The sequence below is a fragment of the Enoplosus armatus genome, chromosome 1 (assembly GCF_043641665.1).
Source record: "Enoplosus armatus isolate fEnoArm2 chromosome 1, fEnoArm2.hap1, whole genome shotgun sequence".
NCBI lineage: Eukaryota > Metazoa > Chordata > Actinopteri > Centrarchiformes > Enoplosidae > Enoplosus > Enoplosus armatus.
Window position 1 is genome coordinate 11,556,656 of NC_092180.1, and position 143,114 is coordinate 11,699,769.

The following is a 143,114-nucleotide window of genomic DNA, read 5'->3' on the forward strand; positions in this document are numbered from 1 at the left end:
AAAGCTGGGACAAAAGGTAAACATCCTGACGTCTGTGTATATATATAAATAGCCTACTTCCAAATAACTATCCCAAACATGTGGTTGTATAAAATGGGCAACTGCACAACATATCTGACATGCAGGCCATGTAAGACAACAATGATGTTATTTGACTGCATGATCTTGATAGAGTGCGCTGGTACTCTGAATGAGTCAGAACAGGACAGAGGCAGAAAACAGTGTTTTTTGTCAACATTTCTTCAATCATCTGAGGTTTAAAACACTCATTTTGACATGTCACAGTAACAAAAGCACAGGTATAAACAATGAAATGAGAGATGGCTGATTTCCATTTAGCTGCTTCAGTTTCAGAGTTCCTGGTACTGTCCATGTTGGCTCACTGTCACACTGGGCACTTGAAAAGAACAAAGCCATCTTAAATGTTGTTAGTAATACCTGTGCTTGAAAAAGGTCTAATTACATTTTAACTGCATTATGGCCTAAACCTTACATTGATTCAGAATTATCTTTTGATGTCAAACCCCTCCTTACACACACTAGTATTTTATTCGGGGCAACATTGGTGGAGGCGGGGGGATTAATTGGCTTATTGTCTCTACACATCTACCATCTATTCATCTGGATTCATGTTCCATTAGCAGCTGGGCCTTTGGAGAGTCTGGAAGTCGGCATCTCCAGATGGGGTCAGAGATTCAGACTCCCCCACCCCCTGCCCGCGAGACCCCTGGGTGTCATATTACACTCCCAAAATGCACACTTACAGGCACACTCACGCACACACACACACACACACACACGAGTGATTGCACAAAATACACGGTGCACACACTGTACACATTCACATTTTAGACATTCAGCTGATGCGCATATCTTCCTATCTATCTATCTTTAACAGGGCTGTGTAAAAAGGTCTATAAGAGTATTGTATGTGAGAGTATGTTTGCTCATTTCTAGCATATCATTTACCTCAGAAGTACATGAACGTGCTCTAGAGTACATTCTCCAGGTGCCATTCTTATCTCTGTCGCCGTCCTCTGACATTCTCCTCATCGCTGAGATCAGTCGGAAACAAGGTGGCTGGAATTCCATTATGGAGTAAAACACAACCTTTCTCTGTGCCGCCACGTCTATGTATGTTTTTTTGCTTTTGTCAGATACAGATCTACCCGAGTGAGGTAGAGACAAGTCATTTCTTGACCTCAACAGACCATTGTCAGTTCCTGTGAATCCAGAGATGTGTCACAGAGGGACAGGAGGTTTGAACTGGTCCGTAAGGAATTTCTGCAGATCTGATGTCTTTCTCGTGAAAGTAGACTAAAAATACTCAATCAACATGAAGCACAAAAACACATCATGAGAGACACTTGCATGTGTTGCTCTTTGTCTTGGCTCATTTTTTCGACATAGGCTGTAATGAGGACCACCTGTTTGGTGAAGCCACGACATTGAAAACATGAAGACAGAGAACTATGTCAGCAATGCAAGCAGTTTGGGGAAGTTCCAGGTGGTGTTTGTGGACTGTGTAGGATTTACATGATGGATATTGTTTTTGTTGCACGCTCTCTTGTATAAGTTTTTGTTTCTGCTTCATAAAGTAAACTGGTAGCACACCACGCCGACCCAGAGGGTTGTGTTTGTGTGAAAGAAGGAGTCTGTGTGAGAGAGGGATGTGCTCCACAGGGGAGTGTTTATGAAGAGGAGATATTCAGGATGAATTCCTCAGATAAGTGACATGGCCTCTCTCTGTTGTGGATGAGGGAGAGCCCAGCACACCCCAGGCTGTATATGGCAAACCTCAGAAACACATGCATACACAAACTGGAGTTCATGGGCACGGAGAAAGTAGATTATAAAACAATTTAGGAGTGATGCAACTCCACTATTGCGGGATCAGTTTTGTAAAATCATCTTAAATCATGTTAATGTTATGTTGATCTACCTTATGTATTATATGATACAGGATGTTAGGAAAGCTGTGGAAAAAAAATGTAATTTATAACAAATGACACCCGTAACACCAAGGTCAAAATCTCCCACACAGAAACAGACACACACACACACACTCTGGGGAGTGGGTAAATCAGCTGTATGGGGCCCTATACATGGTGTCAGGCTCAGTTCAGATCACAGCATTCTTCAGATTCCTGCCTGTAATTATACTGGCAGGTCTGATTCAGCTTTATATTTTTTTTATCGACAAACTGGTAGGATGGTGCTGATCATCCTCAGATCCTACTCTGCTCACCACACTATAACGCACACACTCGCAGCTTGTGAGAGGGAAACTGAGGCCCCTCCATTTACAGCACTGTGGCCTTTTAAAACCAAAACACTTTGAGCATAAATATCTTCTCTGCTGTGTGTAGCCTGGGTTTGTGTGTGTGTGTGTGTAATGTATAAATGAGTTTATGTGCCCACATGTGTGGGTGTATGTAGGCGTTTAGAGGTTGTATTTGCGCGTGCGTGGATGTTTGTGCTTTGCATGTGTCAGCAGGCCAGGAGATACGCTATTAAACCACAGAGACCCATAAACGCAGCAGTGTGCCTGACAGAGGAGGAGGAGGAGGAGGAGGAGACAGACAGAGGGAGAGAGGAAGGGGTAACTTCAACAGGGGACTGTAACAAATATGTGGTGTCTAATCCTCTCATTAGACAGCAGGGGGGTGTGTGGTGTAATCAGATTCAAGTAGAGAGTTGCGCTGCCATGTTGGGAGACTGAGGCCTGGCAGAGTGCTGGGGAAGATGTCTGTGGCTGTAAGAATATTATCTAATGCAGACGCACACACAAGCACACACAAACACTAATTCAGTTCTATTCAGCCAAAAAACGTCTCTGAAATGAAATGAAAACATCTGATACAGAACGCGCACATGTTGCCGAGTGAATCTGAGCTGCTGATGCAACAGTTACCTTGTTTCCAAGGCCTCTTCGTCTCCCCGACATCTCTTTCTCCTAAACTCTCAAGCTTGAAAAATCTGAAATCGCATATTTTCACATGTTAAATTTTAATGAGGTAATGTATTCAGCTACTTTTGAAAAGCCAGGAATTACACAGTTTAAGTAATAGTTTGAAATATTTTGGTGAGTTGCTGCTCCTGGCCAAGAAATAGTTCAGCATATATTGTTACAGCAAAAACCCACTTTGGTTTTTGTACAGATTAAACAAACAAGATAAAAGCTGATTAGTGAACTTTAGAGGTTCTGGTTCGGTGGGTTTTATTACTTTCAGACAGAGCCAGGCTGGCTGTTTCCCCGTTTCCAGTCTTTATGTTAAGCTAAGCTAACAGGCTGCTGGCTGTAGCTTAATATTTACCATACAAATATAAGAATGTTATCAATCTTCTCATCTGCAAGAAAGCAAATAAGAGTATTTCCCAAAATGTCGAACCATTCCTTTCAAGGATAGCTCTGGTTTACTAGAATTTGGATTCTATTTTTGTACGTCTGTCTATCATTCCTTCTGATAACATTGTACTCACCAGTTTAATCGTTCAGTCAAACTCATTTGGAAGAACAAACAACAACAAATGGTAAAATTATTAGCTAAGCTGTCCGTCTTGTGTCTCCCTACCATACAAACACTGTTTCCCACATCGCTGTGCTTCGTGGTTGTGGTTAGGGCTTAGGTTAAGTTATTAGGTTAAAGACATTGCAGAGATAACCGGTTGGGGTTAGGGCAAGGTTGGGGTCAGTTTAAGATAAGGGGAAACAGACTTTGACACAGCATGTTGGAAAATCCATCACAGTTTACAGAACAGGCTTTCTGCTTCAACGGTTATGGGTGTTGGTAGGCAGATGTTGTTACCTCTTGACAGAGCTTGGCTAGCTGTTTCCAGTCTTTTTGCTAAGCTGAGCTAACTGGCTGGTACCAATTTCTCATCTAATGAACGCTAAGTGTATTTCTCAAAACGTCGAACTATTCCTTTGAAATGATTACAATCAGAATGCCACATTGGCTCTTTCATAGTGACCATATGTAGCTATCTCACTGTAGTCTTCAAAAGACCCACTTTTGGGGTTTTTTGTGAGTTGTTTTCAACACAAGAAATCATCAAGTAACAGTACCACTTGAGCTCTCTGTCCACCCCTGCTCTCTAAAATCTCTGTCTGCCCTCACTCTCCCACTACAAGCCTCCCCCTCCTCACCCCTTCCTCTCTTACAGGCACGCTTTGAAGAGAAACACAGGACGTCTCATCTCAAAGGAGTGTTTTACATTCCATGTTCTGCAGCAGGCCGCGTCCACTGCTCTGAAGAATAGAGCATTGTTTGTAGAGTTTTATACAATAAGATCGTATTAACAGTTAAGGAGACTAATTAGCTGTATTAGTGTGAATTTATACCATGTATACATCCAATGTATGTACGCTGTGCATAATGCTGCATGCCCACATGCACGCGTGTAATCTTATCGCGCTCCTTAAGCCTCCGTGTTCAATAAGCAATGCAGTAAGGGTCAGGGGAAAGTCAGCAGCTTGTACTTGTAGCTGTACAGCAAAATTATGAAGGATAACTCATTGTTATTTTTTGGACAGAAACTTATTGGGAACCTTTCTGGGAGGTTACCTCTTAAGAGTTACACGCATGTTTGTGTGCGCGCACACACACACACACACACACACACACACACACACACACACAGTGCAGCTCTCCTCCCACCTCCCTCCCTCTCTGCTTTCCCCTGAGCATCAGCTGAGTTGGCTTTCTTGCTAAGTAGTGCCAGAGAAGCTGTTCCTTCGCTACCTTTGAATGTCAGTTATAGTTTGGAGTGATGGCGGGTCCTGACCTGCTTTGCCTGACACTTCTCCATCAGAAATGCACAGCAGCGGTGGATCTGGGTCACGTGCCAGTGTCTGGTGCTGAGTCACTCTGCTGGCTCTACCTGTTCCAGCAGCTTGCCAGACCGGTTTGCCAGAAGACAGTGCAGCACAGAGAAGGGGAGAGAGACCCATCTTCATTATTTACCTCCTGCCTTTCCCCCGATTGTCTCTCTTTGTGTACCTACATCCTTTCTACCTCGAAAATCTCCTCTAATTTTCCTACTTCCACCATCAGTATGTTGTTCTTATCACTATTTATGGGATGGAACTGTCACAATGTTCACAGCCAGCTTGTCAGTTTTCATCTCTGTGAAAAAAAACTACCAACACAGAGCTGAGAGTTCTTTTTTTTTTCATTACTTTATTTCTGTCCTCTCTCATCTTTTCTTCTCACTTCACAGGCAGTATCTCTTAGTGACCTGATGGGTCCATTACGGAAGAAAACTCAAATGTTTCTATAACACACAGAGCCAACACAGACTTACCCATCCTATTGCATAAACAGAAGAGGTCAGATGACCTGCAGAGAGGATGGCTGCTTGATGGTTTCTTTCTGTTAACAAAAACTACCTATAAACTATGGTTATTTCACCATTCGGATCCTTCATACGTTCTCTAGCAACTCAGTATCTAAAATGCTGCATACCAGATCCACCATAGCACCAGATGTCCACCAAATTAGAATTACAATCCTGAAGTTTGGAGCAGCAAGCTAGCTACCGCCATGGAACAATGCCTTTTCACTGAATCCCAGTTCACTGACCTGAAAGGAAAGCTAGATGACATCAAGACCGACCTGGCTAACTGTACCAAGGACATGCAAAAACTATGTGCTGATTGCAACGACCTTTGCAAAAGGATGACACAAGCACAACACTGAACAATGTTAAACAGTTCCCCAGTTTGGGAGTTTGACAGAGCAGACGACTGAAATTATGAGGACGAAAAGTTTATTCTTGATCATTATCTGGTTTAAGACTGTTATAGACCGGGGCCTGTTTCACCAAATTTGCAACATACAAGATCCTGAGTGACAAGAATATACATTACTGGACCTGTCAATGGTTGCTATGACCTGGATGATAGAAAATCACCACTGTCAAATGATTACCTGCTGCACCCAGTAACTCAGCGATGATTCTCACTGAGTGTAACTTGCACATAAGGTGTAACATGTAACATTAGAGGGCAGTAGAACTGGTTCAGTGAGGGGCAAAGGGTTATACATTACAGTGACACCAAAGCTTGTCAAGCATTTATAATCGGCCCCTCATGATCCACACATTTGACTTTGCTCTATGTAAAACAAATGTGAGAGGTATTGTGACAAGTGAACTCATCTTTAACAGGATGAAATTTGATGGAGATTACACCAAAGTACTTTATAAATACTTTCCATAGCACAGACAAAACGTGAGGTTGATATCTTGGTGCTGTCTGGTTAAAAAAAACTCAAAAGTCAGCTATTTACAAAAACAAATGCTCTGTTAACTTGATCACCATACAATTTTTTTTTTAAAGGTTTCATTTGCAACAAACACTGCCACAAATAAGAGCTTGCAGAAATATCCCAACCTAAAAGGGAATATGTAATCCATTAACTTAAGTGGAAAAAATGAAAAAGGCCAAAACTGACATGAAAGTTTTCAGTGGATATCAGATTGTGCCGGATTATGTCTATACCTATTTGAGTAATATGTCTGTAAAGTAACAGTGGGAGCAACTGAATCACCAGCTTTCACAAAAAGCCCTGGGTGTTTTGTAGTTGTCTGCCAGTCATTCTGCAGGGTCTTTCTCACACGTTGCAGTATGCTGAAGTGTGTGTGCAGGGAGTACAAAGCAGTGAGGAGCTGCCAGTGCCTGTGTGGTGGACATATGGCAATGCCGTGGGCTAGGGGCATCATGGTGGGTGGAGGCACAGGGCACTGTGTGCATTGTATGTGTGTGTGTGTGTTTGAGTGTGCATGAACGTATGTGTGCATATGTGTGTGCGTGTGTGTTGGGATGAATCTATGACAAAGTTAAGGGATTTAATGAGCCGTGCAGAGGGTCAGCAGCAGAAGGAGGTCCCGGCACTCACCCAGTGATTCTCTGTAAGTGCATCTGAAGGAGGGGCCAGTTTGAAGTCCTTGTACTCCAACACAATAAGACCGGCCTCCCACCTTCCTCTAACCAACACTTTCCATCTCAGTCCTTTTGTCCACCGCCTTCACTTCAGTTTCTCATTCATGGACACATGTGCACAAAAGCAGGCACTAAAAACTGCTTTTATAAGCGTGTTATAAAATGTGTGTAAGTGCACACACAATTTAATATCTAAAATGTTGAATGATAACTTTAACCAAGCACTGTGAGGCTGAAAAGACTTTGAACTCTATTTGGTTGTGTGTGTTGGGGGTGGAGTGTGTTTATGTGCTGTGTATCCAAGCTGGAGGGATTCCTTTTTTATGAGTCCAGCCTGCCTCATTCTGAAAACATAGCTGGAACATTGTCTTGTGTACAAAACGAGCCGCACACAGAATGCTCATTTTTAGCAAATGAAAAAGTCAGTTAATGGTATATATGATCATCGCATTGCCTTAACGTGGTATCATTCATATGGAGCCCTGCTGGATAGGAGGGCTAGTGTTATTTTACAAATGATCATTGTGTTCTATGAGACAAAAACACGTGTTTATGGTAATGGTGGTAAAACATGTAATTCCCCCAAAATGCAGAAGTTGTTATTGGTTTTAATGGGTTGTAAATGCTTATTTGTTACTGATTTGAAGAGAAAAAAACCCCACTTTCTTTCTCTCCATTTCTCCCTCTCCCACTCTGTTGACATAACTGGACGTGAAAAGCTGGGATGACGATCTGCCACAGCACTTTAGAGTCCTCCACAGTTAAACAAATGTTGACAGGCCAAGACAAAAGGAACACAAAGAACACGCTACAGCTGATGTAAAACAATATTCAGGTTTATTAGGATATGTATGTAATCAGTTTGAGAGGTATTGAGTCATACTTTTTTTGCCAATTAAGCTCTAACTTTTCTGGAATGCATTTATGGAGCCTTTCTGGAGCCTTTCTCTCCAGCTTTTAAGCAGTGCTGGCATTTCTCAACCACTGTGGTAAAACACACCGTTGTGCAATTGTGTGAATTGTTGTGGATTTGTGAGATTTTGCCAAAAATGTAAAAAAAAAAAAATCGACTGAATTAAACAAACCTACTGTCTTGAAAAATGTAATGGTAATTTAAAGCCTTCTGGTATGTTCATATAGGTCCGTGACTGCTGCTCATGTGCCTGCAGCAGCTGGACTGTAGGTGACAGATGCTTTAAGCTGCTATTTCCAGTTTGCTGCTAAGAAAAGCACTTTTCGCATCTGTCTGCCACAGAATGATCATCAGTGTCTATAGTATAGTGTCAACTGGATTATAACATGAAGTGGGGTGTATGGAGAGAGACAAAGAGAGCACTAGGGCACCTCAGAAACACATACTTGTTTGTAATTTCCATACCTTTCCACATCACTTCTGTTGGAGAAGATTGTGGCATTTCAAGTCATACCAGTCAGTCTGCCTGTCAGCTGGCCTATATTAATGTTGTCCTACACTGCTGCTTTACATCTCCTTTTCATCAGCTTCCTGTCTGTATTTGGTGAGTGTTGTCTTCAACATCATTTGACCTGCCAAACCCTTCACTTGTAAAACTCGTATGGTGACTGAATTGACAATCCCACAGTATCAATTTGGTACCGAACAGGAGTGACACATCCCAGTCTCAGGTTTAGGTAAGAGTGTGAGAATCTACCAGCTAAACAGGAAGGTTTATATTCAGCCTGCCAGTCAGCCACGTCAACCAAAGAGCTGACAAGCCAGCTGCTCTGCCAAGCTGTCATTCAGAGGCTTTGCAGGTAGTGGAAATGATGGACGGGTAATCAACGATGGGAGAACCTGCCAATGCCCTTTGAATCTACACAGCGATAGTCCTACCTGGATTATATTTCCCTTTGCTGTACCAAGCAGAACCCTTATATTGCTCATATCTGCAAAATGTTAACTGCCAACACTATTAGACCAACACTCATTTTTTTAATGCCTTTATTGGACAGCGACAGTATAACAGGAAATGAGATGAGAGCGAGATGGTGAATGACATTCAACAAAGGTCTCCAGCCAGATGTGAACTGGGGACAATGCAGTTCATAATCTGTGCCATTACCCCTAGGCCACCTACAGGCCGCCCAAGTTATTTTTAAAATGTTTATGTGTAGCAATTACAGTTCAAACAAGTAAAACCACATGGTAAGGGGAAGGTAAGGGGAAGGTAAGGGGAAGGGAAAGATCACGGTTAAGGAGGAAATAAAGACATTTGAGACACAAACAGGAATCTAGAGCCAAAGGCAAAAACTCACACACCCATCCATGACCCTGACCCTTACTTTTTACTGAGCTATATGAACTTCCTGCACTGGCACTGACTGAACATTGACATTCAACATTAATCACTAATGCATACTTGCGTATGAATAGAATTTGCAGGAGGCAGGATGGTCTGCATTTGTGTGTGTGTGTGTGTGTGTGTGTGTGTGTGTGTGTGTGTGTGTGTGTGTGTGTTGCATAACATAATATCCTGCTTGAATAGCTTTCAGATGGATGTTAGCAGAGTTGACTACTTTGCTTGTAAGTCGGCAGACAAGCAGACACACACGTTTGTACTTCTATACGTGTGAGGACTCTTGGTGACATAATGCATTCCCTAGCCCCTGAGACTAATCATAACCCTCACAAAGACATGCCTGACCCAGTCCCCTCACTTTAACTTTTACCTAAAACTAAGTAATCTTCAAACACACCTGTTTGATGTGAGGACTGGCTAAAATGTCCTGACTTTCCAAAAACATCCTGACTTTCTAGATGTAAAAGTAAAAGTGATATTGGTTCTCACAGAGATAGACATCCAAGAGCACACAAACATACAGAGGTAGAGAGAGAGTCAGAGAGCGAGTTGTTGCTCCAACAGGTTGGGAAAGACCTCAAACATGAACCCCTGCAGGCTCCTCCTGAGAGCTGAGCAATCACTTTCTCTCTCTCCATTCGTTTCCATCTTCCCTCCCTTCTTTAAATCTCATGTATGTACAAACATAGAGTAAAACCCCTTCTTCCTCTCTGCCAACCCCCTACCTTTTACTCCGTCTGTTTTGTCCTTGCCCTTCCCCTGCTGTCTTCAAAGTGCCAGAGGTCATTTCATTTCATGTATAAATAATTCACCAGGGGCCATGCAGCCAGTGTACAGTGGCTGTCTTAAACAAGCAGCAGCTTTGATTTAGCTAGTCACCAGAGGCACAGTGAAGGTCATCTCTCCCCAGTGGACTCTCCTCAGCAGCCATGGTGGCTGGGGCTGAAACAATTTACAACTGAAATTGTATTACAAGAGCACAGGCACTCTATTAGAGCATGTTTGTTTTTAAAAAAAAAAGAAGAATAAGAATAGAACAGCCAAAAGCAGGTTTTGTGACATGAAATTGTGTTTCCCGTTACTCCAGCTGTCACTAAAAGCAAACAGAACCTATATCTTATAACCATCTTTTCATTGTCATTCTGATTGTTGTTATTGTAAACTGATAAAGGAATTCCTCCTCCTCTTCTTCTGCTGGCTCACAGAAAAGCAGTCAGTGTTTTGGGTTCTCTAAAATGTGTTTTCTTTTTTGATAAACTTTATTTTGCGGTTTATATAACATTCCACATATTTCTGCCAACTTTCTGAATGGTCCCCATTAATCTTCAGGTAACAAAAGTTGAACATTTGAAGAACGTACAATGTGTTCTGTTCTTTTCTGACTTTGGCTGTATCATTGTTCCTTCGTTGATGTGAAATGACAACTGCTAAGGTGAGTCCTTGAGGAAGGCTAAAGAAATCAAAGGGAGGAATGAACTTCTTACTGCATGTTTCCTTGGCACTTGCAGAGCCCAAATGCTTGATCAAGGTGACTGCACACAGAATGAGTTTCCGTCTCTAATCTAAAACATACACTGTGCTTATGCGCTCACCATAAGAGAAACCTCTCTTTCATTGACTGAGCTGAGATAACAGGTGTGTGTTCAGTATAAATCTCTGTATGTAGATTAGTTGTTGCTTTGCTGTGAGGATGGTTTCAAAAGAGCACTTATAACACATGACTGTCATGTTGTCTACGTTATTAATACATGTATTTAAGCATCATTAGTACAATTTAGCAATTTAGTGTTCATGCAGGCTCACTGTCATAGCTTACCTGGACACATGAATTGAACAGAGCCATTGTTGTTGTTTGTTAGTAACGCCTCTGCGTTTCCTGCTATGACAAGTCAAAATGTCTGCTGTCAAAAAGGCCTATTGTGTCTCAATTTCAAAGAATGATGGACGTAGCAGTTGTGGATGCTGTCTCAACTTTCGTTTTGGTGTGACCCAGCAAACACTGTGACATTGAATAGTTGCTGATACAACAGCCCAGGCGCTGAAAATCTCAGGTGTTGTCAGCAGGTGTTGAGCCAGAATGAAAATTGAGATGACATCCACACTGCTACCTGTTTCATTTTGTGATGTCAAAACCTGAATACGTTTTTGTGCTAGTTTTAGTTGACACTGAACTAGGTGTGTGTGTGTGTGTGTGTGTGTGTGTGTGTGTGTGTGTGTGTGTGTGTATGTGTATGGCCCTGAATCTTCTGGTTGTTCTTGTCTTAATAGCCTGGAATGCTTGGTAATGGGAAATACATATAGGTATGGCTGAGAATCCACAGGCCCTTATATGTTTACGTAGATACTGTTTATATAGATACTATGTCCACATTTACCCCTCTCACACACACACACACACACACACACACACACAAAATGGGCAGCTGTAAAGTGCTCACTAAGCACTGCAGCTGCATCAGCAGAGTGAGACAGAATAGAAAGCAGTGTCTTTGTTTGTGTGTGTGTGTGTGTGTGTGTGTGTGTGTGTGTGGTTGAGAGAGAGAGAGAGAGTGCGCATGTGTGTGAGGAGTTAAGGGTGATGGGATCTTTGGGCAGACAAAGGGGAATCACTGCTACTCTCAGCGTCCATTAGACTAACCCTATGGATCAATATTGATCCTTACTACCACCGAGCTCCATCTAATAGGCTTCTGCCCGCCCTGGTACAATGACAGCATTAGCGCACATGTCCAGATGGATGGATTCGGGGGTGGGAGGGTGAACCACAGCCAGAACAAGAGAGAGAGAGAGAGAGAGAGAGAGAGAGAGATAAAGAGGCTAAAAAGATTTACAGTTCCAGAGGAGAAAGAAGAGGAGACAGTAATGCTGATAATGTGTGCAAGACAGACACCAAGAACGAGAGAGATTTAACCAGACAGAAAAATACAAAAGTCATAGTTTGCTTATGTAGGCACAGTTTGAACCAGGAGATGAATCCATAAAAATCCCTCTTGCTCTTTCAGCATGTCAGTTACTTAGTGCATCTTCTCCTGACTAGTCGTTTTAGAGAACATAAAGGGAAGGAGAGGAAGTCTCTGTACAGCCATCATAGTAAAACCATTAGACATCAGTGGGTGTGTGTGGGGGGGGTTGCAAAGTGAAAAGGGAAGAGTGAGTTGTTTGTTTTTGGCCGTGTATTGTACATGTTTTCCTGTCTGTACTTCTGCTCTGACACCCTCTTGCTTGAATAATAAATAGTGATCAGCTGTTGCTGTAATTTGACCACCTGACTCTTATTATTTACTCAGCCAGCTGAGTGGAGGGAGAGAGGGAAAGAGCATCTCTTATATCAGAAAGCATTTCAGAAGTCCGAGCAGTCTTCCCTCACACACTCACATCCTCCCTGTTTGTTATCTTGGTAATAACCAAGGCGAAACTAAAAGATTCCTTCCTGCACACAGGGCATTGGAGTCGTTTAATGTAACGGCCCTCTAGATAGGGAAAGGCGTGTAAATAAAGTCATGGTAAATATTGCCTTCGGAAGATTTGTCATGAGGTAGAGCCAGTTCAGAGCAGAGTGAGATGCCTCAGTCTTCTACATGGACAATAAAGCTGTAAAGGTCCTGAAAACAGTCTCTCAATCAGCCTCTTACTATGAGTGGTGAAGTCCTACATGAAGAAAGTCGAACAGTTTTGGTCGTTTCACATCCATGCACCAATCAAGATTTAACTATTTTTGAATCCAAATCTGATGACAGCTGTGGGATTGTTTTTGCTTCTGTTGCCAGGCCACTGTGAACTGACCTGGTGACAAAGTGTTATTTTCTTCCTGAACTTTAATTTAGATTGTTGCTTATTCTGTCATGAATATTTAATGTTATAGGCTGTGTCCAAAATCAGTCCCTGATTCATTCTTTCCCTATTCCCTATATAATAAGCACTGAAGCGTTCACTCAATAGTCAGCAGTAAATTGATTCATCATTTTGTGTGTAGCGTTGCACAACGGTAATTTATTCATCTAGGAAATGTAGAGCATTGCACTGTGGGATTGGGAGAAAGTAGATTACATGCCATAGACACTACTGTTTTTTGTTTCAGTTTCATTTTGGGGGCACCGTATAGTGCAGACATTTCAGAAACGGCAATAAAGAAGTATTTTTAATTTGAAACCAAGTTTTTAAGGGCTATAAATAATCAATCATGAGCTGCGTCTAATTTCTTGAAGAAACTGAGTAAATGTGTTATTTGTTAATGTTGGTCTTCCCCTTTTCCCTCTACTTCTCATTCATGCAAACACTTACACATTAACGTACCCATAGTACATGGATGAGTTTGTTAAAAAGACATCAGCAGTGATCTAGACCTGTATGTTCCATACTTTGCCCCCTCCCAAAAAAAACTTGACCAAGTAGGTCAGTGCCTCGTGAATTTCCTCATAATATAGCCTTTGGATTTAGTTCACGTTTTCTTTTTCCTTTTGCTTCTCAGAGGCATCAGTCGGGGATAGCTAAAGCCTGCAGGCTAGTCTTCACACAGGGAAAAAAGAAGCTGGAACACAGTCTGAGCTTTGTGCAGGAGCTTGCATATAGAGCACATAGTGTTAGGGTAACCAGGCAGTGCAGCTGGCCTTTCACAACTATGCAACTTTAAGGCAGTGTTTAAATCAAGATGCAAAAGACAAGGACCCTGTTCTCCCACACTAACACACGCATGAAAGGGAAAGAAAGGGGAGGAAAGTGAAAGAGGGAAATGTGGAAATGATGAGCCTCCAATGTAGAAGTCAAGTAATGCTGGGTTAGGGTTAGAGTTAATGCAATTTTGGCAAAAATAAATAGCTGTAGCAACAAATTTATTTGGTTTAAGCACTATTAATATTTCATCATGGAGTTTCTACCTTTACTGCTACGAAAATTACCACTTTGCTTGATTTGAAGGGTCTCCATTTTTTACTGTGCTACCCCCGGATGTCTATTGTTCATTGAAGGTTAGCTGCTGTTGCCAAACTGACTTCTTACACTTCTATAAATATTGATGGCCTGTGAGTTTAACCTATTAGCGATTTGAAAGTAAAACAATTTAAAAGCATTGCAGCATTGCTGTAGTTGCTTGATAAAGATGTCATATACTGTACTAAAGTGCAACACTTTGCCCCATATGTAAAATAATTTTGTGTAACTGAAGCATTATGTGTTGTCATCATTGTTGGGGAAAAAAACACCATGTGCTGCACCTCCAGGTATCATTTCTCTGTAGAGCTGATGTTTTTTTTAATAAAACTGTAAAATTGTTCCAAACCGGCGACCAATGGCAGCAACCCCCATGCATACAAAGTAATTCATTTTGACAAAACTGTTCTGCAAGAAAGATGAAAACATGCCAGCGAGTTCATCCTCCCGGCCCCCAAACCCTCTCCACAACATTCCTTTCATAAATGTGCAGTGCTGGAGTATTTTTTTTAAGAAACCGGAGAGAGCTGGTATGTGGATGGGCCCATTATGGAGCTACTTCTATGGGAGGTTACCGTTATCACTATCAGATCTCCTCTTATGCTCTGACCCATGGTCCAGTCATTATTTCAAGGATGGATGACCATACTCTACTAAAGCCCACCCTCCACCTCGCACACATGCACATACACACACACACACACACACATTCACCCACCTCCCCACTGTCCATATATGTACACACACACAGATGCAGAGAAACACAAATATCATTTTACTCCTTCTTGTTAATGTATGTGTGTTAGCACCTGCACGACAAAGACCCTCTAGTCTCTGACATTAGTGTGAGCAGCAGGCGTGGCAGCATTCTACAAGGAGGCATCAGGTAGGTGTCAAAACATGTTTGGCCCCTCCAATTACCATCCAACTACTACTTGTTTGTCTAATTCCAGTCTGTGAAATAGTCTGAAAATGTCTGTAGAAACGTCTGTACAGAACAGAGTATCTTATTTTGACATCTTCTTTTCCTCTGCTCAGCATCATAGCACTTGCTTTCATCCCAGAACACCCCTCCCCCCCTCTTCCTTTTTTTTCTGCCTCCTGCAAGCATTCCTGCCCCTCCCCCCTTTAGCTCCCCTTGCCGGTATGGATCTGCGAAATGTTGGCAGGGTGTGCTGCTATGGCATGGAGCCTCAGCGATAGTCATGGTGATGTGAGAGAAAAAGAGGGGAGGAAAATCAGAAAACCTCCGAAAATGGACTGATTTCTCTGGGTACAATGAAATCCTTTTGTTTGCCCAGTCTTGACATGCAGGCGGCATACAATAGGCAGCCATGTTCCACCAACCAAAATATTTGTAATGTGGCCAGCGACCGAAAGGACATTGCTCTTTGTAGGTTTGAATAATCAGTAAAACTCTAACCCACTGCAGCTGATATGAGCTGTAGTGGCAGTGGATGTCAACAAGTGGTTTGATATTAACAGAGCCTAGATGTTCTGTAAATAATGTTGCTCTGCTTCTCTTGTAACTATAGTGACAAAAACTCGATGGTTCAAAAAGGGTTGAGATTTACTGACACGTTAATAAGGAAGTCTGATCCATAGCTTAGAATAAAGTACAAGAAATCTTACGAGTAACCCAGTGCCTCAGACAATTGTGACACACTTGATGCTGAGAGACAACGCATGGAAAGAAAAGAAGATCACTGTAGGCTATAACAATCTCTTTTTATTCTCTATTCCGAACAATCAATTTGAAATGAACAGTCCTCACAAGTACCATTATTATAAAAGGCCAACACATTTATGTCAGGTCTCTGCATATAGTAATAGAAAGGATATATGACATTCTAAATCAGATAACATACTAATAATGAATGCTGTTCCAATAAACCACTTTGTAATATTCACCTGGCTCACACACAAACACAGATTTATTCATTTCATTCATTAATATCATATTTACTGTACAGTATTTTTACTGCCCAGTTTCACTGCCTGTCTGCACTCACCCTCAACTTTCAAACTGAAGTCTCCTCTCTGCACTTCCATCTCACTTCCTATCTCTCTGTCTGTCTGTCTCTCTTGCTATCCTCAAGTGGTTGCATTTCATTTTTGGTTACTCAAAAGAAAACATCCTTTTGCCTGAGTTACCACTATAGACATTGCGGTGGTTACAGCCTTTCAGAAAGCCTTGCTGTGTGTGATACCTTGATGGCTTTCTCGCACAATCGGAGGATTAAATTGAATTCACATTGATTTGAAAGATGGCTTCTTTTCAGACTGCCTGGGTGACCTCATTGCTGAGACCCTCCACCATGTCGGAGACTGCATCCGGAACTTCCTGGACATCCCCACTCAGGTTCACGTCCTTTTTCAGTTCAAAGTCAATTTGCTCCTTGATAGGTATCTCCTCTGGCTTTTCATTACCATTGACACATTCCTCTGTCTGGGCGGCAGCAGAATCTGTGCACTCTCCATTCACAGCTGGAAGTGCATCTACTTCTGCCATATCCTCTGTAACAGCAGGGCTCTCTAAGTTTCCATTTTCCATCTTGCCTTCTACCTCAGGCTCTGGGCAAGGCACCTCTTCCACAGAGGCTTCAGGTACTTCTCCAGACTCAGCAGTAATTTCACTGGCAGAGACAGACTCTGAGATGACAATCTCAGGGACAGGTTCTGCTGCTTCTAGCTCAGCTGCCACCTCAGTGCTGGAGGCTTCTGTTGCAACAGTTTCCTCTTCTACAGGCTGATAATCAGTGGGGGCCTCCTCTGCTGCAGTCTCCAAGACCTCAGGTACTTCTACTGCTGCTCCCTCAGTCTCAAGTTCAGCAATGTCAAATGTGGCTACAATAGGTTCTGGCTCAACGTTTCCCACTTGTTCCTCTGCAGCAGATTCCACTGCAACAGCCTCTTTCTCAGGCTCTGGCTCTAGTATTTGCTCTGGTTCTGGCTCTGGTGATTGTTCAAGCTCTGGCTCTGGTGCTTGCTCTGGTTCGGGTTCTGGTTCTGGGGCTTGCTCCAGCACCGGCTCTGCAGCTGGCTCAGCCACTGGCTCTGGTTCAGGGACAGCAGCAGACAATACTGTCTCCTCCACAGTGGCTTCTGGCTCAGTAACAGTCTCTGGGATGGGCTCTGGCTCTTGGTCCTTGGGTGCTTCCTCTGTGCTGGGGGGAATAACCTCTGGCTCCGGCACAGATTCTACAGCTGCAGCAGGTTGTTCTACAGAGAGCTCCTCAGGTGCAGCTGCAGGCTCAGGTTCAACCTCACTAGGCACAGGTTCTTCTGATGCTGCTGTTGCAGCCTCTGGGAGCTCTACTGGAGCTTGTTCCTCTACCACTGGAGCTTTTTCCTCTACTACTGGGGATTGTTCTTCTACTACTGGGGCTTGTTCCTCTACTACTGGAGCTTGTTCTTCTACTACTGGGGCTTGTTCCTCTACAACTGGGGCTTGTTCCTCTACCACTGGAGCTTTTTCCTCTACGACTGGGGCTTGTTCCTCTACCACTGGAGCTTTTTCCTCTACTACTGGAGCTTTTTCCTCTACGACTGGGGCTTGTTCCTCTACTACTGGGGCTGACTCCACTGCTGCTGGGGCAGATTCCTCTGCTGGTGGAACAGATTCCTTTGCTGCTACAACTGATTCCTCTACTACTGGAGCTGGTTCCTGTGCTGCTGCAGCTGGTTCCTGTGCTACTGGAGCTGCCTCCTCTGTTACTGCAACTGGTTCCTCTACTGGAGCTGGTTCCTCTGGAGGTGCAGATTTGGGCTCTTCTGGAGCTTTTACAGCTTCAGTTACTTCTGCCACAGCTGACCCGACAGCTTCTTCTACCACATTGTTTGCCTCAGCTGTCAACTCAGCTTTTGTGGGTGGGGCTACGGCCTCCACTTTAGAAGACTCCTCTGCACCTGCAGCTGTTACTGCGGTCTCATCCTTCGTCTCTTTGGGGTCGCTCACGTCATATCCCTTCCTCTTCTTGCTCAGTTTGCCTCCCATGGTGTCTCCTAGGAACAAGTGGATGAATGTGTCTTTTAATATGAGGTATGATATAAGACATAGTTTGATTTGGCATGTCTCTTTAATTATGAATGTTTAAAACAACTACATTGTTCAAGAGGGAGTTTCCAACTCACCTGAATTATATGGGGACAAAATCCATGACAACACAAGAACATGCAAACTCTTCACAAAAAGGCCAGAGCTGGGTTCAAACCCAGGAACCTCTTTTTGTGAAGCAACAGTGCTAAACACTTTAGTTAAAATGTATACACCACATGTTAACATTACAAATGTGTTTTCTAACTTTCTAAAATGCAACGTGGGTTCGGCTTAGATCCTTCAAATGTAAAACAATCTTCTGTCAGAAAGGAGAATGGAGAGAAGTCTATTGTCTAGAAGTGAACTAGAAGTTCAATTAGGAAACCGCTCCCTGCCAAACACAGTTTGGCTGGAAAACAAATGTAAATGCATGGGAACCTCACTGAGATCAGACAACTCTGCAGACTCTCTACCCTTTCAGGAATGTTGGGCAAGGCTCAGTGCCAAATGAGCCCACGACTCTGAGTTGAACATCTATGATTAAAATGTACAACTATTCCCCTCTCAGCATGAAAACCTATAAACTATGTAGTGTAGTGAGTCTCACAAGACACATAGACAGAGGAAATCCAGAGCCTGCAGTTACATTCACATACAAGATATAAATTACAAAACTGGATTATATGAACCGCACATCAGTGTAAAACCACAATAATCCAATTGTCATATTCTGAGAATGGAGCAAACGTGTGCTACAGACATGGAGTTGTTTGTATTAATGTCATGACACTGCAGTCAAAGTAGAGGAAGAGTTTGTGATTGCCACAGAATGTGACTTCCTTCCAGTGAATAGAGAACTGGAAGTTCAACTTTATCTTACTAACTGCGTTGCAGCTGACCCTGAACAAACCCTTAAAGAGCCCAAAGAGCCCTTAAACGCCATGGTTCTGCAGAATAGACATTACAGGTTTGTATTACATTCATTTTAAATGCCACAGTCTGATGATTTGATAAGCCTATTTCGGTTTGACAGATGCTATTCCAACAAAAGCTGGAAATATTATACAAATTGGGTTTGTTTTTTCTATTTTGTAGAAAAATGCCACAAGTAGGACTTTAACCCTGCAGGGCAGCATGTGTGTACGGGTACAATCTGGGAACTGTCCATAGTGCTACAACGGAGCAATCAAGACATGATGCGCCATGATGGGATAGGCTGCACATCCCTTACACCAATTTACAGTCTAATGAGCTGTCCAGTAATAAACAGGAGTCATTATACCTGCTTTTACAGCAACGCCGACCTAATTCTGTTTTGGAACTACTTCTAATTAATTATACTTTATTTCTTATGTGACTGGTTTTTTATTTTATTTGCCTATTTTCGCCAAACCCCGTTTCTGGCCTCCAAATCAGACAATGCCCTCTACAGTTTAAGGAAAATATCTAATATTTCGACATCAATCATTGTGGATTTTCACCATTTTTTACAAACCAATTTCTGAGTAAATGCGAAAGTCAGATGTACAGCAGACACAATGCTTTACACACATATTAGGAAGATAAAGGAGACACGCAAAAGGTATACGGCAGCATGTGCCGGCCGGTAACAAAGGATGGGGATTCCTCACCAGCAGCTACTCACTGACAAAAGTAATGGGTTGGGCTAAATTGGCAGCAAACACGGGCTAATCTGTATTATAGTGTAGGGTGCAGGCCTATGCTGCTATACAGGGGCATTACACTATACACTGGCCACCAACACTTGAGTGATAAAAGCTGTAGAGGGGTCTCCATCCCCCATTTCAACCCACCCACCGCTGCTTCTCTCAGCTGCTCTGCCCTTTTTGTTCACGAGCATTTGAAAATGTCGCCCTCACATGTAAAAGAAAACTACATTTACCACAACAACGACTAAATACCTAATAAGTACCACAACTTCATAACTTTCTTTTGCGCTTTCTTTATCCCAGAAGGGTTTTTTTCATCGCCTGGCCTATTAAAAAAACCCCAGCGCTGCTGCCTGAGAAGACGCACTAAATCAAATTCGACCGCTGAGAATGAGGGGAAAAACTCCTGCCTTTATTATGCCAGACTTGAAATGTACACATTTGCATAATAAGAGAAAGGCAAAAAGAGAGAGAGAGAACAATGGGGAAGCTGCAGCTCACAGGCGTCTTTCTTTCTTTCTCACTTCTTTCTTTCTTTTCTTTCCTTTTACCCACAGAACATACATCCTAGACATGTTGCAACTGAGAAATAAAACATAAAATAAAAAGTAAAACAATGCTCTGTGACCGACCTGTATTTCTAGAGAGTGCTCACTTGGGCTCCTTTTCCAAGATCCTGCTGGATGTGATAATGGAGGTAAACCTTTGGAGTGACAGCTGCAGATTCCGCCCCAGCTCTCCGAGGTGCAGTGTGGGACTGTGCTGTAACTGAGGAGTGCCCCTCACAGTTTTCTAGACATCTGTCGCTATCACAGTCCAGCCTCTACCCCACTACTGCTCCGACTGCAATCTATACCCTCCCAATCTTTAACCCCTCCCCTCCCGCACACACCCACTCCAGCGCATATCTCTCTGTTGTATAAATGCATTTGAGGACTGAGGATGATTATAAGGGGACTGGCACTTATTTAACTTTGTCAAATTTCTCTTCTACTCTTGCTTTGCCAAAAAAAGTAATGCCATAGGAAATCACTTTAGCCCCCCACCTCCCCACGGGACTATTACTGTAATATAATTTATGCATAGGAGGCACTTCTGTTATTTGTAAGCAAGATAACCTGATAGTGCCATCACACATAGTAATCATGAAAAAAGGAGCATAACAAAGGCATTCTGAGTAAATTAAAAAGCAAACTGATTTTATTTGGTTTAAAACTGCTAAATTGAATCTACATGATTGCGAATTGACATGATTCTTGAGCTGTGGTAAACTGTTTATATGTGGACATCAATCTTAATCATGTGACATTATAAACATATACAGGAACAGGCTGTCTGAAGTGTTTTTTTTAACTAATAAAAAGTAAGTGTTGCTGTTGGGGCTATAAAGAGGACCAAAAGTTCACTCTAATCTTGGTGAAGTATTGTGATGCATTGCGCCTCTTTGCTATTTGCCTTCCATGTGTTAATGGGACAAGGTTGGTCCGGGTGAGACTTAATGAAATTCAACAACTGACCCTTCCAGGTGAACATGTTGTCTAGATCAACAATTTGACCCAAGCAGCACTGCCACTGACACACTGCTAGTTTCAGGTATCTGAAAACCATCGATGACTATCAGATATAGTGTATATTAATCAAATAAAGTTGGGGCATAACTATGAAGATATGTGATCTGTCTCCAACAATATGGACATTAGTCTACAGGAAGTATGAAGTGGTACGAGCAGTGTAATCTCATTTAAACTGCTAGAATATCATTTTCTTTGTAGCCAAACAGCCTCATATCTCTTCCAGCAGAAGTACTTGTTTCCACTCGCACAGCCTTCTTCTGAAAAGAAAGACGAGACTGAGTCCTTCCCTGACAATTCACGCAAAAACGTTTTTCTTAACAGTTCCTCTCAGCGAAACTGAAAGAAAGACAATGCAAATCACATAACAATTGGACTGAAGATCTGATTACATCACTCAAAACCCACCAACCTGGTAATCAATCAGAAATGCCTTTGGAAAGCTGCCAAACAGGTTACTTTGTCCTGGTTGAGGCCAAGTTGAGGGTGATTTGTAAGGAGATTTTGATACAATTAAACGAATAGTGGTTACTAGAGGTACAGTGTATACAGTGAGGTGGCATTAATGCAAGCAATGTGCCTCAGTGCATGTTACAAAAATATTTAAAAATATATATATCTTTTCTTTTAACATAACAGATCTTAAACTCTGACATAATTTGTATTGCATGTTCCCTGCTGGATGTGATACATCCCAGTGGTTTTGATAGTTTAAAGAGGAGTTTTCTTTTTTTCCCTTTCTTTACTCCCCCCCCCCCCCCCCTCTTTATCCCATGTAAGGATCTTTAAATAAATACATTTGTCACTCATGTTTTGTATGGAGTTAATACCAGACAGACAGTATTATTGAGAAGACAGCACCCTCTTCTGTTACAAGAGCTCATAGTACAACACACAGTGTTGAATGCCACGTTTGTGAGATTTCTATTAAAACTATGTGTGTGTTATTTTAAAAAAGAAAGAAACGTGACTGATACAGGAATGTTGAAAAAACTAATATCTGTTATTTAGTTATTTTGAATTTTATAAAATGCTCTGCTATCTACTTGTTTTGCTTTCCAGATGCCACAAAGTTCCAGTCTCTATCTGTTAAAGACGACAAGAAAATAAGATCAATCTTGTTTGTTTTCCCTGTTGGCAGCAGAGCAAAACAGTGACAAAGGGGCAGCAGAGGCTGAGTTTCACATGATGCAAAAGCTCTGGAATGCATTCCCAGGAGTATAACCACCATCTCACAGCCAACCCCGCTGCTCCACATAGACAGAGGATACAGGCATGTGGGGAGGCCTTGGGAAAACCCCCAGAGTTATCAAGTAAATGTCCAAAACTCATCTGTCTGTAAGTCCTGGTCCTGTTGACCAAGACTGACATAAAGACTGAAGAGGTGGAGAAATAAAGAAACAGGTGTTGGGTGCTACAACACTCTACGAGCCAACAGCTCAACACCAGAGTGGTAGAATGTGTGCAGGAATGTGGCAAACTGCTGGGCCAGTGTGGAGGCTTTCCCACTGCGAGGAAGGTTGTAAGGTTAATATATATATATATATGTATGTGTATATATATATATATATATATATATATATATATATATATATATATATATATACAATAATTTGATTTCATCCAAAAATGTTCAAATTTGATGTTCCCTTCAAAATTTACAGTCAATTTCCAAAGCCATTCAATGAAGAGAAGTTATGAAGTTATACACTGTTTTCACCACAACTCTCCAAACATTTATGAAAAGGCCTGAAGTGTGATGTGTGGCCTGAGCATATAGCTTACTAGCTTCAGTCAGTTGATAACTGTACTGCGGGGCACAGTTTGTCTGGGCTTTTTTCGTTCAAAGGTAGTTCACCAACTGAAAATGTCAGAGCATGGTTATACTCAAAATCACAATAACTGCAATATTATTAGAAATAATAAGTATTTATCATCATAGTATTTGACCTGATGAACAATACAATTTCATTGCATTTAATTTTTATATAATTTGATCAGTCAGAGTTCAAGATAAATAAAATTCTCAACAAAAGTAAAGTAAAAATAAATATGATGTCAGTTCAAATGGGTACAATATCAGCCTTTGCAGGAAAGGGAGGATAGGTGCACTAAATGTTTTGGTAATGATTTCTACCCATTCATGTTCAGAGAAACATGAATAGCACCCTCTACTGGACACTTACTATTTTACAACTATAATATGAAATAATATGAATGAAAAATAATACAAAAGCAAATAAACTATAAGCAATATTGCAGATATAATGAGCTTAAGGATTGAAATTCAGTTTAATTACACAAAATGAAAGAGAAAATATTTTGAATTAATTTTCCACTTAAAGGAGCTGCATGACCAGACTGTATCTTCTGTCGAGCCCTCAGTTAAAGAACATTTCTGTATTGATAATGTCCAAAGATATTATTCATTTTCCAATTAACATGTGCTTAATTAGGTGGTAATACACTTACTTGACCTATAGTGTCCTCTTTTTTTTCCCTGACTTGTTTGACTTTGTAGAAAGAAGCAAATCAAACATTATTAGCCTTCTGACACACACTCCGCCATACTGGGATGATAAACATTGTGTAGCAGGGACACCAAACATATTTCCAAGTGTGCACAATGCCTGGGATTCTCCTCTCATCATTCTTGAACCAAAATGGCCTTTTACAAATCAGCCTCTTTTGGCAGAAAGTAGTTCTTGAATCAGTGGCATGTGTGTTCAACTGTATCTATGGATACCTTCATGGGATGTGTTTGTCAGACTGCTGGGCAACCATGACACCCTGTCAAAGCCCAGTGTCTTGCTTTTTCTTGAAAAGCAGGAGAAGTAGCTACAAATGTGCTTTAAGAAAGCTCATGACTAATACCTGAATGAATTGCCTAAAAATGGCAGACTTAATTGGACCCATCTTGGCTGGTGAAATGAAGTTTGTAGGGTCCAGAACTAAAGGTTAAATCCACACTGAATCACATATTACAGACAAGTGCATATGCTATGTGCTAAAACATGCTGAACTTCTGGCCACAAGAGAATTGTTGATATCACACAATGTTCTCCATCAGCTGTTCAACGAGGAAAAAAAAAAAAAAAAAACTGCCATGACATCACTTATTGGGATGTGGCCAGAAGTTCTGCTTGATGTTTTGAACCATAAAAATAGTCTACCTGTGTCAAATGCTATTTTTGCCATATATTATCATCACATTTTGTGCAAATGAACTTTTATATCCTTATAATAATCATTGAAGAAATCAATAACTTTACTTTACTGAACGTCTGATGTGCAGAGGTGCACCCAGTGTCCCGGCGCGGCGTAACAGTCAGTGAATGTAACGTACCCTTGGCTACTTGGATGAAGGCGGTGCTAGTGGTGCCCAAGAAGCAGGGCCTTGCCTTTGTGGTTGTAGAAAGAGAAGATGGCTCCCGTTCTGGAGAAACAGCTCCCGGGCGCAGCCGGGGCAGGCGACAATAACAACGAAGAGGAAGAAGGACAAAACCTTTGGCAAGTGCTGCTATTCTTTTAACGACTTCATGCCTGTCGTGGCCCTTATTGGAAAAGCACAACCGTAATGGTTCTGCTTTGTCACTGCCGGTTGTTCACAATCAAACACCGGCCCGGCTAGCAGTAACATTAGCACTAACGTTAACTGAAGCTGGGCGGTCAGTTTGCTAACGTTACTATGTTAGCAGCTCAGCTAACGTCAGCTAAGTGGGCTAGCTACGTTGTAGTTGGCCAAGATAGTCCATCAGCGAGTTTTACTAATACAAGGAGTGTTGTTGAATTCACGTGTCGAGTTTGAGTGAGCCATTCATAGTGTCAGGGGCTTTGATAGGTCATGTCAAGACAACACCTTAAATAACAGCTCCTTTATGTAGGATACAACAAGCTAACAGGAACGTTGGCATTAACGTTAACAAGATAACACCATAACCGTCAAACCGAACTATGCAGAAAAATAATGTTGGCTTTAGGAGCGCTTATCATTAGGGGTCGTGCTGGTGTAGGGCTTCAACTTGCTATGTTTTATGGATTCAGATGCTGAGCTACTTATTTCTAACCTATCGGTCAGTGGAGATGACTTATCATTTCCTGCTTTTTTTCGTGTTGTCGCGGACTCATCACTGCTAGGTTAGCTGAAACAGTGGAATAATATTCTCCAACGTTATAAGTAATAGTTCAGTTATGCAACGTTGGCCAATTACCGTTTTGGTAGCAACTTGTGTTTTGAGATAGGGAGCTGTCAGTGTGCCACTTTGCTGTCAGTCTAACGGCTATGCGTCACCTGTGTGTCTGCTTTTCTCAATACGTGTCTTGTTATTTATTGTAGGACCTCGATACTGAGTGAAGTTTCAACTAGATCGAGTTCGAAGTTGCCATCAGGAAAAAATATCCTGGTATTTGGTAAGTATTCCTTAAGCCACAAGTTTATGCTTCTGCTGTGTGTTTGAGGTGGTCGACCCTGAGGGGACTGGAGGGACGGCAAACCATACTGAACTGACAAAAGCTAATGATTGCACATTAAAACCTTTCTGACTTTTCAAACAGTCTGCACTTTCTTCCCACACTCTTGAAATGAAGACATAATAAACACAAAATACAAAGAGATCTTCTTGGGTGTGTGCATACTTTTGGTTGCCTTCCAAAAATGTGGGAATACTGCTATTGGCCAGAGAGATTTGTGTGAGACATTGCAGCCTCTGACAGTCATGAGAACATGTGCTGCTTTTGAGGCAGAAAGATTGTTAAGTCTAGATATGTTTTTGAATACGCAGTAAGTGAAGTGATGATTTCTTGATACTTCATATCCATTATTATTCTAATGGTTATGATGCTACTGCTACTAATAATAATAACGAATAATGTCATATGTAAGCTGATGATAAAAAGATCTATTACAGGTGAGGATGGATCAGGAAAAACGTCACTTGTGGCCAAACTTCAAGGAGCTGATCACAACAAGAAAGGGAGGGGACTGGAGTATCTTTACTTAAATGTCCACGATGAGGACAGAGACGGTGAGTTTACCTGTGATTGTTTTACAGCAGTAGCCTTTACAAGATAACAGTATTTTTAAACAATAATGTGTTGCTTGTATTTAACTAGTATTCTGTTTTTTCTTTGCAGACCTTACTCGCTGTAATGTGTGGATCCTGGATGGAGACCTATACCATAAAGGCCTACTTAAGTTTGCTGTTTCAGCTCAGTCACTACCTGACTGTCTAGCTGTGTTCGTTGCGGATATGTCACGGCCCTGGACCATTATGGAGTCACTGCAGAAGTGGGCCAGTGTGCTACGTGACCATGTGGACAAGCTCAAGATCCCACCTGAGGACATGAGGGAAATGGAGCAGAAGAGTAAGTAATGTTTGAGTTTATCTACCCATGTGTCACTCGCATTGTGGACCGTATCGAAATGAAAAATCCAATTTAGAAAATCTTCAACGATGTGTTTACTGAGAATCAACAACGCTTTAGCGAAAATTTTCCTGCTGGACCTAGCTGGACACTCAAAGCCATGTGCCACCTTTTTAGAGCTAAAATCAAATCCCCCAAATTAGAATTTGTACGTTTTTATCTCGTAGCTAGCCCGTCCCCTGGTGGAGTATTTGCCCAATGTTAATTGAACATGGAAATAAGAGTGGATATGTATGGCAGCAACTAGCGTAAATCTGAACTGGTCTTTGTTTCGTTAGCGCAGACCGTTGGTTGAGATGGATATAAGGTGTTGATTGTTATGCGGTAGTCATCTTAAGTCTCAACATGCTAAAATCTGATGCATAAATGGAAACATGACATGCCTACATTTAGTTGGGTTGTATATCTCAAGAGAGGGCTAAAATGAAACAGCACTCAGAAAAGGTGCCTGAAGCATCCCAGGGTGGAAGCAATGGGAGTCTTGCATAATAAGAGCCAGACTCTTTGCTGACTGGCTGCTGGGGAAAAGGAGAGATTGGTTGCTGCATAGCATGGAAGGCAAGCACTGTATAAAATTACACATTGTCATGGATGTTTCTAGGTCATCATCAGAGAGGCCCATGATCCTCAGCTGTGTGGTCTGGCTGGAGGCATGTTCTGCAGATCAATGAGTGTGATGCACTCAGATGTTGTTCGCCTGTTAATTTTAGAACTGGTCATCTCTTGCTTATAAACCGTTCTTTTGTGTTTCGAAAAATGCTATTGGAGACTATTTCGTTCCGCCTGCTGGGTTTTACAGAAGGTTCATGTCTGCCTCCAAAGTTTGCTCTCTGCTGTTGCTCTTACAAGTCTGAAATGACTTATAGAAAATAAATTGTTTAATGATTGGAGATGATTTGACAGAACAGGTCAGAAAATGTTCTCAACATATAACATGCTAATACAGTGACAAGTCGTAACAAGTTGTCAAAACTGCTGGCAAACGCTTGAAATAGAAAAGGGAAGCTGTAGCCAAGTGATGACTAAAACGCATTGTTAGTTACAAACACTTATTAGGTCCAAATTTTCAACTTGCTTTACTGACTTATTTCAATTCAAGTAGCTATATTAGTTGAGCATAGTTGAAATTGCAGTAGAAAGAAAATACTGGAATTTATATATTGTAACTTGTATTCAGGAGACGCAGGCTCGCGCATTCATGTATTGCAATTGTGGTGTTTGTCTGTACCATAGAGGTTTTTCTTGAGTCCTCACAATTTGGTCAATTTTTTAGGCTTAACTTTAAATCTGTTTGACAGATTTCTCAAGGGTTCCTCCCACTTTCTCTCTTTGGCCAAACATTTAATTCCCACCCACTGACCTGGTCAGATTTCCAGTTTAGCTGAGGTATGTCATCCAGATAAAGCATCTTCCAGCATGTCAGTTATGATGTCAGTTACAGATTGGTGAGACCTTGTCAGATTATGTATTTGTGGATATGAGTGAGAGAGACAGGCTGACAGACAGACTGGAAGTATGTGTGAGTGGCTTTTGTCCAGGGAGTCTTGCAGGCGTCTTGCATCATGGTTCCCTCCCCTCCAACAGCAGCGTCAGGGAAAGGAAAGGAAGTAAACTGAGTGGGTTTGAATACAGCCAGTGGGCCGGACGTTCTGACTCCTGCTGTGCTGTAACTGAAGAAGGCTGGCTGCTGGAGTCGTCTCAAGTCAATTTACAGGATCAACCTATCGCTGCCTGGGCCACACATTGAAATTTTAAAATATTTCACTCACTTCTGTGGTAGTGACAAGACAGGGATTTGTTTTAAGCGGTAGTGTCTGAGAGTGGTGTGTAGCAAATATTTTGAGTATTTTGTTTTGACTATAGGTCTGTTTCACTTAAATGAAAGGAAACAACTAACCTGAGTGCTGTAAAAATGTTTTAGCTCAGCTAAACAGTTCAGCACTGACGTAAAACTTTCCTGTAAACTTGTCTAACAATAGCCAGTGAGAATTTGCTTATTTGACATTTAGTTGGCCAGAAAAGACACCTTTTATCGGTACCTAAACTTGAGCTTTGGCTTTTACTGACATCTTTCAAGAAATGAATGTACCTAATGAGGATCTCAATGACTAATGCAGGTCTGTTCTTTTGTCATTTTTTAGATACAGTAAAGTCAGTACAGTGTATTTCAGAATTGGCGGCTGAGCAGTCCTCGATTATATGTGCCAATGCATTTTGACCTCACCTTTGTTTGTGGAACAGATAGATAGGTCTTAGTGGGGCAAAGTCTGTCTGTCTGTCTTTGTCTCTATCACTTTGTATTTTAAAGTGATACTCCACCCCAAACCTCTCCTTTTAACATCATGGTAAAAATAAAGTATCAAGACTACTCAATACAACCCACTCAAATCATTGTTTTAGCATAATCCATAGCTCTGCTTCCTCAGACTCAGACGTTGTGGTAGAGACAGGGCACCATGATGAATGGATTGCAGTAAAAATAATGGGTTTTTTTAGCTAGTAGCTGCTCCTATAGATATTATTTTCTGACTAGTCAATTATAAGTCATTCTTAAGACACATTTCGAATATCTACAAATATTACAGTAAAGTAAATATTGTCAGGTTTTGATCAATGCCTAATTGATCTAGTCTCTTGCCTGTGTTTTCATTAGATAAATCCTAGTTGTGTGCCATGTCAAGGCCCAGCAGATCCCTGTGTCTCTGCAGTAGAAAGGAGTAGATGAAAGTCTGACTTCTTTTAGCAGTCATTCAAATCTTTGTCAAATTTGGTTCAGCTCTCCTCTTTATATAAACTTCAGTGGGAAGAAAAGGCCAGAGACTTTCATGAATCTTCCTTTTGGATGGTGTAAATTCTGCATGTTAAATTCCTGCTCTTAAGCCCTAATGTACATACTCCAACCTATTTGTGCATATGCAGTGGATTTGTGTAATCCTCTATCCAAGAAGGGTTCCCTTTTAGATTGCTTGTAACGCCAGTTCTCACCCCATATGCTAAATCCCATGTTTGAGAGTAAAGGAGGCTCAAAACGGCAATCTGGCTTTGTGGGCTGTCCCCAACTGCATTCCCGAAGCTCCGGAGGAAGTAGGCCAAAGCTTCCTGCATATAACGCCCCCCCCCTCACCACCACCACCTCACACTTGTAAATGTCTGGACAGCTGGGGCACCACAACAGGAAAGTGAAGGATGCCATTTATTTATCTTTTTCTTCCTTTCACCCAAGCACCCAAGGGGCCTATTATGTAATAGTGGGAATTTTGCGTGATTAACGCAATTTCTTCCAATGATACTAAACTACACAAGACCTACAACAGTAACGACTGTGCATTTAATTTTGGAATTTTCTTAATTGGTCATTGGGCAGGAGTTAAGCGCTATACATTTGTGTTGACCCCATGATCTAATGTCCTCAGGGACATGGCTTGAGGCTGAACACAACAATTAGCCTAACCAGGTTCATAGTTCTGCATCAGGGTGTTGCAGAGGCAACAAGTGGCTCCATAGCTTTACTAAAGGCACCACCAAAGATGACGTGCACATCAAAAAATTATATGTTAGGGCAAAGTGTTGACCACAAGAACTTTGATTGGTCAGCTCAGTGTTCTCTATTTCTTTCCCCAGTAATCTAAGAGTTTAGTGGAGACAACATAGAGCAAAGTGAAGAAAGCCTCAGTAATCTTGCTAAATGTGTTGCTAATGCCCGACACATTTATATTTCACATCTTTTTTTATGTTCTGTGTTATCTTATGTTATCTTATCACTACACCCCTATTAAATGCACGTTAGAATGGGTCATAATGCAGAGAGAGAAACCAGTTGGATAATAGTCGGGGAAAGAAGGACATTTTTATTTGATAAGAGGGGCAGGTTAACTTAAATCTGGATAAGCACTGTTGGTTCAAATGTTTATTTACACCTACTGTTACATGATGAGATCTCCTTTCAACATTATTGTTAAATAGGGGTCATCTATGGCATGAAAACAAGGTGAGAAAGCCTTTGTTTTGACTGGGCTCATCCAAAGCTTCACTAATAGTCTGAATTCCTATCTTTTATTCCCTTTGTGTTTCCACCAGTGGTGAAAGCGTTCCAAGAGTATGTAGAACCGGAAGATGCAACCCAATCCTCCCCACAGAGACGGGCCCCAACAGCAGGGGAAGACGAGGCCGTTGTGCTACCACTTGGGGACAACACACTCACACACAACCTGGGCATTCCAGTGCTAATAGTTTGCACAAAGGTAAATAATACCTGCAGCCCAAAATGTCTTATGTGTGAAGCCATAGACTGTATCTGGAGACAACAAATTTTTTTGTGTTACTATAAGAGCCATTACCATTACCAAGAGCCATCTATCAAAGCTTCCCAGTGGTACTTGTGTCTAACTTAGGATCTCTGACCTAATGCATCCTTGTGACCAAAGACCCAAAATAATGATACCAAATATCATGGTTACACAGTACAACAATATTGTTCAGTTTTCTGCAAAAGGGAACAACCTAATACAAAAAGATCACTGTTTGTGTGTGTGTCTTCCAAATCCATCCAAAATAGGGTTTCAACTCCTAATCCTTATGGCAGTTGTCATAGAGCATTAGATTGGTTAACAATTCTCACTTAAAAATTGCAACTTCCCATATTTCACACTAAAATCCCCTTTCACCTGGACCTCTGCTTTTTTACCTTCTGCAGCCACAGTCCTTCTAGCCTGTAGGTGCCTCTCTCACTTCGCCTTGAGTTGTCTGAGATTAACAGGCACAGATAGCCTGCTTTAACACCTTGGCAGCCGCCTGTACGACTGGTTTCTTCTGAGTTTTATGTTGTGAGGCAGTGTCCTCTGATAAAAAGCTGCCATTATACTTGCTTGTTAACCCTCTGGGCAAAGACTGAAAAATACATTGTAGCCATCAGCAGAGCTTCACATGCTATCTGTGACTAGAAAATGGTGAATGCTCTTTTTCTGTCTTTGGTGCCTCTGTCTAGCCCTTGTCAGAGAAAAAATATTCAGCTTAGCAGAAAAAGTAATTATTCAATACCATTCTTTGCTGTTTATCACATTATCTCGGCAATGATACTAAAACAATTACAAATCTTTTGACCATCATAAAAATGTGCTGTCAGTCTTCTTTTGAACCTCACCTCTTCTGTCATGACTTATCATGGAAGCTAGAGACCCAGGGTCAGGAAGTACTGTATTTTAGTGCCGTCACTCCCACACCCCTGGTTGTAGCAGAAGTTCAACAGGCAGCACACATGAGAATATCTGCCCAGAGAAAGTTTGCACCCATTTCTGACACTGATATTGTTGTGGATGTGTCCATCCTTCCAATCCACGCCAACTCTTACCTCAGTTATTTGCTGTCACTGTCCTCAGTGCCTGCTATACTTCTGTTACATGTTTGTGCTGTGCATGAGTTCTTATGATAATTATGTTTTAGAAGGCTCTAAAGAGAAAATAAAAACAACACTTGGAACATAAAAGCCCTGGAGGAGGATCTTACTGATGTGCATCGCACCTGCGTCTCTTCCTGTCAATGTGGATTGACAGATTTTTAGGATTAAGATGTATTTGTTCTGACTAGAATCACAACAGAAAACACTGACATTGTAGAATAGCAGTGTAACCATGTTAATATATTTGTGAATGCTGACATTTTATTGTCGGTGTAATTAAAATATTGATCTCTTTCCCTCCCTCAATCTTTTATTCTTCAGTGTGACGCAGTCAGCGTACTAGAGAAGGAGCATGACTACAGAGAGGAGCACTTCGATTTCATCCAGTCCCACATCAGGCAATTTTGCTTACATTGTATCCTTCTAATGCATAACTGTTCGTAATTCATTGTAATTCAACAGAAATGGGCCATACATCAGGTTTTTTTATTTGGCCCATGATATCTTATTGATCGTCATCAATCTACCATCTACATCATTACTCCAACAATTGCCTCCTTAACTCCTTGAATTAAACAGATGGAGCTGGCCTGATCTATACTTCAGTCAAAGAGGAGAAGAACATGGATCTGCTTTACAAATATATAGTACATAAGATGTATGACTTCCAGTTCACCACACCTGCCTTAGTGGTGGAGAAGGATGCAGTGTTCATGTAAGTGAAGCTGTAAGATGCACTGGTTTATTTCATTATGGTTCCTTTGGTCTTTCATCACTGTCTCAAGTATTTGTTACTGTCGTAATTGGAACATTTAGGTAATGTTGTTGCCAAACGTGCGATGCTGTCTTTGTTTCAGTTTATATTACTAATACCTAAAACCAAACCTTTATTCCTCTACATAATTGTCTCTTCCTTTCTTTCAGTCCATCTGGATGGGATAATGAGAAGAAAATTGGAATTTTGCATGAAAACTTCACAACAGTCAGACCCGAAGATCCATTTGAAGATTTTGTCACCAAGCCTCCAGTACGAAAGGTATGGCAAAATGCATATCCTGACAAAATGTGAACTTTAAGGTTGACATTACAACCCAAAGTACAACCACATGTTCTCCTTTGCTTTTCTTCACAGCTGGTTCATGACAAAGAGATAAATGCAGAGGATGAGCAGGTATTCCTGATGAAACAACAGGTATGTGTCATGATTTCCTGCATATTTCATGATTTCTGTCACCAGCCACTGAGATTGATAGTATGTCTGAAAATGCCCTATGTGGATTTTGAAGGAGTGCTTTCAAAATCAAAGTGGATAACATGAGAAGTTATTTAATGGTATGAGTATTATTGGTAGCATGATAAATGATCTCACGTATATAGCGCTTTTCAACCTTCATGGTTTCATTCACTGAGCTGCCATGCAAGGTGCTCATCTCCCAACCCGCTCTAACCAGCTTTACCTCCTGTGCGACAGTGCTAACCACTGCGCCACCATGCCACTCCTTTTGTAAGATTTTAGTGGTTATCCTGAACTGCCATTTTCACTGTTAAACACATGTGTATATTGTACTCATGTGCTGGTGAACATCTGAAACTTCCACATGATAGAAACATTGCCTTCACTTCCTTTTTTGTGGACAAATAAACCAGGAAGGCAGTCTAAAAAAAATACCCCACTGAGGCTTCAGCTTCACAGGTTAGAGAAGTGTTCAGTTTTTTTTAGGTTTCTTTCTATCAAATGCCTTCTGCTTTTATTTGTACAGACTGCCTTTCTATTTATGGGCATCTGAATTTTACAGTAAAGTTTTTACAGTAGTTGATAGAAAACTGTCTACTCTTATCTTGCATACACTGTGCAGGCTTTCAAAATTATTGTTGGAATTGTAAACCATGTCTGAATTAACTGAAACATTTTTTCCTCTGCAGTCTTTGTTAGCGAAGCAGCCAGCCACGCCAACAAGAGGAGCAACAGTAAGTTTGGATGGATTTATTCCTTTTTTGGTTACACTCTGTTGTTTTTCTTCTATTTGTTTGTGACCACAGTCTTGCTCTGGTTTCTGTGTTGCAGGAGTCTCCAGGACGGACAGCCTCAGGGTCTCCCAGGCCTGCTGGTCGTGCTGGCCAGCCCACCGTGACCAGCGGCTCACCAATGGCTGCTGTCAAAAAGCCTGACCCTAACATGAAAGGTAGGAGCATTTATTTTCATACATGGTTATTGAGAATCCTACTTTGCACTCCAGTGCTCCCTAGTTTGCATAGTTTGTCACAGGCTTATTTGTATTTAATTCTGGTCTTTAATCATCCACATTTATTGAAACCAACATTTGTACCCCCGAAAAGAACGGCTTTGATCGCAGTCCTTTCCATTCACCTTTGATTTTGATTTTGGCTGTAATGTGAACAACTTTTTCCAGAAGTGCAGCAATATTGCCCCCAAGAGGTAACACCTTAAATAATTCACATAACAATAGACTCCTGCACACCTCCTGAGCTGGCTACCCTTAAGCAAAAATATTGACTTTCTCTCCTTCATTAAGGGCAGTAGGGTGTACTAGTGCATTCCAACAAGAACTGAAGGTTGAGTTTAACTAAATGTAACAGAGGACCTCGCCAACTGTGGCTTTGAATTGTAATGTTGTTTGTGGAGACACTCTGTGTCAAAGAAAGTCAGATCACAAAAAGGACATTTCTCTCTGTTTGTCACAGCTTCATCAACACCTTTCAACTGTATCACCTTTCAAAATCAAAATCATCAAACTTTTTCCTGATGATAAAGGATGCTTTGTGGAGTACTACCATACCCATATCAAGGATCCTAAGACAGAGGGTGTCATATGTTGTACAGATTGTAAAGCCCTCTGAGACAAACTTTAGGGTGGTGCACATACCAGAGTGCACCACACCACCCTTTGAATATGGGTTTAAAGGGCCTTTGTCCTCAACTTTACACAATGAAGATGTGGACTTATTTTGAAAAAAGTTGATTATACATGGCAGGAACAATATATATGTATTTGAAAAGAACCAACTGAAACTATCCCAGACTGCTAATTTGGAATCACAACATTATAAGATGTTGGGCATTAAAGAAAGATAATCTGTTAATAATCAGCCTGTGCTCTCAGTAGTCTTAGTGAGTGATTTCACGCTCCTTGTTTCTCCTGCAGCGGGGGCTGCCAATGAGGGAGTGCTGGCTAACTTCTTCAACAGCCTGTTGAGTAAAAAGACTGGATCCCCAGGGAGCCCAGGATCTGGAGCAGTTGGAGCTGGAGTGCAAGGGTCCGCCAAGAAGACAGGTATAGCCACTTATTCCAGTACTCCCACCTCTGATCTCTCCCTATTTTCAAATCTTCTTCCTTACAGGTTAGCAGTTGCCCTTTTATCAAAACAGTTATAAATCATTATTGTTGACTATAGCATCCTGTGCATTTAGATCCATCTAAACAGTGCATGGACTGCATGCACACTTAAGTTAAGACCAGAGGAGTAAGAAACGGGGCCTTTTGTTGATAGTGGCTGTGGACCATTTTGCTGTCTGGAGTTTTATCTCTACAGCCTGAGAGAGAAGGTTAAAACAGGAGAAAAAGAAAAGTTGTCCTCTGTGACTGAACTTCTGACACCTGAGGGAACTTGTGACAGGCCTGTATGCACCAAACCTCCAACCATAAGTGCCCCTATGAAACTAATGTCACTCACTCCACCTCATATCTGACTGCTCTCTTGCTCAACTAATTTATTTACCTGTTATTTTACTTGAGTAACCTCATCTGTTTTGCACGTCAACAGTTCTTGTTTTCACATCCGGCACAGCTCTCTTTTTACTCTGTTATATTATTAACATATAACAAAGTCGAGTGCTGTTTGTGAAATGGCTGAATGTCCCAAGTGAAACGTTACATAACTCATCTCTCTGTCTGAGACCACTGACATGTACATTTTGTTCCAGCTCTGAGCAGTGTTAACATCTCTGTGAGACCCAGCTGAAAGGATAATGCATGCGTACATGTTCCCATTGTCTGATGATTAGCTTTGCATGTGTGTGTTAACTGTGGCAGCGAGCCGCCAACCTCCAGCATGGGATCGCATCACCATCCTCAACCCTCGTCCATCCGCTTGCTGGCCGTAGAAAACTGATATTTGTGAAATGACACAGAAGCTACAGGAGATTACTTTTGGACTTTGTCTCCTGTTTTTTCCAAGGGCAGAAGCCGGGTTTGACTGATGTCCAGGCGGAGTTGGACAGGATGACTCGCAAACAAGACTCCATGGTTTCAGCTAACAACATACCACCGCCGACAGAGAACGAAGCGTGAAGGCAACAAACAGCTGCATCGTCCACTGCATTAATACTCTGGAAAAATACATGTACATGTGAGCATAAACAAATTGACCAAATTCCCAATGTCTATATCAGTCAGCACACAGTGGTTTCACCAAAACGAGTTTCAGATGCTATCAGATATTTTGGTGTTCTGGTGAGATGGGAAGAGAGAGATGACAGAGATGGAGGTGTTAATGAGATGATATGTGCTGAAGGCTTGGCTTTATTTCTGTCCTCTCTTCCACTGTAAATGTTATTTTGTGAGGGGTGTCAGTTTATGGAAATGTGTGCACACTCCCTGGCAGCCAGCCTGATGTGCTGGACTGTAGGTTCCCCAGTTTCTGGGGTAAAACACCCTCTACTCATGGGTTTAATGAGTGGAAATATTACAGGTCCTGTAGCCTCTGGTTCAGCTTATGTCATGGAAGGAATTTGGTTTGCAATTGGAAAGGTATTTAAACTTTAAATATATTCATTGAGAAAAGTAATTAAAATACTTGCAAGCATATGTAGTATGTAAAAAATGTTGGATATGATACTGATGTATTTATACAAAGTTCCTCCTTTTTATTTTATTTTGTGCACCATTTATCAGTTTAAGGAAACATTCATCTGTATCACATAACATGTTAAAATGCCACTGACGTCATGACACTAATATGACAAGTCCAGATAGCATATCATATCATTTGCCCTTGCTCATCTCGAAGGATCCTGTAAATATAAATACAAAAAAAATATTCAGGTTAACTTTGATTTTGTACAAAATGCAAGTCTGTCCAAATTCTGGAAATGGCTTCTTTGACTAAATGAGACGTGTTGAGATTTGACAGGCTTAGAGGTTGCAACAGAATTGCTTCTTAAGCTACAGGTGTGTATATTTGGGAAGGGGTTTGGGCAGCATCTTTCCTACTATAACTCCTAAGTGCCTCGCACAGTTAGCTGTTTGTGTCATAGTAGAGGTGCTTGTCTACATAAGAGGAAATGCACTGTAGCACCATCGGTTAAAAGGTATTTGTCCATTTCTTGTCATCCAAATAATTTATTTCGTTTTACATTTTTGTTAATGTACAACAAGCCTGTGGTCTCTGTTCTTTTTCAGAAATAAGATTTCTGTGGCCTAGTTGATAGTGTTCAATAGAGCAATAGATTGAATGCCTTCATACAAACTGTAAAGGCTGCTGATATTAAGAAGAAACAACATGATGGAAGTTTTGGGTCCCCCAGACGAACACTTACTGTGGTTGAAACCACTTGCTTTGCAGCCAAAAGACACACAATGATTTGCTGTGGTTTGAACAAAACGAGATATTTGCATCCTTCAGTGTTTGACAGCACTGTCCTCCTTTTGGTTTCACATGTTTTATTCACACTGTACTTCGCATGTCAGTTAAAACATTCCCAGTTTCTACATGAAGTCCCTGTAGGAAACCTGTTTGTCCAGTCCGGTCTTTTTGTTTGGTCTCTTTCAGTGCCCATTTGAAATGACGACCTTTGCCTTCAATGTACAGCTAACAGTTTGTCACACTGGGCACCCTGCCTTCACAGGAATGCTCCTAATTAATTTGTGTCCTTAAGGGGTTGCTTAATTGTCTTATGTAACTTCTCTTCTACTTTTTTTTTTATTAAAATCATTATACTGTACCATATCAAATAATCTGTAATAATATTTATGGTTTCATGACACCATAATCTAATCAAAATTAATTAAGTGTACATTATCATTAAGTCAGTTTGCAAGGCCCTGCTTAATCCTATGGATAGTGTACACCAGTAGCTTTCACAGAATTAATGGCAAGTGTGAAGAGAGCAGCTATTTGCTATTCAAATGATAGCAAAGAAGGAAAACTGGACTGAATTGGAACGTGGAACCAAAGATGCATATTAGTCACTATTTTCTGCTTTTATAGTTGGTAATCATCCATAAGATTAACCAGTGGCCATTTATTGTCCCACTCTTGCATGGAGCCCTTGCATTCCAAACCTCAGACCTGCCTATGAACTCTTGTTTTGAATAACACCCTATAAAAATGGTAGAAATGCCTTACTCCACTCAACCATATCTGGGGTTACAGGAGTCAAAAAAACAAACACACAAACATTATGTATGGTAGGTTATGGTAAATTCTTGAAACTGGTCTACAAATACAACGCAATTAGGGTTTCACTTCATTTTTAAAAAAATGTGCTGTGTAAGGGAATAACCACAAGACCGTATTGGTGTACAGTCTACTTCATGCATGATTTGATTTTTTGTCAAAATGACGCTACACATCTGGTCTGGATTTACTTTTGATAAAACTGAAGCTCTTATTGTTTTTATTTTGCCTTTTATTTTTCCTTTTTTTTGTGTGTGACTGGGTGGAATGTGCACCTGAGGGTCTGTTGCTGAAGTGGATGAAGCACAATTTAAGAACAGCCAGGAGCAGTACCGCCACATGTTGAAATAAGCACTTTTCCTTGGACACTTGTATCAATTCTCTGTTGGTACAGTTAAAGATACAGAATGCATATTTTTCTTTTTGCCTTTGCCTTTTTAGAACATTTAGTAATGAACCTAGACGTTAACCTACACAGAAAAACTAAAACATTATTTATCTGCATTTGCTGCTTAAGTTATGGAAGGTGCCCCTGGTGGTCAACTATGGAATAATCCCTTTCTGCTGGTGATATTGTACATTTAATATCACGCCTCTAGAAATCATTGTCATTACACCTTTGCTAGAGTAGAACCAAATAAATGTTCATTCATTTTCAGCTTTGTCCTTTTTGCCCTTGAAACGTCCCCTTGTTTGTGTTTACATCCCACTTAGACATGTTTTGTTTTTGTTGTCAAATATGGTTTTGCCCCATAGACACTTTCTGTTTAAAAGAATTTTTGAAATGTCACCCTAACCTGATTGACCACGCTGATGATTCTTCATAAAACATGGCCACACTTGTTAAGATTTGGCATTTAGCTGAGTGGAATGAAGTTCAAAGTTGCACTTGCTCTTTGTAAAGATTGGATGTTGCTCCCAAGATTGAATAATGACCAGATGTTGTAACTTTTGTACTCAAACGTCAGTTGAAAGCAACTGCCTCTTCACATCCTAACTGAATTGCCTTCGACCACTATTGACAGTCTACATCTATATTAGACTATGAGCTTCTGCTTCCAGTCCTTTTGTATTCAGGATATCAAAACATTGTAAGCACATGGCTGGCTGCATTTTTGTGTCCTGAATTAATTCAGAAGTTTGATTGTATGACTTTAACACAATTCTGTAGCCTCTAAGCTGCCATGTGGATTCTAGCTTCTTACGCCAACAAAGATAAGGAAAATGTTTATCAGACCCCTGGCTTCAATAAAACCAAGAATCCAAACTTTGGTTGACTCTCACATTTTTGCGTCTATTTATACAATGTTTATTGATTTTTTTTTTCATGTTACGCAGAAACAATGAAATTCCCAGAACAGAACATTTTTTACCACTTTAATTACTCCACAACCCCTAACTTCAGCCACACACACAAGTACAAAACCGTATGAAATAGTGACATTACTCACTACTGACACTATTGTGCTGATTGCTCAATTTAAAAATAGAAATGTAAATAAAATTGCACTGTAACAAAAGCAGTCAGTTTATTTGCATGTCAGTAAAACACTGAAAGAACACAAGCGGCAACCTTTTAATACCACCAAATACCATAGGAGGGCAGTAAGGTACATGTACAAGATTATTAGGCCTGTCCCTGAATTCTGAACGTTTTCTTGACACGAGTGACATGACATCTGATTAAAATCCAGGATGTTTTACTTTCAAACCTGAATCAACAATTTTGGAGAAAAATAACTAATTTACCTTTCCAATATGACTATATGATGCTTCATAGACCATCTCTGCTGCACAGTTTTAAGAACTTGGTGGGACCTGCCTGCCTTATACTCAGAAAAATAGTTATAACAAAGAAGTTATATTTATTTTTCTTATATTTTGATACTTAAGGTTTTGTTTTAGAGTGATAATATGCACATAATACAGTAATACAACTATTAAGATCATTATAGAGATAGGCTACCCCGGAAGATAAAGTACAGCATAAACTCCACATAAAGAACTACAGCGACCCTGTAATCCTTTGGAGAATAAAGAAATCATTTCATCAGGCCTGGTTGCAGGCGACTTGCAGGCTGCTGAGGCATAACTACGATGAGAAAGGACCAGTCGAAGAGAAAGAAGCGCCAGAGAAAATTTGCAGCAGAGCTCGGTCCTGTCGGCGTGGTTCCGGCTGGAGTCGTTTTGCAGGCTGTTTGGGAACACTTAAAACGGGCGCAGAGCCTGCACAAGAATGTGCAGTTTTCAGAGGGGCGGAGACAAGCTCTGCCTTGCATCCATAGCGAGTAAAGCGGCGTATAGGCTGCCTCACTGTAGCCTGCTGTAGAGAATAGCCTAAGTTTACAGTAGGTTTTCTCTCGGTTCTTCTGGGCCGTTTTGGGTGGATGGTTTTCGGTCGCAGAAGCGAGTCACACCGCCCGGTAGGCATTTTCTTTTCGTTGCTGCTGAACTAACCAGACTCGTCCATGCTAAAGTGTCACTGGGATTCGAACAAGTGACCCGACTAACATAGTTAGAAGTGCAGCTATTTCAGAGAGACGCAACAGTGTAACCGGGAGGAAACGCCGCAGGGTTACATTAAAATTCCCCTACGTGTGATGTTAAGGGGCGCCTTCCGCGGCCGTTTCCCCGTGGGGTGGCTATGAAAAGTGGACTGTCTGGTTTGTTTTCTCCATCCACTTCCAGTCTGCATGGAACAAAGTGTGCTTTATGAAACACAACCTGCGCCGTGAGGTGGATCCAGGCGGTTCGTCAGCGTGGGCTTATATGTCGTAACATTTCTCGCCGAGAGTCCAGCGTCTCCCGAAACCATCATGAGGACCACCGAGGAGCCAGACGGCTTTGACGGCGAGGCCTCCAACACTTCCATGATCTCCGGGGCCAGCAGTCCGTATCAACCCACCACCGAGCCCGTCCACGCGAGGAACGTTCTGGGGGGGATACGGTGCGACGTGGAGTACCTCAAGTCATACTTTGGGATTTTAAAGGTGGTTGAAGTGGTAAGTTTGAGCACGACCATACTATACTGCGGGGTTCAGAGATATACAGCCCCATAAAAGTGAGTAAAACAAACTATGACGCACCTCTGGCGGATAACATCCACCAAGCAGCCACTGACAAAATACTACTATCCTCATCAAAAGCTCTTAACCTTTTGAAATAACTGTACTGCATTCTGACCATTAACTTATTACTTCTGTCCCTGAACCTAAAATGTTAATTCAGATAGCAGAAGCTAAACTGGTCCTGGTTACCCTGCACTACATCCCTCATAGTGGTCAGTGAGGTTTCAAGCTAATAGTGTGTATGGGTGAGGTAGCTAAGGATCTCAATTCAGCCATGTTTTGCACACCTTGCCAAACATGTGACTCTTATTTTGAAGGACACACATTGGCTCCAACAAAATGGTACGTTACTCCAGTGATTTAGGTGATATCCCCAACAGTGATGGGGATTGGATATTTATTGTGATCTTATTGTGCGCAGTAATATTTTCCGTCTCTTGTGATAATCTGGTATTTCTTAAGATACTTGATGGTTTTTTGGTTTGCATGTTTGCAAGAAGGTAGAAATAGACCTTTCCAATGTGTGACTGCTTTCTGCTGCTCTCAAAGTCCTTAAATGTGCAACTGTGGGTCTACTCAACTATGCACCTGGCGATACCTGTGTGTTTGATTAGGTCCTGAACTGCACTTAGAGGAAAAGAATAATTATCATCACAATTTCTTTGTCAGGATGTAGTGGTCACTGGAAAAAAACACATTTGCACCTAAACCAGATGTCTGAACTGAGACAGCGGCAACAACAAAGCAAAACGAGTTCTCCCAAAGCTCGGACAATTCACCAGAGGAGGAAATATCTATCAAGCCAGAGCAATTTCTCTTCTTCTGGTGCCAAAAAGTTCAGACACAGGCCTGCACGCTCATACACATGAAGCAGTGTGTCCACAACAGGACAAGCCATGGAGTTGAGGAAACCAGCAATTACCTCTAACAATGTTTGTGGACAGCACAAGGAAACTAAAAGTCCAAACTGTTGGAAGATAATGCTGCATAGCTCTGGCTTCTCTGCTTCACTTTTAAAACTTTTGTTTAACTCTAGAAAAAGTACTGTTTGGAAACTATTTCCAGCTTGTGGGTGGATGAGTGTCCCACCGGTCTTACAGAAGAGCACAGTCAGCCTGTGCTGTTGCACACACCTGTGATGTTTACCTCTGTGTACGTGGGAAGTTAGGATAGGAAGCCATCTGCCATCAGCGTGGGAGAAGTTCGGAGCAGGCAGTAGCTAAGAAGAAGATTCATGTTTAGAGTCTCCATCTGTTTCACAGCAAATTATAGTATATTGTCTTTGACTTGGCTGCTCAGTGGCAGTAAGAGGTAGAGCCCCCCCCCCACAGATAAAGAAATGTTAAACATTAAAAATCATATTCTTATTATTCATGTGTGCAATCATGCTGGTGGTTATAACATGATTGTCGTCCATACACGTAGGGCTGGGTATCATTTAAAGTTTCTGATACAATATTTGAATGTCAACAAATAATGTCTGACAATACTTAAGTACTTAAGTAACAGAAACATTTTTTTAAACAAATCCTTTTTAATTTACCAAGAGTTGTCTAAACGTAAGCAGTTGTACAAAAACTAAAATTGGTAAACATTTAATTGAGGCACTAACAAGATTATAATCGGACGAGACATTTGATGCCAGTCTTTGACAGTTTTCAATGCTCAGTTCATTTCAGTCAGCACAAAATAAGTATTTAGGTTCAATAACCAGCTTCACAAGTGGGTTTTGGTTTCAGAACATTTACCACCAACGCCAAAGAGTAAATAACACCTGCACACAATATTGCAATGGCACTAATACAAATATAATATAAATGCTGCAAAAAAGCACGTTGTAACATAGAAAGATAGAAATTCCATGCATATATTACAAAGGGGCAGGTTTACTTTGTAAAACAATGATGAAGAAAACAAGTGCAAACCCATCTCTCGGCCTGGAAGTCCCTAAATATTTTTCAGCTATATGCAGTAAAATATAACAGCTATGGTAAAGCGAGCTTAGTTACTATTACCAATCTTCTGTTTACACTTTATATTTACTTGAATGGTTCAGTGCTGATACTGACTTTCCAGTTTGAGCTAGCCATATCTCCTTCACGTCAAGGACAGGAACATTGAAAGTCATCCAAGTTTACATTCAGTATCTTAGAGGAGGCCTTCAAAGCCTGCTGCCAAACGTTAATAGCTTCACTGGCTTGCCTTTTTACTGCTCTGTCCTCTAATAGTTTTACTCTGTGCCAGCTGAGGCTGTGTGATGATCTATTAGAACTAATAGACGACAATGCAAAGCTGACTGCATGTGATGTACTGTACAATTAGCTAATGTAGCACTCCTATGCTGAGGAGGAGTTGTGCCTGTTATTTATATCACTGTGTTAACGGAGAGTTGTTCTGAGGCTGAAAGGGCAGTGGTCATGTGTTGTTAATAGATAATCTGTGCAGACATTATGCAGTTATATGGAGTAATGATTGACATCAATGCAAAATGGACTTGTACAGTAGAATACATGAGATCCAAACACCTTTTTGTACACAAGGAGGAATGAGGAGTTATGCTGTATGAAATACTGGCTTTGTGATGATGTCAGTTTTGCTAATCATCACTCAAACGTTAATGGGCTTTAATGCCTCACCCACCCCCTCTGGCAATGTCCATACTTCCTTATGACTTTGGCAAGGAAATGTTTATTGTATTACATCCACACCCAGGCCTTGTTTGCGCTAAGGTAGTAGTAGTTTCCAACCACTCTGACCTTTGCACTGACCCATGTTTACTGAGAAATTCTCCCTCTGCGCAGACCAGGGTGTTGAGTGCTAATAGACCCGTGTACTGTACGTGCTTCACAGCGGAGCACTACAGTGCATTTTGCGCAGGCTTTCAGAGAGCCAGTCAACTTGTTGTTCCTTGGATGGATTGAAACGCAGGCTGCTGCTGACCCTGCACTGATCAGAAACAACCCCCAGTGGGATGTAACCTGACCGGGTGTGTCCATCCTGACAGCGGGTTTGTCTTTGTCTGTTTGCTGTGACTGGGTCAACATAGTCCAACTGATATTCAGCTCATGCCCCTCTACCCTGACAGGAATTTGATACCTAGCAGGGCCTGACAGCAATCAAACTCTTTGTTTCCCAACAAGCCTTATACCTTCATGATGAATAACAGCTCACTAATGATGGTGTGTGTGGACCCATGTTTCGCTTTTTTTTAGTACAATTCTAAGAAGTGGTAATTAAATCATACGGCATGATGTTTCTTTTCAGTCTGTAGATGTTGTGTAATGAAGTTACCAGCTGCTCCCAAATGTCAGCAAGCACTTCCTGCTCTGAGAGAAACACCATTTGCTCCTTTCTCTTCTGGTTGAAACATTACTTATTCTGAGCTTGTAGGGAGACATAAAGACAACAAGAACGTTGTGCATGCATGTGAAAAGACATGCATGCCTTTGCCTTCACACACTTACCTTATACCCCGGGGTGAAATATAACCTGCATTCAGGCTACATTTTCCATCACATAGATGACTGTGGGCTACTGCTGAAGCATATTCAACATTTTGGGTAATATTTTGTGCGTGAGGTCCCATAGCACTTGGAGTGCAGCATATAATGTTGCATAGTGTCTGCAGCGAGGCCTCTTTTCTCCTCCATTAATTTTCTGTCCACAACAGATGGTGTATAAGAAGGGGATCTGAGTCTGGGAGGCCTTTAAAGGCAACTAATAATGTGCGGGAGAAGAGAGTTGATGTGAATGATCATGCACTTACGCACGCACAATGAACAGGTTGCGTAAGGGTTGAGCGTTGACATAAAATCATTACTTACAAGATTAACCAGTATGGTGCTTTGTGATCCCCCGCCTCCTCCCCTGTGGCTGCCTGACACCTGCTACACAGAGACTCGGGGAAAGCAATATGGCTTCTTCGAGAGACATGACATCATCCCCCAGCCCATGCAGCCCTCCACTCGTGTTTGGGTGTAACCTTTTTGGTTGTGTTACAGTCACAGACGGACTGCTGTCCAACTACATGCTCTAATGAGGCTTCAACAGCTGCACAAAACGAAACTTTTGTCTCAATGTTGGTCGGTCCAGTGGATTTGCTTTCTCTTGTCTTTGTGTCACTGATAATGTGACTGCTGGACATCTTGTGTTCAAGCATTACTGTCTTTAAGTGTTTCCTGTGAGGTGACATCTCAGCAAAAGATTTGAAAGATTGGACAGTCTGTACCTACAGTCTGTCACAAACTGACAGTTCTCCAGTGCCAGTCATCACACAACAGCACTTGTCAGAGACAGTGCACCCTGCTCATTAAACTGGATAAACAGGGTTAGAGCTATTGAGCTGCTAAGAGCTAGGGGAGAGGAGGAGGGCTCTTTGGCTAATGAGACTGGGTTTGTTCTCAGAGGCATTTGTTCAGCAGTGTCCAGCAATGAGGTGCAACTAGCTGTGGTGGATTCAAGTTGGATTCAGATCGAATCTATATTGGGTTTCACACACAATCCTAGTGTTACAATTTTAAAAATACTTTGGAGTCGGATTAGCTCCTTAATAAACAAGGTTCGGATACAGCTGTTTCTAACTTCTAGCTTCGTTGTACAGTTGGTGAAGTTCAGCTACTTGCAAAAAAAGTAATTCCAAAAATAACTCAAGTCCCAAAAAGGCATACCAAAAACGGCCAAAATATAAATTAGCAAATATACCCTTTCCCTGTAAATCTATTTTCAGTTTTGCACCGTTCAAAGATGGACTTTGGATGGATTCATGACCAGTCTGTATATACTAGGCACAGATTTAGCAAATCATTGTCCTTCTTACATATTTATAAATGGGGCCTATTTTGCACACACACACACACACACACAGATACAAACAGTAGGTGACAGCTATTATTCCATCTCCTTATCAATAGCAGTTTGAACACACATGGAGAGAATATAGGCCAATGATATGTGTGTCTGTGTGTTTATGCTTGGATGACTGCATCCTTCTATTCTTGTCAAATCTTTTGTTGTGGGGGCAAAACGTCTTTTGAGATGGGGCTTAGGTTGGAGCCATCAGAGGCTCCATGTGGGTATGCATTACAACACACAGTGTTAGGTCATGTATTAATGGAACGAGTTCGGGGATTTATGGAATAATGTGTTCTTTAATGTGTTCTATCGACACCTTTGGTTTTAAACAGTTGGGGCTTGGCATAGTTTCAGTCCATGGCCCTGAAGCTTCTCAATTGTCAGTTTCCCCTCCGCTTCTGTGTTATCGACCATTTTGCTGATAGAATTTTCTTCCCTGTTCCCATGTAAATTACATTGACATGTAAAGCAGCCACGTGATCGTCTCTCTAATGTTTTTCCTTCTCTCACTGCCCACCAAAGTTCTTTAGATAATCTGACCACATCCCCAAAGTCATGCCTGCTTTGTTGCCCCGACGACACAGAGGAAGCAGATTTCAAAGAGGTTGCTGCCCTGGTTTAACACTGATTTGTGGGTCTTAAGGCCCACTTGCCTTAAGCTTGAGCGTAAACGGTGTTCATCCAAGCTTGTTGCCTGGAATAATATCTCTGCAGCCAGAAGTTCTGAACTATCCAAACTAATATGTGAAAATAAAAACAAACCCAAATTCCTCTTTGAGACTATAGCAAAGCTTACCACCGAGCCTCCCCCATGCAATCCACATGCTTCTCTGCTAATGACTTTATGAGCTTGATTGAAAAAAACAATATCATCAGACACCAGATCATTACCTCGCGACCTTGTATCAAGTCATCAAAGCAACCTGGAGCAGTGAGACATTCGGGGTCTTGCTGATGGAGAAGAAGCTGCTAACGAAGCGGCACGCCAGTCATCTGTTCTTGGAAGAAATGACTGACTCCTGCAGATTATTAGAAACCTCACGCTGCCTTTGACTGTTTTCAAAGAGTTTTCTGCACTCTTAGTGTTGTGACTGAGTTGGTATACAGAAAGTATAGCAAATATCTGTCACGTTTATCCTACTGTACTTTAAGTGTCTAGAGTAGAGAGAAACACAGACAAGACACGGGCAAACCGGGCATGCCTTAGTTAGCAATCATGTACAGAAGAGTAAAAACCTTAGTAAATATGGCCTTAAGTGGTTGTCATTATATCATATACAATTTATTTTATCAACATTTAATACAAAACGTCAAACCTGTCCCGCTCCAAGCAGATCTGGTCTGAACTGGTTTGAATTCAGCTGCTTCAGGTCGGTCGTATGTTGCAGTGCCATTCTCTTGGTTCTGTTATGTCTCTGGTGCTTGGGCCGCTCCGCGCCAATCGGTAATCTGTGTGTGGTTTTGTCAGAGGGCTAGATGGCAGAAGAACACCTAAATAGCAGAATTCTTCCCATACTGTGGTTTGTTGATGGATGTTGGCTGGAGGGAGGCATCTTCACAGGCTGCCAGGAGCGGGACTCATGAGGTGGGCTCATGGCCTCCGGTCTATTCATAGGACAATCACTTCATCATCTGGAAAGCTTAGAATTTCAGCTCTAACAAACACTCACATAAAGTTACAGAAATGGCTTGACCTACAGTACCTATTATGCTTAAGAGCAGTAGAACCAGTAAGCATTTATTTTGTAATTACATTACTCACTGAGACTGAGTAGACTAGCTACACAAGGTGTACACAAAGGGTTTGACTGATATCACAGTCATTTAGAGGGTGAGACATTTGAAATACACATTATACTCAACATCTCCTACTGTTCTTCTTCTCCTGTGTCTCTCTTTAGGTCCTATCACTTATTGGATTCATCTGCATAGAGACTATCATGATGTGTTCCCCTTGCGGAGGGGTCTACTTCTTCGAGTTTGTCAGCTGCAGTGCCTTCGTGGTGACAGGAGTCCTCCTCCTGATCTTCAGCCTCAACCTGCACACCAAGGTGCCCCACGTCAACTGGAGCCTCACGGTAGGTACAAGGAGACTTGACGTGTCATAGGACCAGACTCGTGATATATTTGACTCAGTTCCAACAAAAGGTTCTTGGCAAGGGATGTGACAGAAGTTTGAGACAAAATGGCAGCCAGCGTGACTGTGGACCCTTACAGTGAACATTACTCTATATGTGAGGGTTAAATTGATGAAATGTGTAGTCACCCTCTTTTTGTTTGTCACTTTTGCTTCATTTTCTCCCTTAGTCGTCATCACAGTCATAATTGTTTTATTTTTCATGCCATAATTGTCATAAATGTCATGGTAACATTAATTTATGACCCTAGTATTGTGTATCAGACCAAATCTTTTTCCTCTCTGCTATGAATTGATCAGCTGCACATGGACTTCTGCTTGAAGCATATAGTCTTGTATTCATCATCAGGGTAAGGCCCAGCACAAGCTCATTATACAAGTGAAACCTTAGTGAGTATGGGACTGGTTTGGAGGGCATACAGTTTCAGTGTTGCCACCAGGATGTGCATTGTCAGCTGTAAGCAAATGAGCTGGTGGGTGTTCTCCAGCAGATACTGGATGCCTTTCAGTATTTGCCTACATACACTCGTTGGTGTGTTCTGATCTGCAGCCAAGTTACAGAGGGGAGAGGGGGGAAAAAAGCGTGTTTCCAGAGGCCACACAGCGTACATATCGTAGTAAAGCAGTGGATGTTAAACCAGATGTCCAAATCCAACCATAGCTATCGGATTGCTTTATGGTATCCTTGGTACAATATTCCACCTCAAACACGAAGAGAGGGTGTGCCTCTGGCTTCTACTTTTGGTCAAACGACACCAAATGAAAGCTTTTTACAGTCTCAGAGAGGCTGTCCATGTAATCTAAAATCCTCCTGTTCGATCTTTTTCTGAGACGTTCTGTTCCTTTTCTCCTGAGGCTCACTGTTCTTTCTCGTGTCAGCTCTGGCATAGTTAATTATTTTTCCACTTCATGGTCTTGAAATACGTAATTAACATGTATTGTTTGTGTGTGTTTGTGTGCACAGGCGTGTGTCGAAGTAAGTTTGGTTGTGGGTTGCCGTTAGACCCACAGAGGAGGTTGTTCTTCAAAGAAGTTAGACTGTGGTGGGCTGTGGTGTATTACTGGAAACATGCTGCTTTGCACAAAGATATTGAGCCTTTCTTGTTTTGTAAAAAATAATGCACAACAAATTCTGTATTTACAACACAAAATCCCCCGCTGTTCACTTTTGTTTAGTAAACTGTAGCAAAGACAGACTTACAGTAGGTTTCAGTCTCTTGCCTGACTCCACACTGTTAACAAGCCCATGATGCTCAGTTCCACTCCACAGTTGTAGGCTGGACCCCACGCTGTTTATGTCTATTGCGTTCAAAGCTGCTTCAGTCACATTGAGCCCCTGGGAATTTCACCATGAGTAAGCATTTCAGAGTGTTAACCAACTGTTAACCCTTCTGCTGCCATCCTCTTGTTTCCAAACTCTATGGGCTGACACTGCCATTCCACTCCTCTGTGGAGTGAGTTGTTTTATAATGCGGTTGAGAGTCTCAGAAGGAGGGTTTTGATCGTACAATTATGTGCTATGTGATCCCATCTCCTCCAATTCACCCTCTATGATGACTTTGGCAGTGCAGAGGGGGAAACACAGGCCCTGACCCTCATTTCCTCCCCCTCAACACCAACATGAATGCAGTCCTGGGACCTTGTTGTAAAGCCACTTGGTGACTTTTAGTTGTTAAGTTGAACTTCAGGGTTTAGTTTGTGTGAATGAGCTTGTTTTGCACGATCGGCTAGAGAGACAAGGATAAAGGCAGGCCACTCATGTGCGTTGTTTTCCTAACAGCCAAATAACTGCCGGCCATTCTGCGGGGTTCTGGGACAGAAATGGGGCGACCCTGAGGACACACACAGGGAAGAACATTCACAGCCTAAAGGGGAGGGAGAGGGAGAGATATTAGTGTTGTTATTCTCCTTTTAAAAGGAGAGCAACGGTTCAAATACCCTGCCAGTGTGCCCAATATATTCTGGTTGTTTTGTTCAGTGAACAGACAGTATCTCATCCCAGTTAACGCATGAATGAATTGGGTACGTCAGAGGGAAGACTGTTGGTGGGCGCTGACTAGACCCAACACAGCCTTGCACACCAGGGGCGTAACACAAAGCTGCTGTCTGTATCTCTTTATGTCACAAAAGTTGTTAGATATCTTCAAGATTACTTCATTTTCTGTGTTACATTGTTTTCTACTGCCATATATATTATGTTTAAGTTTAGCTGCCAACAAATTACACCAAAAAAACAATATTTTAACCATGTGCTAAAATTAGTGAAGTCAAATAAAATATGATTTGTATTTGAAACCCACCCAATATTGAACTTAAAACAATCAACAAATGTACAGCCTATAGCCTAATTTACAGCCTATTTGTTTACATTTTGGCCCAATCTGCATCCTAGAAAGTCGTGCTGCTTTGGCTGATAGCAGTTCCTGTTCGCAGTGTACTGAAAAAAAGATCACCTGCATTATTTTTTACACTGAAGAAAAAAGTCAGAATCTGATGAATATGAGCGAAGATCAGAAGTTACATGGAGTGCCTTATATTCTCTGTGATCTCTAATCAGATTTATGGATGTTTGCAGCAGTGTGTGTGTGTCATGTCTGAGTGTTACAATCTGACTGAGTTATGATGGGGGGGTTCAGATGCTGTTCAAAGAGCATTATTTGTTCATATTCAAATGATGTATTTGTATTTGTTTGCATCCCTACTACACACACACACACACACACACATACGGTACCTGCGGCAAAGCATCTGTTTAGGACCACTGTGTACTCTCATGTAACTATTGGTTAACTAATGGATAATATTGCAAGCAAAGGATTAAGATTCCTGATGAGTTTCAACAGAATTTACTCCATGAACTTCAAGTTCCAATATGTTGCCTATACAAACAGTATGTATGCATGTGTATGTTAATTCGTTGTTTCTCTGTTTGACTCCATGTTATTGTGCTGGTAATGATCTACATCTCTCTGCTGAATCTGTACTCGGTTGAGGTTTGTGGTTATTATTAGCTATAGTCATTAATCTATCATCAGGTCAGACCAGAGACCACTTTACTCATGCTGTATTTACTTTACCTGCAAGTTGAATCCAATAAAAGCTTTCTTGGTTTTGACAGCTGAAGCTGTGCCACCCAAGCAGACAAAAGCCATGAAATACTTGCCTGCTACCTTTATTTGTCTTTCAAAAAGAATCAGGCATAGATGTGAATGCTGGAGAGACGTTTTATTCTTGCGTGAATCTTTCTGGCCCCTGTGTGACTTGCAGCGACTGTCAAGAGAATAGATTTCATGATTAGTGTTCAGCTGCGTCCTCTGAGGTTTCCATAGTTGCCGTCCAATTAGTGTTTCTAGCTTCTATCTTGAGAGCACAACAGAAACATAGAGCCACATACAGCCACATGGAACATTATGTGTTTATATACGATTACCCCCTTTTTGAGCACAAACCCGAGATACAAACGCAAAATAAAATTGTTCCAGATTTGTGATTACAGTCCTGATCCTGGTCTGAGTTTATGGCAAAAAGTAGGTTTAGGTCTGAGATTAAGAACGAACTTTCAACCTCAACTAATTTATACATTTTTTTTTAAAGCGCACTAGTTTTGCTCACTGCTTTGAATGTCAGCAGATAGAGAGCCAATAATAAATCAGAGAGCCAGTGGTTTGGTCCAGTCTGTGCTTGTGTTATTTAAGGTTTTTACAGAGTGCTGGCCTGGTTAAAACATGGAATGTGGAAAAGAGTGAAGCGCGGGGACCGATCTGACTTGATCTTGAGAGAATATGGGATCAGAAAGCTGCAGAAAACTGCACATGAGAACAGGACACAAGCACGTGAATATACAGTACTTCCTGTTTAACCAGTCGGGCGAGATAGATGGGATGTGGTGTGTGTGTGTGTGTGTGTGTATTGTGAGCAGTGTTTGTAGCGTGTGTGTGTGTGGTGGGTGGGGTTATGATTTTGTGTGAAGGTTAGGATTATATCACTGGTGTACTATTGACTGTGCCAGTTGGTGTTATGGTTCCATATTAATGCGTTGCTGATTAAACCGCAGGATCAGTTGCAAATAGTCACAGTTTTTACGTTCTGCTGAGTCGTCTGCTGTGCGTGTGTGTGTCTGTTTCAGTGTTTCTGACCTCACCATTGTATGAGCCTTGTGTGTCATATGAGAGGCCATGTCTGCCATGTTCACAATCACGCATCTGATCACGAGGGCTGTGCCCCGGTCATGCTGAGCACTCCATTATTAACCCTTCCCTAACGGTTTGTGCTGCTGAAAACAGGAGAGTAAAACATCAAAGGGAAGTATCTGTTTCATTCTCCTTCTCTTGTGTAAAAAGGTGGGGGATGGAGCGGGTGGCCAGAGTATATGTGTGTTTGTGTGTAATATGAGGTGCGAGGTGGCTTTTGAGTACCTGCTGTTGGCCTCTTTGCACTCCTGCAGTTTTAAACTCATATAGTGAAGCATCAGGATGCAGTCTGGCTGGTTAGAAGAGTGTAAGCAAACTCTGTGTTTGTTCAACATGGTACAACAGCATCTAGGATGTCCGACCTAGCCTTGTTGCTAAGTTTAAATTGTGTCAAAAAGGCCTCAAATGTTTTGGACTGGAAAAGAGATGAACCTATCTGTAGCACTGATACAGCTTGTACGTTGTACTATTTTGTTTCTTTTTCATTTTGTAATAAATTCAAAAGCTTGTGATTACTTTAATACTTTCAGTGGTGTGCTCTGGGGTAACAAACATCCCCTGCTGTGAGGAAAAGTGTCCTTGGTGTATTGAAAATAATTAAAATGTAAAATGCATGAAGCAACTGTCGCAGCATTGTCGCTTTGAGTGCTTTAGGCGCATTAAATTAAAGTGTTATGTTAAGCCTACTGTATGAATAGATAGTGTGTGTATATTCTAATTGAATTTACAAATTTATATATGATGTGGGGCTATGTATTGAACCTGAATACTTGGTACCGAAACTCAAGTATTGCAGCCCTAACTCTATGTCTTTATGCATAAATATAGTTGACACAAACAGGCATGTACAGTAGTTGTTTAATTTTATGCTTTACCACTGACAACATGATAACATAACATTATTTTTTTTTTTTTATTACTCTGCATCAGCTGCTTCCCTCATGAAATACTAAAAATGCTAAAAAAAATAAATAGTCCTGATGCACATCTGGAGTTTCATGTTATCTTGTATGTTCTTCTTCTTCTCTTCCTGTAGGACCTGGTTAACACTGCTGCCAGCACCGTCTTCTTCTTCTTGTCGTCTCTTGTGCTGGCCTGCATCAACCACAACACTGGAGCTGAAATAGCAGCAGTGGTGAGTACTCAGGACCATCCTCTTTAGCCAAAATATACAGATACAACATAGACATCATAGACACAGACATCTTTACAAACCTCCTCTTATCAGTCAGCAAGTTTCCTATCAAGGCAGAGAGCTGAATTCACATTTTTTAACACTAGACCATTTGTGTGTGTGTTCATGCACTTTAAAACCTGCCTAATGTTATTAGTATGTACAGATGTTCATGTGCTTCTGGCATAACTACATCAGCCTCAATCAATCAATGCATTGACAAATTTACAAGGACACATATCAGGTCCATGCAGCGTTTAGTCCTTTGGTTCCCATTCAAATTCAGACATTGTTATTCTACTTCCTGTTTCCACTTGTATGCAGATCTTTGGCTTCCTGGTGACAGGTGTGTATGGAATAAACACCTTCCTGGCGGTACGGAGGTGGCGCCTTGGCAACGGGTGTCCGGGGGCGGCTCAGACCAGCGAGTACATGCGAGCACGCACGGCATCTCGCGGAGAAATGGAGGCCAGACCTGAGCTTGCATGAGCGCTGGCAGACAATCAGACAGACTACGAGAAAGCCACGCTACAGGCAGCTGACTGAGGTGGACTCAGGCCTTCAGAACAGTATGTCATTCAAGTCTTCAGTGGAAGGGCCGTCTCCAGCTCACCACATTCTTCGGACTTCTCATCACAACACCTCAGCTGCTCGCCCAGCCACTGAATACATCTTCATATCATAGCCACAGATGAACTCTGGGGCTTTGTTATTCTGGACTCTAAAGCGAAGAGCTCAAGTCAGAATTGAAGGTATTCTCTGTTAAACGTTTCATCCACATACGAAGAGCCACAAAAAAAAAAAAAAAAGTCTGACTTCACTCCAACGGTGCACCAACTCCTGTTCGGGCGTAGGTGTTGACTTTTTTAGAAAGTTTTGTGTTTCACTGTGAATGAAGTCGAGTAAAAGAAGGTCAGCTTTTGTACAGTCTGCTTGTTTCACGCTGCTTTCTGTGAAGTCTGTGGTAATAAATGTGATCATGGACCAGCAACATACAGTAACCTGCAGTACAACAGAAGCACCATGACTTTACTGTTCTCTCTTAGATACTGACACGAGAGCAAGACTGACATTAGATATTTTAATCTAAAGATTACACATGCTGAAGTAAGAGTTATTTCTCCTTTGTCTTGACTAACTTTACAAATGCCTTTGTGACCTTTAAGCCACTGTTAAGATCTTTCCCCCCAGCAATTATACAGTAATAGCACAGGGTCATTCTTAACTGCAATAAAGACAGGCAGTATAACAAAATACTGAAATGAGTGAAAAAGTACATCCAATGGGTTTGACACAATTATGAGACCAAAATAAAAATTCAAAATACTTCATTCCATTTATTTTATCCCAGGTTGTGCGTAAACTATCCCAAATAATATTCGCACTAGCATTGTTGTGTGAGATCAACACTGTGAGCCAGGAGTGAGTTATATCAGGCGATGGTAAGGTAATTAGTATCTTGTTACTTTTGCACGTATCCAAGGCTTCAGGCAACACAAACGCTGACGGCACATAAGCGAGATTCATTTTGAAACAGTCGTCAGTCGATGACCCGGTCAAGACCAATGCCCTTAGCCTATACACTGTATCTCAGGTACTGACACACTCCTTTCAATCTTTGATTCTCAAAAAAAAAAAAAATCATTTGAAATGAAATCACAGGGTGCCTCGACCTGAACGCTGTATTTCTAATTATTACACGTAGGACCATCATAGAGGATGGAATTAACTGACACTTTAAGTTAAGTGAAGATTAATTAAAAAATGAAGAGTCGCGTGAAGGTGGAGACGGTGGGGTGGAAATACGGTACATTTAGCATTATTGTCACAGCTTTCACTCTGTATTTGGTTGAAGTAAAATGTCTGTATATGTATCTACAGTATATTAACAAACACTTCATGTATTATGAACTCTATCATTCCACATTGCAGCTGTTATAAAGCTCTTACATACAGACTTGTCATTCCTTTTAATGTTTTTCTGTTCGGCCAGTGTACCTGTGCAAACAGGAGGCTTAATTTTGAAAAATCACATCGTATTTGCTTTTTTAGGCTGAATGAAGAAATGTCAACTTAATTTTTTGTTGTTCTAATGCATTGAATCTACACTACAGTTACACACGTGTATGTTTTCGTTGTTGTTTGATACCTCTTTTGTGTATATTCCGCTTGGGTGAGTGTGTCCAGGGTCTAAATCGACTCTATGGCTCCATCATCTGGTCATCGTCTAAAATGTACTCATCGTGACGTCAGTGGACTGACTGATAACTACAGTAGTGTGTGTGCAAGGGAAGGACCAGAAATGTATTTGACTGTGGTTTTAAAATGAAAAATAAAAACTGTATGGCTTCTTAAACAGCCTGAAAAGTTTCCACACTACACAGTATGCTTGATTAATCAGACCTTTCTCATGTTGTTGGTAACTTATATCATGTACAACTGCTATTTCTCCTGGTTTGGTGACCGAAGTAATTTTATGAATAGACAATCATATTTGTTATTCTGTCTGCCACTTACATTGATGTAAAAATGTTCACTTAAACATTTGTACAGAAAACTTTGCAACACAATCATGCAAGTTAATTATTCTATTTGATGACCTACCATCATATTTGTCACAAGCTGCAGCTCTCTATATACAACTTTATGCTACGATATGTTATGAACTATTTGTATTTATGGGGAAGAGAAGAAATGCTTTCCACTAGTTTCCAGACAGTTCGGGGTGAGACGCTCTTCTGTTTCTTTTAATTCTGTGTGCTTTGTCAATGATTACAATGAGATCTGTCTTGTACAGCATGGAGCCCTACTCAGCTGTATTTTTGTACATAAAACAATCACAAAACGCTTCAGCATCAGTTTATAGTGACAATTTAAATAAAGTGATTTGGACATTATTGAAAATAGCTCAGGTTTTTATTCAAACATGTTTTACACAAAAGGCCAAAACAGTATTAAAAAAAACAAAAAACAAACATATTTCACCTACAACAGTTCAGCAAGCGACCTCATGTGTAAAATGGTGCTGCGTTCATCTTGATCGTAAGATTACTTTTAAATTGTGTATGCATGGCAAAGGAGTATGGTTGAGTTTTGTTTATGTCCAGAGAAAACCATGCATCTCCAGATGTTGAATATTTCTGATAAACTGAAGGATTAAATGTTCCTTCGGGGTGACATTTCTCCAACTTCTTCCAACTAAGCCATTTAAAATGAAATGGGATGTTTGGCAAATTCATTATCACAAAGCTCACGTGGCTGTTTTTCTTAGCTTGAGAAAAGTTAATGGTTTTGGAGATGCATGGTTTTGTACAGGACAGCGAAGACATCACACACTGATAAGCTTCAGCCAAGGCCAGTTCTTTTGCATCTTTTGCCCTGCAGATGTGTGCACATGTAGCTCTCAGCTGGCTTAGATCTTTGAGCATTTTCTCATTTTTAGTCTCAATTTTTTAAGAACAACTTCTGCATATTTCTGCCTAGGCACCATTCAAACTAAATCTTAATATAAATGAAGCCACAGAAATAAATAACTATCAAAACTCTTCCATAAAAGGCACAACAGTGAATATTTATTGGATGTAATTGCAACTTTGGAAGTATTTGCTAGTATATGCTTTCCACATGGAAATTAAAGGCCACTGATGCCAGTTTTCAGTCATCCATTTTCTATTCACAGTGCTGTTGTAACTCTCGTGTAATGCAGTGTCTACTACATAAACAGTCACTGTGGCTTTCTAGTGCGTCTAATTTCTCAGTAGTGGCAGTGGAAGAACCAAACATACATGCAGAATTGACAAAAAAAAAAACAACGTTAATAGACAACCAAAATAAGTAAAGATGTTTTTCAATACAAAAAAGGATTCACATATAGGATATTTAGGATTTAACAAAATAATAATGCATTAAGTGGCTCACATACACACACACACACACACAGGTTGTAAGAAGCACATACAGCAGACAAACTGAAACATAAGAGCAGAGAGTCTCTTAAACTTTAGGTTAACTGAATAGGTTTGAAAATATATCATCATTTCTGTCTCTCAAACATGAACAATTTGGGACATATAAAAAATTTTAAGACCCAGACCAGGTTGTCACGCAGTACAGCACGCCACAGGAACTCTGTCGACCCAAAAGTGGAATTTAAAGGAAGATAAGCACACATTATCCTCAAATTAAAAAAATACACTCTTGAAGAGTTAAGACAATTGGACAGAGGTTGTAACCAGCCAACCTGCAACCAATCGGTTCTATATACTGTACATATGTTTCTTTATAGTAATACTGTAAATGTATAAATGATGATGATGCCTCCTGTCCTTCCATTTTTTATGTAGCGCTTCCATTTTAAAAGGTTGAAACGTCTTTGTTACAGTACAACTTCATTATTAGTACTCGTAAACACTTATTCACTAAGGACATTAATTTAGTGTTGTAGTTTAATGTAAAGAGGGTCACAGTACATGCCCAAAAGTCAATATTAGTCATGATCTCAGATTTAGACATATGCTCCCATATGTAGATCGTACAAATAGCTTCTAAGAACTCAGTATAATGAGACCAAACTATTTCACAGCTTTATGATCATTTAAGTATCAGGTTGATAATGGCATTTATATTTTTCCCAAATCAGCTAAGACACTGGATATGAGTTTGAGGCATGAAAAAGAACAGAGCATTATTTGATAAACTACTTGTAATGACCATACATGTTTGGCTCTACATGACCCCGAACTACTAATAGATAGCACAGCACATAATAAGCCAACAGTCAATGTCACCTTGATGTGATTTCTCCTGTACACAGTATGAATGTAACCTTGTGGCATATTGAAACACTTGCGGATCTTTGCAGATGGCAGCTCAACGGTGGCCGTTTCTCCTGCAAAGGTTTATTTTGTGTGATCAAACATTTCCGCTGGTAAAGATCCCCGTGGTCTCAGTCCGAATCAGAGTCTGAAAACTCATCTAGAAAACAAAAGTGAAAAAAAACATCGCTGGTATCAGAATAAGTGTTAATCCTCCGTGTGGGCTTTCTGTGGAACAGTTACATAAATAAGTCAAACTTTGGCAAGTGTAGTGACTTTCATGCGAGAAAGTAACAAATTGAATAATGTGGTGCACTTGAAGACATTTCCATCGTTTAAACAATGAGAGGACATCATGGATAAAACTATTCTATTTTCATGAAACTACATAACAAGTGCAACCTTTGACGGATAAAACTTTGTTGTTTAAAGAGTTGGTTCACCCACATCACAAAAAGCATATTCACTTCTCCCTAGTGGTATCAGACAGTGCAGATAGTTTTGGTTTTATTCACTGGGGTCTTAAAATATCCACCTGAAACTTGTGCCATCACTGCAATGTATAAACAAACCAGCCCAGAGATAATTTAGAGATGCAAAGTGAAAGAGGCAAAACATAGAGTTTATTGGGGAACTGTCTGTCTATGCTGTAACTTGTGCATTTGTGGTTGCAGTAAAAGGTAGTCCAAAGTAGGAAGGAGGGGGTTGAAACACAAACCCAATTTCATATCTAAATTGAACTCTGCCACGTAAACACAACTTAACCGCAGTAGTTTTATTTGCATCTCTTCAGGCTGCATAAAAATACAGCTCAAATATGTAAGTCAACATTACAAGTTTAAAAAGTGGGTTCACCCAAATTACAGAAAACATGACAGCATGCTCTCTGGATTATCATGGACACCACAAATGAACATATCTCAGAAAGAGATATATCAAAACCTGGGCAAACAAAACCAAAACTATCTGCATGGCTAAATACTGCTAGAGGTGAGTGAGAAAATGTGTTTTATGTAATTTGGACAAACCAACTCTTTAATCCCAGAAAAGGGCAGAGGATTCTTACAGTATAGGCATGTAAACAGTCTGACATGTCTGACATACATACAGAAATGGCCAGTTTCATATATGTCCAACATACTTTTACAGACATATATATTTTTAAACATAAATGCTGATATACAGGATATACATTACGTTAATGGCTGCTCCAACATGAAGTTAAAGTTGACAAATATCCCAAAATATGGAATTTTCTTGTATGTGCATGTACGTTTTGAAATAGTTTGCAAAACAAACGGGGCTACGATGTTGTATTTTTAATAATATGAACATATTCAAATCAAATGTCAAATATAACATATTTTTATGTTGAATATATGTGTGCAGTATAAAGCACAAGATATTCAAACGCCATATAGTTGTAATACATGCATGCCTGAATTACCATATATGTATAAAACAATTTCTGCTACATATCAGCACATATACTTTTTAACATTAAATTATATATCCATATATAAAAACATATACAGTCTATTATTGAAGTTGGCCAAAAATCAGATTTTCATTTGGAATATTACCTTGCTGTCTTGATGGCTCGTCATTGGACTCCCCTCCTTGCTTTAGGAAACTGGCCAGCTCATTAAAAATGAGGTAAAAATCTAAAGCGAAAACGATGGTGGCAATGAACCCAAACACCTGTGAAAAGAAGGACGTTTGATTTCAATACAGTGGAAAAACCATTGGTGAGCTAGAAACTGAGGTTGTTGGACAAAGGCTAAGACTGGACAAATTATGGTTGACATTACCCCAGCAGCCTTAGAGGAACCGTCCACGTATTTGGACACTGCAATTATGGAGATGATGAAGAAGATAATGGAGGCAGTCACACATCTCATGAAATCCTTTGAGAGAAAAGAAAGGAACACCATGATTCAGAGGAAAACTCAGACTTCACTTACTATTTTATGCTTTTTAGCACCAGAATACAGTTTGTCTTATGTACAACAGCATGTACAACCACTGCAAAGTTTAAAATGTTTTTTGAAAATTGCTCTTACCATAAGTGGCCAGAGGAAGCCTTTAAACCTCTCATTGAATTTGGTGGAGTAAGCGAACAACAAGAAGAGAGCAGCCAGGAACTCCAGCAGGGGAACTGTCACAAAGGCTGCCGCCGTGGATGCCGCGAAACACACAAATGATATGAAGGACAGAGCCTACAGAGACAATTAGAGATAGAGAGAGGAAATAAGTTCAACATGTGCTGTATGTTTAGAGAAAAGTTTAAGTTTTGAGCAAAGGGTACCACCATTTGCTTTTGTCATTGACACATTGGTTTCTCCTGTCTTGAATTGATGTATTTATCTATTTCTAAATGAGCTGCTTGAAGGCAATTTGGCATTTTTAATCCAACTGATAAATAAAATGAAGTAGAATCTTCTTTGATCTCCTCCCTTTAATATAATGTTGCACATTGCCCCGAAGCAGTGAGTCAGCTTCAGGCCCACTTCCTGTAAGGAGATACAGCTGTTAAAAGCACTGTTACACTGAATCCCTCTCGTTCTCTCTCACACACAAACACACTTGTGCAAACATCCACAAACACAAGAGGACGTTAAGATGTGTTCTGTGTGTGCAACAAAGTCACAAGTAGTTAAAATGTGAGTAAAGGAGCCTGAGCCCTGTGTTTGACGCTCTCCATTAGAAGGGCTGGACACACCACATCAGTGCAAAGAGAAGGCAAGTCCAGACACTGTAATCTCAAACAGGCCTGGCCATCTTGTCTTTGTCTCAGTCAGTCATCCTACACTGCCCTGAGGGTAGGAACTCCCCCCTGACTGAACCCAAACTGCTGCAGCTGCTGTTCTTTAAACTGAGCAACATCCTGTCAGGGATCCATTAGATTTCCCTGTAATATGATAACACCTACAGGTGAGGTTCTCAGGAGATCCTCGGGTATGTTTGCTTGTGGAGAATAAAGTCTGGGATGTTGGGATGACTATGTTACACTGAAAATTTCAAACAGCACAGGATGAGTTGGCATAGGCCCTACATTTTGTACATTACATAATGATGTGTTATACTATACATGATAAAAAAGAAATTACACATCACATCAGTGATCAGGCAGATTATTTTTCATACTTCAAATTTAAATTAGACTGCTCTATGGATGCAACTAACAATTATTTTTATTATAAATATTTATATATTTTTCTTTTTTGTTAACCGATTAATCGCTTGGTCGCTAAATAGAGTGAAAATAGTGAAAAATGCCCATCACAATTTTCCGAGGGCAGCCCAAAAGCCGAAGATATTCTATTTACAATGAAATAAAACAGAGAAAAGCAGCAAATCCTCACACTGAAGAACCTGGACTCGCTTTCGCTTGATAATTGACTTGAATGATGAAGTGTTTTCTGTCCGATGACTAATGGATGAATCACCTTGTTGTTTTTGTTTTGCAAACTGTAGCAAAGACGAACTGTATTTTGATGTGGGATCAGATGAGAGAGAGAGCATTGTTTTCAAAGCATTGCCCTTAAAAGGTATGGGATGAGTCAAATGAGGAGCGCTGTGAGTGCATATGTGGGCTTTTCAACTCACAACAACATCATAAATCCTGAAGCCAGAAACACAACACATACTGAGCCAAGAAATTTGACTTTCCAATTTATACCACCAAGGGAGGAGGCACACTTTGCACACATTTACCACACCATGTCTCCTTTATTAACGGCTTTTCGCAGCACACTCAGTGTACACCCTGTGATTTCACATTCCTCATCGGGCCTGTTGCTGGCTGAGATTGAGAATCCTAATGAGAAATACACTGCGGTCTGACACACTGTGTGTAATAATGCATGCTCAGCAGGACATGTATCTGACTAATACTCCCAAGAATGGTGAATAGTGCGCTCTCTTTGGAAGACTCACATCGAACAGTTGAGTTCAGTGACTGTGGGCTGATATAACGCTGCCTGAAAGCTTTAAATTGTAACAAAAGGACAAAACAGCTGTGATATTATGTTCCAAGAATAATAGCTTCCCAGCTACAGCAAGGAGGTTAAACACTCACACTGTGCACATGGCACAATACAGCAGGAATATCATTATATGAATAGTAATAATAAACCTACTGTACACTGCACAAAGCTGAAATGAATCCACACCTTTGAACTACCATTAAAACTTAAACTTTAGTTTCTGAGTGCACCCGTTAGTATTGTAAAGGGCCAGTTCACTCAAAATAAAAACCCCATCTCTCACTTACACCTAGCGGTATCGAAGCAGGAAGATAGTTTTGGTTTATTTACCCAGAATTTGGGCCCTCAGTCATAGCGGTGAAGAATTACACAGCATTTAATTTGGACTTTAATTTGCACCTTGAATAATCTACAGACGGCACTGTCAACTGTTTTCAAAGGGACAACTACTTCTGTAAATAGTAGTTCCAGTTAGGGTCAGGTGATATGACAATATTTGATTTCTCAACCATCAGAGATTTCGCCACACTGTTACACTGTTATACTGCGGTAGCTATCCTCTTAACATCTCTGTTTGTAGCTTATTACATGATTGTGGGCAGTGTATCAAATCTATGATCAACACTGTTGACAATATTGGATTTTTATTTAATTCTTGCCTCAATGTGATGAAGAACCATTCCATTCTGTGGACTTTCCGGAGGAATGGGGACACTGTTTCTGTAAATAAATGCAATTTCTGAATGATGTGAGTGCCTCAAATGATATTTTCATCTCCATTATATTAAGGTGGAGGCAGAAATCTCTCAGAGATTAAAACATAGATAAATAAAACCAAAATATGCATGGCTTGATACTTGAATAAATGAGAACATTATTCATAATTTAGCATTTAAACTGACCCCTTTAAGGTCAAAGATAAAAGGAGTTCAACCGTACAAACCATACATTATACATTAAGTCACAGCAGGGTTTCCCCTAGAAAGTAGATTAGCAGAGGTGGTGACTGCTCGGGATGAATTCAGTTAACCTAAATAACAGCCACATTCATTTAAAAAAAGGCACCTATACTATTTTCCTCTGTAGTATAGGTGTATTAATTTTCCCTGATTTTAGCAGAGGTGGTCTTTATTTCAGGTGAGGCAGCCCACCTGATAATCAGAGCATTTCACAAATGTCCTAAAGCTTCGAGTCTCACCACTCAATGCAAGTTTAACACCTACGTGCACAGAGCAGGACACACTTCTGCTGTGTACTGTCAGCAGAAGCCACTGGGTTTTTAGTCTAGTTATACAGAAGCGTTTTAGCCTCGGGCCTGAAGATCACAGTCACATTGTTAAGTAGCAGTAAAGAGGCTGTATTGTGTGAGTGAAGGGGGGGGGGCGTTGAGCTCCATGCATTCACACACAGTGTGTGTACTGTGCTCCAGGCTACATGTTATGGCAACAGAGTGAAGGATGTGACTGGAAGATGAGTGCTCTCTCTCTCTCTCTCACAGGCCAACATGAGCTGAATGTCACATGACACAAATGTGAGGGTTCATACAGCGTTACTGCAACGCCCCCCCCCCCCCCCCCCCCCCACACACACACACACACACACACACACACACACACACACACACACTCTAACACCATCACATTGATACACTACTACTACAGTCTTGCAGTTCCTGGTTTGTTGAAATCTACTTGAACAGTGAATAAAAAATAACTGCTCCAACATTAAATTGCCACTGAGAGACTGAAAGGAGCTCAGACCGTTATTTAGCTGGACCCCTGACAGCATAGAGGACTCTGAACAATGAGTGTCCTCGTCCATAATCCAGAATAAATATTTATTCCCAACTTTCAGAAGTTTACCTCACAGTTGCTATAAAGCCTTACTGCTCCTCCCTCTACTAATGGAAACCTTGTGACGGAAAAATGACTGACCTATATTCAAAATGACAGTTAAACAGTCTGTTAAAAGTTATTTCTAACTTCTGGATTAAAGCAACACATCCTGATAGCTGCCATAACTATTAGAAAGGAGCAGATAAAAGTATCCAAAACGCAGCGTGCTTTGACTTTTGCTCACATCAGACGAAACAACTGCACAGTAGATTTGTTTCAGAAGTGACTCCTCTGCTCATTTCTTACCACTTCAGCAATAAGCAGCATGCCTTTCCTTGAGGAGACGAATTCTTTGCTCGGAAGAACAGAGAGTAGGACAGTCTGGCGCGGCCGATTCGAGCTGGGAGCCTCGATGTCCCCCATGGTTGAAAAGAGATTTTTTTTTAAACTCTCCTCAAACTTCAGACAGCCCAAACTCCACGTAACGTAGCGGATTCCGTGCAAAAACAAAAGAGATAGCCTATGTGGAGGAGGCGTGAGGCTTCTCGGAGGTGGAAACGGAAACAATGACAGCGCGGAAACGCAGCGCGAGCTCCAAAAAAGCTCAACATCTGCTTTCTCCAGATGTGAAATGCGATGCCCCCCCCCCCCCCCCCCCAGCTGCATGCAACACAATCCTGAGCCACTCGGTGGAAACATCCAACTCGTGATGTCACAAGGCAAAGAAACTTCTTTATTGATATTTGTGATTTCCATAAGATTTATATCTAGAAAAAAAAATCTATATTAAACATCTTGCAGCAGCATCAGTTTGAATTACAGCCGGAATCTTAAATATGCTGGAAACTGGTATAAACTTTGTACAGTACGGCCTTACAATAAGTTCAGTTATACAGATTTCAGAGCTGATGGGAAAGTGGTTTTGAACTTGTTAATAATAATTGTTAATAGTATACTGTATTAATTTACTCCAACTGATTGATTCGTTGGTTGTCTTGATTCTGGATTTCACTTCTTGGCTTGTTGAGTGTGATGTTCTTGATAATGGTGTAGCTGTCCACACACAGCAGCCCAGCTGACATCAAACCAACTATCTGCAAATAGAGAGCGGGTGTCAAAATAAAGGCATCACACTGCAGGTCAACACATCCGGGTGTGCAGCACATGTACACAGATGAAAGCAGTGTTTGGATATTTGATTTTATTGACAGTGCATACAGGAAAACTAAAATCCTCATATCAAAATTGAAATAGTTCTCACCCCTCCAACCACAGCGCCTGCGACAGTGAATGTAGTCAGAGCCATCAGGCTCAAGATGATAAGGTAGACTGCCGCAAACACTGAATTAAAAACATCCTGAGGAGAAGAAAAGAACAAGTTTAAAGATGCAACATGGACAGTAGGCTATTCTCTCTATATAAAAAAAACTTGAATTACATTATAATGCTGTGCTGTCAAACATCACCCACAATGAGAGGCCAAAAAAAGAAAGTCAGCCTCTTGTTGAGTTTGAGCGTGTACAGCAACACCAGAAGCAAAGTGATCAGAAACTCCAACATTGTGGCTGCAATGAACTTCGGCGTGGATGCTACAGTGAAACACACAAATGCCACAAGCAGGGTCACCTAAAGCAGAAAAAGACACAATACACATTTGTTTTACTGCAATAACAAAAATATACTTTTCAAAATCTCACACATTTGAATATTAACAAATTATTGAATTGTGACACCATGACTTGAGATTTTTCATTAAAGTTCACGCTTCATACATGCAACATGTTGCAGAAAGAGGAACTGCATTTGCACTAATGTTTCCACATCACATTGACAGAACCAGTTGCTCCTTTAGCCTCTGAAAAAATGCTCTCGGTATGTTGATGTGGGTCACTGCTATAAACAAACTAGTTAACTGAGGTAAACATGTGATGCTACTCATTGCCTCATGTACTGTAACTGTACCCCTTTCTAACATGTACAGGATTAAAGGATACTTTGCCAGCATGTTACAGCATTTCTGTTGCAAACTGAAACATGTTCAATGTTCATGTTCTTTTGGTTACATGCAGACCGTCTCACCATCTCTGCTACTTTCAGGATCCCCCGCTTGGATTTGAGAAAAGCCTTGTCCACGTCCATGGTCGGTCTTTCATTTTGGTCCTCTGACATGGTGGTGTGATTTTATCTGCAAAAGAAAGCTCACTCTGTCTGTTTCCTGAAACAAGCAATTTCCTTTAAGGAAATGACTGTTAGTAAGAATATGCGCAATACTTTCACACCAGCAGCTACTTGGCTCTTTGACTGAAAAAAAAACAGACATACGTACATAACGGAGTAATTTGTCAAAGAGAACAAAGAGTTTGGTTAATTGCATTTGTAAAACTGAGGCTGAGGTGGACATATTCAAGATAACATTAGCCTTTCTATTACAGCATGATGAATAAATCAACAACACCAATGTCACTAAGTGTTGGACAACAATAAATATTACAGGTTTTAATGTTTATGCATTGAATTCATAGTGACATTATGTGTTGGCTGTGAGATCCATGAACAGAAGTACATTTGTTCACAACAATATTTTTCAGTGTGTGTGTATGTGCTCATCATGCATGCATTGTGAATCTATGGTCCCAAAAACAGTCATGATACAATGTAATAAAATCACTTTTTATTAAAAACCACATTTTGCAGTATGCATGTAAAAAGGATAGAATGAATCCAATAATTGGAATAATCAGAATAAATACATGCCCCCATCTGCTCTCTACATCACATCACGCAGTGCTTTTCCAGAACAGGTAGAAGTTGTGTGGGCTCTTTAAAGTCACAGCCGTAAAAGCTATTTGCATAGTCAATGTCATGTTGTTATATCAACATAATTCCCTTGCTTTTACCCCATGTCCTTCTCTTCAACATTGTACATAAACCATTTGACAAAGAATTAAAAACATGCCCTTTTACGGCTGTTTGCTGTTCTGTAGAAAGGCACAGGTTTTGCTTCCTCATCCTTGTGTCTGGTTCTGCAGTTTTGCTCTCAGTGTGGCCAGTCGCACTTCACGGGCTCAGACTTTGGCACCTTGAGACACTTTCCTAACTTCTCACAGCCTGCAGGGGCCCAATTCTGTAACAGAGAGCGGCCTTCACAGTAAGCACAAGGATTACAGGAAGATATTACTTGTCTGTCTTGTAAATCTTGTAAGAGTTTAGCAGTTTTTCAGATTTTTCAGACTTTTTGTCTCTTGTCCTGTTCCATGAGGGTCTTGGGCTATTAGATGGCCACAGTTTCCTGTCCTGTGTCCTTTATGTCTACTTTAGTCAGAAAAACATCTGACATCACCCAACATTACACTTTCATCAAATTTCAGTTTCTCCTAAATGAAAAACAGGAATGAAAAGGGACTGGAATTAAAAGAATGCAGTAATCAAAATCGCCTCTTTCCCAGACAACAACGGAAAGTGTTTAAGAAAGGGCTTTTTTTTTCCAATTCAATTCAGTTTTGTTTAAATAGCACCAAATCATAACAGAAGTTATCTCAGGGCAAATATGTGAATAATGGCACCAACAGATAATGGCTTGGTTGAGATACAAGATATACAAAGTCAGTAGATATATTAGCATGACACAGGATAAGACATTATGTTAAAGTCAGAGCGCAAACATGATTCATTCTAACCCTACTTAAATGTTTATTTTCTTCACCACAAGGGGGCAGTGCTATGCCACAAATGAATCCACAGCAGTGCCATTCACAATCTCCAGAGCTTGAGGTGACAATTTAGCTGCTTTAAATCATCCTAAAAGAGATTTTTTTTTTTCACAAAAGAATAACACAGATACACACAATCAAGGAGGAAAAGTCCAGATTAAGGTGATATTAATGATATTCATTTTGGAGCGAGTAAATCTGTTGGAGGAACAGTAATAGTTTGCAGGCTTTATGCAGACTGAAAACAAAGATCTCTATTCAGAGACTTTTATTGATTTTCAATTTCTTCATAAAGACTTAATCAATTGCTCCTATGTATTCATTAATCTGATGTACAAGTGTGATGGAGAGAAGAGAGAGATAAGGTGCAAACACGCCTGGCGTTGAAGGCTGCTGGCCAGAAAAGAAACCTACAGTATCTGCTGTAAAAACTGAGCTGGCTTTGTTCCACTGCCTCTGGATGTAGTGGGAAAAGGGTTAGCTGTTATACACAACAAAGACTGTTTTAACCATATAATTATTCTCTTTTGCAGTTACTCTAAAGTGCATCATGAAAGTAAAAGATAGATTTATTTATGTTATGTAAATCTCACCATCACAGCCACGTCACACATGTTAAGCTGGGGAATACCGGGCACCAGAGTCTTCTTATGCTGCTCCACAACCTGAGAGATCCTGCTCAGCACATCCAGGTACTCCTTAGTCAAAACACTGCCAACACACCATACACATGGTCAGTCAGGCTGCAAATAACAATTAGTTTCATTATCTATAATTACACAAATTTTCACGAATCATAATGGAAAAAGTGAAAAATGTTCACCACAATTTCCCAGAGCTTAAGATGACATCTTCATGTATCTTGTTTTGTCTGACTGAAAGTCCAAAACCCACAGATATTCCATTCATTATGATATATTACAAAGACAGACAGCGACTCTTCTCATTTTATGTGCCAGAACCAACGGGTATTTGGCACTTTTGCTTGAAAAATGACTGAAACAATGAATCGATTTCTAAAACAGTTCATTATTTCTCCGTCAATCTACATTTTTTCCTCAATTCTAATCTTCATCTTTTTCATTGAAAGGCTCACAAGTATAGAACACATACATGCACACACTGTTGTTATTTCCCTCTGTATATGTTTTGTCCATTTGTTTATTTTCCTATGAACCGAAAAGCCGAACACACAACCACACATGCAAACACACACAAACACGCTGGTGAGCATCCCCAAATTTGTGCCTCTTTGTCAGGCAGTGTGTGCAATGGATGCTTTGCAAAACATGTATCCAGTCCAAGCTTTACTCATTATATCAGAGTGGGGACATGCTGTAACACACACACACACACAGACAGGCTGTCCACTCGGGCACCCTTTGGGAAAGCGCACTCAGCAGGTGAACTATGTAACCCCTATCCCATCCCCTGTCTCTCAATTACTGCTGTTGGACACCAGTGAGCCCGAGCACCTCTGTGCATTATTATATTCAGTGTGTAAAACACAGGGGCCCTGAAGGCTTTCAAAGGAACGCTGCTCTCAATAGGACCTGTAGGGTTAATGGGCTGTGTGTGTGTGTGTGTCTGTGTGTGTGTGTGTGTGTGTGTGTGTGTGTGTGTGTGTGTGTGTGCGTGTGTGTGTTGGGGGAGTGGGAGTCTGGTGGCGTGACACACGGACAGACAAATATCAGCAGTGCAATTACACCCCTGATACACTCGCCGGCAGCACCTGTGCCAGCCTTCCATCCTCCCTCCACTGCAAACCCAACCCTCTGATTGGCCCCTGGGGAACATGTGCATGTGTGTGAGGTGAAGTGTCAATTAGAGTAATAACCCCAGGCCCTGTCCAGCTCACACCTACCCTCCCTCTTAGATCTCCCACAGGGCAGCAAGGCTTCCTCCATCAGCCAACACCTGCTCCTTTCCTTGATACTCTCAGTCTTTACTTTCCCCTACAATTACTCGACTGGTAGTGCACTGGCTGCAATTAGTCTTTCTCCTGGTGTGCCACATTCGTCATAAGCTAACCAGCTTACGCATTGTGACCCCCAGCTGATAGGGAAAAACCGGATTACTCCCCTCGGTTAAAAATCAGACATTCAGATTAAATTGCCTCAGCTATCTAAAATCGCAAATTCCGCTTTCGCCCCGATCATGATCAGCAAGAGGGATATTTCATTCCCCTCCTATCTGTGCCCGCTGCTTATTGTTGCGATTCATTTTGTGATAAGTGATGAAGCAGCTTAATAGAAGTAAATGTAAGGGAGATTTATCAGGCTGCTATAAGTATTTGGTTTCTCCATACAAGCCTACAAGCAAAGCATGCCATGCACTGAGAAACTTGCATAAGACACTAAGTTTTCTATTGTTTTGTCTATGTGCTGAAAATCTTACAGTGCAGACCTCTAAATCAAAAACTAATAATATCATTTGTTTATGCCCCCTCTGCAAACAAATAATAAAAAGCCCACAGTCAGCACTGCTCATTATCATGATTATAACCCTTAGCCTACTGGTGTAGAGGCAAATTCTGGAATAATAAGCAGGCTGTATGCAAATGGAGTCTTTTGATTTATAATGTATGGCACCCAAGGGGGATGGGGGCATTGCTCAGGTGTGTCACCACTCTGATTACTGATTCATAACACTATTGCAGGAACACACACACACACACACACACACACACACACACACACACACACACACACACACACACACACACATATACACATATACACAAACAACCACGCAGTAGCAGAAGGTGGGGGAATTGAGGAGACAATCAAATACATCTGTCCTGCCTACACCTCCCCTCCACCATCTTCTCCACCCCGGTGGAAATTGAGCACTTCAGTAAGGACTATTGATTGGGGACACAAGAGCTTGGTGGCAGGCAGCAGATGAGGCCAGACTGTGCAGGGCTGCCTGCAGTGTTGGGGCTGGGACTACACGCTGGATGACCAGGGGGCTCTGGGGACGCGGAGCTGAGGTATAGGTGGTGAGAAAGTCGGATGTGTTAACCTCACGGCCTTAGGTCACAGAGATGGAGGGCGAGCTGGAAGGCAGCGAAAGGCTTTGAGCAAATCCAGTGGGGATCCTAACTCACGGCGTTAGGTCGGTGCAGACCTGGTTGGGTCTGTGTTTCATCCTGGACAGATGGACCACCAACACAGGCCTTGTCATCCTCCAACTCCAATCAAATTTGTCTGAAGAAAAGGTAGCTAGGCCTCTGTTTGTAATAAATTATAAGACAGCTAAAAACTACTGTATTTTTGCTCCCAAATTGTCTCCTAATATAATTATAATGTGCACTGTGTTCCTGTGTGACTGTTCTGGAGTGGGGCTTGTGTGTGTGTGTGTGTGTGTGTGTGTGCTCTTTGCTATATCACAGGCTGCGACAGTAGTGAAGGTATGTGTGCAGACAGGCCCTACATCATCTTAAGTGGCTCTTTAGGTGCAGACAGAGATTAATGATGGCCAGGCAGCCAGTCCAGCTGGGGGACCGAGGAGCACACGGACAAAACGCACACATACACATGTGTGTACACACACACACACACACACACACACACACACTTAACTAGGATGGAGGAGAACGGTCCCAGTGGATGCAGAGGGACAGCAGCTGAGTTTTGAGAAGTGAGCTGAGGGGTATAGCAGTAGGGGGACAGAAAAATGTAACAAGGGAAAAAGTAAGACAAAAGTTTAGAGAGGAAGGAGTGAATAGTGCAGATTAGAGTGGACAGAAGAAGAACGGCGCATGAACAGTGATGAGGGGGGCGGGGGTGACCTTGTGGACGAACTCAGTGACCCCGGTGAAAAATGAGGGTGCATTTTTGGTCCGAGCGTGCGTGTATGTGTGTGCACATCTAGCACTCAGCACAACACATGGCTGCGTATTGATTGGTTTTTGATTTTTTTTTTTTATTCTTCCAAGTGAATAGCGAGGCTAAAAGGTGGGCAATTGAAAAACAACATTAATGTTTTATCATCCAATCTCACTTCAGAACTGAAAGGAGTTCGAGCAGGAGGCAAAGAGGAGATAAGGCCAGAGCAAAAATATGAGAGGCAGAGCTGCAGACGGCAGAAAAGAAAGGTCAAAACAGGAGGTTTTATGGCTGGAGGGAGACAAAGCGCACACTGTGTGCAAAAGAAATATTCTCTCATCAGTGCGATTTTGAGATTATCTTCATGTATTAGTCATGGTGTCAGCTTATGTCATTTGTTTGTAAAAGATCACATAAATATTCTGCATTGACAGTTCTCAGTAAAAGACGATACTCATCTACCTTTGCACCCTTATTTAGTACTAGTCTTAGTTCAGCCTTGACTGTCTGCGTCCTCTGGCGTCACTCTCCTCTCTGCGATTCTTAACTCTCTTCTGAGCCGAGGTAGAGGCACACAACACGGCATTAAACAGCACTCGCTCTCAATTTAGACCTGAACAATTTATCTTGCAATTTTAACCTGCAGCGGTGCACCGGAGGGTTGAGGACCAGATAGTGATCTTTAAGGAGCTGTTTGCAATCACAAAGAGAAGGGTGTAATCAGGCGCGCTCTGGCTGAGCGGATCAATCCGCCGCCTTCTTTTTCATGCCACTGAATCAGCATTGATCTCATACACATTCTGTGCTACCAATAGGCAAACTGCCTTCCCATTCTCACCCCTCTCCTCTTCCTTTTCCAACATCTTTTCACTTGTTCCCGGTTGACTCCCCCTTCCTCCCTCTTTCATTTTTTCCTCTCCTCCCCTCCCCTTTGGAAATCAGCTGTAAGCAGAGCTGATGTTTTTTTTAAAGGAACTAACCTGATAGGGGACTTCTCCCCAGAATCGCGTCCCAGGTGGAAAATGATTGGCTGCATTGTGTGCTCTTTCTGGTCATGAGTAGTCACACCCGGGACCTCTTGACCTGGACAGAAGTTGATACCCTGTAAGAGAAAACACACAAAAAGACTCAAACCTTTACTAAAACAGCTGCATATTGATAATATATGTTCTTCATTTGCAGCTAATCTTTATGTTTAATTAGATTGACTAATAATTATGTAATTAAAAGGAGGCAGAAATGTTGAGGGCTCCCAGTTTATTCAAGCAGACTTCATATCTAATAAGGTAACTCAAGCAGAATAAGGATTAGATTAGTGACTGATAATGCAGTATAATGTCTTTTGACAGCAGCAGATAGAAAGAGAGTAAAGTCATCATTTGAGGAGGAATGAATGAAAACATGAATGAAGACATTTCTTCTCTCCATGTTTCTAAAGTATCTGATGTTACTTTATATTTATTTTTAAACCACTTAGAGCATCTCACATCTAAGCCCAAGCCCTGTGGCCCCGACTTCTGTATGTAAGCTGGAGTAAGGCTGCAACCCACCATAGCAGAGAGCAGAACAGCCCTGTTTTAGCTACAAAGCTCTTATAAATTAAATATAAAGATCAGCCTTTCTCTACAGAGCAACCTAACACAATACTTGAGGTCAGTCCCACAGGTAAGAAAAAAAAATGTGCTTTTACCCTTAATGCACCACATAAGTGAAACGAAAGAAATAAAAACAACAAAAAAAATAGATCCTTACATTTACACTGACATTTTGTCAATAACTATTGACATTATTTTGCCCTTTCTTTAACTTGTTTTTTGCTATGGTGTGTGTCCAATTTGGTAATTTTCAATGGTCTATATTTGATTCTTTTACATGTTTTAGTTGAAATGTGAACATGAGGACTTTTCTCTGTGTGTTTTATCATGTACAATTTTTAAAAACTGTACTGAACCCAGCTAAAGACGTCTGGATGTGTAGATTTAGGCTTGCAGCCACCTGCTACTCTGAGCTAAATGCTTAATCTCATTGTAGTACTGTCTATATCCACACCGTCTTCCAATCCTTTGCGTTATTTATGCAGCTAACTGTTGGTACATATCATAAAGGAGTTTGAGTCGTTGGCAAAATAGAGGACTTTTCTTCCTTGTGCTGCCTCTCCTTCATCTCTCCACGCCTTTGCTCCTGCTCCCCGACTCTATTCTCATGAACCTGGCAGTGATCGCAGCCTGATTGAGTCACACTCACTCCTCCAGTACCCCCTGGAGATCTGCCCCCTTCACCAACACACACACACACACACACACACACACACACACACACACACACACACACACACACACACACACACACACACACACACACACACACACACACACACACACACACACACACACACACACGTTTTGATGAGCACAACTAATATTGAGAAAGCGTTCATCTGTAAGGCACTGTTGCTGCCCCCCTCTGAGATCGCTCAACGGAGCACCTCAAAATACATATAGAAGAGAGAGCGTGAGAGGGATTGACACCCCCCGCCCCGCAGAGCCTCCTCTCATCCAGACTTGCCCTGTCTTTTGAAGCCAACAGCTTAGAAATGCAGAAATGAATGAAAAAAAAACTCATCCCAGAGGAGCAGCAAGAAAGGCCTGCTGTGTGTATCTCTCTGACTCTGTCTCTTGTACCCAAGACATAACAGCAAGAAGCCCATATCTCCCCTGACATTAATGCTATGGATACAACTAGGCTGCTTTCAAACTGGAGCAGAGCAGTCGCTATTACAAGATAAAGTGCAGGAGCATCCAGGGGAGGCAGGATAGATTTTGGAAAAGGAAATATTTTGTGTCTATTTTGATCCAAAAGGGAAAAACTATGCCTTGGAGGTAGAACAAACACTTTATGTACATTTTGGCTGAATATTTAAAACAACATATACTGTAAACATATGTACTTTCTACTTTAGGGATATAACAAGACTATTTGACGTATTCGACAGACATGTAAAAATTGCAGTTGATCGCTGGACCACTTTGCTAAATGTTGATCAGTCCCAGGAGGTCTTCATGTGCTGCACACTGCTGTAATGTATGCTCTTGCTTTTTGCCATAAAGTCACTGAACTAGATTTTGTTTAGCAACGTTAATGCCACGAGGTTCAATCTAGCTCAAGAGTTCAGAACAGGGACCACTGCACAGCCTATCTCTTGTCAATTTCTGCAACACAACTAGAGGAGGACTAACTAGGTGTCTGGGAAACAAGTCATGTTTCAGTCTTCATTCATCACCTTATGAAGTATTCCACAAGGTGTAGCATAGGTTACTCAGCAGTCCAGGTACAAAAGGAGCCACAGCCACGACAAACTATATTTCGCAATATTAACATCACTACGCTGCCTCGAGAGAGTTTGATGAGAGCCGTTTAAGTCTGTGAAATTTCTCATTTTCCTCATGGCTGAGCTGCACGAACACAGGCAGGACAGAGCAATACGTCTCTCAGCTATTAACCTGTAATTTCGGTCTTCTTCACAGACACACATCTTCCCTTGTTTATTTTTCACCACGGGCCAGGAAAAACAAATTGTATTTTAAAGTATTACCAAAGCCAGAAGAGCCAGCAGGAAAACATGATATTTTTTTTAAGGTTTGACAGACAGGTCAAACTGAAGCCAATATAGGGATTTTAAGGGTCAAGATATTTTCGAAATGATCATTAATCCATGTTATTCCTGCAACAGACGGCCTAAACAAGGACCTTGAAACATATTTTCCTTCTAAAGGTAATTTTCAAAACATTTCATGCGTAGTCTGATATGAGTGTATATGTCAGTTTGTTTACATTTTTCATGTTTATAAAATGCGCTATGGGTTATGAGGTGGACAGTTTAAGGGTTCAGCCATAGTGACTTGAAACATATTGGGGAATTTAATGTTCCCTTGTAGGAGCTCAACAGTCGCTCCATAAAACACACACACAGACACATATATATGGAGAACCAAACATACATGTGCATGTCCTTTCTCTCTTTCTCATGTATACACACACACACACACACACACACACACCAATCGATAGGCAACTCACAGGCAATCACACGCCATTATTTGTGAAGTTCCACTTCAGTTCACATGAGTTGATAAAGGAGGCTGCTATTGATTCAGCGGCCCTGAAGGAGAGAGCAATTTAAGCGACCGATGGGGCATAAAACAAACTGGATCACAGGAAAAGCAGAGCCATGGAGGGCGGACAAGAGGACATGTTTTTATGGACAGAGGAGAGAGAGAAGGATGGTACTATTCTGCTTCTCAAGTGTCAGATTTCACATTTCTCCTGATGCATTTAATCAGCACCGCGTTGATGTAATTACGGCAGAGAGATACTGCTGGCATCTGCCTTCCTTTCCTCCTTTTGAGCTCCGTGATGCCAAAAGAACAAGTCTACAATGTCGGTATGTAAATGGAGAGGAAGAAAATCTCCACTGGAGTTTGAACAAACAAGTCAACTGGTTGATGAATGATGTAAGTTTGCCAATATGGGGGCTCTTCATTAATATTCATTACGCTCTGATGTACACAGCAGTCAACTGATGAGCCATTTTCAAGATAACACCAACAGTGAAAGTGTTTGTGTGTTTGAGTAAGATTAGGAGAGACAAAGAGGGAGGATGTGGTGGTGCAAATCAAGAACTGAGGAAACAGAGATGGGACGGGGTTGCTGTGTTTAAAGGGAGTCTTACGCTTTTGAACTCCTCCCATGAGTTGCTCCAGGTCCAGTAGTGGGCCTTGTATTGCCCAAGCCTCACAGCCATCAGCTCATTCCCACGGTAATAGAAGATCGGCCTGTTGAGGATGAGGAGAGGGAGAAATGATGCTCAGAGGTGTGAGCTTTTTTTATACCCATTCTCGCAATATTTTCAACATCCAGTGAGGGAACATGAACTTTATAACTCTCTAAAAATCACTGAAATCATCAGAAAATATAAATTCTCCTCACTTACACGAAACAAGATAAAGAGTCTGCAGCGGCTCTGTGGGGCTGTACTGTGGCACAGCTGTGTTTTGAGCTAAATGCTAACATCCGCATGCTAACATGCTCACAATGACAATGCTAACATGCTGACGTTTAACAGGTTTAATGTTTACCATGTTTATCATCTTAGTGCAGTGTGCTAGCATACTAGCATTTGCTGATTAGCACTAAAAACAAAGTACAGCTCAGGTTGATGGGAATGTCATTAGGTTTGCAGATATTCGGTCATAAATCAAAGTATTAGACATGGCCAAAATGCAGCCTTGTTTATCTCTTGCTCTCTCTTGAAACGAACACTGCTCTGAAGGGGATCTTGGTCCTAAAGTAATGGACACAAACATCACAAACTTCGAGCCAACTGGTAAAATCCTGTAACAGCTAGTGTGTGCACTCGCCTGTTTTGGAGTGTGTGTGAGCGGTTTAGCAGGACTGGTGTCAGGTCCAGCCCATCGAGGGCTCTGTCATCAGGAGGGCTGATGCCGGCCAGAGCCAGACTGGTGGTGAACAGATCCATCACATTGGTCAACTGGAAATTCACCTGCAAAAGGACAATGACATTTTAAAAAAACACTACCACTATCTGCAGTCTGAGACGCCACTTCACACAACAAGGTGAGTTAGGATTGAAAAAAGTGAAAGAAATGAGGACTGGCCAAGTGTCCTCTCAAGGACTACAACTCAAATTGGTCCTCATTCGTCCTTGGTAAGTGTATACTATACACACACACACACACACACACACACACACACACACACACACACACACACACACACACACACACACACACACACACACACACACCAACTATTTAATGGCAGTATCTCTTGTTGAGTCTCTCTTGCTTCTAATTTCTGCCATCAGTGGCAAATAATCCAGAATGAACCGTTTCGTGCTCCAGGAATACCACAAGCTTGCTCTTATACGCCGGATTTTCTTCATGAACGCAAACAAAATAACAATGCATAGTCATGATAGGATGTTTGTATGTGTGGTTGCATGTACACATGTAGGAAAGAGGTGCATTTCTTCAGTCTCCTCTCTAATCTCTGCTAGCAGGTTTATTATAAAAAACCTCCAAAACGCCTCTCTTTCTAAATGAGTTTTTTGGGGGTAAAAGGGAAAAAGGAGGAGCGAAGAAGAAGAAGAGGAAAGGAAGTAGGGAGAGGACAAGGCCCGGGCAAGCAGGCGGCTGGAGCTGGAGCGGGCTGGTGTTTTATCTCCTTCTCCCAGTCCCAGTGAAAAGCTTTATTTTATTTATAAACTTTGAACTATTTTCAGATAAAATGCCATTTTTTCGCTGTCATCCTTGATCTTCCGTTCCATTCTCTCCTGAGCGAGCCTTAGAGGGAGACGGCACGCTCACAATCAGATAGCGCTATCAGGCCTCTGCAGCTGCACCGCCATGTGCCGCTGTGCTCCTATCGGCAGCCAGCACACATACAGACACAGACACACACTCACACACACAAGCTCCTAAGCACTGAAATGAATTCCCTTTTCTTCTGTATCCACAGAACTAGCCACAGAAAAGGCTTTGCAATGCATTCCATGATCTATCTGCACATCCAGACACTCTTTCTCTCACACACACACACACACACACAAACACTAACAGATTTAGTCCGTCACTTCATTTTTCGTTTTTTTAAAGTCCCCCTCACACAGACACACACAAACCATTAAAGAAGACAGGACAAAAGGACACAAGAAGAAGCAAAACTGACATTTAGTTGGTAATAACTTGACCAAAAACTTTCAGACTCAGACTGGTCTGATAGAGGAATTTATCCCACCAGTTGCCATCTTTTATTAGCTCTGCCCTCCTTTGCAGTCTACACTGAACTTCATTCTTTCTTCACCCTTTGTTCTTTCCTTTTTTTTTGACTGACTCATCACTCTCTATTAACGTCACATTCTCTTTCCCTCTCTTTTCTTTCTGTGCTGAGAGTGGTGATGCTGGTTATCTGAGGAGGCAGTGCTCCTATCCCCGTCTCTACCACTCTGCCTGTGTGTCTGCTGCCTGATAAAACACAACAAAAGGGATTGCGACGCTCGACAACATTGTGGGGCCGACACCCCACCCACCTCCCCCCATCTTTGTTCCTACAGCCACCACCCTTCGTCATTCTGGCCCCCTCGCCCCCCTCAGGCACTGGGAGAATGCTGAATCTGCACCTGCTTCAGACCAGCCATGCTCCTTCATTCCAGTACACCTTCTAAATATGAGTGAATGTCAACTATTTCCTCCACACAAGTCAGTTGAATTAGTTTCATCACTCAGATGCATCCACAGATAACAGGCTTTTTTTTATCGGTTTAAGAGTTATGAAGTGGTCTTTCTATCATCAGTCGCCCACGCCCCAAAAAACTTCTCCTCATCTTAATGCTGTAAAGATGCATCTGTGCTCAGTCGGTCCCATAAACCTGCTGAAATCCCCTTTTTAACAAAGGCTGTTTGTTGTCTCCAGCATTTTGCTCCAAGAGCTTATGGACGTTTCAATGCACAGATCAACAGAGATTTCAGAAGACTACAAATAAGAGATGAGGCAACCCTGTGCCTGGCCTGTGCTCCCTCCCAAGCAGCACAGAGTGATAAATCCAGAGCTGTGGAGTACAGTAGCTCCAACAAAGCAGCTTTGTCATCACAATCCCAGATAGCTTCAGGGAGGATCTATTGACCCTCGTTCTCACAGCCAAGCCACAGCTGCAAATACAAATACAGACACACACACACACACACACATTTAGGTGTTTTGCGATGTTCTGCATTGGTAGTAATATTATTTACATCTGTGTCTCCTCTAGAAAGTTATCGGTCACACATACAACTAATCCAACATACATATAAAAGCATGCATATGTATGTAGGCATAAAAAATCAAACTGAAATTACTCAGACATGTATACACAGACACATTGGTCAATTATAATGTGGCACAGGTGCAGCAAAGCCCTGCGAACACAACAACGTTCCTGGCAGTGTGGCAGTGCCAGCGTCTTTAGCACTCCTCCTCCTTTTCTCTTTTCTACACCAGCCACCTCTTTCCTTTTACTTTACTTCTTCCTAGCTTCCTTCCCTGTACACCCCCCCCCCCCCTCCCCCCCTCCGTTCCTTTATCCTGAGCGCCTGGCATATTCAGATACTGAAGTCCTCATTACAGCTCAATCCAACCTCAGCAAACACACAAACAGATTAGCCGCTTAAGACGCTCCCAATCCCCCTCTCCCTCGCTACTCTGCTGCGCTATCAGGCCCCAGCACACCCCTGTGAGATGAGCCAGGGGCAAGGCTTACTGCAGACTGCAGCCTCCGCTCGCTCCTCCACCAAATCCCTCTGCGTCACAGCCCCGTGTCACAGCTGCCCCTAATACAATTAAAAGTCATTTGCAGAACGCACAGGCTTAGAGGATCACGGTGTGGGTGGGGGGTTAAATTGGGGAGGGGGAGGGAGGAAAGAGAGAGAGTTTGGGGCATTCATTCCAGCCAAACATATTTGAGGAAACAGTGGAAAAAGCGCCCACACGCTTCGTGGCCGCAATCACACAGTATACCTTCACTGTTTCTGGGGTTCAATCACTCCATAGAAGTTGAACATAGTCGAGATTAACTGGTTACGGCGCCGATAGATGAGAGTGTGCACATGTAAAGTGGTAAATGATACACAATGAAACAAAAAGCGACAATCATTGAAAAGAGAGGATTAGTGAAATAATTATTCCTTTTCTCTCAACCTGCTTTACAGTCCTGTACATCGCCTGCAGCTTAACAGAGAACATTTCAGCTCCTGGTACCTGTTGATAGGCAGAACATTAGAGAGCAACAATGCTTTGAAGGAAAGGAAAAAAAAAACTGGCTCGGGATCTGGAGTGTAGTCTGGTCTCTGGAGAAGATGGTAGGGATTAAGTGAATGATCGTCTTGGATTTCTTTTGGAGGTTTTATTTGGTAAAAGCTTTAAATCACGGGGGAATTCTCACCGTGCCCTCTTTGATGTGTCCAGGCCACCAGGCAATGGCAGGTTCCCTCATGCCCCCTTCAAAGGTGGTCTCCTTCCCGCAGAGGAACGGCCCGTTGCTGCCACCTGAGGAATCAGAAGCATGAAAACGCATGAATCCATGCACCAACTCACACACACAGACAGGACAGATAACGCGTCAGACAAAAGTGCACCAACTCGGTTTCACAAAGAAAAAACTGTGTGTGTGTGTGTACATTTGAATCGAGTGCCTACTATCGTTTGGGCCAGACATTAGAGCAGCTCCGTTGTCTGAGGTGAAGAAGACAAAGGTGTTATTTTCTATGCCCAGACTCTGCAGCCTTGATAAGATCTGACCCACGCTGTAGTCTAGCTCCATCACTGCATCACCATACCTACAGAACACAATCACAGCTTATATCATTCTCCATGAGAAATGAATTCATTATAACCTTATGAGTCAGTAAGGAAGGATATAATGTACCGGCCTCGCTGGCTCTTCCCTAGGAAGCGTTTGGAGGCATAGATCGGGGCGTGAGTGGCGTCGGCTGCCCAGTAGAGGAAGAAGGGCCGCTGGGCCTTAGTCTGACGGAGTATGAAGTCAAGACCTTCCTGTAGAGGTGGGAGGTGTGAGCGAGTGTTACAACACTGTCAGTGCAGATGTCAAACCCCTTACTAGAGCTTCATTCACAGAACTGCTGTCAAACTGTATAAAATAAATAACCTCTTTCTCACTTGCTTACCACTATTTCTAACCATGTTTTCAGTATGTAATACACAGCAGTCCTGCAATAAACACAAGCTTCATGAAGGTTTTTGTTAAAACTGTTTTCGAGAGGTTTGTGGTGCTGTTAAATTCTAAATAAAATGTAAATCTGTATTTACAGAATGAATTTCACTTAGAAAAGTCACCATTTATAAACTAATAAATGGAAAAGGACTACTGGCTATATGCCAAACAATCAGCACAATTAATAACAGCACTACTGAAACCAATCTGGTCTTATAAGACATGCTAATATGAGCTTTACAAAGCTCTACTTGACAGATCCATCCTCTTCTTGCGAGGACATATTACACCTCTCAAGCATGCAGTGTGTCTCTGCAGGCTACTTTTGATCCCTTTAGGAACAGAATGGGAGAGATTGACGTAGGCAGCAGAGATAATCAAGACGAGTGTGCGCAAAAGTCGACAATCCACTTCTGCTGGTGAAAGGCACAGTAATGATCAAAGGCCAAAATCAGGCTTTAATTGCAATTTTAATTTGTTAAATGGATTTATGTTATTGTGCTTTTATGTTTTGGTGAGCCAGACAATTTTCCCCTCTGGTCGACAATAAAGTGGAATTCTATCCTATTTCCTTCTATTCTATCATATTATATTAAGAGCTTAACAACGGAAACTGTGAAACAAAATTGGGTGTAGCTGACATACTCTGCTCCACTGAAAGGGTTGTATCATCTGAGATAGAGACTGCCTTAAAAAAATACAGGTGAGCCTAAACTTACCATCAAGTAGATCTGCGTGAGGTTGGACTCTCCGGACTTCCTGTCAATCTTAAACTCCTCATAGTATCTGGAAAGCAATGATTCATTAAATAAACCTTCATTATTAGTTAGCCAACATCCCATCTGAATACCTGCTGAGGCCACACCATGCCATCTCTCCTCTGCTCATTCAACCGCATATAATGATTCTTTCACAGTGACCTGATTGGATTGTCAGGGCTTTCAATCTGCCTCTAAATTGACCAAAACTACTCCACACAATATCATAAGGCAATGGAAGGAAATTTCCCTCTTGCAGAATGCGTTTGCGGGAGATTTTTGTGAAAGACATATTTGGGAAGTCTCAGCAGAGCCGAGCAGAGGGAACTGTTATGAGGTGTTGCTGAAGCGTGGCGCGGCGAGCAGAGAAGCAGTGACAGGCATCTCTCTTTCTTATGCTTCACTTCCTCCAGGTGTCTCCGCATACAGCCAACGCAACCTGCCGTCTCTTGAGGGCGTGTGTGTGTCTGTGTGTATATGTGTCTATGTGTGTGTGTGTATGTCTGTCCAGGGCCCAGGTATACAGCGCTGATTAAACCCACGGCTAAGCGAAAAACACGCCCGGCTGCCAGTTCCAATGACCCTGAATACACATATGGCTGTTTTGGGGAAAACAAATGGGCGGAAAATGGAAAACACAAGCACAGCTGGTACAGAGAAGGAAGAGGAGGGGAGACACTCAGCTCATCCAGAGGCGCAGCCAGCCAAACTATTCCACTGAGTCATGGGGAGAGAAGATTTTTATAGATTTTCAGGCTCTGTTTCTGTCTGCTGATATGTATATCTGAGTGCTCGTGTGTGATACTACCTGCCAACCATCTCAGAGTTGTTGTAGACAGGGATGTTGGGTTGGATGCTGCTGTTGTAGGGGCCAAAGTGGCAGTTCGGTGCACCAAACCATTCATCAAAACCATTCTCCAGAGGCAGGTACTGTGGTCTGTGGCCCAGATGCCTGTAGTGACAAAGAAAGTGCACTCACATGCTGACAGGCACGTAATCACTATTATGGTGGCAAAATTGTGAAGATGTTTTTAAAATAAGTAACCATTTCTAGGTGAATTACTACAGAGCAAAAAAAAAAAGGTAGATAACATTGTGTTTGATAAATCATCTCATCTTATCTAATACATCTCAAACAAGCTTCACGCTGAAAGGAACGCCAATCAATGGATGCCTCAGGGATAGGAAAGATTTATTTAACAATCTGGTATAAAATTATTGTATACTGTGTACAATGATATTCAGGTAAGTAACATGATTTGTAATAAATTGGCTAAAACATTGCAAATAATAATAATATATATAATAGCAAAAAGGCATTTAAAAAAAGTATTTTCCCAATTTACTTTCCCACCAAGGTTCAGACTGTTAATTCATAGTCATGGCATGCATTTATATAATAATTTATGGAAATCACTTTACAATTTGCCTCTCATTCACCAGTTCACATCTCGTTGGGGTTTGGTGTCTTACTCAAGGACACTTCAGCATGTGGACAGGAGGAGCCGGGCATCCAACCCTGTGATTAGTGGACGCCGCTCTACCTCCTGAGCCACGGCCACCATCACCAGTCATCATCAGCATAACCTCTAAAACTTCAGAAACCTCTAAGAACCCAGATTAAAGAAAGATAAAGAGCTCACCACTTGCCAACTATCTTGCTGGCGTAGCCCTTTTTCTTCAGCATCTGGGGTAACAAAATCTCATCCTTCGAGATTCCTCCCACTATCTCCTGTGGCGTGTATGCTATAAAAAAGGTCAGAATTAAGTGTACTTTCTAGACTACGTAATGAGAAAACCTGAAAGGAATTATTTGCAGCTGGATAATTTGTTCGAGTGTACCGTTTCTGGCGTGGGCATTAGTGGTGTAGAAGCCGTTTCTGACAGGCAGCCTCCCGCTGAGAAGTGCAGCTCTGGCTGTCGTTAAAATGACACAAAAAAGTAATTAGGATTTCTGTATGTTGGTCTTCTAAATGCTTTTCAGCATAAGCAAATTCAACACTTGTACTTTATTGTCACTTAATAAAAATATGGATTGCTCTGGCATGCGTCTCAGTTTTGATGTGTACATCAAAATCTTCTCAGCTTTTTGAGAATTTACTGTAACTACCAACAAAAACTGTAACTGCCTTTATTTATCAACTGCTATTAATGGCTGTGAACTATTATTATTCAACTAATTATGTACACTAATCACTGCTATCAGAGGAAAAACTGTACATCCACATTTGAACTCAAAAAGAAGAAAAGATATCTGTTCAGCTTTGACTCCCCAGCATTTCTAAAGTTTTTATAACTTTACATGAGCAAAAAGGCACACAAACTCTCCTCTGAATAGTATTTTTCACGGATATCTTCATTTAAGTTACCTAAAAACATGAAAATTAGTAGACTGGAGTTTAAAGGTTGTACTCTTTTTTCATTAATCAATTTAATGAAGTGACAATAAAAACACAAGTAGAGATAGACGGCTGCAAACTGTGATGAGAGACTGAAATTATTCCAACATCTTGCAAAACAGGAATTGCTGGTTCAGGTTCTGTCTGACTCACATGGGGAACAGAGTGGGTTGGCAGTGTAGAAATTTGGAAGCAGCATGCCCTTAGCAGCCATGGCATCCAGGTTGGGGGTCTCTCTTGAGGGCTCGCCAAACACCCCCAAGTCCCCCCAACCCATCTGAACAGCAGAGAGAAAAGTGCAGAGTTTAAGTCTTGCCTATACATTCACACCCAAAAAGGCAAAACAAACATGCAAGCACAGACATAGACACTATGTACAGGCTGCAATGTTCAGTGACACAGTGTACTCATCAGAACCCACAGACAAAAAGAAAAAAAACAGAGAGAATGAAAGCGACAGTGAAACATATTTTGGGCTCTCAAACTCATTCAGCGCTCAAACAGAACTGTACTGCTGAAGTGATGAACTGACGTCTCAAGGACACAAACCAAGAAGAGAAAATAACTTACGTCATCCATGAGCATGATGATAATGTTAGGAGATGAAACATTTCGTGGCTTTTCTGTCAAGGAACAACATATTACTGCACAAAAGAGAGTCAGAGTTATAGCAGACATCCCTCGCATTGCTATGCTGTAGTCATATGAGCATCAACTTCGAGGAAGTGGTTTGTTTGCCTTCATGCGGGTCTTCAGCGTAACACTTGCGCATACACGGTAGAGCAATTGTTTGCTTGAATTTATTTATTTGAATAAAATTAAATTAAATAAAATTTGATTTATTTTTTAAATTGAATTATGAACGTGGTGGCGTTATAAATTAGGTTAAACTGTTAAACTAAATGTCCGTAAAAGTGTTCCTCGATATTTGGTGGATTCAAGGACTTCTGATAAATGTTGTACATGCGACAAAAAAATTCGAAATCGGTTGGAGAGAATACAAAAATGGACCATTTAACAGATACTTTTGGTCAATAAAACTACAAACTCACAATATAAATAAGTTATATGAATAAAACGACTAAAACTCACGGTGTGTATAATGACTGATAAAAATCAGGCACTCTCATGTTTGGCCACTTTTCCAACAGCGTTTGAATGCAGCATATCACGTGACAGCATCTGACAGCTCAGAGGAGGAACTTTAATATGGCGGTGTGCATAGCAGTGATCGCGAAAGAGGTAATGATTGCTGTTGTTAAATGTCCCGTGTTTTATCCATTGCCTGTTTTTTATTGTTAAAATATTTTCTTCATTCTCATATTGTCTCTAAGCAAATGTCGGCTTTCTCTGAAGGTCCAGCAGGTTGAAATACCCAAACAAAGCTAACGTTAACAGCTAACAACATTAGCATACTTTCAGGCTGGCTGCTGTTACAATTTGCTACATCATTGATGAGATTTTGTCGTTAACAGGTTCGTTGTTGTGTGTCTGTGCTGTTTTATGTCCTCTCCCAGAACTACCCGCTGTATATCCGCAGTGTGCCCACTCAAAATGAGCTGAAGTTTCACTACACGGTGCACACCTCTCTGGATGTGGTGGAGGAGAAGATCTCAGCAGTGGGCAAATCTTTGGGAGACCAGAGAGAGCTGTACCTGGGTCTGCTCTATCCCACTGAAGACTACAAAGTGTATCCTTGTTTTAAGGGTTAGGTAAAAGTCAGGTTCTTGGAGCACTTGTCTTGTGGGCGTACAAGACAAGTGCTCCAAGAACCTGACTTATCTTTTAATTAGATCATCTTTCTTGTACAGGACTGTGGTCTAAGGTTGATTATCATTTTAACAAGATGGCTAACACATATTCATTACACCTGAAGAACACAACAATAAATGTACACCTCTACCAATCAAGACAAATGCTGAAATCCTTATATATGCCCATATTCCCAGATATGTAGACCATTGCATTCATTCTTTTATTGTTATTGTAAAAAGGTTAAAGTCTGGATGTTAAGTGTATAAGACTTATTAATATATGTGCTATAAAATAAAATGGCATGTCAGTCAGTGGACCTGGAATCCATGCACTGTAAATAGTCTCTTACAGGGGGAACCGAATATCCTTAACTGGTAAACTAGATATGGATATGTAACCAACAGCAAGGTGAAATTTGTCATTGTTGTGGACTCGTCAAATACATCATTACGGGACAATGAAATTAGAAGTGTAAGTTGATCCTATTGCATGTTTAATCATAATCAAATGCAGCTCAACAAGCATAATTCTCCAAAAGCTACATTGGTTACACTGGTTGTTTAATACACATCTACAAACTTTGTTCTCTCTGTCAGGATGCTGATCTAGTTATACAATATGTGTGCAAGTGCTGAATTACACCTTGTTGCCCTATGCCTCAGCTTATATTTTATTAACCAATAGAAAAGTGTCACCTCAGTCTCCCACTATGTGTGTCATTGTAATGATCTGATGGCTAAATATATTTAAGATAATTCCAGAAAGGATGATTCTTTGCATGTACAAAGAGCTTTTCTACATTTTCTCAGTGCATTCATCTGGGCAATTTAGTAATCCTGCCCCTAGTGCTGAATCCTTACTATACACAAATCACATATTCAAAGAAATATCAAGAAACCTGAATATAGTATGAGTATGCACACATACATGACCCCACAATACAATTTGCAATGCGTTTGTTCATGTCAAACTTTTGTTTTAATAGTTTAACATGGTAACTTGCTCTATTCCAGATGTTCAGAAAATTACACAACTCTTTTACCGACGTAATGTGCAACCCATTCCACAATCCCGGGGACCCCATTCAGTCTAAGTGAGTTTATTCTTTTGACACCTGATATTCAAAGAGTTGTGTCAGATATTTTCCTAATGTAGCAGTGTTTAATTGTTGACCTGTCATTCTCCAGGGCCTTCGATGGCATCGTATCTGGGATGATGGTGCCAACTGGCTGACATCCCTTCCACCCTTCTTCTGAGCCTCCACTGTACAGAACATCCCTAATCCTTTTTTTGTTTACATGTTGCCTTGATTATTGAAATGCATAAGTAATAAAACTGAATTGTTGTTGTACATCACTGCAAGTGTGTCATTTTACTACAAATGGAGCACCGGATCATTCTTTTATTTATTCATTCACTTACATAGCAAATAACTTATAAGTTATACATAGGGAGGATTTATACATAACATTGCAGGCAGCAACACAATACATTCGCATCGATTTGTAAAAACGGTAAGAGATGCAAACTGCATAACAACTTGAGGATTGTCCCATGCATTCACAGCAACATAAGCTTATAATGCAACACCTCTGACCCCAGTCTTCGTTCTTCACATCTCATCTACTTGAAGGACTGATGAGGGGATGCAACTTATAAAGTCATCTCTGCTGTCCACTCGGGCTCTCTCACATGATGCTCAACTCAGTAACGCCTGGAAACACTTCTTTAAAATTAAATCAGTTCTATTCACGCACTTTGTTACATATGCTGGGAAGGTGGGTAGCGCTAGCGCTGTTGAGGGTAGTGCGGCCCACTTGACCCTGCCCCCAACTCCTCTGACGGCGGGGTGATGAGAAGGAGACATGGGTAACGTTTAGGCATCTGTTCATGGTAGTCCATGTGTCCCCACTGTCTCTTCCCCACTGAGGGGCCTCCGTAGTAAGGGTGGGGTGTTTGATGTTGTGGCCTGGTTGACTGGTAGCGGAACCTGCCTCGAGAGCTGTTCTGGTATCGGGGTGGACGATACCCACGGCCTCTGCCTCTGGTGTGGCCACCTCTGTGTCCTCCCCTGTCTGTGGTGCTGATGCCTGGCATGTTGGTCCTCTTTGGCATTACCTGCAAGCCAAAGAACACGTTTTTAACTGGTGGTTTACTGGTTAGGATGATTGATTAGTGTTTAAAGAAATACCATGTTTGCCATTCAACAGTGATAGAACAGAAAAACCTAAATGTCTTGATGCATAGAGGGAGATAAGCTCAAAACGTGGAAAATGAAAACTTAATGGGTGCTTTGACTGCTTTGCTTAAAAAAGGATCACTGGAATGAAAATTAAGTCAGCTCAAAATGACATAACTTTGTTTCTACTTCCACCAAACGGTGAGTAAGATTATCTGCAGTGCACAGGTATTCCTCAATTCAGAAGGAGGGATAATGATGAATCATGATAAGAGGAAGTGCTATAGTGCAGGCTATATAAGGGCATCCCTTGAGCTCTACCAATCAAATACTCAGTTTAAATACGCCCTTTGCCATGACTAAATCAAAACACATATACCTGACTATCAGCCCATTCTAAAATCTAGTGTTAGTAGTACCCAGGCTGCTGTAGCCTGTGTGTGCAACCAGTGCATTATCACTGAGATTTGACAGACTGGTGTGATTAGCCAACTAATTTGAGGGTTTTCCTTTAGGACCAACATGTAATGTAGTGCTCCTCACCTTAAGGACTCGTCCTCTGAACAAGGTCTCATGCAAACCAATAGCACTATGCACAGAGTCTCGATCCGAGAACTCAATGTAAGCAAAGCTGTGAAAGGGGAAGAGAAAAGACCAACATGCTTATTGTTGTATTGTAAGGTCAAACTGTGTCAGGTAGGGAAAAAAAAAAATAAATAAATATAAACGGTATGCACAAGTTGAACCCACCCCTTGGGATGGCCGGAGAACCGGTCACACAGGATGGTAACTCTGTTGACTGGACCACAGCCGTTGAAATGGATCTCCAACTCATCTGCGGTAGCTCCATAGTCTACCTGGGATTTGTTCAACAGTGTGTCAGATCAGAAGTGTGAAAAGAACATGCTCAGTATGAACAAAAGACACACATACAAGTCTTACATTTCCTACATAGACTGATCTGTTGTCTGCGTCTATCCTCTCCTCAGGAGTCATATTGTAGAAAGGTCCTGTGGAGGAAACAAAAACAAAATTGTATATGCTGCTTTTGTACATGCAATATAAAGTATGCACTTTCTACACTGGGGGTCACTCCAGGTGAAATGAACACAATGATTACTTTCACCAACATATCTGTTTCTTGCATCATCTTTGACAATATATATATATATTCCTCTATCTATCTCAGAATCTGGATCCCCTCTGATCACATCTCTGTTCTGAGGAGGAACCAAAAGGGAGGAAGGGATGAGGAGACGCATAGAGGCAGAAAATAGCCACAGGCAGCGAGGAGGACCCTTCTGGTTCTCTGGGGCTCGCTGCTTCGTCTCATTGGGCAGTGATGAGGCACACGTGAAGCGTCCCAGGTGTTAGCCAGATGGTGAAGGATGCCGTTACCTCACCTGCCTGGAGGCTGCGATGCTACACACCTGGCTAAAAATACGCTGTCGAGGCTTCCCAAATGCACAATCAGTACTTAGCTGTACACCAATGTGACACAATAACAAACCACGAGGCGGACAAGACCCGCGGGCTGTCTCACCAGGTCGGGGACTGCTGGTCAGGAGCTGCATCTCTCCTGCATCACACCTCTCTTCCTCCTCCTTCAGTCTTTCCGTCTCTTCTTCCATCTCTAGCTCCTGAACCCTGGCCTTGATGGCTGCCAGCTCCTGAGACACACAAGCATGGGAAGTAGAGCATGGAGTCACTGTGGACTGAAGCTACACTGAAAACCAGACTGCTGACAAATTAAAAAAGGGAAAACCTGAATGAATGAGTGCAGAAACATAACAGATAACAATGCTTCCATACAGGGCACAAACGGTTTAAGAATGAAAATGATGTGAATTATATGCTGTGGCCTTCAGTGTCACCAGATCTAAAGCCAATGTGACACCTATTGGAGGTTCTGGATCATCAAAACATCAAATAAGAGGACATCTTTTGGATGAATGGTGTTCCCTCAAAAAGATGTGTTGAGTCTTTGATGAGGCGCATTAAAACTGTAAAACTGCAGGCTTTTCCTTTAAATGGAGTCACCCATGTATCTCTTGTGATATAGAAGGATACAGTGATTGCCTGGATATTGTGTTTTTCTGTATTAAGAAAGAGAAACTATTAAGAAACTATTTTCTGAAAGTATTGGTTTGATATCTGAAAATGAAATGACCAGAAGGGATGGACTGTTTCTGAACAAAATGGTCAAAGTATACATTTTGTGAAAGCACCAAATGCTCCCAAAAGATACCTGACATGGATTTTAATCAAACATATATGGAATCCGTCACATTTGATTCGGCCCAGATATAAGTCAGTTTCACATGGCTGCTGGCCTGAGGTTTCAGGACAACAGCTATAGGTGGAACAGGGTTTTAGTACCATCAGTTATTTAAGTGCCCGAACCACAATTTAGAACCACTCTGTGTTCAATAATTTCAACCTGGACCTGCAGTGCACCTGATTGGCTCCATGCCGAACCATTCACTCAGCGTGTTGTACGGGATGTGGCTCACTGATGTCGTTCTTTGCACATCACGTTTATCAGTGAAACAACGATACTACATAGCATAGCTTATGTATGCGCTTGTTTGTCCCAAGTGACAATCGTCATTCGCTCTCCCTACTGACGTGCGTGCAAACAACAAACGTGACAGCACCCTTTTGATTCACTGCAAACACAATGATACCCACCGGGTCCTCGGCGAAATGCTCCCCGATGCACTCGCCCTCCAGGTAGCCGTACTCCAGATGATTTTCCGCCATGCTCACTGCTCAAACATGGCATCTGCAAAGCCGACCGCTAGCTTGCCGAAACCGCCGCGAAACAAAAATAAATCTCTCACAGTAAAGAGACGGCTTGATGGTCCACGGACGCGACACCTGACAGCATATGAGGTAAGCTAATAGATATCACCTGTGAATGAGACTCATGACGCGCTGGATTGATTGACAGTGGCGCGCACGTGAGAGAGACGCTGGAGGAGGACGTCTTCGTCCCAGTGGCGCACCAACGAGGGGGCCCTCCTCCTCCCCTTCTCTGCCCTTAGTACCCATCCCTCTCCTCACCTCACCCACATGATTTACAACTGTTTACTACAATAAGAAATTGTTCATTCACAGTAAATGGCCTCATTCTTCAAAATAAAACGGAATTCCTTTGATAAAATTGGTTGTATTTGATAAATTGTTGTAGTAATACTGAGGTGTAATTTAAACTCCATACTAACTTCTTCAGGAATGCTACAAGACTATTGATTGTTCAGAGTTTGCATATTTCATGTAAGGTACCTGAAGGCTTTTATCACCGCAGACATTGTGACTGAATGGAAAAGCACAGGTGTTACTAATAACGAAAGATGGCTCTGTTGTATTCAAGTGTCCCAGTGAGCCATGACAGTGTGACAGTGAGCCAGCATGCACAATACCAGCACCCGGAAACTGAAGCAGCTAAATGGAAGTTCAGATGTCATTCATTTTATTATTTGCACCTGTGCTTTTTCTACTCTGACTGTGAAAAATACCTATTCTACTTTTGTATTTAAAAAAAACCCATACACAAACATTAGAAAACTACAAACTTTATGACATTACACCACTGGAAGAATATGTTTATTATATGTGAATATGAAAAAGATAACTTTGGGGTTGGAAGAATCAGAGTATTTCATTCTGTCTGATAGTATCTCATATATTCAGTTGTTCTAACTCTTCATTGAAGCTTTATGATTTTTTTATACTGAGTGAACCCAAAACCCACCAGTTTTACGGCGCTTTCCATCATATGGACATATTCTAGGCGTCTTGTGCATTTTCAACACAATTCTTCAAAATTCAGCCTGATGCATTTGGTATCAATGGAAACTTTAGGATCTCCACTAGAATTTAAAATAACAAAGTGTGGGTATAAACTGCAGATCTGAACTGTAAACTGGAAGGTGTCTGAGATACACTGTGTATGAATATATGTTTTTAAGCATCTTTCAAATTGTAAATACTATTTTGTAAATAGTAAATTGTAAATAATTGTGACAGTAATATAAGATCAAAGACATTGAGTCAGCTTGTTTGTGATTTGTTTGTGTGGTATATATGATTTTTGTAAAAGTGTATTGGACTGTTGGAATATATTTTAAATAGTTATACTGTTTTTTCAGTGCGTTCTGCTGCTATCATATTTCTGTAGGCATGATGTGTTAGTGATGATTCAATCTCAATTGATAATTTTCCTTTTCTGAGGCTTTTAAAAAAAGAAAAGCAACTAGAGTGATGAATACTTCATTTCATGTTTTAATTACACAGTTACATTGTTCAACACAGACAATAACCTGAATTAGAATGTTTTACAGCTTCACACATCCAACAGAGCGAACAGTTAAAGAGCGGTATTAGCAACAGGGAGGAAAGCATGCAAGAAATAAATACAAATCAGAATTTAATTCTTCTGGCACAGTTAACTTCATCTAAAAACGGCAACAGGACCTTTTGAAGAGGGAAATAAAACAAAAGGAGAAAGATCTTCAAAGCGCCAACCTTTCCTACAGAAACATGTTTTTTCTGTAATAATGTATTGCACAATACAGTATAGAATGCTTCCCTACACATATAAAACCATAAACCTTTTAAAAACAGGACCATCCTGAGCCATGGCTTTTGGGGAAAACAAGTGCTGAATCCACTGTTTGCCACTTTAGCTTTCTACTGGAGCTATTCATCAGTGCCTGTTTCACAGGAAGGACGTGTCACCATCACATCAGATGAGCTTTGAAACTTCATTGGTAGAGTTACTGGTTGGGGTAGGGAGAGACGAATGCCAACCTGCTAATATTTGTCTTTTCTAAACATGCGTTTTGCCCATTTCATGTACATAGTTAAACAAATAGAAAAGTGGCTGATGTAAAGTGTTCAGAGACCCTTGGATGGTATTCACAACAGCAGAGCCCTTATGCGTTTGCCATCTAAAATATCTTCACACAGAAAAGTATATGACACCTCGGCACAAATCTCATTTCTTTCATGACTTCATGAAGCTTACACCCGACTGAACAGAACATTGATTGGATATTTTGTAAACCTGTCCAGTGACATCAGGAGGGAGAATCTCAGTGACGGACAGTTTGCTCTTTCCTCTACAGCTCCTCCAGCTTTTGCAGGACTGCAGCCTCATGTCCCACACAATCGACCACATTAAAGTTCTCTCATGCTGGGACATAACACAAAAACCTTAACCAAAGTGAAAGAAGAAGAAAGTTGTAGCTTTTGGTTGCATTTTGGTCATTTATAACAGGTCTATTGGGTTTGGCTTTGTTTAGTTTATCTGAGGGCTTGCTTGCAGACAAGGAGGCACACGCGAAACACTTAGAGAGTTGAATGGAACTGTCATTACAAAGTTGTTTTGATGTGGATATTTCACTGCACAAAGCTGTTGCTACATATTGTGAATCGATCTGCCAGTATAGTCTGTCTGGGATGTTTCATTAAAGCTCTGAAGGTTTCAAGTAGTTTGTACAGAGACATGAAAAAAAAGTTGTTTTCTCTTTCTTTTTTTTCTTTTTTTTTACAAAAACACACACACGCAACTTTCACAGACAAACACACACACACACACCACTCATTCATTTCATCTCTGCAAGGCTTTGTAACTAAGAACACGCAATCAGTAGGCTTTTCCAAAGGAGATGCTTCTATTATTTTTACAGAAGCACTATTCAATATGTAGACGACAAGCGCTTTGATTGCTTGAATAAGAATTCTACACATTTGAAACTCAGCCGGTTCATTGAGCGCGCTCTTCACTCGTGTGCCCTGATTGTGTGTATATCAGACACTTTGGTTAACTGGTGTAGTGGAGATCTAACCTTATTATTTCTGGTCTGTCAATACACATCGCGTCAAAGCCTACTATGGCAATGCAGGAGTACTTTGGTTTGTGCTTTTATTGGTTTTGGACAACAAATGGCATGTCATGGTTGATTCTGTGTTCAGTTAAGGTAATGCAGGTTTGACTGTATGTGTGTTGCTGAATTCCAGCAGTATCCGTTTGGTTCGTGGGATGTGATCAAAAAAGGTGAGGTCTGGTGAGAATAAATATTGTTCTACATCATGAGTAATGGCAATTCCTTTCAACACTTTTGTTTTTATCATTTTCAGATCCATATGCTCGCTTTTGAATGTGCGTTTCCATGTCTGCTCTCAGCCCAGCTTTTCAAAGTCCAGGTCAACCTCTCCTGGTGGTTAGCTGTATGGTGACAGGAGGTAGCTAGTGTGTGTGTGTGGGGGGGTGGGGGGGGGGTATGAAGAGTGATCTGTGGTAGTAGTGGAGGAATTAGACATCAGGGGGAAAGGGCACAAAAAGGCTGAGGTCAACACCATATCACGGTAATTGTAACACACATACATAAATGCTACACACAGATGCAGGGGTACCTTGCAGCTTATCCCATTTGAATTATACGTCTCAGATAGTCCAAACAATGATTACTGATGATCACTTTATCCATCTGTTGGTGAACAAAAAGCGGAGTTTTGTTTTCCTATGCCACCCACTGCAAAAAAACAAAAAAACAACCTATTTTTTAGTTAGTTTGGTCCAAGTGTGTATGAGGCCAACCATGTAGGATTTACAATGATCAATATAAAATTTGTGTGAGCATGGCTGGCACAAGGCCCTCTGTTGCTTTAGGTAAAGGCCTTGAAACTGTTTAACAAACATGAGGCGATCATATTGCTGGAACATGTGGGAAGGACTGGAAAAAAAACAAACCTCAGGAGGTGATGCTACTCTCTTGGTCTGGAAATAAAGACCCATCCCTCATATTCAGCGTATGCTCAAATTGCATCTTTACAAATAAACAATAATGAAATAAAAAGCAACATTTCAGAGATTAGGTATCAACATTAGGTTTGAGGTTTACTGTAGCTTAACACTGGCATATCACTTCATCCTACAGTAATGGCTTGTCCTGCACCTTGGGGGGAAACATACACTCCTAACCACACACACACACACACATGCACACATACACACACACACACACAGGTTGATGAGGATCAAGAGAGAGGGTCACTACAGTGGCACTTGAGCCGAAAGGAAACACTTGACATGATATATCAAGTTTGACAATTCCTAAATTTGGTTTGAAGGAACTAAATTTGAAACTGAGCCACCACTTCTGTTGACTATAGTTGGGCTTTTTTTGTCAATAGACACTGTTGAGTCCCCTCCTGCAAACTGACCTGGGGTGAATGACGTCATTTAGACTTAATTGCGATTAAAGTGAAACAAAATTGATGAATTCAGAAAATGTTCTGTTGTAGTGTCCATCCACCCCTTCAATTTTACCTCTGTTACCAACAGTCTCCTCCACTCAGGGTCACATGACATTTTGATTTGAGTGTTTAACTTGTATGAGAGAAAAAATGGAAAATTGATAAATTTGAGAAACAAATGTACTGTGAGAAAATCATATTCTGGACATTAAACTTTAAAGGTTTCTGTTATTTGGCAAACACATTTTTGGACCTCTTTAAATACTATGTACATTCACATTAAGTTACTGATGTTACTTTAAATATATTTATATGTATCTATATTATATGACACCCTATGGGCAGTTGCTGAGGTTCCATTCAGTAGCTGAATTCTCTTCATATTGCACCTCTGTCCTCTCACTGTCTTACAATGCGAGCAATACAAAATATTCTACAAGAGGGGTTTCATCTCATTAATATAGATACAACAAATCAAACAATAAGTAAAATGTGGGGCTTCCTCTCATGAACGAGTGTCCTTGCTCTGACTTCACTGCTCAGCCCAAACTTAAAGGAGGCAAATGAAAGGTAACAAAACCAAAACAAAGTCCATCTTTCTGAATATACACAAGGGCAGCACATATGGACATCAGCGACAAGAGACATTATTGAAATTTGAAAATTGGAACAATATCTACAAGCAGGTTCCAACCGTTCCCACATGGCTGCTCTGAGGCTCTGTTCAAAGCAGGCTGGGGTTAGGGGCAGACTTGAGTCAAGTAGTTGGGGGGGTGGGAGAGCGAAGAAGGGAGGTGCGGGGTGAGGGGAGGTAGAAAGAGAGAGGAGAACCAAGTCTACACCGCCCTTTACTAGGCTCTTTCATCTGTTTATCATGCTTTGGAAAAGGAGGGAGTGAATGTAAAGGTAACAGCAAATCCTTGAAATATCTCCTCGTTGTGGAGCTTTAAAAAAACGGCTTACAAACAGTCTTCCCATACGTCTCTGTAGTATGCAATGCTTTCTTGGACAATGTTTTCAAGCTTGTTTTGAGGTTTTTGGCAGCTCCATTGCCATGTATGTATCTTCATCTCCTTAGAGGCTGTGTAGCTTTTCCTTTCCTCTGTTTTTTTCCTCTCTCTGTCCTCTCTGTTACCATTCACAAAAAAAATCACACTGTGGCAGGGTTTCCATCCATTTCATTAAGTCTTTCTTGTAGGCAAGTTCACAGCATTGTCCATATTCACTAGTCTGGGCCATCACTGAGGAATCGCTGTAGTTTTGTCCAGACTGCAGGAGGCAGCTGCAGATCAAAGCAGGTCACAGTTTTTTTTTTAAATGTCTGACTATCTCTGGGTCCCGTTCTGCAGCTTCTCTGCAGCCTGGTCCTCTCAGGGCTGGCTTATCTGCTGAGGAGGTGATGTTGCTTTGCGTTTGGTTATAAGATGAGTGCTTCTCCTTATCGCTTACTTACTCACTTTGGCAGTGTAATACAAAGGTTTGGATCATGTTATTTTTTCATCTTTGAATTCATTTGGGTTCACAATGGTGCAGAGAGGTGAGTCCGGTGTAGATTTTCTTGGCTCGCTAGCAAGGTAGTTAGCAGTTTAAAATTAATTTATTTTCATATCATTATCGTTCTCATCATCATCAGCATCATCATCATCATCATCATCACTATTATTCTTTATTTAGAATATTTGGACTTTTCTTTATTTTCCCTTAAAGCCAGAAAGAAACATTTAATAAATACTAAGCTGTGTTTTGAGGAATTAATCGCATAACAGGTTTTCCCCCTTCCCTCATCCATTTGAAAAAAAGGTATTATATTCCTCGCCTGTCTCCATTAGGACACTGTCGAATAAGTGCCACATCAGTGAACTGTTTGGACTGGTAGTGCACATCTCAGGGCTGGGTATTGTTCTCTCATTGGTGCTAAATTAAAGGGAACTCCAATACCAAGTGCTAATCGACCTAGTCATCTCCCCATCGATGTTGCCTTACCACAGCCCTTGTCCTGTGTCCTTATGTGGACAGTATTTAACGTGCTTACATGACTGTGGGCACATCTTAGTCACATCTTCAAGTCAAAGCTCATGTTTTTCAGCAAACACATCTGATATGTTTCTGTGACTTAACACAGAGATAGGAGACACTTTTCATGCTTTCCACGACACTGCGCTCCAGTCAGGAATCTTTGTATTTGTGGCTGTGGTTGTGAAAGAGACAAAGACAAAAAAAAAGTATTTTGGGGGGAAGGTGACAAGTTGAGAAAACCAGTCTATCATCAGGTAGTGAGATTTTCAGAAGAGCTTAGGATAAGAGGGAAATATGGACTGAAGTAGGGGAAGAGGAGAGGGAGCAGTGTGCGATGAAGATTCCTCAGTTTGGTTTTGTGTGGAGTGTGGGCACTGTCGCATCAGTATGCAGGGAAGGGACAAGGGTCAGACGTCAGCGTGAGGTGGCATCCAGTAGGGCGGGGGTAGCTGGAGTTGTGGAGCGAGAGGCACTGCTGGAACTGCTCTCCTTGGGGCTGGCAGAGACACTTCCACTGCCGCTGCCAGCCCCTCCCGCAATACTGCTCTGGCCTGCCAGGGACAAAGGTCCTGGAGGAGTGCTCGCAGAGTGGGTGGGGGGCGCACTGGAGGACGCTGAGGAGGAGGGGGTGCCTAGAGGGACACTGCTGCCCCCTGGCAGCCCCTGCAGACCTTGACCACAGACATGGTGGTGCTTCTCCCAGTCTTTGTGTTGGCAGAAGGAGCCGCAGTAGCGAGCCGTGTTGCAGCCGCTGCACGTCTCACTGGCTTTCCTCCCGCAGTTCCAGCAGCTCTGGTGAGACAGTGGGGAGAGAGTGGGTTGATAAAAATAAGTCTCTTTTTTGTCCCAGTATAGCACATAGTTTGTAAGAGCTAAAGTCAGTCATTTTTATAATCTAGTTTATTTGTCTGATCCTCATTTTTTCTGTTACTCTTTGCGTAGGGATTTCATTTTAAGACTTTAAGTCCTGGTCCAACGCCACTGGTTCTTGTTACCAGCAGGTGGTGGTCAACTGCTCTGCAATGGCCTCAGCCTGGCACTCTGCTCCAACCATCTGGGTCTGCCTGCTTTTATGTACACAGACAACTGGACTGCTTTTGCAATAATGATGACAACATGGTGCGGCACCAAACCAAGAGCAGCCAGCTGTATGGATTACACAATACAGGATAACTTAGAGGATATGGGGATCAAAGTGAAGGGTAATGGATGGAGCAGGGTGTTGAAAAGGAACTCAAAGAGGGAGTGACTGAGTAAGGAATTATAGAACAAGTGAGAGGAGAATGAGGCAAAATGTGGGTGGGGGGTCTGTGATACTCACTTCACTGGAGTCCTCCTGCTGGTTGATGACTGTTAGTGCGTCCTCAGAGGCTTGCCTCTTGGCCTCGGCCAGCGCTCTCTCCATTTTAGAGCGTTCTGCTGAAATCATCTCATGGGCCTTCCTCTCGGCGTCCGACACCGCCTTCTGCAGCTCCGACATCGCCTGTCGCTTAACCTCATTCACCGCCTCCTCTGAGAGAGAGAAAGCGACAGAGAGGTGTTAGTGACTATGACCATCGTCTCCTATCCTGCCTGCTCTGTCATCCTTTATTGAGGCTCTTTAAGCTGCCATCTTGTTGTATCTCAGTGAACAGATGTACATCATCCAAGATTTAAAACTTTCTGCCAGAAAAGGGAAACAGCCAGACTTCAATAATTAATTCAAACACGTCTGGCCACAATAACTTCCAGTGCTGACAACAGCAGATGTCTCCAAAGTTTTGTCACCAACTTGGCTGTTCATCCAACTTCCTGGGATTCCCTGTTTGCATGATTGTCATCTCGTCATAAGGATAATTTTAATAGAAATTGTTAGAGTTTACAGTGAAGAGTGAACAATTTCCCCACCAGTGGGCATGCATATCTCCACTGCAGGGCTTCCTACGATGTAGATTTTATCATGGGGCCTTTTGTTTTTCCAGCACAAGCACAAATTGTATGAGTGAGGAGGCTGTGTTTTTACAACAGGCAGGTGTGTAGACTCCTTTCCAGATGGCAGTCTAAAATAGAAACTTCCCGCAGTCCCCTCTCAGTAAGAGGCAGGAGTGATTACATTTTGCCATCTTTCATTATTGGCCTCACGGTGCACGACAAATGCACAGTACACGACTTCTCGTAGGGCTTTATACACCTGAGAAATAGATTGCCAAATATAAGCTATTTATTAATCAAATGCTAATGTGCTATGTCGTGATCACAAGATGAGAATTCCTCTAAAATGTCATTTTCTTCTGCCATCAAAGACAGCAACATTTTCAAAGATTAAGTGACTTTTCTCCCTTCTGCTCCACCTCCTCCAGATGTAGACACACGCACACTAAGGCACAAATGACATACATACAAGTGGCTCTCCAGGTGTATTAGACCAAAGTAGGAGGTGAGACTGGTACTGTTCTCTCCATTGCTCCTTATTTCCTCCAGTCAGTGTTTGTTTGAGAGGGAACTCATAAATAACTGTCACTTTTCTTTGCCGCTCCACTCCAGTTGTTTCAAACTACTGTGCAAAAAGATAGGCAGCGGGGGGAGCCTTATCCACACTTTGCTGTGTATATACGCATGGCTGTGTGTGCATGTATGTCTGCGTGTGCATGTCTGAGCTTGATTCCTGTGCTCATATGCTAAAAGGTTTCTGTCAATCCTGTCAACATACAGTCACACTCAAACACATGTCTCAATGCTTCCCCTCATCCCGCCTTTACCTTTATTCGTCATTTCATTTCTACTCCTTCTTTCTTTTTCTCATATCCCTCCTCCTCCTTTCTTCTCTCCCTTGCAAACACAATCTGCATTATCCCAAGCTTCTCAATTATCTGGCCAAATGCATGCACCACTAAGATTAGTTTGCAAATTTAATTAATTCTTATCAAGGAGACTGCATAGCAGATGCTGGGGCAATTAGCACTTAATGGAAAACACGGGGGCAGCAATATTAACGTTTTAATTCCACAGGGATTTGGCAAGTCCCTGAGACGTGTTATTTCTGTCTGCTTTTTCACACTTCAGATCTTATTTTTCAAAAGCACTGCAGTCTCTCAACCTGAACCAGAGCAAGGAATACGTGTCTGGTTTTAATTAAAAGCAAGAGGTGCTGCAGCTACACCAGGCAGACTACCTGGCTGTTAAGATAGAGGTGACACATGCTCACACACACACACACACACACACACACACACACACACACACACACACACACACACACACATGCACACACACACACTAAAGGTGAGATGTTGGGAGTGAGGTATGTTACTCACCCTGTCTGTTTTGGAGGTGCTTTAGTGCTGGGGAGAGCGGGATGCTTGTAGTACCTGTATGAAAAACAACTGCAATTAAAAAAGCTTTTTTTTCTGCTGGTGAACATGTAGCACATTATTTTGCCGACAGCAGCAGCATCTTTCCTCCACAGGGTATTGGAGTATGACTGCAACATAATAGTTGTGGGACTGGGGTGGAAACAAGGGCTGAGCCAGATAACTCCTGGGATGGACTCTATCTAACATGCAGTATATACAAGTAGGCCCATGCAATGCAATACTCTCTCCTGCTTCCCTTTGGCTACAAACTGAGCCAAAAATAATAACCATTACTTTTGTTTTTTGTCTGTATATCTAAATGTCTGTATTTGATTCACTTCTGTAATACGTTTGTAAACTGCGCGTGGGGCTAGAAAACAATCACAATGAAAAAAATGAGAGAGTGTGTGTTTCTTCGGACAATGGAGACCAGTTAATCTCCGACCCGTGCTGCGCTGCTGCGGCCTGCCTCGGGCCAGGTGACTGCATTTTCACTGCAGCTTTAACTGCAGTGGCCTTTCATAGTGGTGACAGATGGAGGGCATTTAGCCCTAATGACACTGAAGGCCTCCAATCCTCTGCCCTGATGGACCTACGGCTGTAAGGCCTCTGTTCTGTCTGTCTCGGTAGCCAGGGTGAGGGCCCTGAAGACTGATGATGGTGATTGTGTGTGTGTGTGTGTGTGTGTTTTGTTAGTCTGTGTGAGGTCAATCATGAAGACAATAGAGAGAAAGGGCTGCTTGGCTCTCACCAGCTTTCCTCCAGATTTCTTCTGGCAGGTATCCTGAGGGAGGCCTGTGTAAGAAGTCTCTGTGGATCTCTGAAACACATAAGCAGGCACACACTCTAAATTAAACACATACACACAGTAATAAACTGTGATCTGCACAAACACACATCCACAAGTCTCCCCTATAGTTTCCAATTCTATTTTTTGGGATCAATACAAACTACATGTGTGGCAACATCAGTAAATAAGCTGTCAACTTTTTCAACCATTTCTGGGAAGGATTGGAAACACGGGGATTAGAAATGAATACAAATCTTAATTATGAATGAGCATGCTGGCAGCGTAAGGGCGCAATCAGTTAGTTAAAGATCCAGGATGCTGCAACCAGATTTGTATTGCCTCACAGTATGAGCTAAGATTTGTAAATATGATCATTTAACTCACTTTTTGTGTCTAAATTGATATATCAAGGCATTTTCAGCATTTCGAATAAGCCCTACCTGGCTGTGAGTGTTTTGCTTTGCCACGCATACCCTGTGTGTGTTTGTCTACCTGTCTGTCTGCCTGTCTGCCTTTCAGCAGCCGAGGAAGTTCCTATGGGCAGTGACTCGCTGCTGCTAGCTGTGTTGGAGGAGGAGTTGTGGTGAGGAGGAGGAGGAAGAGGAGGAGGAGGAGGAGGATGGCAGTGCTGTCCGTTGCTCCCACCTTTTTTCATCTCCTCCACGTCACTATAGCGCCGAATCCAGTGATTCATCTCCTCCCGGTCGGCCTCCTGGCAGCGGCGCAGCACCGTCAGAGAGCGGCGTGTCTTCTCCACCATGTCCATGATGCAGTTCAAGAGCTGTAATGGGACAGGATTGAGGATGAGATAAAACATTTACTTAACGTGACAAATGAAAGGAAGAAGAAGTTTGACAGTGCTGCCTTTAGTTGAAAATGTAAATCACACGCCCAGGTCCCCCAAAAACTAACAGAAAACAGTTAAAACTTTTAACATCTTCACAGTAGTAGATTTTTTTTTAATGAACCAGACTTAATAAATACATAAAAAACAAACTCCATCGGAACAAAGCTCGTTTAAAAGGAAAGAGTCACTTAGCCACTGAGCTGTAAATCTACACACCATTTTAATCTGTCCTAAAACACATACCACCTATCAGATGTGTGTGTTTCTGTCTCTGCCTATCTGCCCACGGATTGTGTGCTTGTCAGTGAAATTCAATGTCTAAGAGCATTACAACAACGGTAATGTAACAGCTGGGCTGCTGATGAAAAAGTTGAGCCAATTCCTTCCACCCTTCTGCTCCATTTCCTGCCAACTCAACAGATTTCCTCTCTTTTCTCGGCTTTTTCTCCCCGTTGTAAACAGTGTCACTTTTTTTTCCACAGTGCCCTGTGTTTCCAGACCCGGCCCGGTCTGCTAAATGGGTTTAGCATGGTTGACATTCAATCCATATCATTATTCCCATTCATTTTTCCCTCTCTCTCTGTCTCTGCCTCTTTTCCTCCTCCTCTCTCCTCCCTCCCTCCCCTCTGACTTAGCTATATTTATTTCAGTGAAGTGTTTCTAATTTGGTAGGGGTCCAGGCCTGGCCGGTTCTCTCCAATACTGCAGCTCTAGTCTCAGCTGCTCTCCCCAGCTGGAGCTGCTCTCTGCTGGGTCCTGAGCTCCATCTGGGGCCCTGTTTCTGCGTGTGAGTGTGTGTGTGTTCGTCTAGTGTACATGATTTTAAGTCTTCATGGAGTTGGGTGCCAGGAAGCCAGAGAGGTGTCTGTCTGTTGTTAATTCACCACACTGACACAGGTCAGCTGTCCATGGTCTGCATACTCAGATGGGACGGAGGCTGTTCTGTCTGTCAACAGTCCCTGTCACATGCATACCATCTTTAGCACTAAAACTAACTTTAATCACCTGCTGCCCTCTTTGCTCTTTTTTCCACTGCTTTATGAATGAAACAGAGAGGTGGCTGACATTAAACATGGCTAACATGCTGATACGTACATTATCAAGGTGCTTCCACTCCTCTGCCCACTCTCGATCTGTAAGACGGTGGTCAATCACCTCCTCTTGGCGAGCTCCATGCACTGCTGAAGGACAAACACGAGTCAGATTCAGCACACATACTGTATTACTGACTCCAAGCAGCAAAATACTATATTTCTAACCCTACACCCAGCCCTGACTGAGAGCGACTTAGTGATGCATTATAGCAATCAAATCAAACCTCTCAGGTCATCAGGTGGTACTAAACTGAAAATGTTTCTATTACGAGTAGTTACTGTGTGTATTTATGTGTATGCCCGTGTTTGTAGTTTGTGTCTGTGGAGTGGATGGAGATTCATTAATTTCTAGTGGTGGGTGGGATTGATTTTTCTTTTTTCTTTTGTTATTGTTTTATTTTCTTGTATTTTATTAATTATATTCTTGCTTCATGCATTTTAATGCAAAGCACACTGGTAGGAGCACTAGACTATCCAAACAATGTGTGACCAAAACCTCTTCAGGGTTTTACAGTTCAATATAACTTTTTCGTCAGGGTAATCAATGTTTAATTGCAAACAAAAGAACAGGTGGCAGGCACTCGGCTGCCCATGCTATAGCCTCATGTCTAATCAGTGAGACAATTTGACTAAGAATTCATCTCTTTCCTTTTGGGAAAGCAGAAGGAAGGCATATATGGTTGCCACAGTTGTAACACATGGGCATGTATGGCTGTGGTCTTTATATAGACGCACTGCCACAAGGATTATCACACTGGACTGACAACTGGCCTTTGTTCTCTCCATACACCCCACTTACATATACACAAGCCCACAGTCTTGACTATTTAACTGAGGACTGTAGATCTATAGATTTATCTGACCCCGCGAATGCTTTGCAGCTACTCTACCTGTCTGCCGGTGCCTGTCTCGGGAGTCACGGTGTTCATTATGTCTGTAAGCGTCTCTGTATTGGTGTGCCAGGGCCATGTCTTCTAAGCGATAGTGTTGGGGTCCCATTTGGGGGTTGGGTGGGTGGGACAGGCCGTTGGGGGGGTGTGAGGGGAGGCCGTTGGGAGGCGGGTGAGCAGGAAGACCCGTGCTGGGGCTGAAGCGTTGGCTGGGGCTGATGGTGCAGGGCCTCTTAGCCAGGTGCTCCGGGTGCAACCCATCTCTCTCTGAGCTGTCTTTGGTCCTGCAGAGGAGGACACGGGAGTGGGTTAAAACATGATTGAATGTAATAACTGTGTAATAATACATCTAGACTAGAGTTAGAAATGAATAGTGGTGTCCTTTTAAGAGTGTTTTTTGAACAGAAAATTAAGCCTGGCAGTAGATAATGTCAGCCCCACACAGAATAGTATACAGTATGAAAAAGTAGACCCAGAGCAAACAACTGTGTTAACAAAGACATGAAACATCCAGTAAAGAATTTAAAATCATGGGATGAACGTCAAACTGGTTGGACACAGACTAAGGCCTGAAGCATTTTTCCAGCAGTGGGAAGTGTGGGATATGTGGTATATTATCACAGACAGCAAAACAAATCTTTGTTTATTTGCCAATATGCAATAGTCTTGCACAGCCAGACTACACCTCATAAGCTCTGTTTCCACTACCACATTTACCATTATTCCACAAATGTCGACCCAAGAATCGATTCAGCTGCTTCAGATGAACGCTGGTCCAATCAGAAATTGTTTTGATGCTAGCATGACTACCCTCATTTCTGAAAAATCTGCAACTGAAGTTCTCACCTCAGTTTTATTCAGAAACTGATTTTTTGACACTGTGTGTAATGTCTGAAGGGAGAGAATTAACTTTTGTACGGCCTACTTCATCTTTCTCCAGCTTGTCCATCTATGGCCTCGCCAGACCACAATGAGTAATGTGAAAACTGTAGGATGGCTTTGCCAGGCTAAATATGTGATGCCAGTGTATTACTTCATAGTTCAGGAAAACATGCCCCAGCAAAGACCAGAATGTCCTGAAAATCAGATGAAGGAGCACAGAAAGGCCCGCGGTAAAAACCATGTGAAACAAATTGATTCATCATTTCATGATATCTGATTGTGTTTGTTTTTGACGAGCTAGTATTGCCTATATTGCTAGTGTGCAGTATCTGTGTCTTTGGCAAACTGTGAAACCACCTTAAGTAACAGTATTATGATGCATGATCATGAAAAGAAAACTCAGAAATCCAAATGAACAGCTGTGCTCTAATTTTAAACAAATGAAGCCAAAATTCAAATTCAAAAAGAGTCAAATTGTGTCCTTTTACTGGGACTCTACATGCAACAGGAGCTCAGTGATATGACACATAAACTGTCTTAACAAATTTATTTTCAAAGATTACAGCATCTACTATTGTGTACTACACCTGTTTGAGGAGGCTCTAGCAAAGAATACAAACTTGTTTTTTTAAAGGTCAACAACCCCCACATGGTGTATGCAAACACACATACTCACACACATGTATCCCTGCTGAGAGCTGCTTGTTGTTCAGTTACAGTAAGGCAGTGGCCCTCCAAAGCACAGCTGTACGCCATATGTATCAAACAAAGCCAAGTCCAACTGTACACCCTGCATCTGAAGCTCTTAATCTGAATATCCCTCAGCCTACTCTTAGATTGCAAGTATTTCTCCCTCCCACCCTGCTCTGGGGCTTAAGGGGCAATATGGGCTGAATGCTGTGTTTGGCAGATGTTTAGTGACACTCATTTGTGTCTGTGCACTTTAAGTGAGTGTGCGTGCATGTGTGTGTATGTGAGAGAGGTTGTGTTTTCAAGCCATCTGGACAGTTTAAATGGGAGTGTTGATATTAATCTGTTTAGCTGGATGGCAATAGCCAGGCATTCGGATGGAAAATAACTCTTTATCATCCTGGGGATCAAAGGCGAATACATGCAATGCTGCCCCATGTAGATGATGTGTGTTTATGTTTGTGTGTGTGTGTGTGTGTGTGTGTGCTCATACTTAGTTATCCAAGTGTATATTTGTGCATGTCGGCTATACTCATACATATCCCTTGCTCGAGTATCTGACAAATCAGATGAACAGCTGGCACGACGTAGGTCTGCCCTAGCCTGAACCCCCCACCAAGCCCCGCCTGCTTTGTATAAGCCACAGGTCGGGAGGCGGAGGTGTGCGGATTACAGTGGGATTGCACGTTCAGCTCCAACCCCTAGTCCCACCACCGCCCACCTCCCCACACCCTGCTCAGGATGTGCTCAGCGTTACGGTCAGCACATCACCATCTGGACACATCCCTGACATATGGACAGCTGCTGGGAGCCCGTAGGTCAGGCAGTCGGAGAGAGCGAGAGGAAGAGAGAGAGAGAGGTGAAGAAGTGATCAGAAAAGAAGGACGGTGCCAGCAAGAGAAGAAGGAAGAAAAGGGGAAGAAAAGGAAATGCCAGTTTATTCTCTCTTGTGTCATCTTCTTAGCTGGGTGAATAAAGCAGAGCGCTCCGGAGAAATGTGGGACAATTGCAAACTATAACTCACTGTTGGTCTTTCTGTCTGTCTTTGGGTTGTGCTGAGGACAACTGCTGTACTTCACTCCCTCTTCTCTTCTCTGGCTCTCTCACTCTCTCTTTCTTTTCCTACTCTACATTTATCTCACCCCTCCCTCCCAGACAGCTGGCAGAGCCAGCCTGGCATCGGGGCTGTCCAGACTTCCGCCTCCCGCATAGAGGATTTATAGCCTCCCCTTGTCACTTGGCATTCTGAAATGCCCTGAAATAATTCATATATAACACCAGCTTTGTGAGAGTCTGCCAATGTATGTGTGCCTCTGAAGTCTGTGTGTATGCGTTTTCTTGTGTTTAATGGAGAGATGCTACCTGTCAGGGGTCCGTCTCTTGCCATGCTCATTCATCTCCAGCATGATCTCGGAGGAGTCTAGGGGCGAGCTCGCATTGGCGTCCAGGAGAAGCTGCTCGTGTTGGGCCAGATACTGAGCTGGAGTCTGCTTGGCCAACCTGGCACAGTGGAGCAACTCTCTCTGCAGCAGGGGCAGGTTTGCCTTCAGTGGTAAAAAGAGGGAAGACCAACATCTCTGGATTAGGAATGATAAAAGTTGTTGTAGGAAGCATATAGATTTGTTTGAACCAATGTTAATGTAGAAAAGAGTGGACAAGAGGTGAGTTAGAAACTCATGGTGGAACAACAGATAGATGGCGTGAGAGTGAAATAATGCCATATTAGGGTGAGAAAAAAAAGAAAGTGATGGATGAAGAGACAGGTTGAGATAAGACAGGTCCCTTGACACCTTCCTCTGCCATGTGTCTCTCTCTCTCTCCAGGGTGTGCTGATGTGTATATAGTGTGTGTGTGTGTGTGTGTGTGTGTGTGTGTCAGTGCTGTCAAATAGCTTTCTCAGAACTGTCTGGTTGATATAACGCAGCCACTGTTGCAATGTCCCAGATGTGGAGGATCATTGCACACCAGGAGGTCTGACACACTCATACACCGCTTTTAACACGAGCACATCCCACCATTTTCTATATTGTACTTCAAGTACATATAGGTTTCAAATCAAGACAAGGCTTCCCTCCCCGCCTCTCCCTATGAACCATTTCTGTTTGGAGGCAGAAAAAGAAGGAGCACAGAGGACACAGTATCACTCCTGAGCACTGGCCATATGGACAGCAGCAGTAAGCTATGAGCATGTCAACTGAAGACATCAGACTTGATTAATCTTGCATAAAATCTGGGCACAAGTATTTACCTTCAGGAACGGAATGACGAACGGCCTCAGAGGGAAGTTGGTGGCCTCGTGAAGTTTGGAGTGAAACTCTTCGATGGTGAGAGTGGAGTTCTGTCCAAGACAACAGGGAGAGTTGACACAAGAGTCGCTAAGAGACAAACTTTTATGACACTTTCTTACAGAGCCGCAGAAGTCCTGAAAAATTGAATTTTCTAATCTTGTTCGCACAAGATGATCCATATCTTATGCGAACAAAATAATATGTTGGCGCACAAGTTATTATCTTTTGTGCACAAGATAAAAAAACGTTGTGGACTCCGTACTTTTGATTTTTGTACAAGACAAATTTATAATATGTAAAATATTGTGCAACACATGAATTAACTGTATGCTATCATCAAGCATAATAAGTTAGACGAAAGAGAACTGCTGAATGAATGGACGGATGTACAGTAGTGTTTTGTTGGAAATATTAATCAAAATAATTCTGCATGAATATAATCAGAACTTACCACCAGACCCAGCACAAGGCTGCGCACTCTCTCTCCAATCTCAGGCGATATATCGTTGCCAAATTGCTGCAGCGTGGTCAGGAAACGCTTCAGCTTGCAGAGTTGTCGGGCACCACAAGCTGGCGGGAGCTGCTGGTTGGAAAGGGAGGCCGTCGACGACATGGCTGGCCCATTACTGAAACCGTTAGGAGTTGACGGAGCACCGTTCAGCGACGTAGGAGAGTGGCTGCTCCCATTCAGCACTGCAGATAAACAGACAGAAGGAAGAGACAACGTGAATTGGGTCAGTAGTTTTTGAGGGGCCTGGGGGGCATCTGACAGATCTGGGGGTGTGATGAGGGCAGAAACGCTTATACCCTGCTGATAGAGGAGTGTGTGGTTAAGATGAAATATAAGTAAAGCACACATTAGACTCAAACTTGACACTACTTCTACAGTATAAGATGCACACAGTGACAAAGTGGTGCAATTTTCTGCCAGTTTGACTGAGCGCTGTGAGTGTGTGCGTTTGCAGTAACTTCAGCTGTCTCACAAGTGGTACCATTTGACCCCCCCCCCCCCCCCCCCCCCCACCTCCATCTCCCCCCTGTATTAGTCTATTCCACTGCTCCTCACCCTCTCCCCCTCACTCACTAGGACACAACTATAAGAGGAACTTGTTAAAGAGGTGCCAAAAATAGTCCCCTGGCCTGTGTTACTTTTATTCCAATAGCAGGTGTGTAGCTAAATCTGGCCTTACACATGTCCACCAGCTGAGAGTAGATTTGCGGCTTTAAGGTTCAGAATAGACACAGCATTCATACACATATATAATCACACACATATTCTGCGTAATGCAGGCACAAACAAACTCACAAATACGCAGGAGCTCACACACACACACACACACACACACACACGTGTTTGACCTTTCCCCTGTTTTCATATTTTCATATCCAATCCAGATGACACAAAATGCATTTAGTTATGCAGTAATGCATTTATTTATTAGTAAGAAGTAAATAATTTTATGAAAAGCTCAACTCTTTGTCCTTCTCCTGTCTCTCGTCAGTGTGTCATATTTTTTTTTATACATTTATGTGCATTTTATCTGTGTTTGAATAACTAAAACATTAAACATGTAAGATTAAACATACAGTGGTCTTTGTATGAAATGTCTGTACCTGTAAATAAATGACTGGGTTTCATGTATGACAGCATATGCAAGCACTTACACTGAACATGGCATCCAAACTATAACTGTATTACCACTGCAGCAACTTTTCCAAATGTATTTACAGGACTCTGCAGTGAGCCAGTGTTGACTGTAACCTTGTACTCATGAACACAAAACTATGTACAATTTAGTTGTTCAATAGTCTCCTTCCTGTGGTTCCTCTTGAGCCTGATTGTTGCTCTAATCTGTGGGTCGAGGCCTGAACACATATGGACTGACCCATGTGATCCCAACAGGCAGCACTTGTGTTCTGGTTTTAGAGAGAGGGAGAGGTGCAAGGAGAGAGCTACACTGCTGACCATCCACCACAACAGGTGAAACAACATGGCCTGTCATTGCTATATAGGGAAGAAAGTAGTCTACACACCGCATCGCCACCCTGGCCACCGCCGCCCAACCAGCTGGTAAACAACACAGACACACATGCACACACAATGCCACAGCCGCACTCGCACATGCGCTCAAAGACACTTGTCCCACTAGCAAGGGCATTCTGCACACCAAAAGACACACACACACACACACACACACACACACACACACACACACACACACACACACAGATAGATGCTTGCAGAAACACACACACCTGACACACAAGTGACTTCAACACTTGTTCACCAGAACAGGGAAGAAACACATATTTGGAATTTCTCTCCCTTTACCCAAGCATATAAAGTGTTCATGACAGTTGACCTACGAGGGACAAATGACTGTGTAGTCCATTGTAGATAGCTTCTGAGGTACTGCAGAAATGTATTAATTTGTGTCATTTATTAGAGGTTGATGGGTGAATACTTTTATTTTAACACACTGAAACACAGTCAGTGGAATACTGTTGAAACAAGAGTTATATTTAACCTAGACTTTCACATTTAAAATCTTTCCATTTATTTGACAGTGGACAGTTGAGAATTGACAGGAAATAAAGGGAGAACGAGATGGGGAATGACACGTAACAAAGGTCCCTGACTGGAATCAAACTGTGAACATTACGATCACAGTATGTGATATGCATCTTTTCTGAATCTATGCTTAGGTATGTCGGCTCTGTAGAGAAGCATCATGTGCAATAATGGCGATACCAGCTCACATAACTATGGCTATCTTCTCCAATGCATAGTATGAAATGAAGAGCTGTTTTTAGCTGCTCTTTTTCTCACACCTGCCTGGTTAACCGCTTGCTGACTTGACTCTTCAGCACAAGATGATCATTTTTAAGTCAAAGATCTCATAGCATGTAGGCCTAAGCTAAAAAACTGTGGGTCAAGTACAGCTAAATAGTTTATGGTAAAGATTTTGGTATAGATGACTGATAGTAAATGCATGTTCACTGTATAAAGCTGACTTAACGTATAATAGAAATAGAAAGCATCTTTACTTGATTTACTGGTAGTAGGGGTGAATGAAGCATTGCGATTGGTTGCTTGGCTGACAGCCGGGGGTGGAGGAGGCATGGTGGGTGGGGTGGACCTGGGCTGGGTTTTCACATCCGCAGGTGAATCTGGCATTGTTCCAACCTTCTGCACTCTGCTACCTGTGACATGAAAGGAGGAAAAAGAAAGAGAGAACAGAGACAGTCATCAAGATGGAGCTCCAGCATGAAAAAAACCCCCAAAACTTTCAAAGTGGAGACAGCTGGTTAAGGAGGAGAGCACTGACATTTTCACCTGGGAACCATCGATTGTTTCCTTAAACCAAAAGCCCCATAAAAAGAACCAAAACAAATCAATGCAGGGAGTGGAAATGAATCCAAACTTGTATTGTGTCTCTCTTGTTGGAGATTCATGGGCCTGGGAGACATACAGTAACACCTGCTCACTCGCTCAGCTGCTGCTGACTGAGGGCCCCCCCCCCTTCTCTTCCCTCTCTCCTTCACACACACACACACACACACAGTCCATGTAGCTCTGACATCCCAATCAGTGCCCCTCCACTGTAACCTCCAACCCCCAGACGCACACACATTCACATGCACACGCTCCTCACTCCTCCCCGCCTGTCCACTCTCGTCCCCTAGTTCAGACAGCCGTCTTGACAGCCAGTGACAAGTGCAGCTGGATCTGCTGCTGTCCATCACTGTGGACTGTGTTTCAGCAGAGCTCGGTCCTGCTACCAGAAGCTTCACTGTCCTCTGCCAGACACCCTGCCAGCACCAAACAAGGCAAAGGCCAGGCTCTGTAGCGTGAAGGGAATGGATGGAACAGCAAGGGACATGAGAAGAAAACATGACACGGGGTGGATGTTCCACGGCCACAAGCATGTGTGAGGACTGTTGCCTTACATTCTGTATTTGCGGCAGAAGGCCTCATGCAGTCTATACATACATTGTGTCTTCCACAAAAACATTGTCTTGCAGAAAACTGTATACACTAACTTTGACTATATATGTATATATATATACATATATAGTATGAATAATCACCAGGTCTACTATTTAGTGAGCTGAGAGTGTTGACTGTCTTTCTGTCTATGTGTCTGTCTGCCGGTGCAGCTGCTGGAACCAGATCTTTCTGCAATGTAAACCTGAGCTGAGAGGTGTGATGACTTTTGCAGCCTGTGAGAAGATAGCTTTAGAGTATGTGTACATATGTGTAACTGGCAGAGAGTGCAATGAATGTGCACTATGCAATGAAAAACAATGAAATCAATATGCAGCACGCTTTATATATTAGTACAGAAATACAATGTGTATTTCTGCACTATAGTGCAACACACCACCATTGAGTGTAGTAAACATATGCACTCATAATGAAAGAGTAAGGAGAGAGGGCCCTCCTCTATGCTCTACAGCAAAGCAGATGTAAACCACATTGTAGACTTTATGTAGCATTCATTAATTCTCAGTATCTCTCTTCTCCCTGTTCTTCTTTGTCTCCCTTTCAGCTGTCTCTTAATGTATTACAGGAGAAAATGAGAAAGTCTGCTCTGTCAAACAGAGAACCCAATCAAAAGCCTTATTTCACACCCTCATATACAAAGTGTCATGAGACTGGGCTTCTGCAAATGACACAGGGAAAAGGGCTATTAGTAGTCAGCGATTACCCTGTGTTATACTACTAATAATAAAAATAGAACCACCACTACTCTTGAAACCAAATAGCCAAATGCCTTTAATACACCTTAACACTATTTAGAAACCTCCTCCGCAGCTGTAAATGTATTGTGGTCACTATCAAACATATTATATCACTTTCGAATAATATGTTTTTCATTTCACTCCTCATGAGCCAACAATGAATTCAGTGTTTACCCTCCACAAAACTCCTGCCTCAGTTGGCCTCAGTCCTTGGTGTTAGCCTATTTCTGAGAGCTCATGTAGATGCGTTCAACAGCTGGTGTCTGTATTTAAAGAGTGCCACTCTGGAGTGTGCTGCACGAGGGCCATTGACACAGTGATCCTCAAGAACACGAGGGGCACTCCGCTGTTTGCCCCATGCCAGACGCTCTGAACATAAACACACAAGGTTGTAGATAGAGGCAGACGGGGATGGCTGGTATAAATAGATGCAGCCATTCTCCTCTAAAGAATCCTAAACACACAAACAAGCTCTCCGTGCTGCTGATTTGGTGGGCTGCTTCCTGTGGGGAGGCAACCATATGTTCCAGTAAACCTCCTCTTTGATCAAATTTAGTGTGCCACTGTGTGCAGTGTGTACTGTAGGACATACAGTATACATCCTAACAAAAAATCCTAACATGCATCATGATAACCATGATAATAATAATACTAGTACTGTTCTAAACTGCAGTCTAGTCTGTTTATCCTAATCTTGATGCTTGGTAGTCTGAAGCTACACTTGAATGAACAAGAGCTGGACTGACGTGTGATCTAACTGTCAAAATGCTATCCTGACTTTCTCTGTTTACAACACAGCTATTTTTGTCACTTCTTCGAGAGGAGAAGAGAGGACAGGAGGATCCTGTCTGTGTGTCTGCTCCCACCGCAGGATTATAGACAGCTGTTTAATCTGACCAGCAACAGGGACAGGGCACACACGTACACACCATGCTCTGGATTTCACTTTTAATACATTAGGAAGTCTGCTAGGTCTGCCACCCCATCTGTGGCCATTTGTGCTCCCATTGTGCTTTGTGCTGAAGGTGTGACGAAACACTCAAACCGAGAGAAGTACAAAGAGAGAGAGAGACTGGTATACCAGGTAAAACAGACCTGGTGGTTAAGGTCCGGGTCTGGACTACGGTCATGGTCTTGTCTGCAAGCTGCTCTATTTCTCCCCACAGGTTTTTATCTAGCTCTCTGAGAGGAGCCGCTTTCAGATCAATACAGCTGAGAATAAATCTGCTCCGGATGCAGACGCATTGCTGTTCGTCCCAAACACTCACTATTGAATATTATGTTGAAAACAAAACAATACGATATAATCATTACGTACCTCTCTGCCGCTGTCTGTGTCTCTGTTTCTCCGACTCCCTAAACAGCTGTATGTCTGCACGTTTGACGTAATCAGGGCTAAAAGATTGCTCACCAAAGAAACAGTCTGCAGTCTGAGTTCTAAAAATGTTCTCTGTCTTCTACTTTCCCCTTGTGCCATGATGAAACAAGATGAAAAACAATTCACTGTGAGACACACAGACCATGTACTGTACAACTGCACACACACAGTGCAGTGGTTTGTCTAACTTTCTAAAGCCATTATGGGGTCTCATCATAGATTTAAGGACATGTGCCTTCACTAAAGCCCTTAAAAACAAACACACATACACAAATAAATACCGTCATATAATGACAAGCCATTAGAAGGCCATTCAGATGCATTTTGGTCTCATTTCACATTGGCATATATCCGCATGTTGATATCCGTGTGTGTGTGTGTGCGCGCGTGTGTGTGTGTGTGTGTGTGTGTGTGTGTGTGTGTGTGTGTGTGTGTGTGTGTGTGTTTATGTGCATGTGTGTTCGTGCTTCCACTGGAAATACAGCTGCAACTTATTAGCTTTAGCTAACCACTGCAGAACAGTCCCCTTAAATCCCCCCTGTCTATTCAATCTCTCGTACTCCACAGAGACTCTCGTCAGTGACCACATAGCCCTAAAAATCTCCCTCTGTCTCTCGCTCCTTACATCCCTCCCTCCCTCGCTCCCTCCCTCCCTCTGTAATTCCCCCAGTCTCCAGGAATGCTGTTGTTTTTAATTTCTCCCAGCTGCTCTGGCTGGCTGCCCGGCCGCCTGCCTTCCCACATCTGTTCCCTATCAGGCCGCTGAGGAGTCCACACAAACAGAGCCTGAGCCCCTGGCCCCCAGCCTCCCACCAGGCCTTCATATCAAAACATGGGGATTGTAGCCCTGTGCCCTGCACCTAAGACGTAGGGATACAGCACTTACAGCACCCTCCACTTTCATACTGCCAGCCCTAAATTCAAACAAGAAAGTCTGCTGGCTTCAGTAGCACAAGACCAATATGCCATCTTCCAGTGAGTTTGAGCAATCTACAAAAAGAGCATATTTCCTTTTTGTGTGCCTGATAGTTCATATGCCTTGTTATCAGTGTGTCTGAACAGTGTCACAGGTAAGATGGAAGAGTGTGTGTGTACATTTGTGTGTCAGCACACAGGCTGTTCCTGCAGACTCCACTTCATCTTGAGCTGATTTAGAGTTCAGAGGCTTTAAAGCCCTCACTAATGACAGGGTGGGAGACAGGCCTGTACAGTGTGTGCACAAACACACGCACAAATAGATACACAGATGTATGCACACATGCTCACAAGTTTGCTGGATGCATATGCTCATGCTGCGGACACAAACACATATTTTCCCCTATGTTACTTGAGAATCCCTGTGATAGTGCACATGCAGTGCCGGCTGAACAAACATGTTGAACAAAAAAACAAACTGGGGGGGGGGGGGGTTCTCCTTAATAAGCACTGACAAAGCCCTCTTGTCTTTGATAAAATTACCATGAGCAAATCAATGACAAGTCACCACTTTTTCCAAGTCAAAAGCTTCTTCTTTAAAACTGGTAAACTGGCAGGAAAAACAAGCACAACTTTCAATTCAATTTATTTATATAGCGCCAAATCATAACAGAAGTTATCTTGAGGACAGGCAGGGAGTGAGGATGGATTACAGACAATTTATCCAGAGCCAGAGGTGCTAAGGGTAGAGGAGTTGTACTTCTGTCTCTCTGAACTGCAGGGATCCTGTCATACAGTGCTTATATCTGTGAAAGCTGTTATTGATGTAATTGTATTGAAGTTCTAGCGACCATCTGTTCTCCTTTGGGAGGGCCTGGCTCCTCTTGTCGGCAGTGAAGTGGTTATGTGCAGCATATCACTGCTGCCGACGTGCTCGCAGAGAAAAAACTTCCTTTTCAGATTTTCCCAACGGCTGCTAATAAAATCCAGATGCTAGGCTGGAGCTGTTTCTGCCTCGCTCACTCACCGCTCCTCTTCTCCTCCCTCTCCTCCCTCTCCATCTTCTGTCCTTCTACATCTTTTCTCTTAGTCCCCTCCCCCCTCCTCCTTCCCCCCTGTCCTTCTACCTTGCTAATCATTTATTTTGCTCTTTTCATCTACCTCTCCTCTTTTCGCTCCCTCCCTCCTCCCCCCACAATCCATCCATCCTCACCTCCTTCTTTCCCTCCAGCCACTAACCCAGAGCCATTCCTAAATAAAGGAAAGTATTTGTGACATTCAGCCGAAGCGGCTGTGCCAAGAACAACTCCCTGGCTAGCCAGACACATCTGGAGTGTGTTAGGACTGCACTGGGCACTGGTACCAACTCTGACTATCCCACCATATGTACACACACAGAATATGGTCACACATACTGGACCATAGGAATCATATATAACCTAGACAGCATACATGTTCACAATGACTAGCTTGTTGTTTTCATTTCACATTGATAACTGTAATTCTTGTTGCCTGGCAGCTGTATACACAAATTCTCTGTTGTACTTGTTACTGTGCAGTATACACTTCCTCAGCAGCAATAGAGGAATACGCAGTTTATATGCATAATTGTGCAAGTACATGACTACTTCCATGTATTCTGTGTATGCATGTGAACTACATTGGAGTGCATGCATCATGCGTATTGTGCTTCTGCGTGTATCTGTATTTGTGTCCCTCTGTGTGTGTGTGTGTGGCTCCAGGGTCTCTGTGTGAGAGGAGTTGAACACCTGAACATCAATAACTGTCATGTGGGCCACCTGGGACCCCACAGCCAGCTTGCACCATGGGCACACAGCCATCACCAGCACAGCTGCCACAGAGAGAGAGAGAGGGGAGGGAGATGTGGGGGAGGAAGTAGGAGACAAGAAAGACACACACACGGCTATATGAGGAGGTGACTGTGCATATGCATCTGGGAGCGGGTGAAAGAGACAGAAAGACAGACAGAAACGAGCAGAGAGAAGGATTTACATGTAGCTTCTGCTCTTCTTTGTTTCCTCTCATCTACATCTTCTTTTCCTCATCTTGTCAGCCGTGTGCCTAATTTTGCCAGCTGAGAGCTCAGCCTCAGGCTGCCGCGCTTCAACATCAGATCAGACTTTCTTTTGTCATTCCTCTCTCAGATGAGCTCAGATAGTGGTCCATCAGACATGAAATAATTCATCTCGATATCCAAAAGAGAGCTCTACACAAGCCTAAAACTTTGCCTACGTTTTTAAGACCTGACCTGACCAAACCTGGCCAAAGACCCGAGTCCAACCTGAGGCTTGAAACTGTAGTTTAGTTTTATTTAATCTATTACCGTGTGTTAGCTCACCAGGTAATACAATGCATTGGTTACACATTGTCTCGTTCCTTCTTCCCATTGCATATCTGCTTGCAACACATGGCATGCATGGAGATGATTGGCAGAGTAAGAGAGAGAATGACGAATTTCTTAACGAATTATATTTGAAAATAACCAAACCCGATTTGGTTTTAGAGTTCAGCTACCTGACCTGAGCATGACAGGACCCATTAAAGAATCTGGTTTTGGGTCAGGTAGCAGAACCCTTGTATTGACACTATACTATGGATTCTATAGTATCAGCCTTAGATACTATAGTATCACAAGAAATCACATTGGGTTACAGGGAATTACTGCCTTTAATTGTCTCAAGCATCTCATATTGACTCCTTTAATCAATAGCCAATAATCAATTAATCAATAAGTCATAAACACATTGATCTAAATAGCAATAAAAAGAAAAAAAACACTCTGCACTTACATAAATAAGATCCCCGTTCAAACACCTGCAGCCTCACCCAGCACCAATTAGCTCATCAGGCTTTTAATTACTCTGTTAATTGCATACAGGCAGCATGAAGGGCAGCCTGGGAATAGGGCAAGGGGGGCCTCCTGAGGACCCAGCCTGACAAGCCTGACAGACAAAGAGGAGCTTTTCTACCAACAGCAGCCACAACAGAGCGGCTCTGGAGGCTGGGAGGAGAAGCAAAACAGGAGACAATAGCTCCAAATGCCTCATCAGCAGCACTGTAGCACCAAGTGAAATCACTTCCTGTTCTGATCAGTTAGACATGGAGGCCGAGACTGTGAGCTGAGCGATGACAGAGGCTGGGGAAAGCAGAGACATAGAGTAGGAGGAGAAGTTGAGGGGAGAAAGGAGCGGGGCCATGTAAAGAGAGTTATGCGTACATCTGTGAAGTGGCTACACTACATCTGGATTAGTTCATATTGGTCACAGGAGGGTGGGGGTGGGGGGGTGCTTGGGGTTGGAGGAGTGGGTAAGAGGAGCAAGCGTGGGAATGTCCCACTGTTAAGTTTAGGGCATGTGGGCTTATTGTATTTGTGGGAGAGTTAGGCTGGAGTCTCCACAGAGTGACCTGTCTGTCATAGAGCTCTGTGATAACACAAACATCCTCTAAACTGTGCTCAATCTGGACACACACACACACACACACACATGTGCTAACAGGACCGCAAGGCAGCTGCCATGAGAAAGGCAACACAGGCATGAGAAATTCTGTATTTGTTTTCACCTCATGTTATTTGGCATTTATTCTTCATCCTTAGCAAATGTCTCTATCTATTGATCTTTTAGTGTAACAGTCTGGCCACCGGCCTGTCTCTCCATCGCAGCAGATGTCCTGCCTCCATTTCTTCCAGGAGCAGTGTCTGAGGAGGTGTATCCAGGAAACAGTGGCCGGCGCTCACTTCCTGTGTGACAGGTGTGCGATGGAAGCCTGACAGCTGCTGTCCTGCTCTCTCTTTCCCTCTCTGTATTCGTCTCTCCTGTTTCTCCCTCTTTCCAGCCAGCTGCAGCAGAGAGCAGCTCTGTTTGTTCTTACGTCACCGCTGCTGCCTGCTGATTTATGGAGCACAAAAGACTTAGATTTGACCCTGGCAACACATACACACACACACACACACACACACACACACCACAGCAACTGCAGCATCCCTGTCCTTCCTCCTTATAAACCCTGACTCTTTATGCGTGTGCGTGCGTGTGTGTTAAACTGAATGTGTGAATTGTGGCTGCCTATTTTGCTCCCCATGTCTCTCGCTCTTATGCTTCGTTCAACCTGACACTGAGCTGTCACTTACAGCTAAGATAGGAAAACAAACAGCAGATTAGTCATTCTCCTGCTTGATGTCATGTATTTCATTTCATTCAGTGTTAAATGTCTGCTCTGTCACTATGGAGCTGTCAGCGCTGACAAAACTGTCTGTAGCCTGAACTGCTCCCCAGCCTGCCAGCGCTCTCATGCCTCTTCATTTGGCCTGCAGGCACAGTAACAATAGCTCCTGACATTAGCCAGGCATGGGTAGGGTGTTTTGTATTATCCTGCAGGACCCCATAGGTTTCACACATACACACACATTGACACACCCACACACAAACCACTGGGAAACAGAATGTGGTGGGGGGGGGGGGGGCATTCATGTGACAGGTTAGAGAGAAGCTTTGACAGTTTCTCCATTTAGCCTACAGTCAGCTCCTGCTGGAAGCTGCTGAAATAAATACCAGCTACTCCTCTGGGACACGAGCCGACTACGGGACGCCGCCACAAAAACAGAGCGAGCGGGCGAAGAGAGTGACTGTGGTGCCAATAACATGCTGATTATGTGAGCTAATTGGCAAATTAAGATGACCCGCTGTCATGTCATGGCCAAAGTAAGTGGATGGCAAACAGTGCCGCTATTATAAAGGAACTGTTCTTTTGCGAATCATGAGAAGTTTGAGATATTCTATTATGTCAGTGTATGAAGATTTTAAATAACTCCTAAGTTTACTGCATTAACAATGCCACTAATTAAAAGGTCAATTAGTGACAGTTCCATAATTTGGACAGGACAATTAAAGCGAAATCAAGTAGAAATGAACCCAACCTTGCATACAGTCATTGACCTTAGGCTGCTGTTAGATAACTCATAATTTAAACACACCAAGTAAATGAACAGTAAAAATACGATCCACTCATCTTTCTCACTTCTTAACTCATATGTTAAGGTTGAAGGTCTTAGCTGTGCCATATGACAACGTTTGAAAGAGATCTTAGGGAAGGCTCTGTGGATTACATTTTTTGGTGAAAACATTGTTTTTGTTTTTCTGGAGAGTCCAAAAGATTAATAGTGTGCTTGATGACCGTTCATTTGATCCTTGTTAATCTTTTGTATTTTGTTTTACTGTCGTGATATATATATATATATTTTTTTTTTTGAGATTAGATTTTGTAGTTTCAGGGATCATCATCCTGTGTCCATCCTCTTAAAATATGCGCTGGTAACAATAGTACTGAATTTGCCTCATTTAGAAATGTGCTGTTAATGTGAACAGCAGGTCCATGACAAGCCTGTGGATGATACTACAGATTCTAGAAAGCTATGCTGTAAAATCACAACCATCCTGTTATGTGAAAGTCTTCGGATGTACGTAGAGACCTCTCTTTAAATGATAACTCGTAGAGGTCAGAGCACATTACAAATGGGACGATCTCTCCCTGAGGTAGTACTTGAAAGGCTGAGTGGAAACCATCAAACACCACCCCTACACCCTGCTGAGGCTGCGGTGACTTTAAATGCCAGGCGATAACTCACTCCTCAAAGTGACCACTGCTCTTTGACATATCCAGAAAATCTCTGACCTTCCTTTCTCTGCACTTCAAATACCTCTGAAATGCTAAAATGTCCATTTCCTAGTGAAATTAGTACTTTACACAGGCAATGCTTTCATCTGAAGGGGTAGTTTGTTTGTTTGTGTGTGTATGTGTGTGTGTGTGTAGAGAGAGAGAGAGAGAGAGAGAGAGGCAGAGGAAGGAAGGCTGGAGCCGAGATTAAGGTCTGTACAACTAACTGGTAACACAACGGCACTCAGTGGCTCAGCCTCCCATTTGAAGAGAGACGGAACCATCTGTGTGGCACAGGATCTGTTTCCAGGAGATAACGGCTTTTAATTTCACAAATACTGTACACGGGGAGAGAGAGAGAGAGAAAGAGAGAGAGCGTGAATGTGAGAGACGTGCCTTCCTTCCCAATCTCTGCCTGCATGCTCCTCCGTGGCAGCACTTCCTCAGACGTCCAGAGAGGACTGCTTTGGAGTGGAGGCCTTAATAACTTCAGCCTGTGTTCCTTTGTGCTTGTTTACTCCCTGCCTGTGATAAAGGCCTCGGCGAGGGGCAGAAGGAAAGGGAGGGATTCATTAGATCAGGTAGCGGTGGCGATATGAACTTCCCATTTTCTCTGTAGGCCTGTCCATTTGGCTTGATTAAAACAGAACTCAGCGCTACTGTAGATTAGCCCAGCTGTTTCCTGTGTCTGACTCTGATCTGAACACACTTCCTATCATGAAGTGGGGGGGGGGGGGGGGGAGGTGCCACAGGGAGAATGGGAAAAGGAAGAGAAGAAGGTCAAAAGAAGGTCAGAGGTCAGTGGGCAAGTGAGGAAGTAAAAGGTGAGGAGGGAGAGCAGGAGGCACAAGACAAGGAAGGGAGGAGGAGGAAGTGTTTTTTTTTTTGGGCTGTCGCTGTCAGCAATACAGCTGTACATATGGTACATGTGATTTCATCAATGTTGTGACATGTGTTTGCAGTTGCATTCATGATTGAGCATTTCTGTGCACTGAAAATGTGCATCCCTTTTGAAATGCATAATTGAGGGTGCAATTTGTCAATGCTTTATATATTGAAGTAATTTTAGTAAAATGAAGAGTCAATTCACCAAATCATTTCCAGAAATGCTCAGCTATAAATGGTGAGTTCTCACCCTTGAATGTCACAGATAAGGTAATTGGAGCATTTCACCTGCTCCGCATGGATGGAAATCTAGAGAAAAGACACCTGATAATTCCAGTGGATGCAAAGCAATGTTGTGACTAACTAGCAGTGAAGAAATGGGGAGCATGTGTACTGTATGTTATTCTTGGGAATCGGAGTGGATATGTGCACATGTAGGGAAGCGGACGAGGAAAAGAGGGAGAGAGTGATATTTCACACACACATTTGGGGTTTTACTTGGCCTCCACCCTCTGCTCTGCTCCCACGCTGTGGCGTCAGCAGGCCAGCCATCCAGCGAGTGTGTTTCTCATTCCATCAGATGTTGGGAAGCTGTTCGCTTCTCCGCTCTAGTCTCTGACATTCTCCATCTCCCCTGAGAGGCTGGGCAGCCTTGTCACAGTAATGTCAAACACATGTGGAACAGACCAGGGCAGAGCAGACCAACACACACACACACACACACACACACACACAGGACGGAGGACGGAGCAGAAGGTGGCCAGAACCACACTGGTCTTTCCCACTGTGTATTAGGACAAACAACGATGAAACCATAGAGATTCAGCGCCGGGAAAGTCACTTCATCACTCTTTAAGTCACTCACTTGCTCCCATATTACACAAAAACACACAAATTTACACACTGATGTCATTAAACTCACTTTGGCTGTACAGTAAGTACACTATGTTTCTACTGTGAGCATCAATGCTGCAAAAACGGCTGTTAATTTGTCATCCTGAACACAGAAATACCAAAGAACAACCAACAAAAGTCATAACTCTCTATAACACTTCACTGACTCCTCTTTAAAAAACATCTCAATTTAGCGGTCTGCCATTTTTTGCTTCTATCATGAACACACACACTCACAGGGCGGCAATGGTTACACTTGTGTTACCAACAATTAAGGCTTCCTTAGTTTCTGCAGTTTTCATCCTACTGTCTCTACTTACGTTCTCCGCGACACAAACTAAACAGAGGGTGTACTTTCCCCTCTCCTACTGGAGGCTAATGTTCTCACCCTGGAGGCAAAGCTGTGTGTGTCTAATCTGAGAAAAATACTCCCCTGTTCTTGACTGACAATTTGTGTCACAAATAAAATGAGAATTTGAAGTACAGAAACATAAACAACGTGTAGAATTGATGCCGGAAACATATTTACACATGTCAAAATGCACAAATATGACCTAAATAAATAATCTTCTGCCTCACAAGATTTTATTTCTTTTGTCAAACTACCTCTTCTCTAATGTTTGTGCTCCTTTTCAAGATGATATCAGATAATAACACTGTATTTAACTGTTTGTTGACTTTCTGTAAGGCCATACATACACAGACATGTAAACACACACACACACACAGGCCTGATGTCGTTGGCTTGTGTCAACCGCTTGGCTTGTCTTGTTTGCGCTGGCCCAGGTGTCTGTGTTGTGCTGACCACCTGACCGGCTCGCTGTGTGCTCGCAGCTCCCGCCCACCCGAGGCCATCTGCTCCACTCATTAATTAGGAGACAGCCAGTTTCACCTGCACTGCCCGCATTTAGATTACAATAATTACCACACACACACACACACACACACAAAGCACACTCGACAAGCCCACACACTCATACAGTAAACAAGTAAGCTGTACACAGATCTGGCAGCATCAAGACACAGTGAAAAACAGGAGTGATTTTCACCATCTCCTGCTTTTGTCCTGTCAGACGCCTGATATGTAGCTCACTGATAAACTATCAACACTGGCACATGCAAGAGTACGCCAAATATTGTGCCTTTGATACCTTGATGGTAAAACATTATTCATGATCTGCCTGAAATAGCAGCAATGAATCACAGAATAATAAAACAAGAAAATCAGTCATGAAGTAAAGTATGTGTCTCTTCTATTTGTCATTAAATAGCAGAGACACTGCTCTGACTCTCTGCTGGCCTGTGGCTTTGCCTGATGCTGTTTTTCTCTCGCTTTCTTTGAAAGTCCTGTGGTATGTTTCCTTCTGTATGTAAAACAGAAGACGTCTCATCTGTGCACCTGTGGTAGATGGGAACTGAATAAACACTGAGGCAGGCCGGGGTCATAATCACTGGCCTGCCTTTTAAGAGAGCTACTTAATGATGAAGTGGGGACATCTGCCTTAACAGGCGGCTGGCTGGGCCCAGCTGAGCGACAGGGCGGCCAGCATTGGAAGGAGAGAGGCAGAGATGCTCACTTGGTGGTGAAGGAGGTATAATGTGCGGTGAGGCAGGGTGTCTGCACTGCGGTTTCACCTCTGCAACCTCCCATCCATTGTTCGAGGCTATTATCAACTGTTCAATTATTCAGATGATATTTACCAGGGCCAATTATACCGGGCCGTGTCCTGCAGAGAAAATGGCCTGAGTGTTTTACTGTTGCACTCGCAGGCAGAAGAGTGCGCTGCTGAGGCTGTTCAAGTGGGGGTAGAAACCTTTGGCTGGACTTGTTTCTTCTCAGGGAGTGTCCCCACAGTCACAAGGGTTGCTATAAATTATCCACTATGATTTCAGCTTTTTTGCTCACTTTTCAGTTGTGTTTATTTCCTTCGGTTGCCATAGTGTTCCTGTTTAACACTTCCTCTACCTCCTTCTTTGATGTCTCCACAAGTTGGTAATACAAACACCCTGCACTCACCAGAAGGGATCGGTCTACACGCTTCTTATTTCTGAGACACTTACAATGCACTACAGTGTCACACAAAAGGTGAGGGGTTTATTCTGAAGCACCGCGGAGTTCAGTTCAGGGTAAATGTCTGAATGTGTCCCTTCACACCCATCACCCCCATCCAGTCCAGGTGGACACTAAGTTCACAGAGACCAAAGATTTTGTGTCATCACTTTGTCTCAACATCACTTTGATGTGCAGCACAGACTGATGGGGCAAACAACTCATGAACTCCCTATGTCTCTCTCTCTCTCTCTCTCTCTCTCTCTCTTCACCTCAGCTCTCTCACCACATTTCGTTCACTACTATAAAGTAACAAAAAAGGAAATGAAACTATAAAAGTGCATGTATTGTTATAATAGAAATAATAATGTTATTATTAATATTATCATAGAGTGACTTTTTCTGTCTTCTCTTTAATACATACGTGCCTTGGCAATATCAGATAAAGAGGAATATGCTACCGTTCCCAGTACAGTCGGCATGTCCCTATCTCTATATCTGTTATTAACAACGATTAAATAATAAGAAATTATCTATTTTACTCGCAGAGAAGGCATTGTTATCCCTATATCCAATATCCCAAAACGTATGAAGACAACTTAATATGTAAAAGGATGAAATTAAAGCGGATATATAATTAGATATAATTGCAAAAAAAAAAAGATAACTATAGCCAAAGTAGCATTTTAAAGGATGCAGAAAAAGCAGGTACATGAGCAGTAGCCTGGTTTGTCTTCACATTAACACGCCGCCCTAACAGAGCTGCAAGCATAATGTTGACCAGAATGTGAGAGTTTAAACTTGAGATATTTCAGCTGTGTAAGCATTTAAATGTGAAACGCTTCTTCCATTATAACAAATTCACAAATTACAAAAAGCGAAGTGAGCTCTCGGTGCATTTAAAAACAGTTCACAGCAATAACAAATTGAATGTCTCACGAGTGCAGTCGAGTTGGCAGGTTGTACTTACTTTGTCAAGGTCGAGGTCAGGTTGAGGTAATTGTAGCGGTGATAATCCAAACCAAACGGTTTCTAAAACAGGTCGTATATCGTCTCAATCCTCATTATTTGGGGGGAAAAGAAAGGTAAAGCCTTTGCTTATTAGTGCGGAAAACTATTCAGGTGTCATCCCCCTTTTTTGTTCTGTTCTTGAAATATTGAGAGCAAAGAGAGGCAGAAGCCACAGTCTAACACAAAATAAAATGTTTAACTTTCCTTTGGGTGCTCAAAAGGGGGTCTTTCCAGGTTTAATAAATTATGAGGTATTTCTCTTCTCAGTTATCTCGAAAAAGGAAGAAATAAAATCAAAGCCAGGGCTCTTGGGTCCTTAAGCACATTGATGTCTTTGGTTTTGCAGTCTGTGTTTTTTTGCGTGTTGACTGTGATGTGAACAAACCACAACTTGTCCCAGTCATGTAAATCCGCTCCTGCTCATTTAAACCATCCCAGATAGAAGATTAGATAGATAGAATAAAAGAGAGAAGAATACAGTTTAAACTGCAAAACGTCCTTTCTGTTCGCAGTCCTTTCTGTTCCGTTGTAAGCAGACAAAACTATTAACCGGTTTCTATTTTGTTAACGTTCAGTCCACAAATCCTCGCGTCTCCCATGAAAAGACGCAAATGATTAAGATGCGGATCCTCTTGTCTGCAGGGTGCGTCTATTATTCCTCCTGACAACTTTAAACCCCCTCTTCTTCAGTTCACAGTTTAGCCCCAGTCCGCGGTGTCAGGAGCAAGTCCACATCCGGTGAGATCAATTTAAAAACACAGTTTCTGTGCAGCCTGTGGAGAGGCGACTCTGTACTACCACGTTTCTCTGTATGGTCCTTCTCCTCCTCAGACTCGCCGATCATCCGCCGACCTGCCTTCAGATGGTGTTTAAGGTTCACTTCTCCAGAAGAAAATCAGAGTCAGCTGAGCACATTTTAACCTTTCTTTTCCCGTCAATGAACAATTTCGGGTCTTCAGACTTGTTTTGTCTTCACTGATGAGTGGAGCTTACGGGCCCACTGTACGCAGTAACGCGGCTCTCTCCTCCTCCTCCTCTCTCTGTCCTCGCTGTAGCCTTCTGTCTGCGTTTAAACACCATCTGGAGCTCCTAACCTCTCTCTCTCTCTCTCTCTCTCTCTCTCTCTCTCTCTCTCCCTCCGTCTCTCTCTCTCTCTCCCTCTCTCTCTCTCTCCCTCTCTCTCTCTCTCTCTCTCTCTCTCCCTCCGTCTCTCTCTCTCTCTCCCTCTCTCTCTCTCTCCTCTCTCTCTCTCTCTCTCTCTCTCTCTCCCTCCCTCTCTCTCTCTCTCTCTCTCTCTCTCTCTCCCTCCCTCCCTCCCTCTCTCTCTCTCTCTCGGGTACCATCAGAGGCAGGAGCTGGCAGCTATTGTACAGGAATCCTCTCTAAACTGAACAAGATCCAAATTGAAGAGTACAAAATCTAATATACTGGTGCAACATTATTAAGATCACACCAGTGGAGGCTGAATATACTGCGCTATATTACAGAACGATACGCCTGTGGAAGTTAATCAGAGATTATGGGTTACACTTGGCTAAAAATGTCAATTTTTACAATAAAATGCACTGAAAAATATGTAAATAATATAAAATTTGTGAATGTAGCCTAATGACTTGCAGAGTGTAGCCTCAAGCATAATTCACTCTGTCAAATTATTTCAGACACCAAAACGGTCAAATCAAAAAGCAGTCAGAGCTGAGTGAAATACAACTGTTTTACTGTCCCGCTGTCTGCCCGTGGGGGCCGCTGTTTCCTCATATCAGGACAACAAGGACAGCAGAATTGAGTCCACAAGACTGCAGACTTTATTTACTTTATTCAGCACTGGAAAAAAAAGAAAAATTATACTAGTCCAGCTTTCTGAGAGCTGAATGAACGCAAAAGAATGTCTCTGTCTGCATATGGACTCACACCAGTGAATGCTGCAAGTTTTCTTTGTGTTGTCAGGTGTGGTGCATAAATAGTCAGGTGGGTGGACTGATTCATTTATTTATTTTTTGAATATCAGGGACAATGCACATTGATCAGCGTCACTGTAAATGTGCCAGTGTTAGTCGAAAGGCACATTTTCAGATGGATAGATGAGGATAGCATGCTTGTCTTGTATAGTAAATGGTACTATTGTCACTATAATTAATGTTCCCTTTTTATTGCTCTGCATGTATTATATGCTCCTGCGTTGCTTGTTTTAATTAGTACCTGATAATAGCAGTGTTCTCCTACTGTGTATTTATCTTTACCAACATTAATAATCCCATTTTATCGTTGCTGCATATATCCTATTTAATTCGTCTTCTTTTTAAAGTGACTATGTAACATAACATCTGTTCGAGGACTACAGATAAGGCAGCAAATGACACTTATTTTATTAACTGATTAATCATTTCGTAAAAGTTTAGATAATACTGAAAAATGCCCATGTCCAGTTTCCATTTTGCAAGGGGACGTCTTCAAATTGCTTAGTCCAAAACCGAAAGGTATTCAATTAACAATGTTATAAAAACCCCAAAAAGCTGCAAATCTGCACTTTTAAAAGGTTGGCTGACATTTTTTCTTTATTAAAGACCTAAACAATGAATAATGGTTAAAATTGTTTTTCTGTCAATCAACTAATTTAGCTACTGCAGTTGAAAAATAGGCGTTTGGCTGACTTTGGTGCATTTACAGTAATGTTTATTAATGTGCACTACCACTAAATAAATAAACAGATATATCAGATAGATACAGAGAGAGAGACAGAGAAAAGGGCAGGTACATCTGGTTCCTCTGTAGTGAGAATCCTCCACCTGTCCACACTGGTCTGTTAGTCCCTTTGCCCCACCCACCTGCCCTCTCTCTCCCTCTGGCGGGCACACACACACACACACACACACACACACACACACACACACACACACACGCACACACACACACACACACACACACAGCCATGGAGGGGGACAGAAGACAAAGCTGACACCCTCCTGACCCCTCCTGCGTCTACAGAACAAACAGAACCAGCTTGTAAAGTATACACAGACAGCTGCTCTGCCCTAACTCCAGTCCCACCAGCCTCGCCAGCCTCGAACACAAATGCTGCCTTCATACGGAGCCGGGAGGACTTTCGAAAAACGCTCCAGTACTGATTAAATAATTTGAACAAGCGTGCAGGGGGGAAGCCCCAGTGCTCTTTGACTGGAACGTAACAGTTTCCCACATGGCCCAGGAGAAGGCATAACTTCAGGTAACCATAAGGTCGATTTACTGTAAAGCTGCTGCTGTAAACCTGGTCAAACACAAACACACACACACAGTGAAATACACTAACATTAGACACATAAACAGATGCACAGGCCATTACAAGCTGGGTCTGTCAGAGGCAGCGTGTGTAGTGTACCATGGTGGAAGTACGGTTGTCAAGGAGATGGATGGAGTGTTTATGAAACTCACTCTCTATATTTTTCTTTCCCTCTTTCAGAGTTATAGCCTTAGGTGGCTCTGTATACATGCGCCATTGTGTGTGTGTCTCCCTAGTATGTTACTGTAGGTGCCTTATTTGTTTCCTGTGCAGAATACTGAAAAGGGAAGAGGTGTGTGTGCGTGTGTGTGTGTGTGTGTGGCCTTGAGTGACAGAAAGGTTGGCGATGGGGGTTGCATCCAAAGAAAGGATTCCTGTCAAGGTGACAGCTCCAAGATTGACAGGATGCTATTCTCCTCGGGAACGGCGTCAGTCAACCTGTCAGCCTCCCTGTACGACAGCCTCTCACTCCTCTTAATTTGGCCTTTTGTTGAGCGGTCACTGGGTTAGCTTCGACACTCCATGTGTCCGGCCTGATAAACTGCACAATGAAACACACACAAGGTGGGAACTCGCCGCGATGAACTCTCCTTGCCATAGTACTGCGACTGGAGGTCCCTTTGATGGCATTAATGACGAAAACAGCTTTGTCTCCTGTTTCTTTCACTCCTCTCTCTCTCTGTCACCTCACAAACACACCCCCACCCTGCTCTGGACTCTGTTAGGTTGACAGCATCTCCTGGATGGTTGAGCACTCACTGAGATACAAGGACCACGTTTGGTCATTGTGCTGGTATGGAAATGACTATTCCTGTGTGTGTGTTTGTGTGTGTGTGTGTCTGTCTGTCAGAGTAAAAGACAGAGAGAAGTTTGCAGCATTTCCTCCACTCACACATTGTAAATCCTTTCCTATAGTGGCAGTCACAGGCTAGTGTGTTGAAATGAGATAAGGCCCTGAGCTGACTGAAAGGAACGCTAGACCCATTGTGTTCCTGCGCTCTTCTCTCTTCTCCTATCCTCTCTTCTCTTATGCACCTTCAACAGACCACACTCTTGTGTGAGTTGCCATTAAAGTCACCAGTGTAGGTCATGAAAGGGGGAAGAGTACATCTCACTCGATCAAAACAGGAATAAAAAAAAAAGTGACTGAGTTGTGTTATGCCGAGTACTGATATAAGTGATTGTGTTTGTGTTGAGAAATTTCCCTTTGAGTCACATGCATCATATGGGTTTTGTAATTTAAATGCTGTTTTCTCTGATAGCCTGCTTAAGAGGATGTTGTTCTCTCACTTTGTATGTTAACATCTTTGATGTGCGCTCAAGCTGCTCCATAATGTTATGAAAGAGGATGAGACAGAGAGTCTTTCTGTAATACGACGTGGTGAAACGGATCATTGACCCACCCACTCAAGCACGTACGCTGGAATGCTGCTTTTACAAATTGCACCCACAGACCCCCTGACATTTTGTTTGCAATCGAGCAGCAAAGTGTCGGTTGTTTGAATCCTCCAGACATGATGGGAATTCAAAATTAAATCCATGCTCTTTGGAAAGAATAATGTCCTTTGAAATACTTGACTTCCAGGGTTGTTTCTGCTACAGAACAACTCTAATAAGAGCACTGCACAATGCTTTACTGCAGCTATTCCAGTACTTTGACTGTTTTTCTATTGCATGTACTTTATTGTTTTTTCCGATTTTATTGCAAATATCGAAGTATGGTCCATTGCAATGTCTAAATCATACTTCACACGTGGTAAATATTTAATGTGCTTATGGGCTTTAATTTCTGAGCCAAGTAAAACATTGTTTCATGTATTGGCTCATCTGTTATTTCCTGAGAGATGAAGAAGAACATAGAAAATTTGGTTAAATTAATACATATGTATTCATACTAATGCTACCAAAAACTAATCTGGAAAAAGGAAGCAAAAAGTATGCCACACTTCAGACTGGTTATGTTTATGTGCAGGAGGATTCTAGGATGACACTCATGTGCGAGTGTGTGGACTGTAACTTCATCATGCATACAGGTACAGTAAGTGCATGCATCTGTGTGTTTCCTTTGGCCAGTGTGCCAGGCTGAGTCAGAGCGCTGAGCGCAGGGTCACAGCTGACCAACAGAAGTACAAACTGACAAAGGAGGAAGTGACACCTGATTATATCAAGCGTTGACTCAAGAACAGGATATGCAGCTTGAGCGCAGAGGGAAACGGACAGTAAAAAGTCCTCAGTATGCAGGTAAAAATACGCCCCCATACATTCACATGACAAAGTCACTGCTATGTAAGACTGTCTTTCCCGAGAGACAATATGCATGTGCGCTTGTGAGATGTGTGTGTGTGTTTGTGTGTGTGTGTATATGTGTGTGTGCAGACAGTTGGTGGTGCTGGCACTGGAGATAGTGAGTAGAGGGGGATGAGGCACTGTATCAAGTTGTGAACATCTGTTCCTCATAGAAACCACAAAACTGGTGCTGAGGAAATAGAGAGGGCAACTTCTCTGTCTCTCTCTCTCTCTCTCTCTCTCTCTCTCTCTTTCACACACACACACACACACACACACACACAAACACACACACACACCTCATCATCGCCTTGCCAGTTCTCCCACACATGCCCCTCACTTTTTTCACATTCCTTATTTACTCAGTTTTTATTTCTCTTCTTGCATCATTATCAACATCCATCTTTTCCCATCACATTTTTGATGATCTCTGCCACATTCATTTGCTTGTATCAGTGCCAGAAATACACTTATGTCATTGTTAAGCAATGGATCAGTGAAACAGGGTTAGATTTTCATATGTACAATAAGGTTGTAAAATGGTATTGCAAAATGTGTCTTTCTTCTTAACATTGTTTATCAGCTGAACTGCTGAGATATGGTGACACGGCAAAACTGCAAGACAAACCACTTATGTAGAATTGGGAAATAAAGATTAAATCTTCCACAGAATCATAAAACATATGAGTGGTTGGTATTCCAACCCCAAATTCACAAAACACATCAGATTTTACAATTTTGTGAGGTTGTAATAAGCTTGAACTTGGTAAAAAAAAAAAATAAGAATGTCTTCAAAGATGAAAATGATACTGGTATCAAAATTTTGATCTTAATTTCATTCAGTCCATTTTATACGACTATTTGTGCGAAAAGGTCTTCGGAGACCTGGATAACAATGCGAATGATATATCACAAAGTGACATCAAGATAGGGAAAGCTACTGTAAGTTATGTACTTGTAGTTATTTGAAAGTAAACTGTAAGAACTGAAGAAGAAGAAAAGAACTGTAAAGAATAGCCTATTCATAGCTATAGAGGATTAGGATTGGCACAAAATTATGAAGACTATGATACAGCAGACATGAGCCAAGGCTTTGTTAGGGATTCACTGCACCTTTTCCCTCAAAGTCCCTTGATTTAGTCCTTGCTCCTTTTCTTCCTCTCTCCATCTCTCTCATTGCCTTCCTGCCTCTATCTGGGTCTGCTGTGAGGGTGTGCTAGTGCTGGGTGGCAGTTCCTTATTGTAGAGTGTCTATATGAGTGCGTATGTGTGTGTGTGTGTGTGTGTGTGTGTGTGTGTGTGTATGTGTCTGTGTCTGTATGCTGTGTGCGGCTGATAAGACCCAGGGAGAAGAGCCAGCGTGCCGACATATTCTTGCCACCGCGGTTATCGCCCGTCGCAGCTGTGCCTGAGCTCTGCGACATCTGCTCCCTCACAGGAAGCCTATGCTGCAGCTCACAACACCTCACACGCACACACACGAACACACACATTACTGCTGCTTCTCCATACAGTGTGAACATATCGCTGGACTATGCACCCACAGACACACATATACAGTTAAACATCAGGTAAACTACTTGAGACAAAGAGCTGTGTTTACAGTTCACACTGACACATTTTGATTTCCTCAGCATATGTATTTGTGTGTGTGTGTGTGTGTGTGTGTGTGAGTGAGACGAATAGGTTGGAGCACCGACACCAGAGTTCTACTATTGGGTTTTTATCACAGAATTACAGGGGGGATGCTTATGACTAAGCCTAATTATAGAGGCCTTATCACTGCGACGTTCACAAAGCTCATTACTGCCAAGAGACGGCAGGCGCTGCAGGTAATTCACTCCGTTGGGTATTAGTCCTTGCTCTGGCTTACAGTTTCTACATATTTAGAGTCTATAAAATTGGGCCTTTAATGTCTGATTCTTAATGCATCCCTCTCTCCTAGAAACCCTTTGCTGATTTAAGTGAAGGTTTTCATTTTTACCTAAAGGCACTACTTCAGTGTTTTCAGTGCTTTAAGAATCAATTACCTTTTTTTTCTTCCCTTCCTTTTTTTCCTTCCTGGATATCTTTCAAGTATCCCTCATCTGTCTACAGAATGCTCCCTCACAGTCATTCACTGTGATGCACCCTCATGACCTGCATGTGTATTATGAAGCCATCGAAGCTGAACAGTGAAACTCCAGAATCTAGTTCTGTTCTCTGCAGCTGTACGGGGAAGCCCAGAGGAAGACACCCCCCACCCATCCAATGCTCTCAAAACCTCTTTCCTTTTCCTTTCTAGTGCCACAGGACAAATCGGCTCCACTGGGCTTGTTAACAATAATGACAAGTTTATTTGTGCTTGACAGCTTATATGAAGGCCATAGTACATGAGAATGAGAGGATGCTTTTGAGAATAATTGCACTCGGTGGCCAATTTAATCCCGATTCATGATTCAATTTGATCACTTAAGTGAGTTTGTGTTATATAAAAGGCCAAAAATGCAGTAAATGGCTAAATGCACTGGGAAACAAACATTAGATCATTTTACACATAATCGCTTTGGAGGAGAAAAGTCACTCTAACCTTGAAACCCCAGCTTCATTAACAGGTCTACCAGCAAGATGAAGAAACCTCACATTGTCCTTATAGCACACGGCGCTAAGTCAACACAAACTGATTATCCGTCAATCACTCCAACTTAATGAGCAGACTTGACAGCTGCGGGACCCTCCATCACTCATCACAGTAACACATTGCCAAAAGATTTCATAAAACAGGTCCTTTAAGATGACAAGCTCCTACCTTCACTACATCTGTAGTGGCTGCTGGTTGCCAGGTTTGGATCAAGGCTTCCAGGCTGAAGTCTGCGGGCAGTGTGTTTATCCCTCAGCTCTCTGTGGCTGATCAGTGTGACCGTGGGGACACGTGGAGCAAACGCTGGAGCAGAGGAAGTCCCAGTTCTCAGGTCGGCCTTCTTCTGGCGCTCCAAATGGACCTCGGCAGACATGTTCGGACCTTCAAATCACCACCTCAACTTTCCAATTTCTTTGTGAGGTGACGGGCTTCAAGGTAAGGTGACACACTGTTAGTGTAAAGCACTGTATGCACACTGGCAGGTCTCTGGGTCCAAGCAGTGCAGCAAAGACAGATCCACGGCAATCAACACAAAAAATCTCTATGAGCTCCAAAACACCAGAAGGCTTTCCTGTTTGACCTTCTCTTCCAAATGTCCTTGAGGCTTTGGACGTTTTTCCTCATAATATTCAGCCAGTTTGCCTTTGAGGCCCCAGTAGATCATTCAATGACCCACTGAACTGCCACGCAAGGGCAAGGACTTAGTTGTAGTTAAAGCTCCCAGCAAACAAAAACCAAAAAGTTGCTTCCTCTTCTTCCTCTTCAAAGACTTTGATCCTTGTCTTATTATTCTTGGAATCCTCTGGTGTTTTTTCTTTGTTTCATGTCTGCATACAACTTTACAAAAAGCATGTTGTATGTTAAGACCCACGACTAACAGTCTTTGTCTTCAGTCTCTTTTGCTGTCCCCTTTAGACGTACTTGGCACATCCTGTGTGCACATCTACCTTTCTTTCTTCTTTTCCATTCAGCTGGTTCCCTCGATCTGTCTTCGTTCCCTTCCAGCAGAGTGTGTGTGTCAGTGGCAGGTCAGCTTGTCTCGTGGCTCTGACTGAGGGGCTGTGCTCTCATCTGAACCCTCCTCCTGCCCTGCCTGCCACTGCAGCTCAAAAGAGAAGTGTGTGTTAGTATGTTACGGTTTGTGCATGTTTCTGCGTGTTGCAGGGCTGTAGCCCCTGGGGAGGCCAGGCAGCAGTGCTGGTTGCGGTGATAGCAGCAGACAGCAGCAGGCAGCAGGACCTGGGCCTCCGTCTGGGCTTCCTCTGTCAGGAACCAGCTGTGTTTGCGGCCAGCAGCCACTCCCTCCCTCCTTGCATCCTCCATTCTAAGTCACCCTCCTTGCCAGGATCCTTTGCTTCTGTGCACCTTGCTCAGTGACCATAATGACACTTTCTGTTGTCCCATATTCAAAAGCTCATCTTTCCTAACCCATCCATCTGCTTATCCTTAGGGTTTGTGTGTGTGTAACTTGTCTTTCCTAACATCAAACTAATTGCTTCTGTTTCTACCATATTGTCTTGAATTTTTTTAATACCATACATCTCACATTGGCCTGTGCATTGACATAATGTCTATCTATAGGAGATGCCCTTGCATTAAACTGTGTGAACTAAAGCTGTCATTTTAAAGAATAATTCTGAATTTTCTTGTGATTTCCCTAATCCTGGAAGCTGGCGGGAAGGGGACTGAAAAAATCCCTGAGAAAAGTTTAGATTGTTGTCATGTTGGCCACAAATGTAAGTCCAGTATTCATTGGCCCTTCAGCCCTGGTTTGGTCCACCAACAACAGAGAAAAATATCTGTGTTGTTAGCTTGTTAGATGATTGACTCCTCACCGGCCGCTTTGGCTCTCAGTCATTTTGTGCTGGGCAGATAGCTTGTTCGTGCTGGTTTATTGGAAACAGCTACCTATGGTCTTATATGATGTGAATAACGAGAGCTGTGAGACTCAACCTTTCAGACTACAGTATATTCAAGCTAGAAATTTGAAAACAAGTAGCTAAGAGCCCAAAAGCTGCAAAGAACTGCAAAGCCGTTAATCGTCCCTGGGTTGTACACATTAGTGACCATAATGTTACTGTGGAAAAAACAGGGAAAAATAGTCAATGTAGGATTCTGCAATTTAACAAGATAGAAAATGACGATCATTTCCTGACGATCATTTCACCAGAAAGTCTCTCCCTGGACGGCTCGTCTTACCAACTCCATGTTTACTTCTCATTTCATGCATTTCAGATAAACAAAGAGGGTTTTCCCAAGAAATGAAAAGTGATGAAAGTCGTTCTGATGAAATAGTCAAGAACTAGGGGCCAAGCTAGTTTCTATGGCATGAATACACACATACATCAGTCACTTAATAATTAAAAATCTTTATTATCAGCTGTAAAACATTTCAAAATTGAGAAAGATCTGAAATGTGCAGAAGCTATTTCTTTGAATTATCTCTTGCCACATCACAAAAAAAAAAAAAAGTTAAAAAGGGCTTCTTCTGTAGTGTTACCTTGTTGTTTGTAAGTCTGTATGCTTCAGATAGTGACCTGTTGGGAATTTGTCCGGTCAATTTAATCAAGGATCATGTCATTTTAACTTTTTTAATGGGATTTGGCACTTAGACTCTCATTCATCCCCCCACTACACTACACCATCTGGGTGACAGCTAGTAGTCACCTCTAAATAGAGAAAAAGCACGTTGTGACATATGCTGAAACACTGCTGCCTCACATTTAGAATCAAAGAAGCCAAAGTAAACTTCACAAAGCTCAGACAGCTGAAAAAGGCTCTCATGTGAAACTCTAGCAACATTGTAGCCATCACCTCCTTGACCTCTGACCCCCCAGGACTCATTAACCCCTCACCCAGACGGAGTGGCCGGTGCGTATGACAGCAATACTCCTCCACTGCCTTCCACACACACACACCACATATTTTTGTTGGATCAAGTAGTGTGCTGGTGAGAGAAGTGAGAGGGGATGTGAGCACACAGATGTGCCAAGTGCCTGCCTGAAACCAACACACATATGGTCATCAGCAGAGAGGAAGTGAGAGAAACTCGTGTTGCTTTCTGTCTTTGGGCGTGGGGGGGCGGGGGGGTGAGAGAGAGAGAACCCACAGTTTACACAGCACATGAAATTTAGGGGATTTTTTATATTCAGCGGCTAAACCAATTTGATTTATTTGAAGTAGTTGAATTTTAAGTATGCATGCATTCCCATTTTAAGTCAATTTAAATCTCAAAAAGAGTGAAATCAAAGTTTTATTACATTTTATTAAATATTTGAATTCCCACAACGACTGGTTACATTTTGGCATGGACTCTTTTTGGATTAAGTGGAAGAGCCCTGTAACTACAGTAGTCAGCAAAGTGAAAACATAGGCTTTTTGTAGGATATGAACTGCCATAAGAACATCACAGGTGGTGGGGGCAGATGGAGGGTGTATGTATACGTCAAGATACAGGAGCAGATAATGGGGTAAAAAAAAAAAGTCAGAAAAGGGGTTAAAAAAATCAAGGGCACACTGACTCTTGCATCGAGAACAGAAAGTTATAACGTCACTTGATTGGATGATGTGAACCAAGTGGGATTTGTCTCTACAGTTTTAAACTGATTAGATAACTGTGGGAAGAGGAAATAAAATATGAGAGCAAAGAGGCGTAGCTAAACTAATTAAAGGGAGCAAAAAAATGGTGAGAGTAAAAGATGTGGGAATGAAGTGATTGAATACATGCTAAACTAAAAAATAAAAAATAAAACATTCTTCCACTTATATCCAACATGGTATGATGATGATGTAACCCCTCCATAAAACCACCACTATTTGGGAGGTTATGTACATAAGCATAACAGGCTGAAAACAGATGAGCAGCCATCATCACATATAATCTTTATCTCATCACATTTATATCACATTCAAATCCCACATGGCAAAAAGGTAATATGTTTTGCTGCAAGTATGTTTGCCTACAGTATGTACCCCAACCTGCTCTCCTGACACACACACACACACACACACACACACACACTTTTCTCTGTGTTACCTGTTATAGAAGCCTTTGCTCCTTTGCCCCCCTCCCCTCAGATGTTGGCAGCTATAAAATGAGTTTTTGGGGAGAGAGAGAGAGAGATAATGATTCCACCATAATCACCAGAGGCCAGCTCTGGTTCTGGCAGGTGCTATCACAGTAGCGACCCAGTGGTGCCTTCTCCCCTGAGATAAGGTCAGTGGGATGACGGGAGGGAGGATGGGTGGAGAGAGGAGCAGTGGAGGAGAGGAGAACAGGGCAGAGGGGGGCAAAACGTGTGTTACAGGCGAGCGGCTAGCCTTGCCTTATCTCCCCCCAGCGGCTGCCGCTACTGGCTCCCAGATGCGGCGGGCCAGAGCAGCCGTGTCAGAGAGATCCCTCTATCAGCGACACACAGGCACCCCTCGCCAAATACAAACCCAGCAGGAGGACACACCAGGACTTCATTACCTCTTTAAAACTCCAATCAGCATGCAGGAGAGAAGCAAAATAAGCTGCAACTTTGTTGGTATATCAGAAATCCAGAGGAAATGCATCAAATCTGTCTTTCTTGTTTTCTAGCCTGGTTATTAGTTGTCTTATTGTCATACCAGTACAATTTCCTAACACTGATGGAACAAGTCTCTCCGCTTTATGAATGTCTTTTAGCATGTTTGTCAGGGTTTAGACAAGATGCAACTTTTCACCTTGTACAGCAAAAGTAAAGCATGTCAAAGTCAGCGGTTGGGGCGGCTGGCGTCTGGTGGCGAGAAGCCGCCATATGGTGACGCGTCTTGTCTGCCTGTGTGAGACACCTGGCCACCACTAACCGGCTGAACTTTTCAACTCCGCAGACGTCCTCATAGCACTTTGAGCCAACACACAGTCCATTGTTGTACAACATTTAAAGGTTCTGAAAGGTTTTGCTTCTAACAAAGTTGAAGTGACTGCTTGCACATTTCCATTAACTGTACACATTTTCAGACTGCAGAAACTTCAGAAAACTATGGAACAGCTTGAAACTTGAAACTAACAATGTTTTGTCTTTTATAACCGTGAAGGTGTTTTACCTTTCACAACAGTGGAAACCTCACAAAGATGTACCAACTATTACCTAAATAAACCAAATCCACTTGAAATGATGATAAATTCAAGTCTTGATTATCTCCGAACTATTATCTTTTACACTAAAATAAGACATGAAGATAAGATAAGATAAGAGGGGACATTGCTGTAAGATCAGTTTCCACACATGGACCTGAAACTCTTCATTATTTCTGTTTCTGTTGGGATGGTGCAGATTATAATGATGTTGCCGTCCACAAGACCTGAGATTTTCAGTGATAAATTGGAAACTGAAGTTTTTAAAACTTTTAATACTAAAGCCTCACTTAACTAGCTCATGGGAGACTTCATCAAATAATATGGACTGGAGTTTGTATTTGTTTTCATTTGCCGACAGTGAGACAGGATGAATGAGAACACTTGAGGGTAGTGTCTCTTCCAAAAGGAGCAACGAATCTGGACCCACATAAAGAGGAGAAAAAAAACACAATATACACTGGAAATCTCCATCTATCAATAGAAACACCACTACCAGACAAATAAGTCAGTCGAGGCTTGTTCACCTTCACTCTCTGTGGTGCTTTTAGAGTACACACCTGTTTGGCACAGACAGCGTCAGAAAAACCTCCAGATCTTAACAGAACTCTATAAGTTAAACCGTCCCCATCTGTCACAGCCGAGCTCCACACAGATGCACGTTGAGCGCCTCCTCTCTCTTATCCTTCGTACAGCAGACTTGGCTCTCATTCAAGAACTGTCAAAGCACACCTGCTAAATTAAGCCCGTTCTCATACTCGCGCACACACACACACACAGACACAAGTTCAGGAGTACACAGTGTATGCACACATGCACAAATGGTCACACATAGCCATGCATGCACACACACAAATGCAGATGCTGATATACAGTGGTCTAACAGTGTTATTAACCTGATATGGGGATTGATAGGGTTACTGGTGATATTGTGGCATCTATGTGTATTTAAAGCCCAACAAATCCCTAAAATACATTCATTCATTTTTCAAAATCATATTGGTAAAAAGAAGATTAAATTTAGCAATTTACAGTCATATATTTTTTGTATAAAGTTAGAATTTCCTTCTATGTAATGCATGCACTGATGCACTGGTAGATCATCAAACAAAGACAGCAACAATGTTTTAAACTGTTACTGTGCATGTTGTTTTTAAATATTCTTTAGACTATACTGGCTGAAAAGTATGAATGTGGGTTATGGGTTGTGTTTTTATTTTGTCAGCTTTCCTTCATGCCTCTCTGGAAAAAGGAATCTGGCAGTTGACGAACTGATTACATCATAAATGAAATGAAAAATGCAATATGTTGCATTGAAGCTGATGTATTGATATGATTAAGTCATATATGACAGGTTTATTATGCCTCTGTCAAATATAACCCCATAATCTCAGATATGTGATCTATTGATGCCCACCTCTCTTGACCCCCCTGAAACCAGCCTCTCCCCTCTCTCGTGGCTCGTGGCATGCACAGCCGCTGAGCTGCTCTAAATAGGTGCCACTGTGAATTGGAGACAGATGGAAACGAAGGTTCCCTGCAGAGTGGTTCCCCTGCAGCTGTGCTGTGTACCCGGTGCCAGGGAGTGATGACAGCTCAGCAAGGGGGCACCCAGAGACATAGAAGACAGCACCATCTCCGTCTCACTCTCGCCCTCACACACACACACGCACTTGCAGGCTGTGCAAAGGTGCAAAGAGGAGGGGTGTTAGCTCCACAGGAATGTGAAAGTAGAGATTTAAGTGAGGAGACAAGCGATAGACTGCTATAAGACAACACATTTCCACTGCTCTATGACAACCAAACAAACAGACACACTAACACATGCCTAAAGACTCATACATTAAACATTAGACCACTGCCCTCCAGCAAATAATAATTAAATGGGAAATTAAATGAGGTGTACTGTGTTGGCCACTGTAGGAGTGTCACATTGTGCCTACAAAGCACTAATATTATTATTAGTATTATCTCACTCAGCATTTATAGTTGGACATTTTGGGAAATATGCTTATTCTTATGAATGCATTTTGTTGCTGATAGCTGGATGAGATGACTGAAACCACTTTCTTATTAAATAAATTCTTGTTCAATATGAAACTATACAGCCAGCAGCTTAGCTTAGCTTAGCATGAAGAATAGAAACGGGGGAAGGGACTAGTCTCAGACTCATTAATACAATACATCATGTAAATTTAATGTCTAACATGTAAAATTGAGATGAATTAGTGGTTTTACGGGGGTTTGTGTTCAGGACTATTTCTTGGCCAGAACTTCCTTTACGGATCAAAATCTTATTTTCCCACCAAGACCTCCCAGTACCACTCAGTTTGTTTCAATTTTTAACCAAGTTTCTTTTGGGTCAAGATACTGACACACACTGATCTCCTAAAACAATTAAAACTCCTCTATGACACTCCAAACATTTAGTCTTCATAGTTAAATATAAATTTGTTTAGATGGATGTTTGGGCCAGTTTAGTACAAAACTGAGACCAAGCCAGCAAACCAGAACAAATTTAAAATGTGGTGAAGTCAACACTCCCAGACCCGTGAGAGCATCACTTGGTGCAGAAGAACCAAGCTCTTTGACCAAGGTGTGTGTGTGTGTGTGAGAGAGAGAGAGAGAGAGAGAGAGAGAGAGAGAGAGAGAGAGAGAGAGAGCAAAAGAGAACAAGGCCTTCAGAATTTACCTGCAGCTAATTAGCCTTGTCTAGCTGTCTGACATATTGTGTTCAGGGTCATGTATATTTCATGAGAGGAGGCTTCCTGTAAAGGTCATTGTGGAATTTTCAAATGAAGAGACACCTGCTTTATTCATTACATATAATTGTATGAATTATCAACTCTTTGCCTAAGTTTCAACTCTCTCTGGGGCGAAAAATACATTACTGGATGGTTTGGAGCCATCTACTCTATTGAACACCATCACTCTTTGCAATTAAAGTGAACTCAAGATGATTATTCGTGTTACATTGCTGGAATCATGAAACACTTTCTTA

The 143,114-nt window shown here is 42.1% G+C and overlaps 9 protein-coding genes across 16 annotated transcripts; 3 read left to right on the plus strand and 6 right to left on the minus strand.

Annotated features, from left to right (window-relative positions):
• Positions 1-15,922: 15,922 nt before the first annotated feature.
• LOC139285383 (fibrous sheath CABYR-binding protein) lies at positions 15,923-18,187 on the minus strand. Its single transcript, XM_070905950.1, has one exon. The coding sequence runs from the start codon at positions 18,185-18,187 to the stop codon at positions 16,469-16,471; it is 1,719 nt and encodes a 572-aa protein (XP_070762051.1). The 3' UTR covers positions 15,923-16,468.
• Positions 18,188-24,865: 6,678 nt separating this feature from the next.
• On the plus strand, positions 24,866-39,973 carry dync1li2 (dynein, cytoplasmic 1, light intermediate chain 2). Of its 5 annotated transcripts, none has more exons than XM_070903598.1 (13): positions 24,866-24,980; positions 25,807-25,880; positions 26,378-26,494; positions 26,604-26,834; positions 30,972-31,135; positions 32,611-32,704; positions 32,869-33,004; positions 33,214-33,325; positions 33,422-33,481; positions 34,213-34,257; positions 34,355-34,472; positions 35,454-35,582; positions 36,487-39,973. In XM_070903598.1, exons 1-13 carry the CDS (start codon positions 24,895-24,897, stop codon positions 36,597-36,599), a joined length of 1,479 nt encoding a protein of 492 aa, XP_070759699.1. In that variant the 5' UTR covers positions 24,866-24,894; the 3' UTR covers positions 36,600-39,973. The 5 variants fall into 5 exon arrangements, with proteins under 5 accessions (XP_070759699.1, XP_070759707.1, XP_070759715.1 ...); XM_070903606.1 differs by having other exon boundaries at positions 34,358-34,472; XM_070903614.1 differs by having other exon boundaries at positions 36,492-36,611.
• A 1,069-nt stretch (positions 39,974-41,042) lies between these two features.
• cmtm4 (CKLF-like MARVEL transmembrane domain containing 4) lies at positions 41,043-55,227 on the plus strand. Its single transcript, XM_070908761.1, has 4 exons — positions 41,043-41,708; positions 48,527-48,703; positions 53,989-54,087; positions 54,451-55,227. The coding sequence occupies exons 1-4, from the start codon at positions 41,523-41,525 to the stop codon at positions 54,613-54,615; spliced, it is 627 nt and encodes a 208-aa protein (XP_070764862.1). The 5' UTR covers positions 41,043-41,522; the 3' UTR covers positions 54,616-55,227.
• Positions 55,228-59,071: 3,844 nt separating this feature from the next.
• cmtm3 (CKLF-like MARVEL transmembrane domain containing 3) lies at positions 59,072-65,187 on the minus strand. Its single transcript, XM_070909904.1, has 5 exons — positions 65,071-65,187; positions 61,004-61,159; positions 60,752-60,847; positions 60,524-60,641; positions 59,072-59,100 (listed from the first exon to the last, which is right to left on the minus strand). Exons 1-5 carry the CDS (start codon positions 65,185-65,187, stop codon positions 59,072-59,074), a joined length of 516 nt encoding a protein of 171 aa, XP_070766005.1.
• Positions 65,188-65,476: 289 nt separating this feature from the next.
• On the minus strand, positions 65,477-67,007 carry LOC139288447 (proteolipid protein 2). The gene is made up of 4 exons (XM_070909752.1): positions 66,844-67,007; positions 66,235-66,390; positions 66,026-66,121; positions 65,477-65,858 (listed from the first exon to the last, which is right to left on the minus strand). The coding sequence occupies exons 1-4, from the start codon at positions 66,931-66,933 to the stop codon at positions 65,730-65,732; spliced, it is 471 nt and encodes a 156-aa protein (XP_070765853.1). The 5' UTR covers positions 66,934-67,007; the 3' UTR covers positions 65,477-65,729.
• A 413-nt stretch (positions 67,008-67,420) lies between these two features.
• Positions 67,421-85,935, minus strand: galns (galactosamine (N-acetyl)-6-sulfatase). 2 transcript variants are annotated; one of them, XM_070904545.1, is made up of 14 exons: positions 85,819-85,935; positions 85,402-85,525; positions 84,692-84,766; positions 84,493-84,595; positions 83,658-83,801; positions 82,811-82,877; positions 81,786-81,913; positions 81,557-81,696; positions 81,303-81,406; positions 77,722-77,864; positions 77,034-77,136; positions 73,285-73,406; positions 69,068-69,185; positions 67,421-67,888 (listed from the first exon to the last, which is right to left on the minus strand). In XM_070904545.1, exons 1-14 carry the CDS (start codon positions 85,933-85,935, stop codon positions 67,802-67,804), a joined length of 1,575 nt encoding a protein of 524 aa, XP_070760646.1. In that variant the 3' UTR covers positions 67,421-67,801. The 2 variants fall into 2 exon arrangements, with proteins under 2 accessions (XP_070760646.1, XP_070760654.1); XM_070904553.1 differs by having other exon boundaries at positions 77,034-77,146; positions 77,738-77,864; positions 85,819-85,845.
• A 501-nt stretch (positions 85,936-86,436) lies between these two features.
• Positions 86,437-88,359, plus strand: trappc2l (trafficking protein particle complex subunit 2L). Of its 2 annotated transcripts, none has more exons than XM_070905480.1 (5): positions 86,437-86,490; positions 86,766-86,938; positions 87,387-87,474; positions 88,017-88,096; positions 88,191-88,359. In XM_070905480.1, exons 1-5 carry the CDS (start codon positions 86,458-86,460, stop codon positions 88,234-88,236), a joined length of 420 nt encoding a protein of 139 aa, XP_070761581.1. In that variant the 5' UTR covers positions 86,437-86,457; the 3' UTR covers positions 88,237-88,359. The 2 variants fall into 2 exon arrangements, with proteins under 2 accessions (XP_070761581.1, XP_070761590.1); XM_070905489.1 differs by having other exon boundaries at positions 86,458-86,488; positions 86,800-86,938.
• Positions 88,360-88,784: 425 nt separating this feature from the next.
• On the minus strand, positions 88,785-91,945 carry pabpn1l (PABPN1 like, cytoplasmic). Its single transcript, XM_070910247.1, has 6 exons — positions 91,874-91,945; positions 90,726-90,852; positions 90,125-90,192; positions 89,933-90,039; positions 89,726-89,813; positions 88,785-89,121 (listed from the first exon to the last, which is right to left on the minus strand). The coding sequence occupies exons 1-6, from the start codon at positions 91,943-91,945 to the stop codon at positions 88,792-88,794; spliced, it is 792 nt and encodes a 263-aa protein (XP_070766348.1). The 3' UTR covers positions 88,785-88,791.
• A 6,932-nt stretch (positions 91,946-98,877) lies between these two features.
• cbfa2t3 (CBFA2/RUNX1 partner transcriptional co-repressor 3) lies at positions 98,878-112,455 on the minus strand. Of its 2 annotated transcripts, none has more exons than XM_070924302.1 (10): positions 112,335-112,455; positions 109,729-109,970; positions 109,238-109,327; positions 108,352-108,533; positions 105,418-105,701; positions 104,529-104,614; positions 103,174-103,367; positions 102,548-102,627; positions 99,786-99,976; positions 98,878-99,256 (listed from the first exon to the last, which is right to left on the minus strand). In XM_070924302.1, exons 1-10 carry the CDS (start codon positions 112,453-112,455, stop codon positions 98,879-98,881), a joined length of 1,848 nt encoding a protein of 615 aa, XP_070780403.1. In that variant the 3' UTR covers position 98,878. The 2 variants fall into 2 exon arrangements, with proteins under 2 accessions (XP_070780403.1, XP_070780485.1); XM_070924384.1 differs by having other exon boundaries at positions 102,548-102,616; positions 103,142-103,367.
• Between the last annotated feature and the right edge of the window lie 30,659 nt (positions 112,456-143,114).

Excerpts from the sequence above, each read along its gene's own strand:
- LOC139285383 (XM_070905950.1), bottom strand. The coding sequence starts at position 18,187 with ATGGGAGGCAAACTGAGCAAGAAGAGGAAGGGATATGACGTGAGCGAC.
- dync1li2 (XM_070903598.1), top strand. The coding sequence starts at position 24,895 with ATGGCTCCCGTTCTGGAGAAACAGCTCCCGGGCGCAGCCGGGGCAGGC. Across the intron at positions 31,136-32,610 it reads TGCTAATAGTTTGCACAAAG|TGTGACGCAGTCAGCGTACT; the intron begins GTAAATAATACC and ends TTTATTCTTCAG. Across the intron at positions 34,473-35,453 it reads GCCTGACCCTAACATGAAAG|CGGGGGCTGCCAATGAGGGA; the intron begins GTAGGAGCATTT and ends TTTCTCCTGCAG.
- cmtm4 (XM_070908761.1), top strand. The coding sequence starts at position 41,523 with ATGAGGACCACCGAGGAGCCAGACGGCTTTGACGGCGAGGCCTCCAAC. Across the intron at positions 41,709-48,526 it reads TTTTAAAGGTGGTTGAAGTG|GTCCTATCACTTATTGGATT; the intron begins GTAAGTTTGAGC and ends GTCTCTCTTTAG. Across the intron at positions 48,704-53,988 it reads ACGTCAACTGGAGCCTCACG|GACCTGGTTAACACTGCTGC; the intron begins GTAGGTACAAGG and ends CTCTTCCTGTAG.
- cmtm3 (XM_070909904.1), bottom strand. The coding sequence starts at position 65,187 with ATGGGGGACATCGAGGCTCCCAGCTCGAATCGGCCGCGCCAGACTGTC. Across the intron at positions 60,642-60,751 it reads GTTCCTCTAAGGCTGCTGGG|GTGTTTGGGTTCATTGCCAC; the intron begins GTAATGTCAACC and ends TTCTTTTCACAG. Across the intron at positions 59,101-60,523 it reads CGAGCCATCAAGACAGCAAG|ATGAGTTTTCAGACTCTGAT; the intron begins GTAATATTCCAA and ends TTTGTTTTCTAG.
- LOC139288447 (XM_070909752.1), bottom strand. The coding sequence starts at position 66,933 with ATGTCAGAGGACCAAAATGAAAGACCGACCATGGACGTGGACAAGGCT. Across the intron at positions 66,391-66,843 it reads TCCTGAAAGTAGCAGAGATG|GTGACCCTGCTTGTGGCATT; the intron begins GTGAGACGGTCT and ends TTTCTGCTTTAG. Across the intron at positions 65,859-66,025 it reads CAGGCGCTGTGGTTGGAGGG|ATAGTTGGTTTGATGTCAGC; the intron begins GTGAGAACTATT and ends CTCTATTTGCAG.
- galns (XM_070904545.1), bottom strand. The coding sequence starts at position 85,935 with ATGCGAGGGATGTCTGCTATAACTCTGACTCTCTTTTGTGCAGTAATA. Across the intron at positions 81,697-81,785 it reads GGGAAGAGCCAGCGAGGCCG|GTATGGTGATGCAGTGATGG; the intron begins GTACATTATATC and ends TGTGTTCTGTAG. Across the intron at positions 69,186-73,284 it reads GGGGAGAAGTCCCCTATCAG|TGTTTTGACTAAGGAGTACC; the intron begins GTTAGTTCCTTT and ends GTGTGTTGGCAG.
- trappc2l (XM_070905480.1), top strand. The coding sequence starts at position 86,458 with ATGGCGGTGTGCATAGCAGTGATCGCGAAAGAG. Across the intron at positions 86,491-86,765 it reads TAGCAGTGATCGCGAAAGAG|AACTACCCGCTGTATATCCG; the intron begins GTAATGATTGCT and ends GTCCTCTCCCAG. Across the intron at positions 87,475-88,016 it reads GGGACAATGAAATTAGAAGT|ATGTTCAGAAAATTACACAA; the intron begins GTAAGTTGATCC and ends GCTCTATTCCAG.
- pabpn1l (XM_070910247.1), bottom strand. The coding sequence starts at position 91,945 with ATGGCGGAAAATCATCTGGAGTACGGCTACCTGGAGGGCGAGTGCATC. Across the intron at positions 90,853-91,873 it reads AGCATTTCGCCGAGGACCCG|GAGCTGGCAGCCATCAAGGC; the intron begins GTGGGTATCATT and ends TGTGTGTCTCAG. Across the intron at positions 90,040-90,124 it reads GATCAGTCTATGTAGGAAAT|GTAGACTATGGAGCTACCGC; the intron begins GTAAGACTTGTA and ends AACAAATCCCAG.
- cbfa2t3 (XM_070924384.1), bottom strand. The coding sequence starts at position 112,455 with ATGCCAGATTCACCTGCGGATGTGAAAACCCAGCCCAGGTCCACCCCA. Across the intron at positions 105,702-108,351 it reads AAGAGACGGACCCCTGACAG|GACCAAAGACAGCTCAGAGA; the intron begins GTAGCATCTCTC and ends CCTCCTCTGCAG. Across the intron at positions 99,257-99,785 it reads AGCAGGAGGACTCCAGTGAA|AGCTGCTGGAACTGCGGGAG; the intron begins GTGAGTATCACA and ends CTGTCTCACCAG.